The 120,779-nt window shown below is 38.6% G+C and overlaps 4 protein-coding genes across 9 annotated transcripts; all 4 read left to right on the plus strand.

Annotated features, from left to right (window-relative positions):
* The first annotated feature begins 9,578 nt into the window (after positions 1 to 9,578).
* LOC109063282 (cadherin-like protein 26) lies at positions 9,579 to 59,359 on the plus strand. The gene is made up of 12 exons (XM_042751355.1): positions 9,579 to 9,659; positions 10,497 to 10,834; positions 18,053 to 18,147; positions 41,030 to 41,202; positions 41,330 to 41,461; positions 41,561 to 41,743; positions 41,981 to 42,300; positions 42,420 to 42,562; positions 44,823 to 45,047; positions 46,180 to 46,401; positions 55,993 to 56,105; positions 59,030 to 59,359. The coding sequence occupies exons 1-12, from the start codon at positions 9,579 to 9,581 to the stop codon at positions 59,153 to 59,155; spliced, it is 2,151 nt and encodes a 716-aa protein (XP_042607289.1). The 3' UTR covers positions 59,156 to 59,359.
* Positions 59,360 to 73,851: 14,492 nt separating this feature from the next.
* LOC109064078 (cadherin-like protein 26) lies at positions 73,852 to 79,190 on the plus strand. The gene is made up of 10 exons (XM_042751261.1): positions 73,852 to 74,001; positions 74,960 to 75,082; positions 75,222 to 75,368; positions 75,450 to 75,573; positions 75,674 to 75,852; positions 76,691 to 76,822; positions 77,309 to 77,528; positions 77,636 to 77,848; positions 78,518 to 78,646; positions 78,778 to 79,190. Exons 1-9 carry the CDS (start codon positions 73,969 to 73,971, stop codon positions 78,631 to 78,633), a joined length of 1,287 nt encoding a protein of 428 aa, XP_042607195.1. The 5' UTR covers positions 73,852 to 73,968; the 3' UTR covers positions 78,634 to 78,646; positions 78,778 to 79,190.
* Positions 79,191 to 80,971: 1,781 nt separating this feature from the next.
* Positions 80,972 to 85,591, plus strand: rhoac (ras homolog gene family, member Ac). Of its 2 annotated transcripts, none has more exons than XM_042751263.1 (5): positions 80,972 to 81,108; positions 82,325 to 82,480; positions 82,912 to 83,032; positions 83,901 to 84,031; positions 84,707 to 85,591. In XM_042751263.1, the coding sequence occupies exons 2-5, from the start codon at positions 82,325 to 82,327 to the stop codon at positions 84,878 to 84,880; spliced, it is 582 nt and encodes a 193-aa protein (XP_042607197.1). In that variant the 5' UTR covers positions 80,972 to 81,108; the 3' UTR covers positions 84,881 to 85,591. The 2 variants fall into 2 exon arrangements, with proteins under 2 accessions (XP_042607197.1, XP_042607196.1); XM_042751262.1 differs by lacking the exon at positions 80,972 to 81,108 and adding an exon at positions 81,210 to 81,232.
* Positions 85,592 to 88,734: 3,143 nt separating this feature from the next.
* Positions 88,735 to 117,057, plus strand: rbm10 (RNA binding motif protein 10). Of its 5 annotated transcripts, none has more exons than XM_019066295.2 (23): positions 88,735 to 88,861; positions 89,412 to 89,485; positions 94,690 to 95,218; positions 96,273 to 96,461; positions 97,105 to 97,174; positions 97,932 to 98,005; positions 100,737 to 100,823; positions 101,517 to 101,577; positions 101,676 to 101,834; positions 102,937 to 103,097; positions 103,191 to 103,288; positions 103,468 to 103,555; positions 104,321 to 104,510; positions 104,589 to 104,674; positions 104,879 to 104,966; positions 108,605 to 108,696; positions 110,200 to 110,391; positions 110,532 to 110,690; positions 111,037 to 111,099; positions 113,740 to 113,916; positions 114,827 to 114,892; positions 115,062 to 115,150; positions 115,270 to 117,057. In XM_019066295.2, the coding sequence occupies exons 2-23, from the start codon at positions 89,469 to 89,471 to the stop codon at positions 115,343 to 115,345; spliced, it is 2,811 nt and encodes a 936-aa protein (XP_018921840.1). In that variant the 5' UTR covers positions 88,735 to 88,861; positions 89,412 to 89,468; the 3' UTR covers positions 115,346 to 117,057. The 5 variants fall into 5 exon arrangements, with proteins under 5 accessions (XP_018921840.1, XP_042607192.1, XP_042607191.1 ...); XM_042751258.1 differs by having other exon boundaries at positions 115,273 to 117,057; XM_042751257.1 differs by having other exon boundaries at positions 104,324 to 104,510.
* The last annotated feature ends 3,722 nt before the right edge of the window (positions 117,058 to 120,779 follow it).

Genomic DNA, 120,779 nt, shown 5'->3' on the forward strand with positions numbered 1-120,779 from the left:
ATAACTTCCAGATTTACAGTATGCCATAAATCTGTCAGTGCAGCTGGATGACATCATGATATATTATCTTTATATAAAGATCTCAAAACTCGAGACAGTAACACTGTTGTGTTTCTGTGTGCCACCCACAGACTGCACATACTGTAATATCTTAAAACAACATGACTACTTGATAAATGTTTTGTTTATTTTTGTTTTGCACAGGTTGAAATTAATGTAATATCTTAAAACAACATAACAAGATAACTTTTCCTTAGTTTATATATATATATATATATCTATATATATATATATATATATATATATATATATAGCATACTAATATATATCAATGCTTTACTTTACATAAAATATTTTTTTATCATTGCCTAGTCATATCTTTTAATGTTTATATTTAGGTATTATTTATATAATATATTTTTTATTCACTAATGTATTCATGTCAGTGTCACAACCACTGCAAAGAACAAAAGGTTTATATACATTTACAGGTTACAGTTTTCTCAATTGCTAATACACTAGAACTGATTCATTTGGCCCAGTTTTCCAAAACATTCATTGTGTTCTGAAAACAAAGACACGTTTCTCAAAACTTTAAACACATTTCACCTGTTTACACACACGCTCCAATTTGCTCAGTGTTTTCTGCAAAACTCTACATAAAAAAACGCCATAATTTTGCACAGGTTTAACCATGTTCTCATTCAGAAAACACAAACACACAATATAACTAACTCAAGCATCAAAAAATGAACTCAAACTGCACACATTTATCCACGTGTGAACATTCATTAGCAAAACCTATGACACAGCATTCAAAATCTCAGGAGCACAAGTGATTATGTGTTTTGGAAAATGAATCCTGGTAGTGAGCGACAAAGAGGACTAGGAGGGGGAAATAAGGTGATGAGGTCAAAGGTCATTTGTTTCTGATGAAATACAAAGCAGTTGAGCATGTTCTTCTGCATGCACTAACCATGAGGAAAGTTGGCCTACAGGCTCATCTACACTGTTTTAACTTACACAATGCACATACAATATAATTACAGTACATAGCAGCAGTACTTCAGATGAGAAAATTATTATTCTGTGTACAGTAAATACTGTAGCACATGTTGTACACCCTCAAACTCATTACTGTTGAATTGATTTGTAGCTAAGTATGTACTGTATTTGTGCAGAACTGAGAGACAACTGTGTAGGGGAGGTAGAGAAGTCTTTTGTCAGACTAAGAAACTGCTTTATCAAATAAGGATAACTACCAATACTGTACTGCAGTTTGGAAGAAGATGCTGAATTATGGTGTTTCTTCTAGTGCAGTGTATCCAATAGATTACGTGCACGGAGAGATATAACTCAGAACCACATGTTTATTACAGAACACAAGCTGCCCCTGCTGCTAACCTGCTCATACATGCACGAGTCTAACTCGTCACAGAAAACAATACAAGCTATAAACAGGTTATATGTACACTGAACACGGATCTTAAAGTCCTTGCAACAGACATTTTCTTTCTTATTTATCGCAAACATCTTGTCCAATAAGCAGTTCAAAGTTTAAGCGTGCTTACTGTTTTTCTGAATTGCTAAAACACATTTCTTGAAACCATCACTTGTTTTCACAAAACCTTAAAAACAAATCTAAATATGCAAACTAAATTCACGAAACCTCTGACTCTTCCGTCAAAATCAAACAATCATTGCAAAACCATTTCACTTGCACTCAAAATCCAAGATCTAGCCTTGATAACCTTACTCTTTCTCTCCTCATCCTCCACTTCTTGCATGTACTCTTCCTCCTCTCCTTCTCAGATTGTTTCCATCTATTGTTCGTATCATCATTCAGTCACCTGTGTCACTTATGCACTTTGAACTGGCTCATATTTTGTACAGTTGGTTTGATCACATCATTAAAAACAAGTGTGAACAATTTTGAATCATTGTGTGCAAACGATAGCAACTGTGCTTTAGTTGTGTTTAACTTTTGCCGCTTATGTTTCTCATTTTGCAGCACAAATGCATCACAGTGTGCTAAGTGTTTAAGTGAATGAGAATGTGTTTAGAGTTTTGCAAAAAGAGTGCATGAGATTTGCAAATAGAGCCTAACTTCCTGAAAGTGTTTAAGGAATAGCAGAAAGAGTGCTTTATTCGACAAATTGGTTTAAGCTAGTGTAGTACTTTTAATTTACTGTAAGATCTCTTTACAGTAGTGTAATGACAGTTAACTTTATTGCTGAATTTTACTGTATCTGCATCCCTCTATTTATGCCGTATACTGTAAGAGTCATTGCCTAGCAAAAGGATTCCTGTTTAAAGGAGGTTTATGTAACAGTGTTTGAAACTCATCTCACTAGTGTTCTCTAGGCAGTGAAATAGTGTGTGTATTTGACAAGTTTGTGTATCATCTGTGGCCAAAGTTTGAGTCTGACGAAAGAGAACTTTGTTTTTGACTAAACTATTTGATTTTGACCTGGAAGTTTTGCACAAGTTGGTGCATAGTTTTGAGATTGTGTTTATAGTTGTGAGAAAATTGTGAATTGTTTCATGAATTGTGTTTTAGCAATCGAGAAAAACTGTAATAAAGCTCAGTTAGATTTTACATGAGTTTAGATTTAAATGAGGACTTACATGAAGACTAATAGTTCATGACATGTTTCAGTCTCATTTCCACTGTTATACTGATAATTGTTATCTTGCTTATCCATCAATGGGAGTTTCAGATCCCTCATATCTTCACAGAAGGTTACACAAGGTCTGTCTTCTACATCATGAGTCATTGTAAGATAATATTAAAACCATTTTGAAGAACTGATGTTGAGATATGTTCCATTGCTACATTCTAATGCCATTGAGGTATGTTGTAATATTTTGGGAAAATAATGACAGCATGAAAGAGGCAAAAACTGAGCCTGTGTAGTACTGTTTGTTTTACATCAGCTTATGAGCAAACAGAACAATGTGTGAATGTGTTACAGGGGCAATGTGTGTCACTTGCACTTAAGTTGCACTTTAAGCAAGTAGAAGAAGAGATTGAGACAAACTAATATTCTCAATTATATTAGTTTGTCTCAATCTCTTCTTCTACTTGCTTAAAGTGCAACTTTAGAATAAATTAGAATTAAAATAAATCACCTGCAGTACTTTATAAAATGGAATATAATTTAAAACTAAAATGAAAAAAAAAGAGAGAGTTGAGCCATTGGGGAATATCTGTACTGTATTATATTATTGTTATTAGTATTATAAGTATTGTTGTTGTAATAACGCCAGGACTGGATTGGTAAACGGCATACCGGCATTTTTTTTTTTTGCCGAGGACCATCAAGTAGGGACAGTGAGCAGCCAGTGGCCAATTGTTTTGTCTCCTGTATTGACAGTTTAAACAATCAAATAACAATGCGCTATAGACAGAGTGACAAAGTATTTTGCTCCACCTATATAAAGATTGCTTCACCCCAACTTCTTCCTCGTCTGCTTTTCTCACATTTTCACAGCAACTTCATCAAGAACTGGCTTGCTCTGCGGTGACAGATGTGGGTCAAAGATCCAGGCAGGAGAAGAAGAAGAAGAGAGTAGCTGAATTGGTAAAGTGCTTGATAGGGACTCGCAACGGAGGCAGGCAACCTATCCTAATGTGTGCGCGCAACTTTTGAGCAGTAAATCATGTGACTGGAGTAATGATGCTAAAAATTCAGCTTTGAAATCGCAGGAATAAATTACATTTTAAAATATATTCAAATAGAAAACTGTTATTTTAAATAATACAAATATTTCACAATATTACTGCTTTTCCTGTATTTTGGATCAAATAAATGCAGGATGCAGGCTTGGTGAACAGAAGAGAATTCTTAAAAAAAAAAACATTAAAAATCTTACTGTTCAAAAACTTTTGACTGGTAAGAAGACATATATATATATATATATATATATATATATATATATATATATGTGTGTGTGTGTGTGTGTGTGTGTGTGTGTGTGTGTGTGTGTGTGTGTGTCCCAGTCCAGCCCTGAATACCACATAAAATTTTCTGTTATGGATAAGGTTAGGCTGTGGGTTAGGGTTAAGTTTGTGTTTTTAGTGTGTGTGTGTGTGTGTGTGTGTGTGTGTGTGTGTGTGTGTGTGTGTGTGTGTGTGTGTGTGTGTGTGTGTGTGTGCGTGCGTGCGTGCGTGCGTGTGCGTGCGTGTGTGTGTGTTGCAGCTCAGTTCTCTCCACTACATTGTTGTAATTTATTGTTGGCTGTTGAATGACAATTAATTTTTCATGATTGTTATCAACATGTATTTGTATATAACATGCATGCTATTTAAAATCAACACTTGGTTAAAACAACAGTATTTTACACTGCAAATAGGTGTACATGATATGAGGAAGTCATTGACTGTTAAAAATCAGGTAACTTAACCCTAACCCACAGCCTAACCTTATCCATAACAGAAAACTTTATGTGTTATTCAGGGCTGGACTGGGACACACACACACACAAACACACAAACACAAACACACACACACACACACACACACACACACACACACACACACACACATATATATATATATATATATATATATGCCACTATACCAGTCAAAACTTTTTGAACAGTAAGATTTTTAATGTTTTTTTAAGAATTCTCTTCTGCTCACCAAGCCTGCATCCTGCATTTATTTGATCCAAAATACAGCAAAAGCAGTAATATTGTGAAATATTTTTACTATTTAAAATAACTGTTTTCTATTTGAATATATTTAAAAATGTAATTTATTCCTGTGATTTCAAAGCTGAATTTTAGCATCATTACTCCAGTCACATGATTTACTGCTTAAAAATTGCTTAAAATTGTTTACGTATTCTACACTCAGAGCGCACGCACACATTAGGATAGGTTGCCTGCCTCTGTTGCGAGTCCCTATCAAGCACTTTACCAATTCAGCTACTCTCTTCTTCTCCTCCTGCCTGGCTCTTTGACCCACAAATCTCAGTTCTCTCCACTACATTGTTGTAATTTATTGTTGGCTGTTAATTGTTATCAACATGTACTTGTATATAACATGCATGCTATTTAAAATCAACACTTGGTTAAACAACTGTATTATACACTGCAAATAGGTGAACATGATATAAGGAAGTCATTGACCGTTAAAAATCAGGTGACACTGCCCTCTTGTGTTGAACAGGTGATGCTTGTCAATGTATTCAAAATTTCTGAGATAAGAAATTGGAGTGGCCATAGGCGGACATATGAGGGTTGTCCCCTATATATACACTCACCGGCCACTTTATTAGGTACACCTATTCAATTGCTTGGTATAGCTAATCAACCAATCACGTGGCAGCAACTCAATGCATTTAGGCATCTAAATGTGGTGAAGACGACTTGCTGAAGTTCAAACCGAGCATCAGAATTGGGAAGAAAGGGGATTTAAGTGACTTTGAACGTAGAATGATTGTTGGTGCCAGACGGGCTGGTATGAGTATTTCAAAAACTGCTGATCTACTGGGATTTTCACACACAACCGTCTCTAGGGTTTACAGAGAATGGTCCGAAAAAGAGAAAATATCCAGTGAGCGGCAGTTGTGTGATAAAAATGACTTGTTGATGTCAGAGGTCAGAGGAGAATGGGCAGACTGGTTAGAGATGATAGAAAGGCAACAGTAACTCAAATAACCACTCATTATAACCAAGGTATGCAGAATACCATCTCTGAACACACAGCATGTTGAACCCTGAAGCAGATGGGCTACAGCAGCAGAAGACCACAATGGGTGCCGCTCCTGTCAGCTAAGAACAGGAAACGGAGGCTACAATTCGTACAGGCTCACCAAAATCGGAAAATAGAAGATTGGAAAAATGTTGCCTGGTCTGATGAGTCTTGGTTTCTGCTGCGACATTCAGATGGTAGGGCCAGAATTTGGCGTAAAGAACATGAAAGCATGGATCCATCCTGCCTTGTCTCAAAGGTTTAGGCTGGTGGTGGTGGTGTAATGGTGTGGGGGATATTTTCTTGGCACACTTTGGGCCCCTTAGTACCAATTGAGCATTGTTTTAAATGCCACAGTCTGCCTGAGTATTGTTACTGACCATAATCCATCCTTTTATGACTAGTGTACCCATCTTCTGATGGCTACTTCCAGCAGGATAATGCACCATGTCACAATGCTCAAATCATCTCAGACTGGTTTCTTAAACATGACAATGAATTCAAATTTACTCAAATGGCCTCCACAGTCACCAGATCTCAATCCAATAGAGCAGCTTTTGGATGTTTTTAGGATGTGGTGGAACAGGAGATTCGCATCATGGATGTGCAGCCGACAAATCCGCAGCAACTATCATGTCAATATGGACCAAAATCTCTGAGGAATGTTTCCAACACCTTGTTGAATCTATGCCTCAAAGAATTAAGGCAGTTCTGAGGCAAAAGGGGGTCCAACCCGGTACTAGCAAGGTGTACCTAATAAAGTGGCCAGTGAGTGTGTGTGTGTGTGTGTGTGTGTGTGTGTGTGTGTGTGTGTGTGTGTGTGTGTGTGTGTGTGTGTGTGTGTGTGTGTGTGTGTGTGTGTGTGTGTGTATACAGTGTATATATATATTGTATATAACCATGTTCTTCAGTAGATGTGAAACTCCAGTAGGCTGTCATGGCTATTTTATTTACTTTAAACATCGGATGCAGTTATTCTTTTCTCTTTAATACAGATAATGTTCAGTCATGACAAAAAAATTATGATAACCAATGTAATTTTCCATGAGTGCACTATTTTAGTAATTACAATGTTAGCTTGCTCGGCAGCTTGTTTGTCTTTGTGTGGTGGGTAAACGCTACTGAACACGGTGATAAGCCATTGTGTGAACTGATATCAGGCCAATATTGTAGATATACTACTGTGCCGAGTTTTGCTCAATATGATGTTAAGTGTTTGATAAAATGACAGAGAAAAGAAGATTGACATTAGATAATTTTTCAGTGCACCAAAATACCAAGTACAAAGAGTCCCCATTGTACAATTTTTGGCAGTATTATTTGTGTCCCCTTCAAAAATTGCTCTTGAGAAATTTTATGTTTATTGTCCCCACCTCAACTGTTCGATGAAATATACGCCCATGGGAGTGGCTAATGTTAAAGCAGGATGCCTCTCTAACAGGAAATGAAAATAAGAAATTAGTTGTTTACTGCTAAGACTCAACAAAACACCTGATTGCTGGTTTCAAGATTCAAGAATGTGCAAACAGGTTGTGACACTATCAGTATGTCAATATGAGGTAGAGAATGATAAATATCTTACTGATTAAGTGATTATTAAGTGGAGACATGTAGATGTTAAGAGGCTGGTTTTGAGTTTAGGAGCCTGATGGCCTGGAGGAAGAAACTCCTCCTAAGTCTCTCAGTTTTTGTCATCAGGCTACGGAAGCGCTTACCAGATGGCAGCAAAGTGAAAAGACTATTACTAGGGTGGTTGGAGTCCTTGATGATTTTAACAGCTCTGCTTTTGCAGCATTTGAGGTAGATGTCCTGCAGAGAGGGGAGAGCAGTGTAATTCGAATGTGTTTACAGTGTAATTTGAATGTGATCAACTGACATTTATCTTTTAGTTGAAACATGCCAGGTATGGAATAAAAATAGTGTTGTGTAGTTTATTGCTTGATTGTATTTATTATTCTGATTTAAACAATCTAACTTAAGCTCGTTGAACTTAACTATCTCACACGTGGACTGATGACAGCACAGAACACATTTTTTGCCATTCACACAGAAGCATTTTTGCACTGAAAAAGGTGAACCACGAGCAGTGGAATGGAAGCTGAGCACCACGTTTTTCATGCTGTGCATGTAAATAGAAGATGGTTATGGGAAGTGCAAATGGAGCCAAATCAGCAGAGCGTGGGCAAGCTTTACAAAACTACAAAACAAAAAATGCTTTCATGCTTTTTTGATCTTCGCCCAGGGGTAAAAAGAAGTTTGAAATACCTGAGTACCCAAATAGTGGTATGATGTATGCAAATATCCTAATGCTGCACATGCTCAACCCACATCAAACATGACAGCGATGAGAAAACAGGCATAGCAATGTGGATGTCTGCACAAGCTCTGCAACTGGCACTCCAGTAAAATCACAAAAAGACTGCTTTAAAGCAAGCAGCTTTACAGTATTAAACATGAAAAACATTATCAGTGTCAAAATCGATAAATCAATAAATCCACTGCTCTCGTATCTCCTCTGATGCTGGGACTCTAAATAGTGATCTGTGCTCATCAGTGCATTCAAAGACAGAACAGTTAGCATGCTTTGCTTTTGCAATGGTATTAGAACTGGTACACTGTTATCGCTTGCACAAACAAAATAACGCCGTGGGTGGAAATGTGCAGATTAGGGTAAATATTGTAATAAGATCCCATTACCACGTCACAGGGGGAGTGAAAACTGATGTGCTCGTTTTTTCACATGCTTACAAAAAAAAAGGTTTAACAAAACAGAGTTACAAGGTTGTCCTTTTTTCATGTTTTCTGGGTTGGAAGATGCACCAGGGACCTGATTTTAGCATTTAGACAGAAAAAAGTCAGATATTCATAATATGTTACCTTTAAGACCTTTAAGTCCTTATGGCTTTAGCATCGGTTAAGCAAGTGGGCGATCAGTAAGGACTGTCAGTCAGTGTAGAGTTGAGAGTAGAGTAGAGTTGTCCTGATACCAAGACACAGCTGTGTACCTAAGCTGCTCTCCACTCCGTTCAGAGCGTAAGTCATTACCCTTTCTAGCTCTTCCTAACCCAGAGGATGAGCAGGGTCCTAATTTACTCTGCCCAGTCCAGAGCACTCTAGCCATTTCTGGCAATCAGAGCAGATCATTGTATGCTTCAGAAGCCACTCTAAAGGGCTGCCAGTTGTGAAGCAGAGACTCCCACTGGATAGTAGATGCTATAGCTCTGGCTTACTACTCAGTGTGCTTACAGTGTCCTTCTAGCGTGAGGTTACTAACGTATCCTCTGTTCCCTGAGAACACAGGAATGAGTGTTGCTTAGTCTGCCAAGTTATAAAGCTGCACGCTAGTTGATGACTGTCGCTATCGGTCAAAAGACTTTGACAAAATGGCATTTGGAGCCTGTTGCCTTGGCTGCTTTCACCACTACATACTTTTAGTTGTTTTTTTATCACTTTCCTGTCTGTATCTGTATTTTGTTCATCACCATGACTATGTATGTTGCTCTTTGTTCAGTGCTCAGTGTCTGGTACTGTTTGTATACTGTGCACTGTTTCATAGCTTGGCTTGCTATTTGTATTTCCTTCTTTTGTTTTCTTTAGTAAACCATGTTGTATTTGCTCAGTTTTCAGATTATTTCAACATCTTTGGACCTGAATGCTACAGAATAATGAACTCTCAAAATGTGTAATTTGGACAGTTTGGAAGAGGAGCTACCCCTAGCATTACATCAAGGTCGGCCAGCCGCTGGAGGATTTTGTAGATGATTTCTTGGAACTGTGCCACCAGTTTAGTTGGGATGAGTACACAGTGATAGTGCATTTTTAAATGGAATGGAGCTTAAGTCTGCCACAGACTACATGCCTGAGCAATTGCCCGCAATGGAGCCAAAGCCAGCAACGGAGCCAAAGCCAGCAACTGAGTCCGTCCTGGAGGAGAAGCCTAAAATTCCGGCTGACCAGGTATGTGAACTGGCCATAACATCTTTGTCTGGGGAATATCTGTGGAGCTGCATACAGAGGAATGGTTAATGCATTGTCTTTATCATCACTGATCCTATCCAGCTCAGTATCTTTTTCACAAATGATCTCACTCAGCTCAGAGTCTTTGTCATCACCAGTCACTTCCAGCACTGAATGTTCTTCATCTTGTCCATCACAGTGTGTTTTTGTCATCACAAGCCCTGATCATCAGTAAGCCAACTTCCTCATAAGCCTTCATCACCTGCATGCTCTTCTGAAGCCAGTCATTCCCTCTGCTCTGCATTCAGCCCCTCACCTTCACCATCAGCACTTCCATGCAGCCCTGATTCACTTTGGGGCTTCCAGTCAGCAGCTTCGCCCTGGAAAGTTTACATTTAGTCATTTAGCAGACACTTTCATCCAAAGCGACTTAAAAATGAGGACAATGGAAGCAATCAAAATCAACAAAAGAGCAATGATATGCAAGTGCTATAACAAGTCTCAGCCTAACGCAGTACACATAGCAAGGTTTTTTTTTTATTATTATATATAATAAATAAAAAGAAAACAGAATAGAAAAAGAATAGAGCAAGCTAGTGTTAGAGGCCTTTTTTGCTTTTGTTAATTGTATAATAAATAAAAAGAAAATTAGAATACAAAAAAATATAGAAATGCTAGTGAGAGTCTTTTTTTGGAAGAAAACAAGCAGTTAGTAAGTGATTAAAGAGCAAATCTAAAAAGGACAATGATTTTTATATATGTAAAGAATATAATTAGACTACAGAGTGCTAGAGTTAGAGGGTCAAATAAAAAAGTGATATAAATTTGACCCGTTAGCTATGCCATGATCCTCCAAACCCATCACTCCACCTCTGCCTATCAACCATTCAGCTCTGCCTTGGCTCCTCGTTCCCTCGGCTCCATCATGAGCTGTCCATGGGCATCCTCATCCCTCCATCTCCGCCTTGGTCAGTTGTCACTCTGCCTGCACCGCGGGCTTGCGGGTACTGGTCTGTTACTTTTCCTTCCACCCCTCTGGCTCCAGTGGGCTCCTCCTTACCTCTTGCTTCACCCCTGTCCTTGTTCTCTCTGGCTCTGCCTCAGTCCTCTGACCCCCTGGCTCCACCTTGGCTGCTTGTCATCACTGCTTCACCTCAGCCTCCAGGACCTTCTTTGTCACTTGGACTTTTCAGATCTACCTGGGTCTCAATTTTTAAATGCTCCACCTCAGTCAGTCATCTCCTTGGTTTCGCCTAGCATCCCCATCAGTGCTGCACCATGGCTTCTCCCTCCCTCAGTTCTGCTGTAGGTTACTTTCCTCGTGGCTTTCTCCTGGGTCACTCTGAGGTCTCATCAGCCATTTCCTCCACAATGGCTCCTACCTTCATCGACTCCACCTTGGGCAATCGTCCTGGCTGCACTTTTGTGTGTATGTTACTCCTGTCTCTACCACCTGGCTACTGTTCCTATAGACCTTTATCATACTTCCTGTATCCGGTAAGTGAAACTTACGGTCATAAGAGCAGTATTTAAATAATTGAAAGTGCAGAAGCTGCCTTAAAGAAATGTAATGATGTTAAACATTTAGGCTATTAATCTTAAACAGTATTACGCATTGACAGCGTGACTTCGAATATTAATTAAGAATTTTGGTATAATTCCTGAATTACAAACTATCATGTTAATAGTGTCCTATGACACATGTTCTGCATTTATTTTCCCCAGGTTTTTTTTTTTTCTTTTTTTTTTCTCTTGAAAATCATATTTGAATGTGCGGCAACTATAGTTGTTGGTGGGCAAATATGTTGTATTCACCCCTTTAATGTGATATTTGAATAGGAGGAGAGCATTTGGCATCTAACTCAAAATAACTGCTTTCAACAGATCAATAAACAAATTTATTATGCACTAAAATTGAAGAACATTCGATGCAAACCCCAAAAAGGCTGCATCTAGCTTATAATCTCTTGAATATGAAACACAACAAATCCATTTGTCTTAAAGTGGTGGAACATAGTGTAGAACAAAGTGCAGCCATTAAGTTGCCCCAACAGGTCATTGTGTATCAAAAAATTTAATGAAAATAAATAAATAAAAATAAAACGAATGAAGAAAATATAACATTTATAAAATACAAAAGGTATACCTGAATGAAAATTATGCATTTAACTGTTTAAATCAACATTCTGCAAAATATCTTCTTTTGTGCTCAACAGAAGAAAGAATCTCATAGGTTTGCAACTTGAAGATGACACAATGATGACACAATTTCAATTTTTGGGTGAACTTTCCCTTACGTAAGCAGTTTTAGTATAAGTAGCCTAAAAGGAGTACTGCAGTGAAAGTACACGTAATTTTATAAATTTAAATAAACATATTTGCATGCTAAACTGCATGTGCATGTGATGTAAATATGTAAAATATCACATATTTTATGAATAGGCACATATTGATTAGGTCAAATGGATTAACCTTGACAAAAGTCCTTCATATTCATGAAATTAATGATATTCTTTTTAAAATATATGATTATTTAAATAATTATCATGTGTAGGCTACACCCATGATTTTTGTTTTTTATATACTTATTATTGAGCATGCAGGTATTTTCATTCTTAGGGTATACCTGAAAGAAAATTACATTTTTTAGGACCATAGTGTTCAATGGCTGTAGTAGGTGATTTCATATAATAATGTAAATGTAAACTCTTTACATGTCTGAATTTCAACATTATGATGGAATCATAAGCTACTAGTCATAAAATGAATTAGGGTCCTTGACCAATAAGAATGAAACGCATCCAAACTGGATATAGGGGCCTCAGTATTTTGCCTCTTACAAGACGTAATGTAATAAAAGGGACAAAAAGATAATCTACATCAATTAATCCCATGCATTAGCTCTTTATCTTTCCATTCTTCCTTTTGTGTGACTGACTGAAGTTTGTAAACTGCTGCTGTCACTTGAAAACTGGAAATCCCCCTGTGGAAAGATTGCTCTCTCTTCTCCTCCTTTTGACAGATTTATTCCCTATCAAATTAAGGTCTACTGTACAGAAGGGGAGGTCAGTTAAAGGTTTAAGTTATGTTTTAGGTGGGATATTATGAAAGCAAAAAGCACTAAACAAGACCAACAACCTTGATTTATGAACCTATTAACACAGTATACCCCATAAAGGGAAAGTTCAACCCCAAAATGACAATTGTTTTACTCACCGAGGTCTCACTTCCCCTTATCGTCACCCCACTTTAGAACTGCATTTCCCATAGTCTTGTCTGTTTCTTCACTGCTCATTGCACTCAGCTGTCCGTGGTTATCAATCATTGCACTCAGCCAATTCCCCGTTAGCATTGTCATTTCCCTGTGTATACATACCCCGGTTGTTCTGTCATTGTCACGGAGTCCTTGTTGAATGTCACCCTGGTTTGTCGTGTTCTCGGATGTTTGGTTATGTTTCTTGTTTCTGGACTGCTTACCTGGATTTGTGACCTTTGCCTGGCTGACCATGAGATTTGGATTATCCTAATAAAACATACTGCAATTGGATCTACCTGTTTGTGTGCGTGTCGTGACAGAAGGACTCCGTCCTGCCTAGATCCAGCGGTGTGGGATTTCGAATCGGTTCCCCAGCCACCATGGAGGAACGGAGGGGGAGATTCCGGAACTTAAACCACCCTTCGTCAAAGGGGGAGTGAGGTGGGTGGCCTGGCGCAATGTGTTTTGGACCATGGCGGTCGGGATGGGTTATAATGATGCAGCACTGAAGGACTTTTTTAACAACTGTCTGGATGACCCTTTACTTCAATGGGAGATGAAGGGGCTGGAGATCCTAGACTTTTGGGGATTTACCCATTACCTGTGCCATCGTGCTCAATGGGATACTTCGACCACACCTGTGTCTCCAGAGAAGAGGGCCGCCAGCCCAGCGCCACAGCACAAGATGGCCGCCAACCCAGCGCCACAGCACAAGATGGCCGCCAGCCCGGCGCCACAGCTCAAGATGGCCGCCAGTTCAGCACCACAGCACAAGATGGCCGCCAGCCCAGCGCCACAGCACAAGATGGCCGCCAGCCCAGCACCACAGCACGAGATGACCACCAGCCAAGCACCACTGCACAGGAGGGTCGAATCTACACCTGTGTTGGCAGACAAGATGGTTGACTCAACGCCTGAGTCTTCCGTCAAGGAGCCACCGGCACGTCATCATAGAGGCCGCAGGAGGAGGAGACAGGCGTCAGCCGTTCCTCAAAGCCCGAGGACGTTCCCCGAGCAGGCCGCTGCCGTCCAGGAGGACGTTCCCGAGCAGGCCGCGGCCGTCCAGGAGGACGTTCCCGAGCAGGCCGCTGCCGTCCAGGAGGACGTTCCCGAGCAGGCCGCGGTCGTCCTGGTGGAGGTGTTCAAGGTTCCCGAGGCGGTGCCCGATGCCGAGGCCGTTCCCGAGGCGGTGCCCGATGCCGAGCCCGAGGCGTTCCTGAGGCAATGCCCGAGGCAGAGAAGGTGGCCGAGACAGAAGCGGTTCCCGATGCGGTGGCCGAGGCGGTTCTCGATGCAATGTCCGATGCCGAGGCGGTGCCCGAGGCGGTGCCCGATGCCGAGGCGGTTCCCCGATGCAATGCCCGATGCCGAGGCGGTCCCCGATGCCGAGGCGGTTCCCGAGGCAATGTCCGATGCCGAGGCGGTGCCCGATGCCGAGGCGGTGCCCCGCATCGGCCGAGTGGTTCCCGATGCAGTGTCCGATGCCGAGGCGGTGCCCGTTGCCGAGGCGGTGCCCGTTGCCGAGGCGGTTGCCCGATGCCGAGGCGGTTCCCGATGCAATGTCCGATGCCGAGGCGGGTGCCCGAGGCCGAGGCGGTGCCCGAGGCCGAGGCGGTGCCCGAGGCGGTTCCCGATGCCGAGGCGGTTCCCGATGCGGTGCCCGATGCCGAGGCGGTGCCCAATGCCGATGCTATGTCCGATGCCGAGGCGGTGCCCGATGCGCTGGCCGAGGCGGTTCCCGATGCAATGTCCGATGCCGTTCCTGAGGCCATTCCCGAGGCGGTGCCCGATGCCGAGGTCGTTCCCGAGGCGGGGTCCTTGTGTCCAATGCCATTCCTGAGGCCGTTCCTGGGACCGTTCCCGAGGCGGTGCCCGATGCCGAGGTCGTTCCCGAGGCGGTGTCCTTGTCCGATGCCGTTCCTGAGGCCATTCCCGAGGCGGTGCCCGATGCCGTTCCGGAGGCCGATGCGGGACCCGAGATGGTTCCGGAGGCGATACCCTGTCCAAGGCCGTTCCCCGAGGCGGTGCCCTTGTCTGATGCCGTTCCCGATGCCGTTCCCCGATGCCGTGACCTGGCCATCGCCACAGCCTGCTCCTTACTGGCTCCCCGATTGGCAGGTTCCGTTCAGGCCACTCAAAATGGCGAATTCCTCCCTGGCCGTCTGCACAACGAGAATGGACTGATCCACCGTGGCCACCTGAACTGCCTGGCCCCTCGTGGTCCCCTGAACTTTCGGGTCCACCGTGGCCACCTGAACTGCCTGGTCCCTCGTGGTCCCCTGAACTTTCGGGTCCACCATGGCCCCCTGATCTGACCGAGCCACCTGGGCTACCAGGGGAGCCATCACTGCCGGTCCCAGTTCCCCTACACGGGCCTGGCCCGCCATCCCTCCCCCTTTCTGCCCCCAGTCCACCTCCCTCCTGGTCTCTTTGTTTTGTGGTTATTTTGTTCTGAGGAGCATCTGGTAGCCTGCTCCTTAGAGGGGGGGTAGTGTCACGGTGTCTGTTCTGTGTCTCCCTGGGTGGCCACTAGAGGTCTCACTTCCCCTTATCGTCACCCCCCACTTTAGAACTGCATTTCCCATAGTCTTGTCTGTTTCTTCACTGCTCATTGCACTCAGCTGTCCGTGGTTATCAATCATTGCACTCAGCCAATTCCCCGTTAGCGTTGTCATTTCCCTGTGTATATATACCCCGCTTGTTCTGTCATTGTCACGGAGTCCTTGTTGAATGTCACCCTGGTTTGTCGTGGTTCTCGGATGTTGGTTATGTTTCTTGTTTCTGGACTGCTTACCTGGATTGTGACCTTTGCCTGGCTGACCATGAGATTTGGATTATCCTAATAAAACATACTGCAATTGGATCTACCGGTTTGTGTGCGTGTCGTGACAATTCTGAATTTGTGTTTTGTATTAACTTAATAGTGCATATTGGACTTTTGACTAAGTATACAAAAAAACTATAGATCTCCTGTAAGATTTGTTTTGTTTGGATGATTCTAGAGACCTTCATGACTATGTAGATATATATATGACAACAAAAAATACTTATTAGTAACATAGAGGGTTTGCCTTCCCCATGCTTCCTGGAAGTAGGGGTAGAAACTTGACAGTCCTCATGTGACAGGAAGGAAGTGAATACCTTTTTTTTTTTTTTTTTTTTTTTTTTTTTTTTTTTTTTTTGAAATCCTTCATTTGTTTGTTTTCTTGCATGTCATTGGGAAATAAATCATGGATAACATCTAGAAAAATGCTTACAAAAAGAAAATTACAACTATAAACTGCAGCAACTATAGTTAACACAAGTACTAACATTTTAAAATAAATTAAAATGAAAAAAGTGAATATGAAAATATAATATTATTATATATTTCTAAATGTTTCTATTGTACTATTGTAACAGTTTTAGCAGTTTATGATTTGAATCATTTGACCCTCTCTCTCAAGTGTCATATGAGCAGCCTGGATTACTGTAAGACACAGAGGAAAGCTCAGTCTCAGTGACGATCTGCTTCAGCATGAGGACCCTTCCTGTCAGCTTTCTCCTGCTGCTGGTGAGTTAAAGCTCTGTGTGATGTGATACACTAGAGCCTCATGTTTCTCTTCTCATATTTCTAGACAACAGGCGTTTATGTTGCAGGAATTAAGTCTGTCAAACAGTAGCCAGCTTTATGAACAATGGGCTACAGAATGTTTGCTTTTCACTGAATGATTAAATGATATAACTGATTGCCATATATCAGAACTGTAAAGGGACAGAATGCTTGAATTAGTTCTGCTGAATTGGATTTATGTAACAAAGGTAAATACTGTAACAAATGAATTGATCATTGTTAGTTAATACATTATCTAATGGGACATTATTCTGAATTGTTACCAATTATATATAGTTTTCAATGGGACATTATTCTGAATTGTTACCAATTATATATAGTTTTCAATACACTAAAGGAATTTGTGATGTGGTTTGCAAACGTAAATGTCTTCAAGCATTCACAGCAACATAAACCTCACAGTAAAGCTTGATTTACAACTGTGAATTCTGGCCAGAAATACACATCATACACACATACTATTGACATAAAAAACACCTATATATTCATTTGGCACTAGTCCTAAACTTGAGGTTTGCCAATGTAGACTATAACATCTGTACTATTATTCCAAAATCAGAATTAAATTAGATATAATTAATAGTTAATTGTTTCACATTACCTCATGAAAAAACAAAGTCAATTACAGTTAAATCATAAATAATATTCCTGCCAGAGTAAATGAAGGGACTTTCACCCTGACATTACGAAAAAGAACCCTTTATGTAACGTCATGGTGATAAAAACAAATGTAAACTTTTATTTGATGTAACTTCTATGCAGTTAATTATCTTACTGTGATAATACATGGAATTAAGATGGCTCTGAAAATGTAGTTCAATAAACAGCATAGAAAAGTCATATTTTGACCCAAAACAAAAGGGGAAAAAAATAGGATTTTTTTTTTTTTTGGATGAATAAAATGAAGCCTGCTTTTGGACATTCATTTTATGATTAATTGAAATAGATTTCTTACATACAGCTCCTTTAAGAGTTTAAAGTCAACATAACTTATAGTGTTTTCTTTTTGGAGTATGTGTGTGTGGAGTGTGTGTGTATTGGATTCGTTTAGTATTGAGGAAGAACACCCTGGTCCATTTCCATACTCAATAGGCAAGGTGAGCAGTATAATAGTTACCACTCTCAGCTAAAGCTAATTCAATTCAGTTTTATTTATATGGAGTTTTCCCTCTGTTAAAGTGCTGGATTTCAGAATTTATGTTGTTTGTGTTTCAGGTTGTAATCGAAAGTTCTTATTTAGTAAATTATTTACTACATGGTCAGGGTGTGGATGAAGATCCAAAGAATATTCTCAGCATTGATCAATCAGGTGTTATTTATGTACACGGAAAGGTGGACTATGAATGGTCAGGGTGTGGATGAAGATCCAAAGAATATTCTCAGCATTGTTTATTCAGCTGTAATATTTTAGTTTTATTTTGGTATTATGAATGAGTGTCCTTTTCTTTATATTGTTATTTTTTGTTCTAATTTGCTGTTGGAATTTGATGTGTTCTTTTTTGATATTCACTGGACTCATACAAGACTTGGGGTTGTGATCAAAATATTGGACGTAAATGATGCACCAAAATTTCAAAAGTCAGTCTATGAAGTGACTGTGGACGAGTCACATGATCAAGGTAATCCATTATAGTTTGCACTTCACTACTTCTCTATTTCATTTATGAAACTGTTAAATTAAAATTAGTAGTTCACCCAAAATTTTATTTCACCTCTTGAGAAAGAAATATACAGTATATTATGATGTGTGGCACTTCACATTGGTAATATTTTAATGTTGAATATTGGTTGCAACTTGCAAGATACAGATAAATAACTTTAAAGGAGGTTGCACACTGCATGAGAAGTGTATAATTGTATGGTTTGTTGGATCGTGGATCGCACATTAAAAGTTTTTCTTGCTAAAGCATACAGTTATACTTACTGTTTTAAAGGAGGTTGCACACTGCCAGTCGATGAGTGCTGGTACGTACTCTTCATTTGAACTCCAGATGACTAAAGTTGGTAGTTTAAACTCATTTTATTGCATTTTAGCTTACTGGCCACCTGGGCCAGCCACTTCTTTTTGCATTTTAGCTTACTGGCCGCATGGCCAGCCGCCTCTTATTTGAGTGAATTTATTTGGCATTTTTAATGTGGATGATGATGCTTGCAACACTGCTTCTGAATTTTTAATGATTATGGAATCTTTTAACTTTATTGCTATGCATAATAAGGGACATGCACTTGATCTAGTTTTCTCTCACGGTCTAAACTTTGGCACTATTTTTAATGAAGATATATTTGTTAGTGATCAGAAATGCATTGCAAATTGCAGAATGCAAATTGCTTGTAACAAGGATCCTCTATTTTTTTGATGTGGATTGCAAATTGCAGAATTTAACCAGCTGCTTGTAACAAGGATCCTCTACCATTTTGATTGAATTTTGGTTCTCATTTAAAATGACATTGACGCTACTGTACAGTCATTTAATGAACATTGCACCTTGCTGCTAGATAGAGTGGCTTCTCTTAAGACTTGAAAAATCCCAGCTGTTAAATTGACGCTACTGTACAGTCATTTAATGAACATTGCACCTTGCTGCTAGATAGAGTGGCAAAGACTAAAGTCTCAAACCCAAAGAGATATTCTTTATAAAAGTTAAGACTTGTCCACGCCCCCCTGAAATGGCTCATTCTAACACGCATATCTATGTCACGATGTGGAAAGATTTGCATAATGCCACCCAAATAAAAAATCGGTGGTTAAGTTGTATTTACAACACTGTTCCAGAACAGTTCAACCAAAATATTCAGATGTGTGCAGCGCATTTTATGGAGGACTTTTTCCTGATCCTGGGAGAGTAGACTAAAATGCCAGCTGTTCTGATATATGACATATATCAGACATATGTAAAGGATTTCCCACTGATGATTCAAATGTGAGTTTTGAGCAGTGTAGAGTAGCGGTTCTCAATTCCAGTCCTTGCGCGCCCCCTGCTCTGCACGTTTTGTATGTTTCTCATGGCTTTCAGACATTTGTTCTATTCGAACGTAAGTGTCCTGCGATGTGGACATCACAGGATATTCCGCCATGATTCCAGTTCGAAGCGAACGCTTATTTTCCATTAAAAGTGCATTGAAGTGTGCGAGACATGAATTTAAATTGTATTTATTTACAGAGGTATATGATGTCACACTTGTCCGTGTGTGAAGACGTTGCGCAGCGCAAATCCATTAATGAATGTTCCGAAGTGAGGTAAACTTCAACAGATTACCCCTGCTCAGGGAGTAAGGAGCAATGAACACTGTGTAATGACCATGTCAATGGGAACACAGTTCATGCACAGAGCTATATATTCTGTGCTATATAAATAAATTTTACTCATATCGTTGTTAATGTGCATAATGATTTCATATGTGGAACATTGTGTATAGACATTTTTCATTAATACATTTGTCTTTTTGTGGACTAAAGACTACCCAGATCGCACACATACTACCAAGATGTCTGTTAAAGAGCGCTTCATCTGGAAAGTATCTGCTGTGTACAAACTGATAAACTTCTTTAAATAGTCAGTTTTATATACGTTGTAAATCACAAATATCTTAAAAACACATTTTGTAAATGTCTATTTAACTTCTGACAGGAAACGTACTAGAGGTGTATTACAGGTGAGCAAAAATGTCTTCCAAATGAAAACATACACATTAAATAGACATATCAGAGATGATAATAATATAAAATATATTTCCCTTTCTGTTTGCACTGTTTACAGTAAAACTCCCCCTTTTCTGTGATAAGATTCTGTGATTAGATTTTGAACTGTTGCCTTGAATGTGAGAACACGATAGCATGGCATTTCTTATGCACTGTGCATCGTAGCCTTTTTGAGATAAGTTGTTTACCATCGGGTTTAAGCTTCCTGAACAAATTATACCAAAGTTAACATTACAACATTTGCTCCATTACAGTTAATCAGATAAGAGAGACAAGACTGATCCAAATTAGCTTAACATACACATCTGTGCAAGTAATAAATGCAGTGCAATCTGTCAGGCTGCCAACTCTCACGCATTCAGTTCTTATCTCATGCCACACATCTATTTTCTCACACAGTGAAAAACACCATCAAACAAAAGCTAGAGCACCCTCAGATGAAACTGTAATAATAATATTTTGGTGAAACAGGTTTAGCAGCTTCTGCTCTGTATATTTACTATATATTTGCGCTCTGAAAAGTGTCAAAGGTCTGTAATTACAATGTGTTTTTGTAGCATTGTGCAGTGTAGCCAACCACAGACATCTACTGATTTCTTGAATACCTGTTATTGGCAATTGCATTCAAGTTAGTCAGAATTCACTTAGTGATTTGTTTCAAGTTAGTCAGAATTCACTTACCTCTCTTCATTACGAATTTGAATAAAAGCTTTTTTTTGTTTTTTTTTCATACTGCCTGCCCAAAGCTTTTTTTTGTTTTTTTTTCATACTGCCTGCTATGACATCCACACATAAATTTAAGATTTTCAAAATTACAATGACTGACGTGATAACCATAGCAATGGACCGGAGAAAAATATAGTTTGTCAAAATATACATGCATAAAGCAATGTAAATGCAGACTAATAGATTAACAGAAAAATACCCTAGTTTTAATCGTATTTTTTTGTGGCTGCAACTATGACTTGTAAATCTTGCAATTTTGTCACTGTACATTAGAATGCTGCATCTTCTAGAGAGGTAACATACCTATAAGCTCACCAAAATCTACATAAAGACCTTTTTAGTGCACAAGATATAATCTGCCAGTCTTGAGTTGATAGATTCCATAGAAAATTGCATAGTGCATGATGGTCACAGACTTTGATTTTTAGGTTATGACTATGATTACTTATTTTATTTTTTGTTATGAGTTGTTTTATTGATTTTTTTTTTTGTTTTTGGATATGATTATATTGTTTTCATTTGTCACGCATCTCCTAGCAACAGTAAAAGAAGTTATTAATCATTTTATAAAGATTATCTTAAAGTGACAACCATCAGTTAATATGTAAAGTCTCTTTATTTTTTTTTTATATACAGTAGATGTGCAATGTTGAAGAGCTTAAAGAGAGCACCCTGAGCTTAATTGGAGGAGCAACAATTTTTTAATAATAAATATTATATGAAATTTAAAGGACAAAAATTTTGACTAGGTCATGTATTACGTTAATGCGTAATTTTATATGAAAAACTAGTATTGACAATATCTATGAAAATATGCTTTTTTCTTATTTCTTATACTGAAGCTGTGTGATTTTCATAGTAGTTAAGCTCTTTTTACAATAATATGAAAACTTTCAAATTTACAGCAGTGTAAATCCACAGACCAGCAATAAACTGTCAATTTATAATATTATGGATTTAAAAATAAAAGCCAGTAATGCCTGTGAAGTAATATATTAGCGTAGTGCACAATCTTATACAGCTAGTCAGCAGGGGCGGCGTTTCCGTATGACAGAGTATGGCAGTCGCCATACCCTTGCACAGTCAGGTGTGCCGTGGAAAATCCAAACTCTCTATTGTATTTTGTTATTATTGTTTTAAATCAATGTTATTGGTCTTCCTTATGTCTGTTTGAGGGTTTTACAAATATTCAACTATGAAAAGCGTTCAAAAGAGCTTGTCAAACTGTCAGGGGAACCTCGTAACTTCATCACAGCCTCCATTCAGAACGAAGCGCCGTGAAGCGCACAGCTTGAAGACAGATCTCGGCTTGTTCGCAATGCAAGGATAAATAATAATAACTGATGTTTGAATAAATACAGCATTTTGTTTACTAAAAAACTGTCTGTAAAGTCTCAGATCATGTACATTTGCAGTGTTTGTGTGTGTGTGTGTGTGTGTGTGTGTGTGTGTGTGTGTTTGTTTAAAGATCGGAATATTTTGCAGTCTAGCTGTAACCAATATAGGCTATTTTGTAGGCTACGTTTTTAAATATCCTCTGCGTATAGTGCTTCATCATCTATATCATGAGATTTTGGCCAAGTGTGTAAAAGAAGAAAAAACTAAGCGCCCTATAGCAACAATAAAATGTTATAACCTGTAAGTTGATGAAAGCGTACCTATAATGTGATGCACTTGCTGCCTCAGATGCAGCCGTTGTAATGACAGACAAAACAGATCATTACAAAATAAATAATTATTTATTTTTTTCTCAGTGCTTCATAATTTATGCCACTGCCATACTCTATGGTTTTGTGAAATGCCGCCATTGCTAGTCAACTAACTGTGTTCTGTAGCATCAGCGCTATGTTGCTAAAACTATCTTTTGGATCTAACTGTAATTATATCCCACATACAAGTTCCAGGTTATAACATGCAAAAGTCTAAACATTAATCTCTTAATTTTGCAGTAAGTAGTGAAATTTACCCAAAATAAAGGCTTGAACATCAAAAAAAAAAAGCACATTTAAGGGGCTCGTCTTCTGGTGAAATTTTTCAGACAGCTTTAAAAATAAAAGTATTTTATAAAGATTATCTTAAAGTGACAACCATCAGTTAATATGTAAAGTCTCTTTATGAAACAGACTCTAACATTAAAGTTAGAAGTGCATGAGTAGGTATAATTTTAATGTGTTGGATTTTTAACATTTGTATATATCTTTAAGCTTTTTGTAAGAAAGAAAGAAAGATGGAGCTACACTGTTTTTTGACCAGTGTTTATTTTGTTTCTGTTTATTGAGCAAGAACATCCAGTAAACGATTGAAATTTGAATGAAAAACCCAAGTCAATTCTTTGCCCAAGAGAACAAGAAGAAAAAAATATTGCTACTACATCCAGTAAAGTCAAAAAACTGCTCATGAAGAAAGCTGAGGGCTCTCACGACAAACGCTGCTTGGATTCATTGAAGGACATTTCATGAACCTCAGCGAACATTAGAAGGACGGTATAAAAGGACTAAAGGTACTTTGATTTAAGTCTTTTCACAAGTGGAGTTTTTGAATATTTAGAAGACTACAAATGATTGCAGCAGCTTAATTTAACTAAGATGATTATGTTACACGCCCCGTACAGAAGGCCGTGTTGGCAGATTAGAAAGTCCCTGTAAACACAGGAAAAATTGAGGAGACAGGAGCAAACGTGTCTGTGTCGCACATAATCCCCAGCAATTGTTTATTAAATGTATTTTTTTACATTGTTATTCAATAAAGTATAATTCTTTCTATTCTCATTAATGCACAAATGTCATTCTTTTTCTCATCAAAACAATGCTCAGTTTATCTTTCCATTTTTCCTATTTTTCCCACAACAAAAACAAAAAAAACATACATTTGAGCTTATTTCCTTTTTGATTTTTTTATTTTAATTATAATAGTAAAAGTGTATGTGTTTTGTGTGAATTAAGTAAACATGAATGAATGTGTATGTAATGAGTAAGTGAGTGATATATATATACCACACACCATTAACGTTCTAGTCACTGATCTTATGAATAGATGTGCTATGATGTTATGTTAAATTAAATTTTTTTTTCTTTTTTGTTGGGAGGTAGTATTGTTTTATTTTATTTTTTTTTGGTGTGTTTTTTTTTTGAAGTGTTTTGTGGAGTGGTTTGTTGATATTTATGTCACACATGAACTCCTGATTAACACAAACACAAATATAACATGAATAAAAAATAATGAATATCATAACCTGGTAACTGGAGCCTGTATGATCAAATTAAATGCTTTTCACGAACATCACATGAATCCATTTCACAGCATTCACAAAATGGCGGATGATCTACGCATATTCAATATCTTCAAAAACCGTAACACTTATAAACAATATATTCGCAACATGGACATACACATAGGAATTAAATAACTCGTGTGGATGTTATTTTGTTATTGTGAAAGTCATACCTGTAAACACAGGAAAAATTGAGGAGACAGGAGCAAACGTGTCTGTGTCGCACATAATCCCCAGCAATTGTGAAGGCGCTGGCGCAACGCTCCTCTATACGAGTCCTCATTTTTCAAAATAAGAGTCCCGATCTCATTCAGCAAGACAGTACTTTACACATGACAGTTTCAGCTTCCCTTCTACATTTAACATATAGAATATATGTAAGCTGAAAATCAGTGTGTGAAAAAAAAACTTTTTCTTCCCAAAAATCACGATAACTAAAATGTGTACATACTTCAGGGTGTCACAATTGCATAAAAATCGGCTTTCTAATTAAGTAGAATGGCGGATGATTCCATGCATGCGAATACATCGGGTAATGGCCACAAGAGGGTTACTCTAATGGCAATGGCTACTGCAAAGGCAGCTGAAGAGAAAATGACTTAGTGACAGTGAAAGGGGGAAGTAGTGAAAGTGACATACATCCAAGTATGGTGACCCATACTCAGAATTTCGTGCTCTGCATTTAACCCATCCAAAGTGCACACACAAAGCAGTGAACACACACACTGTGAACCACACACCCGGAGAAGTGGCCAGCCATTTATGCTGCGCTCGGGGAGCAGTTGGGGGTTCGGTGCCTTGCTTCAAGGGCACATCAGTCGTGGTATTGCCGGCCCGACACTCGAACCAACAACCTTAGGGTTAGGAGTCAAACTCTCTAACCATTGGGCCACGACTTCCCCCTTTCACTAAGAAATGAAAGACGGGAAACTGGCACAGTTAAAGAGCAAACCGAAGGAAATTGACAGATTAATGCAAGACAGAGAAAACTGTTGAAAAGGAACTGAATGTCTTTTGCCAGATCTTATGTCAGTTTGAAGAGTTGAACGCTGAAATGTTACTCATGTTGTCTGATGAAGATGGTGGAAAAAGATCAGATTAACTGGTTTCAACCCAAGATTGAACATTTTCAGCAGTTTACATTTGATGTGAAAAAAAACCTGATTTCAACCACAAATAAAGGAAATGAGTCTGAACCTCAAGATGAAGATGATGATGGTGTTAAACCAAGTGATAGTGTGTCAGAAGTGATGGGCTCCTCATGATAGAAGGAAAAAGTGGATCTGTGACAAGTAGTTCTGTGGCATCTTCAACCAGTTCTGCTCGTGTCAAGGCAGAGGCTAAGCGTGCAGCACTTTTAGCCCGGGTATCTGCTATCGACTTCAGAGGGGAATTAGAGGCTGAAGAGTTGAGATTGAAGGCCAAAAGAGAACAGCTTGAACTGGATACAGAAACTGCTGCATCAAATGCTGAGCTCAAAGTGTTAAAAATAGTATGAAGAAGGTCAAGATGGCATGAATGATTATTACAGGTCACAGACTGAGTCACAATCTGGTGATTCATTCAAAAGCTGAAAGGAATGTCAAGTTCAGCTAGTATTTAAACCGTGTAGAAAGTCTGAGCCTATGGCAAGCACCCAGGATTGCAGCTCTATTCAGAGGCCATCTCAACAAAAGAAATATTAAATAGTTAAATGGTGATGTGATGTTTGTGGTTATATTTGTTCAAAGTGATGATGAGATAAATTGATTTTTCTGAATTGTTGGTAAAGCAGCAGAGCTTATCCCAGTTACCTCAAAGAGATGTACCAATATTCTCTGGAGTTCCTCTTGCCTAAATGTCTTTCATAAGGGCATTCGAGCATGCGACTGAGAACAAGACTAATAATCCACAAGACAGGTTATACTATCTTGAACGGTTCACAAATGGTGAACCACAAGCTCTTGTTCGCAGCTGTGAACATATGAGTCCTGCCAAGGGATATAAAGAAGCTAAACATCTCCTTTAGCAGCATTATGAAGATAGCTACAGCTTACCTCGAGAAAGCTCTAAAATGGCTACAAATCAGAGCAGAGGACAGTAAGGGAATGAAGACTTATGCCTTATTCCTTATTGGATGTAGAAATACCATGGGTGATGTTGAATTCATGGATGAGATGAACAATCCAACATACATAAGAACAGTCATTTCAAAACTCCCTTTCAGATTTAGAAAATGTTGGAGAAACACAGACTTTGATATCCAGCAACGAAATGGAACAAGAGCCACATATGAAGATTTGGTCAACTTTATTGACTTAAATGCTCAAGTTTTGAATGACCCGCTCTTTGGAGATATCCAGGATGTTACAATAGAGAGAAAGGGAAAGTCCAGTTTGTCAGAGGGGAAGAATTTGAAGAAGAGTGGTTTCAAAGGTAGTATCTTTGCCACAAATGTTTCACCGGCTGGCAAGGACAAAGCAGAATACTTACTTCCAAAGGAAACAGAACACAGAGAAATCCGATTCTGCAGTCCAAAAAGCTTGTTTGTTCTGTAACAAGGAACACATACTGGATTTCTTTATTAACCCTTTGGGGTCTAAGGGTGATTTGGGGGCCTGGAGAAGTGTTGACATCCCCTGAGCTTTGTGCTTTTTTCGGTTGCTTATCAACATAAACATGGCTAAAGTCTGAAAACACTGTATTCAGTACAAACTGGGCTACAATAATATTTAAATAGCATGTATGTACATGATTGTGTTTTTGAAAAAACAACGTTTCCATTTCGAAAGTTCACTCACATTATGTATGGGTTAACTTCTTTTTTCCTTTCTGCTGAAGCCTGATTTGTTCACGTTTGTGTAGCTGCACAAACCAATGGCACGTTAGCCCGCCAAATGGGTCAGGGCAGACCGCTATAAAAGTCGGCTTGCAGCGCCATTCATCAGATCAATTCTCCTTCAGCGACGAGGATCATCTCTTCGCTGACTCTTCTGCAAGAAGAAGCCTTGGAAGAAGCTCCAGTTCTGCTCACCGCCATGGAAGAAGCCAAAAAGCAGCGATGAAGCATCACTGCAGGCATCCGGCATCTGGGCAAAGAGCAAATTTCCTAAAGAGCAAGTTTTCAGCGCGCGTTTCTCCAAATGTCGCAACTCGAGTGTGGTTATTGCAAGGGATTCTGGCACGATGCAGACGGTGGTTATTGCAAGGGATTCTGGCACGATGCAGACGGCAGAGGCTGTGCTCGCTGATGGCTCGTGCTCTTTTTGTGAGAGCATGAGCCTTTCCCGTCTATGCTCGCGGATCGCCTTGTTCCATCAAGGCGATCCCCTCCGCCAGGCCTTCCCGTATTTTTCCTCTCCTAAGAGGAAAAAACAGCGGAGCAGCGGATCCTTTCTAGCAGACTCGGGCAGTGTCAAGTCGGCTCAGCGCCTGCATGCCCCGCCCTACCCGCATTCTCTCATGCCGGTGTGCTTCTCACATGAGGACCAGCACCCCTCTACAGCTGTGAGTGCGCTGGTCTCATTCCGTGCGTTCGATGAGGACGTCGTCATTGATGACATCACCGCCGACGACTCTGTATCCTTGGCTGCGTCAGGAACGGAGGATTGGGCTGATTCCGGCGAGGAGCCCCACATACCCACATACTTCAAAGAGCAAAATTTCTCATCTTCTCTCAATCACTTATACGAACGTAGACTCCCCGCTTTTTCAAGGCGAGCTCTCGTTCGATAAAATATAACCTCTCGCCTCCCATTACACGGCCTGGGCAGCCATTCCGGGAATCTCGAGATGGGTTTTGGAAACAATTCGATGAGGCTACTCGCTGCAGTTCAGAGGCGCTGTTCAAACTTTTGTCCCGGACAACGAAGCTATTGTTCTCCGGCAGGAGGTGCATGCACTGCTTACAAAAGGCACTGTGGAAATAGTGCCCCCAGCGAACAGCGAGTCAGGCTTTTTCAGTCGCTATTTCCTCATCCCAAAAAGAGACGGCGGGCTCAGACCCATTCTAGATCTCAGACATCTGAACAGCTCGCTTATGCACCAGTCGTTCAAGATGATGACAGTCAAGATAATTCTCGTGCATATTTGCCCCGAGGATTCGTTTTTGACCATGGATTTGAAAGATGTTTACTTTCACATCCACATAACCCCCCATCACAGACCGTTCTTGAGATTTGCATTTGAGGGAGTGGCCTATCAGTATGCAGTCCTTCGGTTTGGACTGTACCTGGCCCTTCTACCTTTTACGAAGTGCATAGACTCTGTCCCCTCTCAGGCAGATGAGAATCCACGTATTGAACTACCTCAACGATTGGCTGGTTTTAGCCAGATCATCACGGGAACTGAATGCTCACAAAGAGCTGCTGCTCAGTCACTTAGAGCACCTCGGGTTGGTCATCAACCCACTCAAGAGCCAGTTGTTGCCCAGACTATGAACAGTTTTTCTGGGAACGGTTCTAGACCCCGCCCTATTGCGAGAGTGGATTTCGCCGGATCAGTCCCTGACTATTCAGCGATTGAAGGCTTCCCTCAAACCGGGGACGACACGCCCCCCCTCCCCCCGAGGGTTTTTCAGATGCTTGGCCTCATAGCCGCTGCCGCCTCTGTAACTCCACTGGGCCTGGTCCACATGTGGCCCCTCCAATTTTGGTCCCATCCCATGCTTGGTGGTTGAGGAAATTTCCGGTCAGGGTGGACCAACGCTGTATCGAAGCTGTGGCCCCCTGGAGGACCACTCGCCTGTTTCAGACAGGAGTGAGGGCGTGGCCTCCAGAAGGAAAGTGATCACGACCGCCTCCACTCCAGGTGGGGCGTGCTGTTGGAGGGCAGTCTGGCATTCGGCTCCTGGACAGCTCAACAGCGTGCCTACATATCAACTGCCTGGAAATGTTGGCAGTCTTCTTAGCCCTGCAATCTTTCCTTCCGGCCATCAAAGGCCACCACGTCCTGGTCCGTTCAGACAGCATGATAGTGATGTCTTATATCAGTCACCAAGGCGGCCTCAGGTCGCGTGCCTTATACAGATTGGTTCATCACATCCTTCTCTGGGCAGACCAACGCTGTATCGAAGCTGTGGCCACCTGGAGGACCACTCGCCTGTTTCAGACAGGAGTGAGGATGGGTGTTTTTTTATGTTTTTTACAGGAGTTTCTTATGCTCATCAAGGCTGCATTTATTTGATAAAAAATACAGGGAAAATATGTAATATTGTCAAATATTATTATGATGTAAAATAACTTTTTTCTATTTTAATATACATTAAAATCTAATTTATTCCTGTGATGCAAAGCTGAATTTTCAGCATCATTACTCCAGTCTTCAGTATCACATGAATCATTCTAATATGCTGATTTATTATCAGTGCTGGAAACTGTTGTGCTGCTTCATATATATATACATTTTTTTTTTGGAACCTGTGATACTTTTTTTTTCAGGATTCTTTGATGAATAAAAAGTTAAAAAGAAGAGCATTTATTTTAAATAGGTATTCTAACAATATACACTGCCATTCAAAAGTTTGGGGTCTGTACATTTTTATTCTTTCTTTTCTTTTTTTTTTGAAAGAAATTAAAAAACTTTTATTCAGCAATGACGTGTTAAATTGATAAGTGATAGCAAAGATTTATATTGTTAGAAAAGATTTATATTTATATATATATATTTAACTTTTTATTCATCAAAGAATCCTGAAAAAATTAATCACAGTTTCCCAAAAAATATTTGCCAGCACAACTAATAATAAATCAGCATATTAAACTCATTTATTAAGGATAATGTGACACTTTATACTGGAGTAATGGCTGATAGAAATTCAGCTTTGCATCACAGTAATAAATTATATTTTAAAGGATATTAAAATAGAAAGCATTATTTTATATTGTAATAACATTTTGCAAGATCACAGTTTTTTTCTGTATTTTTGATCAAATAAATGCAGCCTTGATGAGCAGAAGAGACTTCTTTAAAAAACATTACAAGCCTTACTGATCCCAAACTTTTTACCGGTAGTGTACCTGGGGGCGGACATGCTGTCCAGAGGCAAGGTAGCCCCGGGCGATTGGGTGCTGCACCCTCAGATGGTACAGCAAATTTGGGCAGTTTTGGGAAGGCAGATGTCGACCTCTTCACCTCGGAAGACAACTCTCATTGCCCAACATTTTTCTCAATACGGAGAGATGCTGTATGCATCTCCACCGGTTGCCCTGATTTCCCATATCATCAGGCGAGTCAAGGAAACCAAATGCTCCCTCCTCCTAGTAGCTCCGCTCTGGAAGAACCAGGCTTAGTTTCCGGACCTGATTCAGCTTGTAACGAGGGCCCCGTGGCCCATCCTGTTGAGGAGGGACCTTCTTTTGCAGGCGAAAGGCATGATTTGGCATCCCCACCCAGAGTTGTGGAGCCTTCATGTCTGGTGCCTCGACGGGAGGTCTGCTACCAGTGAGAGTAAGCAACAGCATTCTTGAGGCAAGGGGCCATCCTCTGACGGCTCTATGGCCAGAAATGGTCAGTGTTCCTCAATTTGTGTTCTGTGGCAGAGACCCAGTTTCATGTAAGCGTGTCCCAGTGCTGACTTTTTCTGCTGGATAAGGGGCGCGCCCCATCCACACTCAAAGTATATGTGGCGGCCATCTCAGCGAATCACTCTCTCAAGGCCAGCCATTCAATGGGCAGGCTGAAACGACTTGTCGTTAAATTTCTGAAGTGCCTGAGGAGACTGAATCCTCCTCGCCTCCATTTGTGCCGCCCTAAAAAGCCCCCATTTGAGCCTGCTCAGTTTGGCTGACTTTTTTTTAGGGCCCCCTTATCGCTTAAAATGGCCCTTCTCCTTGTTTTGGCGTCGGTTAAGCGTGTGGGTGACTTGGTCAGCACTAGTGTTGCTTTCGTCAACAAAAATTATGACTTATACAAGTCGTCATATTGACGATGACGTCATATTTTCCACGCTCACCCAAGCGAAATTGTGGACACGTCGAGTATAAATCAGCCTTGACACAGAGAAAGGGACCGATGGCCGGCCAGGGTTCGGAGGGAGAAAAATGTGCAGATTTTATTTTATTTTTATATTTTATTTATTGTTTTTATATATCTTATTTAAATGTATGTGTGTGTACTTCTTACATGTTTGGTTGGTAAAATAAATGTTGTAAATTCAAATCAGAGCATCTTCCGTGTCTGGAATGGATAAATTCTTAAATCTATAAGGTAACAATAATATAATAAGATAACCTTGTTTGAAATGGGTTTGGCTAAAATAAAATTTTGGTTTCGTCTATACTTCTAGGTACTAGATTGACTGGGTTAAATAGAATGGCATTACTAAAAAGAGACTAAAATAAAATTTTCAGTGACTAAAACTAGACTAAATGTCTAAAACTAGACTAAAATGTCATCAGTTTTCGTCGACTAAAACTAGACTAGACTACAAAGAGTATGAACGTGACTAAAACTAATAAAAACTAAAATGACAGCTTCACATAAAGACTAGACTAAAACTAAAATTAAAACAGGCCACCAAAAACAACACTAGTCAGTGCTTCATGTCTGGAGTTTGGGCTCAATGACTGCAAGGTCATTTTGAAACTGAGACATGGCTATGTTCCTAAAGTGCTCTCTACTCCCTTTAGAGCACAGGTAAAGGGAGTAGAGAGCGCTCCCCACTGCTGACGGCGGGCAGGGACCGAATGCTGTCTGCCCTGTAAGGGCTCTGAGAGTCTATGTGGAACGTTCTAAACTGTTAAGGCAGTCTGAACAGCTGTTTGTTTGCTTTGGAGGCCACCTGAAGGGTCTGCCAGTTACTAAGCAAAGACTGTCTCGCTGGATTGTTGATGAAATAGCTCTGGCTTACGCATCGGAAGGACTGAAATGCCCTATTGGTGTGAGAGCCCACTCCACAAGGGGAATGGCCTCCTCATGGGTGTGGTCCAGCGACATATCTATCAGTGAGATCTGCACGGCCGCCGGCTGGTCGTAGCCATCCACTTTTGCCAGATTCTATAACTTAGACATCCCCGCCCTGCAGGCGCAGATTCTATCTGTTTAAACCCCCCATGTGGGTAGTAATTTCTCATGCCCTCAGCTAAGCTCGGGGCGGAATAATGCCTAGGTCCCTTAGGGCCCTCATAAGTGCTCTAACACTGGGCTCGCAGAGCAGCATGTAATTGTTGCTCGTAGTTCAGCGCAATTGGATTCATTCCCATACATAACGTGAGTGAACATTTGAAAGGGAACGCTTCGGTTACTTAACGTAACCTCGGTTCCCTGAGATAAGGGAACAAGCGTTATGTCACTTGCGCACTACAAGCTGCATGAATCGATGATTGTTGCTTCAGTCAAATGAGCTGATGAATGGCGCTGCGGGCCAACTTATATAGCGGTCGGCACCGCCCCTTTGGCAGGCTAAAGCGCCATTGGTTTGTGCAGCTACACAAACGTGCGCACACGTGTCCCGAGTTCTCATCAGCGTCGCCCTGGAAACCGAGCAGTCACACCTGCTCCTGCTCGTCACGGGCTGAGCGGCCATACCTGCGGATCATCAAGAGCTGCCTATTTAAGCACAGCAAACGAACACAGAGGGGAGAGATGTCTCCAGGAGAGCCAGCTTATCCTAACTGTCTGTCCTTGCTTTCAGAGAGCAGTGTGTGACCGCCAGCCCCACCGCACATGGGAGACCACAACGGGACCCACACCGCCACAGAGCACAGAGGAAGCTGAGCACCCTGCACCGGACCACCTCATCTCACCACCTTCTGCCACACTATTTATTAATAAAATCCGCCCTTCGGGGAACTCACCTTTACTTACTCGTCGTGTCCTTCTTCACCCCGCCACACTAGTGGAGAATGCGGGCAGGACAGTGAAGAAGACACCGACGACCCCTTCCCACGCGGTGTTTCCCCAGCTGGACTGGTTTGATTGTTTTTTTTGGTTTTTCTTTTGCCACACGCCCTGATGGCTCACGTGTCTTCTCTGGTTTCCCCAAGTGGCGCTCTTCCCCCAGCGATTGGAAGAACTCTTGAAGCACCTCACCGAGGTGAGCATCCGCCAGCAACAAATTATGGAGCACATGGCCTCTCGGCAAGGGGAAACCGAACGGGAGCTTGCTGCGCTCCGTATGGCTGCCGGCGCACGTAATCCGCTGCCTGACCCCCGTGTCCAGGCCACGCAGCTGCTGCCGAGGATGACATCCCACGATGACGTTACCACGTACCTCCAGATGTTTGAGACCGTGGCCACCCGGAAGGCATGGCCCAAGGCGGAATGGGCCCCAGATCATTGCCCCGCTGCTGACGGGAGAGGCCCAACGGGCTTATTATTTCACGCTTCCCCCAGAGCTCAACGAGTCTTACGAGGAGACGGGGTTACCATCGCTGTGCCGCCCGGCGCCTGGCCCATAGACGTCGGACTGGTCAAGGATCTGCAATAGGGTACCGGTCCTCCTCGGGCGAGACTGGCTAGGATTTGACCAGTTGCTCGCCTCCGTCACTCAGCCTGCCGGCCCGGCCGGGAGCCACCCATCCCGGAAGCCCCGCAAGAAGACCCGACGGCGTCCCATGCTGCTGGCCTCGGACAGCCCCAGAGATGGTGAGTCACCCCCCTCCAACTCCTAACCTCTATTATGATCTGTACCAACAGGTGACGGGGGCTGGAGGGTTTCTCCAAAGAGCAGCACGCGGAATTACCGGTTAAAACACTGCTGGGGGTCAAGTGAGAGTGGTGGACGGAAAAAGAAATCCAACCGGCACCCCACCCCACCCCTCACTTTTATAGTGAAAAATGGCCTGCTGTACTGTGTCGCACAGCGGCGGGGGGGAGGAGGGAAAAGACCTGCTGGTTGTCCCGCGCAGCAAGACCGGAACGGTGATGGAGATAGCCCACGCACACCCCATGGCAGGACACCTAGGAGTACAGAACACCATCCAGCGCCTCCGTGACCGGTTCCACTGGCAAGCCTGCCCAACCTGCCAGCGGACTTCACCACAGACCCCTCCCCCCAGCCCGCTGATACCGCTGCGCATCATTGAGGTGCCCTTCGAGTGGATCGGGATGGACTTAGTGGGGGCCGCTGCCGAAGTCCGCCGGGGGGGCACGAACACATCCTGGTCATCGTGGATTATGCCACCCGTACCCTGAGGCCATCCCCCTTCGCAAGGCCACTACCAAAGCCATCGCCCAGGAACTCTTCCTGCTGTGCAGTCGGGGTCGGCATTCCCATCCCAGATACTGACTAACCAGGGCACCCCGTTCATGTCCCGGATGATGGCGGACCTCTGCAAACTCCTGAAGGTCCAGCAGCTCCATACTACAGTGTACCACCCCCAGACGACGGGCTTCACACCCGTTGAGTTGCTCTTCGGCGCCAGCCCCGTGGTCTGCTCGACGTTGCCCGAGAGGCCTGGGAACAACAACCGGCTGTACACCGTACCACGTGGAAACACATGCGGGAGATGCGGGAGTGGATCGACCGAGTGATGCCCATCGTCCGGAGAGCAGCACGTCGTCAAGGCGCAACAGGCCCAGCAGCGACACTATAATCGGGCGGCCCAACCACGGGAGTTCCAGCGAGGAGACCATGTCCTGGTTCTGGTCCCTATGGCCACCTGCAAGTTCTTGGCCACCTGGCAGGGGCCGTACACCGTCACCGAAAAGGTCGGCCTCATTACATACCGAGTGCGGCAGCCCCGGAAGACGGAGGGAGGGGACCAGTTTTATCACATTAACCTCCTGAAGCGCTGGGTCGGAACTGGGCCTCAGCTCTCGGCCTACACCAAAGCGACTCCCGTGGTTGTGGACATGGATCCTCAACTCTCCGCCGCCCAGAAGACCGAGCTGCAGCACCTGGTCAGTCAGTTTCCGGATTTTGTTCTCCCCCCAGCCTGGGCGGACCCACGTCTTGGAACACGACGTCCGCACGCCACCTGGAACCATCGTCCGGCAGCGGCCCTACCGTGTCCCGGAGGCTCGGTGACACGCCATCGAAGAGGAAGTACAGGAGATGTTGAGGTTAGGGGTAATTGAACCATCTCACAGTCCATGGTCCAGCCCCATCGTCATGGTTCCGAAGCCCGACGGCACCCTCCGTTTCTGTAATGACTTCTGCCACCTCAACGAAGTCTCCGAGTTCGACTGCTACCCCATGCCCTGCGTCGATGAGCTGTTGGATCGTCTGGGAAGGGCCTGGTTTATATCAACCCTCGACCTCACGAAGGGATACTGGCAAGTCCCCCTCTCGGAACAGGCCAAGCCGAAGACGGCCTTCTCGACCCCAAATGGACACTGGCAATACCCGGGTCCTTCCCTTCGGCCTCCACGGAGCACCGGCCACCTTCCCAGAGGCTGATGGACGTCCTCCTCCGGCCGCATCAGGCCTACACGGCGGCCTACATCGACGACGTGGTAATACACTCGGAGACTTGGGAGGACCACCTGGAGCGGCTGCGGAGGGTGCTACTGGAACTACGCCGGGCTGGCCTGACTGCCAACCCCCGGAAAAGTCACCTGGCCCTCTCGGAAGCAAAGTATCTGGGGTACCAGGTGGGTCGCGGCCTGATCAGACCTCAGGAGAAGAAGGTGGCAGCAATCCCTCTCCGCGCCACGGCCCACCTCCAAGATGCAGGTACGGGCCTTTTTGGGGTTGGCAGGATATTACCGCTGCTTTATCCCTAACTTCTCCTCCTTAGCCTCTCCCCTGACAGATCTGACCAGGAAGGGGCAACCGGAGAAGGTCCCGTGGACCCCTAGACGGAGGCGGCGTTCCACCGGATAAAGGCAGCCCTAACAACGGAGCCGGTACTCCGAGCGCCCGACTTTAACTGTCCCTTCCTGGTGCAGACGGACGCATCCGACACCGGGTTGGGAGCCGTCCTCTCCCAGGTCCACGACGGTGATCTACATAAGCCAAAAGCTGACCCCCACGGAACAACGGTACGCTACGGTGGAGAGGGGAGGCGCTGGCCGTCAAGTGGGCAGTCCTGGAGCTCAGGTATTACCTCCTCTGCTGCCCCTTCACTCTCATTACAGATCACGCCCCCTTGCAGTGGATGGCCCGGGCCAAAGAGGAACGAAGCGGGAGAGTGACGCGATGGTTCCTGGCGCTCCAGGACTTTAACTTCTCCGTGCAACATCGAGCGGGGACGGCCAACGCCGACGGACTCTCATCAGCGTCGCCCTGGAAAACCGAGCAGTCACATCTGCTCCTGCTCGTCACGGGGCTGAGCGGCCACACCTGCGGATCATCAAGAGCTGCCTATTTAAGCACAGCAAACGAAAAACAGAGGGGGAGAGATGTCTCCAGGGAGAGCCAGCTTATCCTAACTGTCTGTCTTGCTTTCAGAGAGCAGTGTGTGACTGCCAGCCCCACCGCATACGGGAGAGCAAAATGGACCCACACCGCCACAGAGCACAGAGGAAGCTGAGCACCCCGCACCGGACCACCTCATCTCACCGCCTTCTGCCACGCTATTTATTAATAAAATCCGCCCATTCGGGGAACTCACCTGTACTTACTCGTCGTGTCCTTCTTCACCCCGCCATTTATTAATAAAATCCGCCCTTCGGGGAACTCACCTGTATTTAGTAGTAGTGTAATTATTGAGTTTTCCCATACATAACGCTCAATCCCTTATCTCAGGGAACCGAGGTTACGTTAAGTTACCAAAGCGTTATGTGTGGTTAGTGAAAAACTACAATTTTGAAGTCACTGAAATAAGGTCATAAAACACATACAGAACATTTGTTTACAAGACTGTCAAACATGGACCTTATAGCCTAGAATTTTTGCTTCAAAATAAAGCAGTTATTTTAAATAGTAAAAATAATTTACAGTATTACTGCTTTAGCAAATGCAACTTTAAGTATTTTGGATCAAATAAATGCAGGCTTGGTGAGCAGAAGTTCAGTTCTTTACAAAAACATGAAAAATCTTACTGTTCAAAAGCTTTTGACTGGTATTGTGTCATTTTGAAATATATAAATGAACATCACATACCTAGCATTTCTATTCAATTCAAGCTAGCAAGTGTACCTATTGTTTATGTGCTCTGAGGACATACAATTTTGTTGAAGAGACTCATGGGAGTGTGTGCCTCGCTTGGTCTTAGCTGTGTTCCAGGTTCCTGAGTGGGCTGCTTATTTGCATTAGCTCACTTTGCAACAGGTTCTTTTGCAATGTTATCCTCACATCTGAAATAAGAAAGTAAGCATGCTATTTACACAAATAAACTGTATTATTAACATTAAAGTTATGGTCACTGATACTAGTACTGATTTAGAACACATTATTCAGATATTTACACCTTGCTTGTTACATTTACACCTCAGAGGATCCCGGGTGTAACACACTCAAAATATTTACACCAAAGCAGATATTCATGAACAGAAGCTTAGTTACATTCATAAACATAAGAATGCTTTGTATGTAGGCCTATACAATATATATAGCTAAAAACATATATGGTTATATTCGTGAACCGTGAACAGAGAATAGCTTATCACAGTAATGTGTCTAATTCTTACTTACATTAGGCTAGTAACATTATAACTCATTTTTTTTTTTATATCGTATTGCTGTTTATGTTATAGAACATTAAAAAAAAAACATCCTGCCTTCATGAGACATTTAGATGCTGTGAATGAAACTTTATAATGTTTCACTTGATTATACATTTAGTCAGGAGGTATAGTTTGGAAAAATTCTAACTAGTAACGTGTACAAGTTATATGAAAACTAATACAAGTAGGTTAATAAAAAAAATAAAAAATACTCATGTTTATGATCTCTGCTGGTTCAAGCCGCTGCATCAATAATCGAAAGCTTCTTGTGGTGAATTCTGTCTTATTTGTCACAACGAGTCTTTTCTGAGGGGAATTCTGTCTTATTCCTCTCAACGTGAAGCGAAAAGTAAAATTTAAAACACTCGCTGCTTTGTTTGCTCTGATGTGGGCGGTTACCCACTGTGAACTTCATGTGGATGATTATAATATCAATAGTGCACTTAGCGCGTGGGCGTGGTCTCATTAGGTATAATGAAGACGTGAAAGACTGGACATCGCGTTGGTTTTATATGGATTACTTTATCACAGTATAATTGTTTTCGATAAGACTTGCTTAGTTTACAAGTAGACATGTCAAGCTTTCTATAGATATATCTCTCATGTCTCTGTGTTGAGAATTTGCTGAGTTACAGTTCATTTTAATGACGCGTTTCTAAATGAAGATCACCGCAGACCAAGGCACCAGACAGTGAACCCTGTTTGTTTTCTTTATTTTATAAATGCAGAAAGTGTTGTTGTTATTATGTGTGTATAAAAATAATAGTAGACCCTTTACAGATTTGATTGATGTATTGCTCTTATCTGTACGATCAAAACTGAAAGTATAATTTAAGTTATTTTCAGTGTTATCAGGAAAAGATGCCACAACACATGTATCCGCGTTAGTCGACCCCAGAGGGTTAAGCTCAAGGAGCAGGAATACAAGGATAGAATTCAGTTTCTTAAAATAAAGGTCTGTGCTTTGGCTGTCTAACACAAGGACACCCAAGTAAATTGTAAGAAGAAAATATAATGTCCAGATTGCTCACTAAAACATCCAGGTGTCAGACATATAGTCAAATATGAAGATAACCGAGATCAAAAGTCTGATGACCATGACTTAGCAGTTTCAAATGGTGATGGTGAGTGCATCGTCTCCATTATACCTGTAAAGGGAAATCAAAGAAGAGTGAAAAGTCATTAGAGACTTACGCTCTTCTAGACCCAGGAAGCACAACCGCCTTTTGCACAGAAGATCTTATCCATCAACTGAACATACAGGGCAAGAGGACTGATTTTCTACTTTGTACTATGGGTCAACAAAGAAAGGTGCGAGGATACTTGCTGTCTGACTTAGAAGTGTGTGGTGTAGAGGAGGATACTTATATCGAACTACCTAATGTCTTGACTCAGCAACACTTGCCTGTGAAAGAAGGGAACATTCCTAAACAGGAGGATATTGAGAAATGGCCTTACCTGCATGAAGTTTGTCTTCCTCATATCGAGGCACCAGTAGGGCTACTTATTGGAGTGAACGCTCATAAGGCCATGGAACCATGGAAGGTGATAAACAGCAGAAGTAATGGGCCTTATGCAGTGAAGACAGTTCTTGGCTGGATAGTCAATGGAATGCATATTGTCTATAATACCACGTTTCATTGTACTGTTTAATTACCTCCAACTCTTACCGTCCATATCTTCCAAGCCATTGTTTCTGCCATATTCTCTTTTGTTGTAGTTTGTTCTTTCTTTTGGAGAAAATAACTGCTCAGACCAACTGAAGGGCCAGTTGATCATCCATACTTGAAGAAATGGCTTATCGCTGTAATTTCTCATGAGAATTTATGTGAGAAAACATTTTTGCTGACGGTCGGGAACACCTCTTCACTGAATGTTTTGTAGTGTGTGCACCTCCTTAGTGTTGTGTAGTATGCGTGCAGCTATGACAAGACGACGTCAGATGAGAAGAAATCTTGTTGCATAGCATGAGCAACACAGTGATTCGACTAGTCTTTCAATCCTGTAGTGTGAACCCAACATGAACCACCGCAAAGAACTGCTGAAGAACAAAATTCTTGGGAGGTGTGCACTCATAAACACAACAAGAACAGGGGACCAAATCACAACACTAAAAAGACATATCCAGCAATACACTCAGCAATAAAAATAAATAGTGTGCTTTTGACTTCCTTACCCACTATCCCTCCCAATTTATTTGCACCAAAATATCCAGCTCACGTAAAAACACAATAGAAAACATCATGATGACATTAACTACCAGGCATGACAGGTTTTGTGTGTACCTGGTATTTCCTATGTTATGGAAACTAATTGTCACCACAGGGACATTTTTGGTCCCTATGAATAAACAAGTTTATAAATCATAAAGTTTTTAAAATGCAAAAAAATAATTAAAAATAAAAATAATAAATAAATAATAAATAATAATAATAATTTGAGAGGGGTAAAAAATATATAAAACCCATAACGTCTATGGAATGTCCCTATAATGATAGGAATACCAGTGTGTGTGTGTATGTACATTAATACAAAACAATCCCAACCAAACCCTTCACCACTGCCAAAAGGAATTCTCACTCTAAGTTGAACTAAGTTGGCAGCCCTGCAGTGCAGACACAGTATCGTAAGTTACAATATAGGAATGTTTAGCTAATGTTGAGTAAAGTAAAGTGCATGAACAATTCTAGTAACACATGGTTACATGAATTATCACTAAGCACTGGTTCTAGAAGCAAACCTTTTTGCTTCTTGCTTCTGAAATTAGTGAGGCTGCGCTAGCCTTAATGCATATCTGTTTTGACATGTATTTTTGTCCCGTCTATTTCTGTGGTTATCACATGTCAATCATTGTAATTTTTTAGGGTGAATCCCACATTTACAGATGTCTATAAAGCATGCAAAGAGAGCTTACTTTATCATCACTAAAAATCTGTCACTCATCTTAGTTCACAGTGATCTCACACAGTGTCTCATTCATGTGTGTTCAGCTCTATATTTTGTTTGTTTCTTCATATATTTGCACACATTGTTTTTGATTATGCTGTATAATTGTGTTTGGTCATATAACGAGCCCCTGAAATGTTACAAACTGATACGTCTCCATATGGGATATTGTCACATTTCACTTCCATTCTTTTGGGGTAAAAAAAAAATACATAAATAAATAAATAAAACTCCAACATAATAAACAATGACTGAGTGAAGTAAATACTTTAGGGTCAATACATACTTTGGGTGAAATATTCAGTTACTTTTCTTAATATTTTTCTAGACAAAAGTGTACTGACTGTACTGGCTTCTGATGAGGATGATTCAAGTACAAACAATGGAACATTCGTTTTCACAATCAAGTCTGTCACACCAAAGACAGATAATGTGGAATTTTATATTCAGCAGCTAAAAGAATCTGGGACCATTCATTTTAAGGGGTGTTTGGACTATGAGGTATGAACTTAATTTCTTTCATTGGTAACAATGCACTATTTCATTTAATACATCTGTTTTTTAATTCAGACAACATGTATTGCTTTTCATGCTTAATAAAATGTTTTGGTAAATGAATCTTTTCCAGAAAGCTCAGAAATACACAATCCTTGTTGAAGCAAAGGACAAAGGAGAAAAGATACAGCTCTCAAGTACAAGTACACTGATAATCAATATTTCAGACAATAACAACAATCTTCCAGAGTTCTCTGGCAAAACAGTAAGTTTCATAGTGAACTGTGTTTTTGTTTTTGTTTAGTTTTTTTATGCCAAGTTAGACTAAATGTCAAAATGTTAAAATGTGTGACTTGTGTTTCAGGGGCCAGGGAAGGTCAAGGAGAGAGAAGCTGGGGTTGAAGTTCTGCGACTGCAAGTTACAGACAAAGACGTCCGTGGTTCAAAAGCTTGGAAAGCCAAATACACAATCCACGAAGATAAAAACGAGGTATTCAAAATAGAAACGGACCCTGTTACGAATGAAGGGATTTTAACAGTTGTTAAGGTAGGCAGATTGTTGATGTTTTATTGTGTAAGCCAGCCTTCCCAAAGGTTGAGTCTGTGTTTGCTGGTTATGATGTAACATCAGTGTTTACACAAAAATGCTTTGTATAGCTGCCTCTGCAAGTTTAGCTGGGATAGGAGCTATTTTAACAAAAAAAAAAAAAAAAAAAGATACAAAAATATTTAGTGTATATACATTCATGTTTTTCAAAACTCTTTATTTTTTGGCTCATTTCAGCAAATGGACTACAACGAGCAAACACATCAAAATTTGTCTATCAGCATACATAATGAAATTCCTTACTTTTCCTGTAAGATTACAAAGAAAGTACCAAGTGCCATGTGGGAGCTCGACAAAATACTCCAAAACTTTGACACTGACACAAGTGCCCTCTATAACACCTTTCCAGTGACCATTTATGTAGAAGATGTCAATGACCCTCCGGTGTTCATACCCCCTGTTAAACACGTTGTGGTAATGGAGAACATAGATGTAGGAACAAGTCTTACAACCTTCACCGCTAAAGATATGGATTTAAGCCATGCAAACACATTTACGTAAGAGAAGCTAATATTACTGTATAAAGTATGTTTCACTAATGGTACTGTAGTTTATTGAAAGAAAAGTATCACATATAAACAAAGGTGAATTCATCTGGTGTTTATTCAAATCTCAGATTTGTTAAAGGTGAAGATACTGATGGATGGATAACTATTGATGAAAAGACTGGACAAGTATCCACAATTAAAATTCTGGATAGAGAGTCACCATTTGTGATAAACGGCACCTATACAGCAACCCTGTATGCTGTGGAAGAAGGTAAGACTTTAAATGTACTCATAACTATTACTGATATTCTCATTTTATGCAAAGTACAGGTCCCACTTTATATTAGGTGGCCTTAACTACCATGTACTTACATTAAATTAATAATTTGATCATTTGAATCATTTGCACTTATTGTGTACATACATGTTTTTACATTGTACTTATATTTTTAAAAATACCTGAATGTAATTACATCTGTAATTAATTTCTGTAATTAAATTTATAAATACACTGTTGACCCATCCCTTACACCTTAACCCACCCTTAAACCTAGAACACAAACTTAAAATGCTAGGGGGATATGGTGGTATGGTCCCATTTTTTTCAAATTTCAGCACAGACAGGTACCAAAGTCAGTACTTCTGAGAACCCTATTTGGATAAGTGGTATTTATGTTCTCTGTGGTCGAGTGAGCAGTCCAGTGATGGTGACTTCTTCCACTGGTTGTGCTAGTAGCAATGCAGTTGGGAAAAGAGCAGGAATCCATTTTAACAGCCTTGATAACGAAGTGCTGTAGGATGTTGATCTCCTGGAGCACCAAAGTATCCTAAAATCATGAACACTGACATCACCCTAGAGCAGGTGCAGAAGGTTTGCTCACCTGAGCTTAACTTTGTTGCAAATTTCTATGTCTTCTGCGTCTCTGGGCTAGAGACTCAGAATTTGGTCAATCTGCTTTGTTTCTCTAGGATGGGACTCAGGACATGCTGCACCTGTTGTTGTCTCGCTGGACGAAGACTCTGAATATCAAGTGTCACTAAAGTTTTACAGATGCATTATTCACTTACCAAACCAGAACCAGAATACCTTTGGCAATGTTATGAACACATTAAGTCCAAACATGATGGAAAGAGATTGAACTGTCATGCATGGATTCATTGGTCCATTAACAGCCAAATTTGTGTAGGATGTTGCACTGCACATCACTGTCACTGAGAATACTTAAAGGGATACTCCACCCCAAAATGAAAATTTTGTCATTAATCACTTAACCCCATGTTGTTTGTAATCGGTAAAAGCTCAGTTCGTCTTCGGAACACAATTTAAGATATTTTGCATGAAAACCGGGAGGCTTGAGACTGTCCCATAGACTGCCAAGTAAATAACAGTGTCAAGGTCCATAGAAGATATGAAATTCTTCTTTAGAATACTCCATCTGCCATCAGATGTACAATCTGGGTAATATGAAGCGACGGGAACACTTTTTGTAAGCGAAGAAAACAAAAATAACGACTTTATTCAATAATTCCTTTGTCAACGGTCTCCTCTGTCTGTCTCCATACCACTGTATGCAGTGTATGCTCTTCTGTGTCCTCCACGCCACAAGGATGCGCTGTTTCTACATGTATTTAGCTTTGATTTGAAATAAAACAGCACATCCTTGTGGCACAGAGGACAGTCTCAAGCCTCCAGGTTTTCATCCAAAATATCTTAAATTGTGTTCCAAAGACAAACGGAGCTTTTGCGGGTTTGGAACGACATGGGGGTAAGTGATTAATGGCAAAATTTTTATTTTGGGGTGGAATAACCCTTTAAGATGTGTGTGTTGTAGTTTGCATCAGTTTTAAGGTTTGAAAACATATTTATGAATTGATTTGGATGGATCTCTCTTTGTTTCACCCACTGCTGCTGCATCCAGATGTCCTAATAAATTTTTATGGTGGTCACAGACCAAACCTTAGGAATAAGTCTCTAGGTTGGTGAAGGGCAGAAACTGCATTTTGACCAATGGGAAGTCCTGTCCTTCCTTGGTTTGGTACCAAAGGTCTGTCTTCTTGCCCACTAAGAGGTGTTGTCCTAGCATCTTTATCTGATAGCACTGGACAGTTTGCTTATGTTAGTCCACCAAGATCCAATCAAAATGTAGCAAACCTTTATCCACTACTGAGGTCAGAGAGAGGCCCCACCATAAACTGGACCCTGGATTGTGCTGTTCACTACATAAAAATTTCCGTTTATATTTATGCATTTGGCAGACACTTTTTTTTTATTCAAAGCAACTTACATTGCACTGAAAATATTTTACTTACATTGCATATGTTGTGTTCTCCCTTATGACTCCTTATAGCTTATTATTGTTTAACTGATATATATGTATGTATATTTTACTTGCATAAAACAACAAAAAAAAAAGTCTCAATACAGTATCTTTCAAATATTTGATTAAACACTAAACTTGCAACCTCATGATTCCTGATCATATTTTATACTCTAACTGAATTTCTTTTTCCTCAATGTCTCTGATCGGCAGGTGTCCCTCCACTGACAGGCACTGGAACTCTGGTGATTCACCTGAATGATCAAAATGATAATGTACCAATTCTGGAGAGGAATGTAGCCAGCATTTGCATAGATAAACAGCCCACAATGGTCAACATCACAGCAGTAGACCTGGACTTTCCTCCATTTGGATCACCTTTCTACTATGAGCTTTTAGGAGATATTAAGGACAAATGGAGGGTTGAACCAGCTTATGGTAATGCCACCATCTACTTCACTCAGTCCAGACCACCCTAAAAATCTCTCTTACTAAACATATTTCACCTGAAAAACATCACAAAAATAAAAGGTTAATACAGTTTTATTCTGACTTTAGGCAAATCATGTCCTGAGTGTTCTTCCATGACCTCCTAAAAGTTGTTTCTGTACCTTTACTAGGAGCAAAATGTTTAGAGTAATTAAGATTTTTTACAAATATTTTTGAAATGTTTGCTAATAGTAAGAAATGTTCATTGAGCAACAAATCAGCACAATAGAATGATTACTAAAGCATCATGTGATACTGAAGACTGGAGTAATGATGCTGAAAAATTAATCGTTGCATTACAAGAATAAACTAGATGAGTAAACCTTGTGAACAAACTTTGAAGTTGGCTTGAGAAAGCCCCGCCTGAAAGTTTGAAGCAGTTGTAAAAGCTTGAAAGTTTAGATTAGTATGTTGCTAGAATGATTAGCATGTTTTTAAAATGATTAACATGTTGTTAGCATGTTTTCCTAGGATAGTCAACACTCTCTATATCTTACCGTATTATCAGTTTAATGAAAATTGTAACTCCAATTACATGATTAAACCTTGTGAACAAACTTTGAAGTTGGCTTGAGAAAGCCCCGCCTGATGATTAGCATGTTTTTAAAATGATTAACATGTTGTTAGCATGTTTTCCTAGGATAGTCAACACTCTCTATATCTTACCGTATTATCAGTTTAATGAAAATTGTAACTCCAATCAGTTAGAAAAGATATAACAACCCAAGTCAGAATAGTCTTGAGGTCTGACCCAAGTTTTGTGGTTGTAGCTTAAAAATTTTAGGAGGAGATACATTTTTTTAATTTGTTTCAGAAGAAGAACTTAAATAGTAGATCAGGTAGTTGGCTTTCTCTTAAAATATATTCAAACAGAAAACAGTTATTTTAAATTGTAATACTATTACATAAAATTATGATTATTTTTGATGAATTTTGATCAAATAAATGCAGCCTAATGCATAGGCTAATAAAGAAAAAAAAAAAACATTTAAAACTCTTAATTATTCCAAACCTTTGACCCATAGTATATATTTACAGTAATACTAACTCTCATTTTATCATCTTTCTTTTTCTCCTAAAGGCACAACAGTGAGTCTTGTAAAAGAAAACGATGTGTTTTCAGGTCATCATCTCCTCCAGATTAAAATATCAGACCAGCAGGGATTTTACTCTATCCAGAACCTGTCTGTCGCGGTGTGCAAGTGCTCTATCACTCCCAACTGCCATCTCAAAATGGACTCGGAGGTTCGGAAGGGGTCTGTTTGTGCCTGGATGCTTGGTCTTGCAATTCTGATTCTCACAGGTGATTTACAATGTTTTGATGACACAGTCTTAATGTACAATGAATGATTCTGTAAAAAAAAATGGAAACATTGTGTCAAAGTTCCGACACTATGGGTTGCTCTTGACAGCTGAACACCTCTGACATATTCAGAAAAAAGTAGAGAGACTGCCGTACACAAAGAACTGATGACAAACCCAAACACACAGCACAAACCCAAATATGAGGGCTCGCTTAAAAGGGCCAAAGCAAAGGTAATGGGTCTGATGAGTTCCTCCACTGAATGTATCCACCACAACAATAATGCTTCTAATGATAGAAATGGTGGTCCAGGGTCCATGACGTGAAGGGGAACTAAAACTGGACCTAAACAGCACAAAGTATGACCTCATAGATGGGAAAGGTGTTGAATGCAAGCTCTACACCATACCAGTCATCTGGGTTTATCTGTTGGAACTCAGAACTCTAGACTTGTTGCATGTGCAGATTATAAAATCTGAAAAAAGTGTTAGGTATAGCTCCAGCCCACAGCTATACATATGTCTCCTTAACAAAGTACAATGTACTAAGGCCGAAGAGGCAGCGACACCCCTGGTTGAGTGTGTCTTTACACACATAGGGGCATGGTAAACTTCAGGTTTGATATGCCAGGAGAATTGCATCCAAAATCCAATGTGACATTCTCTGTTTGGAGACAGCCTTCCCTTTCTGCTGATATCCAAAGCAGACAAAGAGCTGAGATTGCCTGAAACTCTGTGTGCAATCCAGATATATGCGTAGAGGCTGATTTATACTTAGATTGTCTGAAACTCTGTGTGCAATCCAGATATATGCGTAGAGGCTGACCTGATGTGCACCTCTCCAAAAATACGAAACAGCGCGTCAATTCTACGTGGACCGCAAGCACTGTGATTGGTCTGCTAGATGCCTAGGTCCTCCATATGTACTTAAATTTAGTGTGCATGTTGGGCATAAAAGGCAAAGCTTAATCATATTCATCAAGGAAGTTATGGACGTTTTGATCTCTGAAAAGTAAAACCAAAGGCACATACAAGGGTCTTATCATTTAGTTAGCCCTACTCTAGCATGTTTCGTTAACATCAGTAGTTGTCCGCCCCAACAATGTTGATCTGAGTGTGGTACAAGGTCCTTGTGTAGCACTGATCTGAACTGACTGCCATATCTCGTATCCTCTCCCTGTTGGGCCTGTAATTTTTTGTAGTTTCCCAATAATGATGAGGTAATTTGATTCTTATACACCTCTTAGGATTCTAACAATAAGACTGTGCTTTCCCACCAATCTCCTATCCTCAGTGTCATGATTTGTTGCTGTTGCAGCCACATACACTTTTACTGCAGACTAGCGGTGTGCATGAAGGAAAGCACTGATCCATCAACATCCTGCACATCAATACGTACAACGACACAGAAGTATAAATGAAAATAAAGGCATAAAGGCTATGCCGTAGGTCCGACGCAGAAGTATAAATCAGCCTTAAAGCATGCACTGGGCACAACAAAGGCAAAGCTGGGTCACCTTCATCAGAGGAAGCCCATGGAGGGTTACCACTTGATCTCTGAATGGGGCTAGTGGGAACCTTAGGCACATAGCCAGGGTCTCATGACCATTTGAGAGTCTGCCAGCCCGAACTCTAGGTATGTTTCGTTAACAGACAAGGCTTGTAGATCCCCACGCTACTGACAGAGGTGAGTGCAGTCAGAAGGGCTGTCTTCATGAAGAGAGCACTAATCTGAACTGACTGTAAATGCTCGTATGGATCTCCCTGTAGGGCCTGTAAGACCAACGAGAGATCCCAAGGGGGGATGAGGTGTATTTATTCTCTGTACACCTCTTAGGATTCTAACAATAAGACTGTGCTTTCCCTCAGTTTTATTATTTTTTGTTTGTTTGATTTGTTGTACGATTTATCTCAAGTGGGAATTTTCAAATGGTTGACATACAGGAATGAATGCTCTGGTAAGGTAAGAAATGTTCATTGGTATTATCTTCATGGGTCTTACCCTCAGGAAGAGCACAAAGCAATGAAAAGGAGCCACTTCAGGGCATATAACTGCCTAGTAGAGAGGACTCTGTTCTGAGTGATTATGTCTATCATAGGGGTAGGCAAGTTCGGTCCTAGAGAGCCACAGTCCTGCAGAGTTCAGCTTCAACCCTAATCAAACACACCTGAACAAGCTCATAAAAATGTTACAGAATTACTAAGGCTACAGGCAGGTGAAGCAATTTTTTTTAGGGATAATTGGAGCTTTCAGTCTGCAGAACTGCGGCCCTCCAGGACCGAACTTGCCTACCCCTGGTCTATCACAACTGGTGATAGCTTTCTGAAATCTTCCTATTCTTATCCAGGGACCAGAAATTGAGGTTCCAGAGGTTTGCACCTGTTATGCGTTGACCTGATATAGTGTTACTTTGGGTGTGTGAATGGGTGAGAAATTGTGGGATGTAGAAGCGAAATCTTACCTAGGATAGGAAGCATCTGAGAGGACTCTCTTTCTTTGAAAGAAGAATGGGAGTCACAAGCACAATGTGGCCATGGTCATGTTCTCACAGGCAGAACAAGAACCATCCTGTTTCAGCACAGGTCCGACTCAAACACACAGTGTTTATGGTGTTCTATTAACCTGTTAACCCGCATCTGGATGCAGACGCGATGAACTCTCTTTGTTTGCACGTGTCAATGTTTACGAATAGATTAAATGAAAGGGGACCAAAATTAATCTTGACAAACTATGTATCATTATAAAGGTCTAAGCCTCAAGCACTGATGACAGATCGCTGTTTTTCCAATGGAAAGCTTATAAAGAATGTATTTGCTAAATTTGTGTAAGCAGTACACATCAAAACATGAAGAATCAAAATGCAGTACATACCAGATTTGTCATAATAACCAATCATTAACACATCCACAGCTGTAAATCCCGGTTTAGTTAAAAAGGTAAGGGTCCACAGAACGACATCTTATACAGTATAGCACGTTTAGTCCAATGAAGCAATAACTTTGTAATATGATGATAATTCCTTATATTTCAGTTCTTCAGGGACAGTATTGTTTGTGCCAATTATGGAATAACTCACGCTCAGAAAACTGCGTCTTGGTAGTAAAAAACAGCATGGTTTTGTAGCAGACAGTGTCACAAACAGAATGAGATGATCCACAAAAAAAAGATGTCAAAGATAGGCAGAAGATTGTTTTTTGTTTGATTTATTTGAATTCTGGCACTCTGTTGTGTGGTGTTTTGTTGTGTTTTTGTGTGTTTGCATTATTTTTGTGTGTTTGTGAGCATGCTATTACTGTGTAATCACAGCTATCAATGTGAACACCGTCTATATGAAGAGAGTGTGATTATTGACTTCATGGCGCATTTGTATGTTTACCATGTCTACAAAAAAGTGGTCCGACGAGTGCTTGCAGTGATCGGCTAATCACAATGCACTGGGTCAGTTGGCCAATCAGAGCAGACTGCGCTTGTCAGAAGAAGGGACTTTGTAGAAAACAGCTCGTTTGAGAGAGCCGGGGCATAGAGGACCTACAATAATGTACAGTATTTGAAAAATAATGTGTTTTTTGAACATTAAAGCATGTCAATATATTCTGTTACACCAAATACACAAAATAATGATCTTTAAAAAAGCGTCATACAACCCCTTTAAAACATATCACAACCGTAAGGAGAAATAGAACCACTGGGGTGAAATCGCCTCAGTTTTGAATGCACTGGGTTGAGTGGAGCAGAAAGCTGCCAGCATGCTAGCTAATATATGTAAACATCACTGAAATATCAATGACGATCTGCTGTGTGAGATCATGTGAGGTGCTCCCTCCGGCATGATAATCTTAATAATACCTTGTAGTGAGTGATGCGCCACGATTTTCAAATCTTGTAGTGTGTGCATGTTTAATATTTGAGGGAAGATCTGGTATATTAATCTGCTAAAATTCTCCTTTAATCTCCGGAATGATAATCTTAATGATATCTTGTAGTGTGTGATGTGCCAGAATTTTCAAATCTTGTAGTGTGTGCATGTTTAAGATTTGAGGGAAGATTAATCTGCTATATTAATCTGCTAAAATTCTCCTTTAATCTCCAGAATGATAATCTTAATAATATCTTGTAGTGTGTGATGCGCCACGATTTTCAAGTCTTGTAGTGTTTGTATTCTCCTTTAATCTCCAGAATGATAATCTTAATAATATCTTGTAGTGTGTGATGCGCATCTGTGTGCATCAACCAGATTTCATAATCGCGATTTTCAAGTCTTGTAGCTCCTGTAGTGTGAGCCCGGCTTTAGAGAAATTTGCTTTTACAGGGGAATTGTGGCAATTGTGACATAATGGTTAGAGATTTAGATTTGTAACCCAAAGGTTGTGGGTTTGAGTCTCAGTACTGGCAGGAATTGTTGGTGGGGGGAGTAATGAACAGCCCTCTCTTCCACCTTCAGTAACCACAACTAAGGTCACTTGCTCAAATTGAGATTCAAATCAGAGATTGCTGTCGAAAGGCCCTCTCTACACTTCTCTATGTTTTCAAGGTGAGGAGAGTCCACTGATAGTGTCTCATCTTCCATCAGCAAGAGGTGAGAGAGAATCTTTGACCTTTTCTGAGTATGTCATGGGTGTTTGAGCTCCCAAGAGCAACCCTTGGTGTCAAACTTCGACACAGCATGCATCAAAGTGACCAAAAGAAATGAAACCCATCCAAACATTAAAGGGGTGGTTGACTGTTTTTTTTTTCTAGGCTTGATTGTGTTGATGGGGTGCAGTCTTACGTGTTAATGCTTCGTTTGAAAAAAAAAAAAAATGTTTACATAATTCACCTTTTCTACACCGCTCTGTCCCTTCTCTGATAAACACATCTGATGATTTTCTGGTTCTATGAAGCCCATCCCTCAGAAACATGCAATGGGCTCAGATTGGTTAGCTCGTCCAGTGTGTTGTGATTTGCTAAACTACCTAGTGCAGTCCAGAAACGTTATGCCCCTTAAATGCACTCCAGTTGTTTTTGTATTGATGGTATTGTGTAGTTTGTTTTTCTTTTTGGTTTGGGTTGGGTTGAGGAGAATATTATTTTAGGGGATAGGATAGAGCATGTGCTGTGAAAGGTCTTGTATTATGTTTTGTTTTGTTATGTTTCTTTGTTTGTTGTTGTCTCCTACATTTAGATAAACTGTTAAAGTCAAGTCAAGTCACTTTTATTGTCACATCACCACAGCACATGTGCCTTGGTGAGTGAAATTCTTGGGAGCGTGCTCCAAAAATTGCAGAAACAGTAAACATATAACCATACAGACTTCAGCAGGTGAAAATGTGCAATATGCACATACATATAGTCAGTACACACAGTGTACTATTAGACATACTTACAGTTAGCACTACACATTTTATGCAATATGTACATACATACAGTTAGCACTACACACTATACACAGAATATACACATTCTACATTATGTAGACATATATACACATGAAAATATGCTAAGGTGCAACAGAGTGTACATGAACTGGATACAGAAATGTCATGGATGTGCATCGGATGGTATCCAGTGGTAGCAGGTAGATTATTGTATTAAATGCAGTGTGTATGTATAGTTCGGTGTTGAACTGTTAAAGTTAAAGTGCAGTGTGTGGCATACCATATTGTGGGAGGATGCTGTAGGGTGTATTAGTTCTGACTGTTCATAAGTCTGATAGCCTGAGGGAAAAAGCTATCCCTCAGTCGGCTAGTGTGGGATCGGATGCTGCGGAGACGTCTTCCTGAGGGCAGCAGAGAGAGCAGTCTGTGGGACGATTGGCTGGAGTCACTGATGATCCTCCGGGATTTCCTTATACACCGCCTGGTGTAGATGTCCTGGAGGGAGGGAAGCTCACCTCCAACAATGTGGCTGGCAGTTCGCACGACCCTTTTCAGAGATTTGTGGTTGCCAGCGGTGCTGTTTCCAAACCAGGCAGTGATGCAGCCCGTCAGGATGCTCTCTATAGTGCAAGTGTAGAATGATCTGAGGATGCTGGGGCTAACCAGGCAGTGATGCAGCCGTTTAGGGTGGTATATGTGTTGATGTTGTTTATTCAGCACTGCATCAGTGTGTGTAGACCAGGTGAGATCTTCACTGATGTTAACGCCGAGGAACTTGAAGCTGCTTACCCACTCCACAGGTGAAATCCACCACCAGCTCTTTGGTCTTGTCGATGTTGAGTGAGAGGTGGTTCTCCTGACACCATTTAGTCAGGTTGCACACCTCCTCTCTGTAGGCCGTCTCATCGTTGTCGGTGATCAGGCCTATCTCTGTTGTGTCATCAGCGAATTTGACGATGACGTTGGAGCTGTGTATGGCTGTACAGTCATGTGTGTACAGGGAGTACAGGAGCGGGCTGAGGGACACAGCCCTGAGGAGCACCAGTGTTGAGGGTCAGCGGGGATGATGTGTTGATGTGTTGTCCATTCTGACCATCTGACTTCTGCCTGTCAGGAAGTCCAGGATCCAGCTGCACAGAGATCTGTTTAGTCCCAGAGTCTGGAGCTTCGCAACAAGTGTGGCAGGCACTATGGTGTTAAATGCTGAGCTGTAGTCCACAAACAGCATTCTCACATAGGTGTTCTTATTTTCCAGGTGGGAGAGAGCAGTGTGTAGCGTGAAAGCAATAGCATCATCTGTAGAACGGTTGCTGTGATATGCAAATTGTAGCGGATCCAATGAGGCAGGCAGCACAGAGCAGATGTAATCTCCGACGAGTCTCTCAAAACACTTACTGAAGATGGTTGTGAGAGCAATGGGCCTCCAGTCATTTAAGCATGTGATTTTGTTTTTCTTTGGTATGGGCACAATGGTGGATTTTTTGAAGCATGAGGGAACCACAGACAGACAGAGGGAGAGGTTGAAAATGTCTGTGAAAACAACAGCTGGTTGGAATGCGCATGCTTGGAGCACACGGCCTGGGATGCCATCAGGACCCGCAGCCTTGCGGATATTCACACGTCGGAAGGATCGGGCTACATCCGCGACAGAGACGAAGAGTGCACTCACATCTTCTGCAGCAGCTGTGGGAGCGCTCTCTGTGTGGGCAGTGTTGTGAGCCTCGAAACGAGCATAAAAGTTATTGAGCTCATCCGGTAGAGAGGCGGCAATGTTCACAGTAGCTGGTTTATTCCCTTTAAAATCTGTGATGTTATTGATTCCCTGCCACATGCTTCTTGCATCGTTGGTGTTGAATTGTTCTTCAACTTTGTTTTTGTATTGTCTTTTTGTGGCTTTGACGGATTTCCTGAGATCGTAGCTGGCTTGTTTGCACTCATCAACGTTCCCGGATTTAAAAGTGGAAGGCTGCTTGAGCATCGCTATTAATCCACGGTTTTTGGTTGGGGTAGATGTGGATTGTTTTTGTCGGCACTACATCTTCTATACACTTCCTGATGAAATACGTTACAGTTATTTATAAATGCGACTGCTTATGTTAGCTACTAATATACGGTTTTAACCTGATTAAAGCTTTAATACAGCAGAATACATGACTGTGTTATAGCATTTTTGTAAAGTAATTGTTTATTTTGTTTGTTTACCAGCAAGTATTGTTTGCTACCACGGCAACTGCTTGCACGTCAATGTTTAATGCTTCTCAATAGCGATTTGAAAGATATCTGTCTGTCTATACCAGTGTTCCTTAAATATTGCCCTGGAGGGCCAATGCGCTACAGAGTTTAGCTCCAACCCTGATCAAACTCACCTACCTGTGAATTTTCTAATGATCCTGAAGTCAGTGATTACCATGCTCAAGTGTGTTTGATTAGGGTTAGAGCTAAACATGGCAGGACAGTGGATCTTGTGGGCCAGATTTGAGGATCCCTGGTTTATACACTCAAAGTGGTTTTTAATTGGAACACAGTTCATTGATGGAGCTGATGACCTGAATCAGGTGAGAGAGAGAGATGAAAAGCAGAGTGTGTGCAGAGCAGGGGGACACAAGGAACAGGATTAAGAACCACTGCTTTAGAACATTGATTTGGCAACTACTCTACCGCTTCTCTAAAGCAGCACAACATGGCCTCGCCCCCTTTGTTCCATGTTCCCGGGGGTGGGGTCTATGTACATTTTAGGGTTTGTGATGTCACTAACCTGGGTGGCAGCTCGTTGTAGTCCTTACGAGCCATTTTTTGTAGGCATTAAACTGCCATAATTTTAACAGACAATATCTCTGTTTGCATTGAAATTTCAGCGTCATGACTTTGCAGATATTGTTTTTGCTCAAACAGCAACATTACACACTAACTAAAGTTAAAAAAGTGAAATCACAATCAACCACCCCTTTAAAGGTGTGGTAAAACAACAAAATGTATGCCGTGGAGACCTGTAGAAACCTGTTTTTGAATGACACATGATTTTAAGAATTACAGTTTTGATGTTATTTAATCTGCTCTGTTAATACTGTAGTTGCATCATCCTATGAGTTTTGTTTTGCTACAAGGCACTTGGAATGTTTTCTTTTTCTGCATTTGGGAAAAATCTGGGTAATTTATTCACTTGATTTAATGGAAAAGTTATACAAAAATGAGAATTTGCTCACCCTCAGGCCATCCAAGGTGTAGATTTTGATGTAGTTTGTTTGTTAATGGGAACAGATTTTGAGAAATTTAGCATTACACCACTTGCTCAACAATGTATCCTCCATAGTAAGTGGGGATTTCTTATAAACATGCAGCTTTTCACTTTACAAGACCTTAAAGGGTTTGTTCACCCAAAAATGAAAATTTTGTCATTAATCACTTACCCCGATGTCGTTCCAAACCCGTAAAATCTCTGTTCGCCTTCGGAACACAATTCAAGATATTTTCAAGATATTTTGGATGAAAACCTGGAGGCCTGTGACTGTCCCATAGACTGTAAATAACAGTGTCAAGGTCCATAAAAGGTATGAAAGTCATCATCAGAATACTCCATCTGTCATCAGACGTGCAATCTTGGTGTTATATGAAGCGACGGGAACACTTTTTGTAAGCGACAAAAACAAAAAATTCCTTTGTCAATGGTCTCCTCTGTGTCACTCCATATCACAGTGCTGCGAATGCTCTTCTGTGTCCTCCGCGCCACAAGGATGCGCTGTTTCTACATGTATTTAGCTTTGATTTGAAAAAAATAAAACAGTGCATCCTTGTAATGCGGAGGACTATGGGACAGTCTCAAGCCTCCAGGTTTTCATCCAAAATATCTTAAATTGTGTTCCGAAGACGAACGGAGCTTTTACGGGTTTGGAACGACATGGGGGTAAGTGATTAATGGCAAAATTTTCATTTTTGGGTGAAATAACACTTTAATGGATGGACTGGTGTGATGTCTGGATTATTGTGAAATTTTTATCAGATATTTGGACTCTCATTCTGAGGGCACTTATTCACTGCAGAGGATTAGTGATACAATGTTAAATTTCTCAAAATTTGTTCTCATAAACGAATAAAATCATCTACATATTGGATGGTCTGAGTAAATTTTAGCAAATTTTCTTCATTTCTGTGTAAACTATTATTTTGAATGGAGCTGATAACTTTGTCAAAGTGTGAAAGTATCCAGTGTTCAAAGAAATACTCTCTTTCTGTGTTTCAGCTACGTGCTTTAGTCTTCAAATCTCTTGCAAAGCAGAGAAAAAAAAATATTGTATGGGAACCTCGGACATCTCATCACAAAAAAATACGGAAAATCCAAGAACAGATTGCATGGTAATTTCATCACACAACCTACAGTAACTGTTTTTCAGTCATTTTTGAATTTGTGGAATATTTAGTTTTTGGTTACATTACAACAAGATTATAGTCTATGTCAGCGGTTCTTAATTCCAGTCCTTGCGCCCCCCAGCTCTGCATATTTTGCATGTCTCTCTTTGTTAACACACCTGATTTAGATAATCAGCTCGTTAGAAGTGAGCTCTGTGCATGAACAGTTGACCCATTGACATGGTCCCTACACAATCTGTTGGTTTACCTCACTTCAGAACATTCATTCACGGATTTGCGCTGCGCAACGTCTTCACATGCGGACAAGTGTGACATCATATACCTTGGTAAATATATACAATTTACATTCACGTCTCGGACACTTCAATGCACTTTTGAATAGAACATATCGTTTGGGTCCAACTGGAATCCATGGCAACACTTCCATTTTTGGGTGACAGTACAGACTGGACTGGAGGGACTGCTGTGATGTCTGGATTATTGTTGAAATTATGTATCAAGAAGGTATTTGGATCTCATTCCGGAGTGCCGCTCATTCTGAGGGCGAGGATTAGTGATACAATGTTAAATTTCTCAAAATTTGTTCTCATAAACGAATAAAATCATCTACATATTGGATGGTCTGAGTAAATTTTAGCAAATTTTCATTTCTGTGTAAACTATTATTTTGAATGGAGCTGATAACTTTGTCAAAGTGTGAAAGTATCCAGTGTTCAAAGAAATACTCTCTTTCTGTGTTTCAGCTACGTGCTTTAGTCTTCAAATCTCTTGCAAAGCAAAAGCAGAGAAAAAAAAATATTGTATGGGAACCTCGGACATCTCATCACAAAAAAATACGGAAAATCCAAGATGAGTTTTAATTTTATTTTAATAACTACAGTAACTGTTTTTCAGTCATTTTTGAATTTGTGCAGTTTTTTTTAGTTTTTGGGTTACATTACAACAAGATATAGTCTATGTCAGCGGTTCTTAATTCCAGTCCTTGCGCCCCCCAGCTCTGCATATTTATTGCATCCCCTTCGGGTGATCCCACAGTTTTTCACATAATCAGTTCGTTAGGAAGTGAGCTCTGTGCATGAACAGGTTAATGTGCATTGCTCCCTGCTCCCTGAGCAGAGGAAATCTGTTGGTTTACCTCACTTCAGAACATTCATTCACGGATTTGCGCTGCGCAACGTCTTCACATGCGGACAAGTGTGACATCATATACCTTGGTAAATATATACAATTTACATTCACGTCTCGGACACTTCAATGCACTTTGAATAGAACATATACGTTTGCTTTCAACTGGAATCATGGCGGAATATCCTGTGATGTCCACTTTGCGGGGCACTTACGTTCGAATAGAACAACCACTGAAGCCATAAGAGAAACATACAAAATGTGCAGAGCAGGGGGGAGCGAGGACTGGAATTGAGAACCACTGGTCTATGTCAACATTAGTTGATGTAATAACCTGAAAAAACAATGGAGAGTAATTTTACAGCATTTGTTAATTGTACTCTATGTAATTTATGGCAAGCTTGAAATTATGCATAGTTATTAGTGCAGTAATTAATTACCATAATACTGCAAAATAAAATGTTACCACATTAGTTTTAAATATTATAAAATACTGTAAAAATGATTTTGCATTGTTAGTACATGATACCTAATTCATAATCTAATAAAAATGAACCAAGCTTTAATGTAAAATGTAAAGCACTGATAAGTTCAACTCATATTTATATTAAACACCCTTTGTTGCCTTGAATAACTTTTAAACTAAATTTGTTTGTTGTTTTTATAAAGGTTTTTTTGTGTTTAGTTATTTTTTAAACTGATTCTTTTTGTTTTTATATATGTGTGTTTCTTTTTAATGTAAACTAAAGCTGGTTGTTTTCATCACAAACCGTGAGCAGAGGCGGACAGTAGTATTTTTACTCTGCTGTAAAAGTACTTTCGAAGTGTCAGTAATTTATCAGAGTGTTCTTCTCTAGAAAACTTTAATTCAAAGCATAATATTGTACTTTTTACTGCACTACGTTTCATATTAAATATCATTTAATACTTAATTACATTAGAAATGTATTACTTCTTACTTTTAAAAGTAATTGAAAGATTTACTTGAGTATAAGAAAGTACTACATTTTTCAATGTTCTTAAGTATTTAAAAAAAACAATAACAACTTTAATTAATGAAATGTAGTGCAGTAAAAATTATGACATTATGCTTTGGAATGTAGTGAAGTAAAGTTTTCCAAAGGAAAACACTGATAAACTACAGATACTTTTTAAATTTACTTGAGTAAAGTAAAAAATACTTCACTCCTGTTCACCTCTGACCATGAGTAACAATAAAACTCTTCATGTTCTTTTGGGGTAAATTAGAGTATTAGTAGACTGTTAGGTTAGGTTTAGTAGACTAAGTTGACGTGTACTTACATAGTTACTTACAGTCAGAATGTCTGTTGGTGGATCATCAAAATGTAGTTTTAGTAGATAATCCTCTACTAAATAAAAATATAATACTCTAATGACTGCTAGTTGGCATGTAGTTTAAAATTACTTATAGTTAGTAGAAAAGTGGACTATCAAAATAAAACACTATTTCAGATATAAAACCTTCCATGAATGATCCATAAGTAATAACTTTGTACTAATGTTTTGAGAACAAAGAGCAGATAACTCTAAATTAATATTTTATTGACATTACTGGAAAAAACATTTGTTCATAACTTTGAGAGAACCGTTCCGAGAACATTACTTGTTAGTTAAGCATAAGAATTGTGAACATTACATCAATAGGTTTTTGTTTGTTTGTTTTTTAGATCATGCAAAATAAATTTGATTAATTGTGTCCAAATGTTGGATTGAGCATGTTAAATAATATTCATGGTGCTTTTGTTTTTCCTTCTTCTCTTCAGAAACAGCTTGCTCTCCAAACCCATGACATGGAGCTTGGTATTAATGAACCGCACTGTTACACAGATGAAGGACAGCCTACAGTCAGTGATGAACTGGATGCAATATCCATTCCTGAGGATGCTTAGAAATCTGGACAGCAGGTTCCAATTTGGGACAAAATGGAATGAAGTTCATCAAAGTGTTTTACAGTATGAGTAATGATAAATATGCATTTTTTCCTGACGAAAATTACTATAGTACTTACAAAGCAACAAAGGAATAGTGGTAATGTTTTTATGTGAGCTCAGGTTTACGGCTTTTGTTCTGTGTAAATGAAATTTTTGTCATTACATTGATTGGTTGTGATGGTGGTGATTTTTTTTTTATTTTAAGATGTTAAGTTTTTTTTTTTTATGATTTGCTTACAGTATGTAATTATTTTTAATTACACAATAAATATTTAAATTTTTGTAAGTGGCTAAAAAGGAGTGTTTTCAACTCTATAAACAGTCTCTATTTATCAAATGTATTTTGGGGGCAAATAATAATTATGTTATAAATATACAATAAGTAATTATTATTATTATTATTATTATTATTATTTATTTTTTTGCACTTCAAACACTTTTCATCACGAAACCAAAAATGTTATTCGCTTTTCTTCCATCTTTTTTTGCGGGTCTAAAACTTGTTTGCGAGTTGAAAAGTTTTGCTTGCAGCTGAGCACCTCCATGAAGTTAGCGCCCCACCCAAAGCAAAATGTCGACAAAATAGTCTCAATCGTTTGTGCTCCATTTGTGCTGTAAAATTTTTGATTTGTGTTGCTTCAGTTATTAAAATATTAGACATTGAATTCCATGCAATGACATTATCAGCCACCCCACACACACACACACACATGCTTTCAATGGGAAACTTTTAGTGTCAGTACCATAGAGTGTATAAAAACTTGGACGTTGTGTACGTGACATCACCCGTAGTTTTCTGAAGAGCGTTTTTGAAGCTCAAAGTGGGCGGAGCATTTCATCACCATCTTGGCAGCGCTCCATTACACGTCACTCCCGGATAATTGAAAATGGGCAAAAAGGGGGGAACTGGTTGCTGAAGCCAAGCCCACCTAGCGCGACGGCAGTGTCAGTAGCAGCAATCCTCCTGTCACTCAAGTGGCCACACCCTTAATTATGCAGAATTTTAAGGCGTAATATAATTTAAACGGATGAGTTATAAAAAAAATTCAACCCCTAACAGTTGTCATGAAGGGCAAAATTAGCTATACAGTCCAAAATAATTTTTTGAACCAGGCTGTAAACATGTTTTTTTTTCTGCTGTAAAGTTGGACATTTTAACATGGGGAGTCTATGGGATTGACTCCCTTTTGCAGCCAGCCTCTAGCGGCCAGCTGACGAATTACAGTTTAAGTCACTTCCGTATTAGTCTCAGCCTCAGATGGCACGCCCACGGACGTTGGCTAAACATCTGATGCATATGGGACACAAAAGTGGAAAGTGTCAGGAGTGTCGAAGTCGTCATCGGATTTGTTGAATTCTGCAGGACTCCAGGAGACGTGCGTGTCACGTTCTTTAACGTTCTGCCTGGAAACAAAGATCCCTTGGTGCCAAACCCCCTCACGAAAGAAGAAAGCCGTTGTGTTTACAACTGTGACGACCAGTGCTTATCAGGATCAACTAATCACTGGAGTTTCAAAAGTATGTGAAATATTTAAAGTTTGCAGCATAGAATGTTTCAAATATGTGAAGAAAGCCGTTTACACACCGGTCTGTTATTGTCGGCGGACATTTCCACCCCGAGAAAAAAACGTGCCGCTGAAGGAAACGAACCATTGATTGGTTGTTTGACTGAAGTAAATTTGTCATCTCGGTTTTTAGTGTTTATTTAAAATGAGACATCTGTTTATTATTTTTACAATTATTTCATAATTATTTTAATTTCCAAACTGTTTTAGTTGTGTTATAGTTCTGTTATAGGTTAACTTAAAAAAGTGTTGGGTTGTGCTCCGCTTTCCTCTGCACACATGGAAGGATCATGAATGCATTTTCTGCACTGAACCCCGCAATGAGTTTAAAAACACTCGCAGCACGGATTACAGTTCACTAGAGTTAGTGAGCGTGCTGCGAGTTGTTATGGACATGTTTCATATTTTAACCTCTGTAAACAAAGAAATTAAACCTTAAATATTACTAGTGAAATTTTACAGTTGTACTATAAAATAGAATGGTTATTTTTCTTAAATACTTAATTTCTCTCATATTATACTTTTATACTATACACTGACCTCTTGTGTTGAACAGGTGACATGACACTTGTAAATGTGACGAAATCAGAATGTCTTGTGTTTCCAGTCGGGAGATAAGAAATTTGAGTGTCTCATGTTAAAGAAGGACACCGCCTCTTTAATAGTAAATGGAAATCAGTAAAAAGTTGTTTACAGCCAAGACTCAACAAAACAACTGTTTACTGGTTTACAATGTAATTCCAACGTAAAGGACTGACATTTACTATAAATTGAACCATGCATGTCAGGTATGCAATAAAAAGGTTGTTGTGTAGTTTATTGCTTAATCATATTTATTACTCTTATTTAAATAATCTGGCTTTAGCATGTTGAAGTCCTATCTTTCTCTTACATGGTCTGAAGACACAAATGCATTTTTGCATTAAAAAAAAAAGAGTAAGACAAGCAGTAGAATGAACTTGAGTGCCACGTTTTTATGTCATGCGTGAGAAGCTGTAAATAGTCAAACAAGTCTGTCTAGCACATATTTACATAATGGAATGCAAAAAATGTGCAGAGGCGAACCAAGATGAAGTGGGGGCCCTGGGCAAAATTAATAGATGAGGCCCTTCTAAAAGGTTATTTTGTTACTATATCTTTGTAGCTAAATATATATTTATATAACATACAAAAAATAGTTAAAACATATAATAGAACATAAAGTGTTTTTTTTTTTGTTGTTGTTGTTTTTTTTTTTTTTTTTTTTTTTTTTTGCTTATTCTTTAACAAAATATCAATCTTCATCTTTATGGCAGAAGATACAATACTGTACAAATACAATCTTGAAGATACAGTACAATCTACATATTTACAGTAACGGACTGTCATCTTAAAAATGGTGCTTACGAGCCTTAGCTACAGCAAATGCTGTCACTTATGTCCTCCAAATTAGTGCCAGTGCTGACAGCCTCTTTTGGTTCATTGTTGACCTAAGGTATGTTTTTATCAGCTTAACTAGATTTATAAGTTGACAACTAATTGTTAACTCATTTAATGTAGAAGAGCTAAATAAATAATGTCAACTAAGTAAATGTAATTATATTTATTTATATTGATTTGTGGGCTCCACACTGGCAGCAAGACACAGTACCCAGGGATGCAAACTAATTATGGGTGAATGGAGGCATTGGTTGGAGGGAGCCCAAGAACCATTTACGGTGTTAACTGATCACAGGAACCTAGAGTATCTTTGGGAAGCCAAAAGATTTCCCCCATCAGGTAAGTTGAGCTTAATTTTTCACTCGCATTAATTTCCTATCGTCCAGTCCCCAAGATTATCCAAGTGGATGCACTTTCCCATCTCTATATAAGAATCCACTGAAGAACCCAAGCCCATCTTGCCATTCAATCTGTTTTTGAACTGTATTCAGTGGTCTCAAGATCAACCCACCTCTTCCAATACCTTCAAAGCTGCTCTGCCAGGATGTCTCCAAGATCTCCAGTATGTACCACATTTCCACCACACTCCACTAATCCACTCCCAACATTCATCTCTGGGCACTGGCCACCCAGAGGACAATAGAACCCTCTTGATTCTGGGGGCCCAACATGGCCAGGAATGTGAGAAGATTTGTATGTGGTTGCTCTGAATGTGCCATCTCGAAGAGCCCACGCTGGAAAGCCCGGCATCTTATTAAGAGTCTTTGTTGTGTTTGGTGAATGGGAAACTCAAGTTGCGATATGAGTCTGCCACATGAAGAACTTCCTCTAGCTTCAGGTGATCTTTGAGAATTTGAAACTTAAATTGTTCTGTGGCTTCCTCATGCAGCATGTTCTCCAAAAGATCTTGCTTCATGTTGTGTTTTAGTATTGCAGCATGTTCTCACTTACAAAGCAGTCTTTTGTGGTATAACAAGGAGTTTAATTGCTTTAGCTATATGGAGTACACACAAAACTAGATAATGATCTGAAATATCACCGCTCTGCTGCAGAATTTAAATGCCATTAACATCAATTCCATGTGACAGTATTAAATCTAGAGTATGATTTAGACAATGAGTAGGTCCTGAGACATGTTGTCTAACCCCAATAGAGTTCAGAATGTCTATCTCAGTCTATCCCAGTGCATGTCTATCCCAGTGCATCTTTTTCATTTTCAACATGGATATTAAAGTCTTGAGCCAACAATGGAGGAAAAAAGACTTGGAATCTAGCATTGCCGGCACTACAGCTATAGACCGGCTCTAAAAACTGCCAGGGGCCGAAAAAATCCAAAACTCATAGAAAAATTCCAAAACAATAGTCTGTTTTGATGCACCCTGGCTAGCCTCAAATAAGTAGCCACCCATAACATTCCCTCACATTTAAACTCTTATGATTTGTTTGAATTTGTTCATTGATCAAAATAGATATTTTCAGAAATACTGGAACAAATGTACATTCTACAGTCTCTAATACTTTTAGTTTGATCCTCGTATCTAGGTGATAAACTGCAGTGCTTTGTGCTATAGGAAGGAAGTGATTAAATGGCCTATATCACTGCATCTAAACCAACAACATGTTTATTAGATCCTGTACCCACTAAAATTACTAAAGTGTTGTTACCTGTAAGCAGAAAAAATCATTTACTACGTTATCTTTAGGTCACGTCCCCAAAACCATTCAAACTTCTGTTATTAAGCCTATTTTGTAGGAACCACAACTAGATCCTATGAAACTGGCAATTACAGACCCATTTCAAATCTTCATTTATGTCTAAAATTTTAGAAAAAGTTTGTGTCTGCTCAAAGCTCCTACCTGCAAATCAAATGATCTCTATGAAGAATTTCAGTCAGGTTTCAGGCCCCATCATAGCAACAGCAACTGCAATTGTTAAAATTACAAATGACTTGCTTCTTGCTTCAGATCCAAGGCTGCATCTTATAGTTTTACTTGATCTTAGTGCTGCGTTTGACACCATAGATCACGACATACTCATTAGATAGATTACAAAACTAGACTTATCCAAGGGCAGGTTTTGTCTTTAAAATGGTTTAGATAGACCTGTCCGATTCGCTACCACTTTTTGTTTATTTAAATGGGGAAATCTCATTTATCACCCAGTAAAAATATTGGAGTGGCCACAAGGATCTGTCCTAGGTCCTCTGCCTATTTTCCAATATACATGTGTGTAGCCCTTTGTAAGATCATTTATACGGGATAGTTTCCATTTTGTTAATAAATAATACTAAACTATATATCTTTTTGACCAGGGTGAAACTTTCAAAATTATCTAAGCTAAACAGAGTGTTAAATTAAAAATAGTAAAAGATTTGACCAATAATTTTCTCCTATTAAATTTAGATAAGACAGAGATATTACTTATATGACCAGAAAACATTACACAGAATCTCGTAGATTACATTTTGCAATTAGACGGATGTACTGTTTTTACTGCAACTTAAATCTAATGTCAAAAATCTGGGTGTTTATAAGAAGTAACTTGTCTTTTGAAAATCATATTTCCCCATGTTTACAAAAAAAACAGCATTCTTCCATCTTAGAAAACATTGCCAAGCTTGCGAATTTATTACCTGTTCCTGATGCAGAAAAGCTAGTTCATGCATTCATGACTTCTAGACTGGACTATTTGTAATGCTACTAGGTGGTTGTCCTGCATCCTCACTAAACAAGCTACAGTATCCAAAATGCAGCGGCTAGAGTCATTACCAGGTCAAGAAAACTATGATCATATTTACCCCAATACTGCAGTCTTTGCACTGGCTACCTATTAAGTTTCCCGTATCAGTTTGTACAACAATTATTAATACTTATTAAGGTAAAGGGCTTAGCTCCTGCTACCTAAGAGCCTTATACCACGCTACAAAACCCATCACGCCTCCCTAAGGTCACAAAACTCTGGACTTTTGATCTAGGTATAAGCAAAGCCACACATCCACTAAAGGAGGTAGAGCTTTTTCGCATTTGGCTCCCAACTCCAGGAATAGCCCCTTCCCCTGGCTACACTCTCTCTGTGATTTAAATCTAGATTAAAAACACACCACCTCTTTGGCCAAGCATTCAAATAATGCCTCTCATAATACTTGGACTGCAGTTAATCCTTCAAATTTGCATTATTATTCTTTAGCTTGGGTTAAACTAATTAATTTTACTTGGCGGAACAGCATCTATTGCTAATTAATTATTTTGCTATGTGTTTTGTTTCCTCTGCTTTGCCAGGGATTTACATCCCTGGTGAAACCTAGGATTTACACAAGCTCCGTCTGGATCCAGAACCACCTGAGAAAGAGATGATGCCAACCCCTCAAGTGACCCTCAGATGATGCTAACCCAGAGAGACAACATGCAGAACTACCACATTTTTGCTATAAGTTTGATTGCTAATGGCTGCTAATAGTGTGAATCGTCTGTTTGTTTACGTTCTTTTATTGATGTTTTTTCTGAACAGTTTCTGCCATATGCACAGAACTGACAGTGTCACCACTGATAAGCTACTACTAAACCATTGTAGAAACTAAATTTCTGTAAAGTTACTTTGCAATGATTTGTATCGTAAAAAGCGCTATACAAATAAACTTGAATTGAATTGAATTGAAAAAATCACCAACAATTAAGACTTTATCTGCAGCCGGCACTAACTCAGATAAAAAAATAAAAAAATAAAAATCTGAAAATTCTGTAATAGTCTGTATGATGCCCTGGTGGCCTCTATACAGTAGCCACATAACATCAATTAAATTTTTACTCTTAAATTTGTTTGGATGTTATTGTATTTTCTAGTGCTGGGAACAGACACAGTCTCTATAGAGTGATACTGTATCTAGGTGAAAGAGTCTCTATTTTTTAGGTTTAAGTGTTTATTTGTGCTGTGGGTTGTGTTATTAAGTGGATTTTATGATGTTATAATTGTGTATTTGTTTAATTTAGTGTTATGTCATCATTTATATCTAGGTGAAAGAGTCTCTATGTGTTTGTAGGAGGTAACGAAAATAACTGGTTTATGCTTACTTCTATCAAAATAAAATATACTGGTTATGCTTGACTTCTATTGTATCTTTTATGTTACAAAGAAAAAAAGTCATACAGGAAAGAGCGAGTAAATTATGACATTTAGGTGTACAACAGTAACATCTGTAAAGACTTGACACCTAATTTAAGTAAGACTTATTTATCTTTTAAGTTCATAAAATATATTTGAAGAGCACAAAGTTTTGTCTTTAATGAATAGGATGCAGGTTGTAAAGCTGTTTATTATGCTAAAATTATGCTTTGTAATTGTCATTTTGAAAATTACCCTAATTCTTGCATAAAAGTCACAGTTCAACTGTAGTAGGCCTATTAGTAAGATCATGGTATGTATGGTTTCCAAAATAAATAATAATACTTTTTTGTAGCTGTAGTAAAAAAAAGTGTAAAAATAGTAGTAAACAATTCTCTAAAACTTATTTCTAACCTATATTTATTATAAGTCATTATATCAACATTTTTATAAATACATTTCTATCATATTTCTACATTGTTAGTAACTGCAAGCTAATCTATATACAGAATACTGATATAAGAATGCATTTAGAAAATGGGTATATAGAAGCAGCAAAAGAATCCACAAGACCACAACAACACGATTATTGGGATACCTAGCCATGAGAAGAGGTGTGTGCTCACTCTCCATCTGCTCCACCGTCCTTGGTCTCCTGCTCCTGCAAACAAGGAAAGTCTGATTCTCATTCTCATCACCATTACTCTGAAATATTTAACTGCTTTTTAACTGCCATTGTCATTTGCTCTTTACTGTCAATAAATAACTGTTTGCATCTTCTGTCTGTGTCCACATTCCGTAAAAAAGAAGACTGGAGCAGAACTGTAGGCAGAATGAGTTCCTCTGACCCATTCCAGGAGACCGTGGATGCCCTGAAACGAGTTCTCACCACATCTCCCTCCACTCTGACCGCAGTCAGCTCCACAGCTACTCCTTCAACTGCTGTGGCTTTGTGAAGCAGTATTCTGGTACATTCAAACCAATTTTGCATTGGCCAGTTTCACACTGAACAGACCCAACTCCTTGATCTATTCTAGAACATTTCACAGCTGAAGTGATTCAAGGTGATGAGTTGATTGATGGATCACAATTGGGTTGTTCTATTGAGTACTGTTCATAGTTTTGTGAAAATTTCAAAGATTCCCTATACTGTTCCTATACAGATATATCATGTGTATCAAGACATAAATTGTGAACCTGGTGGAACATTAATCTGTGGACATTCCATCCTGTTACGCCCCCTTCAGTGACGTATTCTGCCTAAAGAAAGCTTCACAGTTGCCTCCAGACTGGCCATGGGACTGTGCCATTGACTTAATTCTGGGTGAGTCAGTGCTCACCAATCTACCTGCTTTCTCTTCCTGAGCAGAAAGCCTTGGAGGAGTGCATTGAGGAAACCTTTGAGTAAGGTTACATCTTGGGCTGGCTTGATACTACTTTTTCAAAACCGATACCGATCCGATACCAAAAAATTTGAGTATCTGCCGATACTGATATCGATCCGATACCACCACACATTTTTTAAATCAGTGTAGAATTTCTATACCTTCGATGTGTAGATAACTCTTTTGTGCAATCTACTTCTATACCTTCGATGTGTAGGTCGATCAACAATCTTTTGTTACACTCAATCTACTAAATATAGACAGCTTCATTATAAAGAAAAATAGTAGGTAATTGGTTTATTATGTTGATTTATGACAAAAAAAATCATGAGTGCCGGTATAAAATCCTAAACTTTTCCAGAAGAAAAGGCCTAAAATCCTAAACTTTTAGTGAAGAAGAAAAAAATAAATACATTATTTAGTGGGTAATAAATAAAATTGCTTTTTGTATTGTTGTAAAGTAATATATATATAAATATACACTATAGTAGTCAGAATTTGAAATGAATGATCAAAACCTTTCATTAAAGTTGTCCTAAAACCAAAACAATGCCTGTTCTTGTCTTAGGACAACGTTGATTCACTTTTTTGATCCACTTCAAATGTTGACTACTGTATGAATTAAAAGACATTTCTTTTAAATGTATAGTAAACCCAGTTCCCCTCGTCCCAGTGGCACTACAACATCTCAGCTGAGCCACCATGCTTACCAAGTTGGGCCTCCACAGTGCCTACAACCTCCTCAGGTTATGTGAGGGGGGTGACTGGATGATGACATTAGTGACCCCTACAGGCTACTATGAATATTTGGTCATGCCGTATGGGCTGGTCAGCACACCCTCCATATTCCAGGATTGCATGCATGAGGTGCTTCAGGAATTCCTCCATTGGTTCGTTCTCATCTACATTGATGATATCCTCGTCTACTCCTGGAGCATGGCCAAACATTGCCAGCACGTAGCGGAGGTCCTAAAAAGCCTGAGAGAGTTCCATCCTTTCCTAAAGACCAGAAAGTGCTCTTTCCATCAATCCTCAGGGCAGTTTCTTGATTATCATATCAGCAAATACAGTACCCAGATGGACAATGGGAAAGTTGAAGCCATTAAGAACTGGCCCATACCCACCACTATTAAGGAATTGCAATGCTTCCTAGTGTTTGCAAACTTCTATTGATGTGTCAGGAATGTGAGAAGATTTGTATGTGGTAGCTCTGAATGTGCCATCTCAAAGAGCAAGTGCCATCTTCCAGCAGGCAAGCCCAACATCTTATTAAGAGTCCTCATGGTGTTGGTGAATGGGCACTTCGAGTTGTAATATGAGTTTGAATCATGAAAAACTTCCTCTAGCTTCAGGTGATCTGTGAGAATTTGAAACCTAAATTGTTCTGTGGCTTGCTTAGGCAGGATGTTCTCCAAAGCAGTTTTAAGGCTCTCTTGGATCAAGAGATGCCAATAATAGAATAGATGGTGACAGACCTCTGTAAGCTTCCTCCTGCATGGATGGATACCATGGTGTTCCAAAGCTGTACTCTGCCTGATTAGGTCTCCTCTGTCCCTAAGGCAGTGTTAAATATTGAAACTGGATAGGTGGCAGGGAGGATTGGGTTCAGGTTGGTCTTCAAACTGGGCTGAAAATTCATGCTTTCACCAATGGAGGTTATGTTCATTCGCCCCAAATGTTCAGTTAGGTCAGGGCACTCGTCCATCAAAGTTGGACTCTGTGCAATTTGAGGACTGACTGCTGAAGAGAAGGAGCATTGGGATGGTCGTGGTGGAGTGGTTAGCTTGGGTGGAACCTTCCATTCCAGTTTAAGTTCCTCCAACTCCTGATGAGGTGTTGCATTATCTTGCTTCATCTACAGCAACAAGAATGTGAGCTCTGGCAGCTGCTTTACTTAATGTCACAATGCACTCTTCACTCTGAGTTTGTCTGATGTGCCTTCTCACTGGTCTGTGAGGAGACGCTCTGGATTTCCTGATACTTGGCTGGTGGGTGAGGTGGAACTGTAAGGACCCATGGTGCTCTGTGACTCTTCCTCTGCTCTGGTTTGTTTGGTGGGCACCCATGAGACATCGGTCCACTGAGCTCATAATCTGCTAAGTGAAGTGGTGGGTTCACTATTCACCTATGTGGTATAATGGGAGCATCCTTCGCTGGATGAGATCTGTTTAGCTGTAGCCTAAAAAATTGGGATGTCAAAACCCTTTCTATTCTGGTTTGGATGGGTTAAATGACTTGCATACCTCTTGTTTTGTGATGCTTATAATAGCAGTCCCTGTTATGTTAATGATTCTGATGTATATGGAGAAGAGTACCCATAGCCCCCCCCCCCCCCTCCTTCCGCCCAAATGTTTCCATTTGTTTAATATAGTTTATATTGATAGTAATGTATTCTAAATTCATGATGGGTTTAATGTATAAAATGTGATTTAAAGCTCAAGTAGGCAACTGTAGAGGGCTCTAGCAGAAGAAAGGTGCAAGCAAGGATTAGAAACAGAACAATAACTGTGCCCTAGCGGTTAGAGAGTTTGACTCCTGACCCTAAGGTTGTGGGTTCGAGTCCCGGACCGGCAATACCACGACTGAGGTGCCCTTGAGCAAGACACCAAACCCCAACTGCTCCGCGGGCACCACAGCATAAATCGCTGGCCACTGCTCCGGGTGTGTGTTCACTGCTGTGTGTGTGCACTTTGGATGGGTTAAATGCAGAGCACAAATTCTGAGTATGGGTCACCATACTTGGCTGTATGTCACGTCACCTTCACCTGAACTTCCACACAGTTTAGTGTGTGCTGCGAATAAGCACTTCTGTGATGTAGGATGAGAAAAAGAAAAAAAACTATGCACGCCTGGAATTTCCTTCTTTTGGCATGCAACATTCTTATATGAGGAGTCAGCAAAAGAATAGACTAGAAAGCCGACTAAGACAGTACACTGGCAAATCTACCTGTTCCATGCATGGACCTTTGCAAATGTTTCCAATGTAATAGTCTAGAAAGTTAAAAAATATAATATAAGATAAACTAGAAAGATTACTTATACAACTATAAAAATTGACTACAGCATGCAAGTTACCTCTAAATAGCATTTGAATAAAAATAAACCACCAAGTAAATAAGCAAGAAGGAAACAGTTTTATTTCTCATTGTAAACAAAAGGAATGTGAAAAATGCTGAACAATTTTCTAGGTAACTAGTTAAACATTATCTAAAGAAACTCCACGTGTTAATGGCATTTCAATTAAATTCCTCAAGTGTTTTCACGTGAGCTGCAGGAAATGTATCAATGCAAGTGCACGCAATTACTGTATCACTGAAAAATAAACAGTGTGACTTGTGTCACAGTCATAAAAGAACTTCATAGTAAAACTCGAATCCCTCACTTGCTCACTTGGAATTATAGGCTGTTTCTGGCCTGTCATTTCCTACATAACTTTGACAACAGTCAATTCTTCTGTAGCTTCACCTGACTCTTAAAAAACTCTGATTAAAAATTGGGGCTGTGTGAATGTTTTTTTGTGGAACAGAAAGACTCTATCTTCTTAGAATAAGATAAGAACTGAATAAGATAAAAGACATATAAGGACTCTGACTCTTTGGTAGCACTTTATATTATGGTCCAATTCTCACTATTAAGTAACTATCAACTATGACTTTTGCCTTAATAAACTCCTAATTTGCTGCTTATTAATAGTTAGTAAGGTAGTTTGGGTATCGGGTGGGATTCAGGGATCTAAAATATGGCCATGCAGAATAAGGCATTAATAAGCTTTATAAGTAATAAACAGCCAATGTGCTAGTAATATGCATGCTAGTTAATTGTGAGAAATGGTCCTTAAAATCTTACCTTAAATGTGTTACCTTATTATTATTATTATTATTTTCAGTGACAAAATCAAGCTTCCATATATTTGTTGTGCAATGACTAGATTCACAAAACAATGTTTATGTTATCAGTGTATATGTTTACTAATTACTACTTTGTTATGTTTGTCTATTAATAGCCCAGCCAAGTTATAATAGTCTCTTCCATTTTACCTAGCACAATATTAATAGCAATCGTTATGACAAGTGTCAGCATTGTCAAAATTTTGTAATGTTATTTTAAGACAACTGTTTTCAACAAGTCAAAACAACAGCGGAATGTAAGCTACTTACCTGATCGTGAGACATATTTCTTCCTTCATTCATTATTTCTTTCTTTCTTTGTTGATTTATTATTATTGTTGATGTTGTTGTTGTTGTTGAGTGCCTTGAGCCATCAGATTTTTTTTACAGCCAAAATGTACAGAATTATACTGCTACACCTGTTATTAAATCCTAAAATTAATATGATTAATAACGGACAATTCTCAAAAAGGGATGAACATAAACATTACCTGTGTAACATCTGAATCTGTTTTAACTATAGATTTTGTAATCAGACCATCACAAAAAAAAAAAAAAAAAAAAAAAAAAAACGGAATTACCCTGAGTATTTTTAGAATTATGCATTTTTTGGCATGTGTTTTTACTGTATTTTATTCCATACGCCAGTAACACATTTCTAATTGGTTAAAATCAGACTTATGTGCCCTCTAGAAGCTTTCATTCTGCAAATGAGCGTTGCTTTATTGTTTATCTCGAAGAGGCACAAAATCACTTTCACAGACTTTTACATTAAATGTTCCCTCGTGGTGGAATGACCTGCCCAACTCAATCCAAGCAGTTGAGTCCTTAGCCATCTTCAAGAATCAGCTAAAACACATCTCTTCCATCTTTATTTGACCCTCTAACTCTAGCACTCTCTATTCTAATTCTGTATTTTAAAAAAAAAACTCTAGCACTCTCCTTGTAGTAAAAAAAAAAGACTTTTAGACTTGTTTCCTAAAAAAAAAAAAAAAAAAAACTAACACTAGCTTCTCTATTCTTTTGTATTCTATCTATTTGTTTTCTTTTATTTATTATACAATTAACAAAAAGCAAAAAAGGCCTCTAACACTAGCTTGCTCTGTTTTCTTTTTATTTATCATAATTAAAAAAAGACTTGCTACATGTACTGTATTGGGCTGAGTCTTGTCATTGCACTTACATATTTTGATATATTTTGCATATTTTGATTGCTTCTATTATCCTCATTTGTAAGTCGATTTGGATAAAAGAGTCTGCTAAATGACTAAATGTAAATGTAATGTAAAATCAGTCTTCCCTATTTAAATAATCTTTTTTGATTAATTGATGTGTTCTAACAAAATGTTTTGGTTGTAAAGACTCTTCAATGAAACAATGAAAGTGCACTATAGGTGAAAAGTCAAAGTCTTTTCAAAAAGTCAAAGTCAAAGACATCTGATCATTTGATCATCTCCTTTGACTACAGTAAACGCCTTTCTCTTTTCACAGAAGACATCTGATCTGACACTATATTTAGAAAACAATAGCTGATCACAAATGGCCAAATGCTGGCATTATCTTAGTTGCATGTTGTTGTTCGACTTAACAGACTAAAAAACAATGACATTTGTATTTGCTTTTCACTGGGCACAATTCAGATGAAATCCTCCATGCAGATCATTAAATATTACGCTGGAAATACTGATAACTGCTTACCTTAAAACATGAAAATCTGTGGTCAACAGAGCTATACACATTATGGAGACCTAAACTGTATATGTCCATATGGCTTATTTACAGTACATCTGTTTTACAAACTTCATTTACTGAGAATGCAACTTTCATGCAGTATGTTGTGTTTAGTCAGAAATGGGAAGTAGGGTTTGTTTGCTTGGAAGGATATAAATGTGTCCATAAAATATCTGACCTATGAACGTTATGCTATAGGGAAACACAAGCTGAACTCATTCCACAGAATACAGCAGTAAACACACTGCCAACAGGTAAACACTCTCTGAACAGGAGGCCTATCTATTTTGAATCTATGTCCAAGTTCATGCATATATCATTCATTTTGAACAACATTTGAATTTTTTTTTTTTTTTTTTTTTTCGGTTTAATTGAAACCAGAACCTGTTTTACAGTAGTAGCCTCTCATACTACTTGTTTTGTGTTCTGTTTAAGAATGTCTGGACTCTTGCCAGACTCCTTCATGCATTGTTCCTAAGAAAGCTCATCAGACAATAGTGTGCTACAGCTATTAAAAATTAATCTGATTCAGTGGGTTTCCAGAGAAATGTTGTCAAATCCTCCTCCTTTGGCTCTATTTAAAGGAGTGACACAGCCAGCTTGCTTCACATTCACTTTAAAGCACAGCAAGCAAGAGAAAATCAAGATCCTGAATCTGAGCGAACGATTCCTCTCACTGCTTAAAATGAAGACTGTTGTGATTGTTTTCCTTGTTGCAGTAAGTAACTGAAGTGATTTTATTTATTTTTATCAGTTTGATATTACAGTTTTCAATTTCATACAATTTTTGTTGCACATTATTTTAACATGTCCTTCTTACACTGTAATTATACAGTTGCAAGTAGTTCTTATTAATTGATTATTGATTATTATTAATCAATACCATGTACTTTCTTAGGATTTGGGTTTGGTTGAGGGATAGTTACTTGTAATTACTTTTTGTTGTAATTAATTAGTGCATAATTACATACGTGTAATAGGGGCACTGTAATAAAGTGTTACCAAAACATTTTACTCGTTTTGTTAAAACAAATACTATATAAAATCACTACTTCTGACTGCTTTTATTTTGTTATGGTAGAGTTTTCTTTTTCTTTGTATGTGTGTGTGTGCGTGTGCGTGTGTGTGTGCACGCTATATTCCACTTTACATATTTTGTCATTAAAATCAATGACATTAAGAGAAGATTAAGTGTGCAGATAATTTTTGTTAACTGGAAATAATAACTAGTGGCAGACAATAATTCACATTAAAATACTGTAAAAACAACCTTATTATTGGTTACAAGTTGCATTGGTTTCATTTTATTTTGGGGACCAATTCTCACTATCAACTATTAACTATGACTTTTGACTCTATAAACTCCTTGCTGCTTATTAATAGTTCGTAAGGTGGTTGTTAAGTTTAGGTATAGGATAAAGGGATCTAAAATACAGTCATGCAAAATAAGCCATTAATATACACTTTATAAGTACTAATAAACAGCCAATATGCTAGTAATATGCATGCTAGTTAACGGTGAGAATTGGTCTTTAAAATCTAAAATCTTGTGTTACCATTGCCTTATATCCTCCGGAACATGATAGCTAAAAGGTAAGAACTTGAAATGAATGGAATATATTATTGAGTTTCTAACTGATAAATTGCAATGTTTTATGTAATATTTTCTTTTTTAGAGTGTCTGTATTCAGAGTGCAACCCCATCAAAACTAAACATACGCAAAAAGCGAGCCTGGATTGTGGATTTCCTGACCATGGAAGAAGAGCACACCGGTCCTTTCCCATATAAACTGGGAGATGTAGGTTATACTGAAACCTTTTCTATAGCAGAATATCAACTGATTACATTAAAAGCAACCTAAGTTTTTGTATGAGCATCGAATTCTGAGTTTGCTCTCAACCAAATGAATCATTTAGAATGTTTCCATCCTTTCTTAGTTAAATATTGAGAAGAAAGTTATCGAAGAGTACTCCATTCATGGACAGGGCATCGACAAAGATCCCAAAGGAATTCTCTCTGTGAACAGAAACGGATCAGTTTACGTTCATGGAAAAGTTGACTATGAGGAGTACCGGAAACTGAGAGTAAGTCCTACAATAAGCAGTGACTATGTTAAATGAGTATTTTTAATAGTTAATGCTGACTGTTATTTTGTTGACTTGCAGATCACTCTTTCTAAAAAACACACAATAGTTGCTGTGGATATCGATATTCTGGATGTTAACGACCACACTCCTGTTTTTAATCGGGATGTGTATGAAATGGCAGTAGATGAATCAACACCACAAGGTATGACTCAAATATACAAAACTGGTTTAAACTGGCTGGTTTCCAGCCTGGTGAAAGAGCAACATTTCACCTGATCCTCTTTGTATTGTTTTACCCAAAGGTAAGCCTCTGGTCAGAGTGCTGGCAACCGACAACGACCAGCCTGGCACAGCAAACGCTCAGTTCACACTGCGAATCGCCTCAGTGTCGCCCTCTGCCTCCAGTGCTGACTTCTTCATTCAGCAAAGAAAAGGAGAGCAGACAGGAACCATATCTTTCAAGGGATACCTTGATTATGAGGTAACATACACAGTTTTTCCATCCTGAAGTCCTTTGTCAGTTTTATACTGCAGATATAATTTATTCATTCCTGAACTTTTTCAACATCCATCCATCCACTGACAAATAAATAGTGTTATAAGTATTGTATATCTGACAATGACATTATTAATAATTAATTTAAAACACACACATTCACACATAAATTAGAATACATCTTGTATGATGAGCATGCTATTATTTCAATATTAAAATACATTTTTATTATTGTAAGATTTTTAAGATTATTTAGATTTTTTGTCAGTCAAAAATGTCAAAGTGTTACAATTAATTAATTATAATAAGGTAGCTCATTTTTATTTATTTTTTTGTATTTTATTAATTAATGTTTATTCTATTGATTTTTTCTTAACAAAATTGTTTCACTGGTAATCATTATTTGAAAAACATCATAACATAAAAAAAGAAAATATTTACAATAAAATAAAAGGCTTCTAAAGACCATTGTGACTGTGTGTTAAGGTCAATAAATGTCATACATTTTCTGCATAAATATTTCACTATATGTAAAAATAAATAAATTAAATTTTTTCTTTTCAAAATTACATTTTGTCTTTTCCTGTTTCAGAAACTAGTTTTTAACAATGTATTAGCAATCAACACATTACCCAGTCAAACGTTTGTGCTATTAAACTATTTACCACATTTTAGCATAAACCCCAATCTCATTTAGTATTAGTTCATATTAGGAGTTTTTATGCATGCTTTCTAGCTTTTTCGATCAAAAGGTCAAAGATCATCTGACACAGATATCGTTCAGATATAGTTTTTCAACTATGCTGTTCCTTTTTCAATGCAGGAGGCCCAAAACTACACTATTCTGGTTGAAGCAAAGGATCATGGGGAGAAGATGCAGCTCTCCAGCACAAGCACAGTGATACTGAATCTCATCGACAAACACGACCATCCATCAGAATTCATTAGGAAAACAGTAAGTAAACAAAGTGTAAACTTGTTTACATCTTCAGAGCTTTCAGATGTTGCTATTTCAGCCGAGTTTTTTGGTAACACTTTATTTTGATGGTCCCTTTTGACCATTCTCTTGATGACTTTGCACCTGCATGTCAACTAACTCTCATTAGAGCATTAGTAGACTGTCTGATTAACATCTGTTAAATATTTATTGTGATAGTCTCCCAACAGACATTCTACTGACTCGAAGTAACTCTGCAAGTACGTCAACTTATTCTAACCCTATAACCCTACCAGTCTGCTAGTACTCTTATATCACTAACACTCTAATGACATGTAGGTGCAACATTACTTATAGTCAACAGTGTGTTAAAGGGACCATCAAAATAAAGTCAAACCGGTTATTCTGATTGAATTGTTTTGATGAGGGATATATGAGTTGAGACTGATGTTGGGAGGAAACTCCAGATGCACATTAATGTCCTTTCGATCACTGTTTATTCAGAAAGATGCTAGTGACTCCTCAGTATTGAAGATGATGAAACAAGTAGGGGTAATGGCGAGAATGGAGTCTGGACCGATGCTGGACGCCAACAAACTGGCCATGTGTCTGTCTGAGGAGACGGCTGACATTACAGCTCTCAAACCAGCCCTGTACAGCCCACCATTACACTTCCAGCTGTCCGGAGACGTCCAGGGGAAATGGAGGCTTCAGTCTAACTATGGTAATAGAAACAAAAAAATCATCTTTTTAAACATTGCAATAGCAAACAAATGTGCCTGTTTCTACTCTTATTCCATTTTCTGTTTTCTTTTTGTTTTTTTCTCCCAGGTACATCTGTGAAGCTGATCAAAGAGAGGGGCGTACATGCGGGCGATCATCAGCTCACCCTGAAGATCTCTGACAGCCGGGGCCAGCATTCAGTCCAGACCCTCTCGCTGCGTGTGTGCGACTGTGAAGTTTCTGCAAACTGCAAAGACCCAGAAAAAAAGAGGAACGTCACTGCCATGGCTGTCATAATCCTCAGCATCCCAGTGCTGCTGGGTAAGAGCAAGAGTTCATATCAAACACAATCCTGCGTTTCACATTCACTTTGAGCAGTCGGCAGAAATGCTTGTAAATATTTCATTCTGCAAGCTGCCTCTGCATGTTATTACTAGAGGATGCATTTTAATATCTAAAATATTCCATAAATTGAAAATTGTATATAAAATCAGGATAAACTACTATCCAAAAGTTTGGGTCGGTAAGATGTTTTTTTTTTTTTTTTATCAATACTTTCATTCAGCAAGGCTGCATTGAACTAATTAAAAGTAACCATAAAGACATTTATAATGTTACAAAAGATTAATCAGCACAACTGTTTTCAACAGAAATCAGAAATGTTTCATGAGCAGAAGCATATTATACTGATTTCTGAAGGATCATGTGTCACTGCAGACTGGAGTAATGATGCTGAAAATTCATGATCGCAGGAATAAATGACTTATCTAAATATATTCATATAGACAACTGCTATCATATATCATAATAATATTTCACAAGATTACTGTTTTTACTGTAATCATATATTTTACTGTAATATATCAAAAAAAATGCAGCCTTGGTGAGCTGAAGAGACATCTTATGGACCTCAAACTTTTGAATGACAGTGTAAGTGTCTGAAGTTGTGTATCTAATAATTGTATGTGTGTGTGTGTGATTTAAAACAAGGTATCCTGTGGATGGTGTATTGTCAGATCAGCGCAAAGAACTCTGGAAAGCGCCAGATGCTTTTAGTGGAGGAATCAAAGCAATTTTTTAGTCCCGACTGCACTGAAACATGTTGAACTTGATTGCAAGGTAAGCATTATTTTGCAGTTTTATTCATTAGAATCATCTAGCACCAATTTCAGCTATTTTACCAGTATTTGATATTTAAATATCGTTGAATTGATGATGTGATGTTTTATTTCCGATTCTGTTAATTACAGCTAGATCTAGATCCAGTCACAGTTTCTGCTGCAGATGATGCACCTTGTTAAACCCAGAGGCTCAGACTAATGTCCTCTATTATCCAGGCCGCAGCTTTACTTGATGAACTCCTCGAGCCAGAGCTGGAACACAAACGCTGCCAGACTTAAGTCATGTCACTGAATGTGTGGTGAAAATATGAAGGACATCAGAAACTGATGCACTATATGACAGACTGCTTGGTTGTATGCTGTGAATTAAAAGGAAGGGCTGCTTTTGGTTGTTTTAAATGTAATTCTGCTTTTTGTGCATGGTGTCATATGTGACACTGGACCACAAAAGCAGTCACTGGGGTATATTTGTAGCAATAGCCAAAAGAACACTGTATGGGTCAAAATTATAGATTTTTCTTTTACTGGCAAAAATCATTAAGATATTAAATAAAGATCATGTTCCATGAAGATATTTTGTAAATTTCCTACTGTAAATATATCAAAACTTAATTTTTGATTAGTAATATGCATTACTAAGAATTCATTTGGACAACTTTAAAGATGATTTTCTCGATATTTAGATTTTTTTGCATCCAGATTTACAAATAGTTGTATCTCGGCCAAATATTGTCCAATCCTAACAAACCACACATCTATGGAAAGCTTATTTAATCAGCTTTCGGATTATGTATAAATCTCAATTTCAAAAAATGTACCCTTATGACTTGTTTTGTGGTCCAGGGTCACATATAATTATATCAGCTTATGCAAATGTGAAATCATTCATAAACAACCCTTACCTCTTGCTAAGACTGGGTCGGTGATACTGTGTATACTTATTCTTACACTGTTACTGTATATTTATAGTTTTTATATGAAGGAATTTCTTTTTGTACAGTAAGTGAGAGATTGTTCATGTTTTGTGATGATTGTTTTTTAATATTGTTCATTGTAATTTATTTATTGTGGTCAAATAAAAGGAAATAAAAATAATCTGTTGCTTATCTGTTTTAATTACAATCTGTGTTGCCTTAATTGTCTTTACTGGCCTTTGAACCTCGTGGGAGTGGATGTTTCATTAGTTTCCATCTGATGCTCTTACACACTCAAAAGAAAGAAAAATGAATGGCTTGGTCTTTTAAAAAGTGCACACATTCATAATGAGAATCATATCACCAGAAGACCATTGCCTGATATAGGGCAAATTCATATTCCTTCTGAGAGACATGATTTGGTAAATTAGATGGAAACCTGTTTTTTCTTTACTGTTCAGATTCTGTCAGCAGGAGTAAAAGATGCTGTGTAACACAAGAAAACACTAATACTTTAACTAGCGTGATTGTGAGGAATGTGTAAGACACATGACTGTCATAAGCTGATTATGTCTGTCTAGCACTTAGGCTTGTTTAAGATGCCCTTTTAGCAGAGTTGTCAAACTAGCGAGATATAAATAATAATAAATGATCTAAAAACATCATTCACAATTAGTTGCTTCTTCCACTGCCCTGTGGAATTTTTAGCAAATTTTAGACCATTCAATTTAAGCTTTTATTGTCATTTAACCAGACAAGCAACATTTCTCAACAGGTCTGCTGCTTATTTTACACAAGACTATTTTAAATTTATATAAGTTATGTAATTTTTTTTTTTTTTTTCAGAACCGGCATGAACACATTCTACTACGAATCTGAAATAATTTATTCTGTGATGGAACGCACATTATAAACATATTCGTTGAATGAATAAACTGACACCTTTGTCTTGTCTGGACTATAATCTCAAAGCTAGAATTTTATCAAGGCCTGTGCTGACACATAAATATTATTTCAAAATAGCGTAATTCAACAAATGTGCACCACTGACAATACAAAATATTCAGGATCACAAGATTTACCTTGATACATTTTTATTCATTCATTCATTCATCCAATTCAGTTTTTTTTAGGGGCAAAATTGTTGCTTGTGATGGAAATGGTGAATAAATATATACAGTCAAAATATTTTTTACAGTAAAATGTTTATTTATCAGTTTGTTCAGACAATCATTTATTTATTTTTTTATGTTTTGGGATGGAATTTCATAATTTAACACTAAAAGTCTAGTTCAGATGTAATTAGACCTACACAAAATAAATAATGAAAGGAGGCCTCTAGTTCCTAGTTTTTAAAGTGACTTTGAACAAAAAGAATCTGTTACCGTGCTAGTTTTATTGACAGAGCCCAGGTTACAGCAGCTGTCGGGTGTGCTGTAGGGCGGGTGTTGTTTCGTGGCAGTGCTGAAGATGGGCGGACTTTAAAAGCAGCCAGGAAAAGAGACAGGAAAGCGACACTTCCCCGGAGCACAGCAAAAAGACAACGGTAAATGGTTTTTAAATGTTTTGTGTAAAAACATGAAGTTAACGAGTGGAAGACGCGTTTGGTGAAGAAATCGAGCGCATTTTCACTGATTTACGGATTTGTGTTCAACGGCCTGAAACTCAATGTAAACATATAACTTACATTTATATATTTTCACACGAGTTGCATCATTTATGCTGATGATTCATGACGGCTAGTTTAAACAAACGGGTTAAAATTGTTCAGATGATCAGGATTAAACTTGATATGAAGTCGAGATGCTTTCTATGCGCTTTCTTTCAGGCTTTAATTTTTCACATCAACGAGAAAATATTAAACGATTAATGAAATCCACAGTTTAAACTCTTCAGACATATGTGTTAAAATCAATGTTTCAGTAGATTAAAGCGAACATTATTCTCGTTTTACTTCGCTTTGATCTTTCTTTATAGCAAAGATTGTATCATTTCGCTGAACGTTACACTGTTTTCTGAAGGATTACAGTAAGATAAGTGTTCATAAAATAATGTTGCACACTTTGTTTCTCAAAGCCTTTGTAGCATTATGTTATGGGGTGTCGACCCTTTTTAAGTTTCAAGTTTATTAAATAATAGTTTCTTTATGGGAAATTTCGGCTATCGGCTAACTTAGCACTTCCACTTCATGTTTATATGTTAACTTGAAACGCGAGTCTGTTTTTAAAGAAATGTTCTTATTATTATTTTGCATGCTAGTATATGTATTAAAGTGTGTGTTGGTGTTTTATGTTGTATTATTGTGTTATTTGTGTGAATGAATGTTGTGATGGAGGGGTGCGGTAACAGGCCTCGCGACATGACGGCTTCTTATCATCAATATATCGACCTTTACACGCAATAACACACGTAGAGTATCCTTAATGTTGTGTTTTACGTTTATAGCATTTATCGTTTGGTCAATATTTGTGGAAAGTTTTGTTTTTTTCTTTCTTTCTTTTTTAACATAGCGATACAGATGCAGTGTAACTTCCGGTCAAATGATACTTCCGCAGCTGTGTTTCCGGTTCATGTTGACTGTAGAAATGATTTACAGAACACATCTGACTCCACATCTATCTATCCATCTATCTATCTATCATGTAAACTTTGCATTTCTGCGCTTGTAAAGCTGCTTTTTCACTCCTGGTCTCTTCCTGAAAATGCCTCAGATCTCTAAAGCTCTATTTGTTTATCGCTTGACTCCTCTCTCTCCTCTGCAGATGGCTGCCATTCGTAAGAAACTGGTCATAGTGGGTGATGGAGCCTGTGGAAAGACCTGTCTGCTTATTGTTTTCAGTAAAGATCAGTTTCCTGAAGTCTACGTGCCTACAGTTTTTGAGAACTATGTGGCAGACATCGAGGTCGATGGAAAGCAGGTATGAAAGCGCACCGTTTCTAAACCATTATTTTCACTGATATGCACCGAGAAAACAACGGACGCGTTGTAATAAAGTGCGATATCTACTTTTACAAAAATGTTTTGATATGTGAAAAGTGGCACTGTGCTTTGGGTGACCATAAACACATCTTTAACTCATCTGTTTCATTTAACACACATTTTTTTGACATTAATTGATTGCACTTACCAACTTTAATGCTATTCCTGCTGCTGAAGTTTACATTTTCCATTGGGAATGTGTACAATACATCACCAGAAGCCTATTCAGTATTCTGTCCTTCCCCATTGAATAGATGCGGTCACACTGGTGTAAGATATACATGTGCATTCCTCTTTTCTAAGTGAGGCCACAGTTGTTGTGTTATTTGAGATGGTTTAGCACATGGACCGATATCTCTCTTCTTACAGGTGGAGCTTGCCTTATGGGATACGGCTGGACAGGAGGACTATGACCGGTTAAGACCTCTCTCCTACCCCGACACAGATGTCATTCTCATGTGCTTTTCCATCGACAGTCCTGATAGCTTGGGTAAGACGTCCTCGTAAACCATTAGATATTACCAGCCCAATCATCACACCTTCATTTGAAATGTTGAAAAAAGATACCATATTTTCCAGATTTAAATCGGCATGAGATAAAAATGAAATTAATCTATTTTCTAAATGCATTTTATTGATCTTTTTGTGAAAGATTCACCCATGCACATTTCTTTTCTTTTTTTTTTTTTTAAATCTTTGACTTTGAATTTGTAATCAAAATACCTAAATTTTCTGGTGAAATAGGAATAATGTAGTCTGCTTAACTCCACCAATGCAAGTTTTTGTTCATGAGCCCACTTCCCAAAATCCAATCAACAGCTGATGGATTAATCTAATCCCCTCTTTATTTTTTAATCTTCTTCTATGATAATTCATTACAACTGGATGTACGTCACAGTACGGAAAAATACGGTTTGTCAATATTTAAGTTTCATCTCAATTTCTAAGTTTTCTTATACTTCACTATTTAATAATACTTCTGTTTTATCACCACCTTGAGTGTGTTTCTCATAGTGGAAAAACCAGTCAGCTAAGAATAAATACAATTTTCTAATGACCTGAATCATGAAACCTTCACTTGTGGTCTAAATACAATGCCTTCACATCAAAGTTAAAGATGCAGCAATTTAGCTACCAAGCAGAAATGGGTTTTCATCAGGTCTTTATATCAAAACATAAACAGACAAGCACAGGTGCTCAGTTTCAGTTTTTATTAACACTCTAAAACAAATGAATTAACTCAGTTTAAACAATATAAGATGATTTACTCTGTGAAGCCATTAAATACTTGTCATAATTTAAAAATGATTTGAAATATGGTTAATACAATTACCGCTCTCTCCTTTAATCCATCACAGAGAATATTCCAGAAAAGTGGACACCAGAGGTGAAGCATTTCTGTCCGAATGTTCCCATCATCCTCGTTGGTAACAAAAAGGATCTCCGAAATGATGAGCACACACGAAGGGAACTTGCCAAAATGAAACAGGCACGGCCTTTTTACTTAATCAAATTTATGATTCTTAAAGGAAAAGGTCCTCCAGCAATGAACATTAGCTGAAAATGTACTCACCCTCAGGCCATCAAAGATGTAGATGAGCTTGTTTCTTCATCAGAACAGCTTTGGAGAAATTTAACATTACATCACTTACTCTGCAGTGAATGGGTGCCGTCAGAACCCATGGGTGCCACTCTTTAGTTCTTCATTCTGACGGCACCCATTCACTGCAGAAGATACATTGGTGAGCAAGTGATGTGAATTTCTCTAAATCTGTTCTGATAAACAAACAAGCATCTTGGATGGCCTGAGGATGAGTAAATTGTAGCAAATTTTCATTTTTAGGTGAATTATTCCTTTAAACGCTGCAAAATTTCCAAGCTGCTCTTTTCCATTTAAGTGGATGGTAATTTATACTGTCAAACTCCAGTCAGTTGATCAGCCTTTAAACTATATGGTTTATAACAAACAAAGTTATTTTTTTATGTTTTTTGGTGTTTTTTTTTTTTTTTTTTTTTTTAGGTGTGTGGTGTATAAATAACATACATTTTCATTGTAAGCTTAGGTAAAATTTTTGTCTTTTTAATGGAAGATCGAAATAATGTGATGAATCAAGTATTCCTTTGATATTGGATCGTGATCTCTTTGAAATATTTCTTCACTCAGGAGCCTGTGAAGCCAGAGGAGGGGCGAGACATGGCCAACCGAATCAACGCATTTGGTTATTTAGAATGCTCAGCCAAGACAAAAGATGGCGTGAGAGAGGTGTTTGAGATGGCCACCAGGGCCGCGCTGCAGGCGAGGAAACGGGGCAAAAAGACTGGCTGCCTGCTGTTATAGAAACCTGTAGAAGAGAGGAGGTCAGGTAACAGCCCAGGAGACTTCAGAGCAGGGAGGGAGGGACGATGGGACGAGCCTAGCATTCATGTCCTAGTACAGTCGGCGCACCGGACTGATACTGGGACATCATGTCAAACTAACCAACGGAAAGACTTCAGGAACAAGTTGGAAACAAGATGACGTCATTTCCTGTCATAACAAAGTTTGGGTCACATCAAGCAAAAAAAAATGAGATAAAATTTCTAAACTGACTCTATACCTAGGATATTTGATGTTATTCTTCTCCTCCCACTCTTTACTCCCAAACAAAAAAGGTCTTTAATAAGCGTCCTGCCTTCGGCGACGGTTTCGTGCATTGGACAGATTGTATGTATGTTTGTATATGTAAGGATATGAATGTTTGTGTCGAATGAGCGCATGTCTGTCTCCAGGTCGCCATCTCTTCTTTGTATATGCGTGTATCTGCCCGGCTTTATTCTGTTTGAATATTCTGTGCTCAACTAAAGCACACACTGAACATTGAAGTGGGCTGTATTGTGTTTAACCTCCCACTTCAGGCTTTTTCCTTTTTTATAGCTGATGTCTCAAAGGATTCTGGGCTGTACATTAGGGATCTAAACCATTTAGTGATACTGATTTATTTAAAGCATACAGTTTTTTTTTTTTTTTTTTTTATCATTTACATTTAGAAATAAAATTTAAAGAAAATCAGATTTGAAAAGTCATTTTTTCATTTTTTCAAATTCCTTGTGTTTCCAAAAGGGGTACTACTTAATACTGCGCAGTGTACTGTACACTATATAGTGAGTGAAACAGTAGTATGCTTTATTGTTGTCATGTAATGTAACTATTGCTGCATATGAAGTCGCATGCTTGTGTTTGTGAAAAGAGTAGTAGGTCCGAATTTGAAAATGTAAGCAAAAAATACCCGGATGAGCTACTGTTTCCAGTAAGACTCTGAAGTGCACATCTGATGGACACCTTACTGTCCCATGAGGCCACGGGAGAGGAGCTGGATGGCAGTGGAACACCTTAACTGTTGGTAGGTCAAATGTCAATGACAACATGACGAATGTAGTATGCCTGGATTGTATTCATGCTATATAGAATATTCTTTTTTAATGATCACAAAGTTATAATAATAACAAACATATGTATGTCACTTTTTATACAACTGCAACTCAAGTGCTTCACAGGGGCTAAAAAAAAAAAAAAAAACATTGACAATACAATTTTGCACAATAAGTAATCACTTATTCAAAAGAAGTGCCTACTAAGTATGTGATTTTGGACTCAACCTTACACGGTTCATTCTGTGCCGTGTGCTTTGTTGTTTACTGCACATTTTGGGAAATGCATACTAAAATATTGCATAATACTCCACGTATATGAACAGCCAAATGTGACCCTGGACCACAAACCCAGTCTTAAATGTGCTGTATGTAGGATTGAAGCCAAGTAATGTAGGATTGACGCTGGGTCCAAATTCAAAATATTGGAGAGTATTTTTTCACCCGGCCACTTCTCCTCAGATTTGACCGTAAGCAGGTTGCCAGATTGACGACACAAACAGGAACGAGCACACTTCACGATGAATGAAATGAAATAAGATGTGTTTTCTGCCAACTGGTAACCCGGGGTGCCCAAAAACAATTGGGTAAATTAGCAGTGGGCGGGTTTCACAAACCAAAACAAAGACCGACATACCAGCCAGGAACGCACATTTTCAAATGAGAATAACTTGACTTGTTTTTCAGATTAACAAGTATGTTAACTTAGCATGTTTCTTAAATATCTGCAAACATATTATATTTTTTATGCTTTAGTAAAGTCAAAATCTTACATATAGCACCTTTAAGTGTAATTGTTTTTTTTTTCGAAATTGAGATTTATACATCATCTGAAAGCTGAATAAATAAGCTTTTCCATTGATGTATGGTTTGTTAGGGTAGGATAATATTTGGCTGAGATACAACTTTTTGAAAATCTGGGTGCAAAATATTGAGAAAATCGCCTTTAAAGTTATCCAAATAAAGTCCTTAGCAGTTCAAATTACTAATCTAAAAATAAAGTTTTCATATATTTACGGTAGGAAATTTACTAAATATCTTCATGGAGCATGATCGTTACTTAATATCCTAATGATTCCAAATAAAGTCCTTAGAAGTTAAATCTACAGTGTTCTTTTGGCTATTGCTTTAAATATACCTGTGCAACTTAAGACTGGTTTTGTGCTCCAGTGTCACAAATGATTTTGGTGTTATAAACGTATCCATTCATTTTCAGTAGTCCCTATATATAGCCTAACACAATTTATTTGTGGTTCTTCTAATTATGCAGTCTGGACCAATAAAATGTGCACTTTACGCTACCAGTTTGTAATAACTAATTCATATTTAACTTACACTAGAAAGGTTTTTGCGACATCTCACAAGATCTCGGAAAAAAAGTTTAACAAATTATTTCCAGATTATGTATGATAGGATTCGCTTACCACTCTGAAGTGCAACTGAAGAGAGTGTGGATTTAGTGTGCGTTAAGGGCACTAAAGACAGTCTTGCGCACTTATCTATAAACAGGGGTTGGGAAAAACAAGTGTTGTGATTATCTTTTATTTATCTTTTCATTGTGTAGTTTGTAACCGGTGTAGTATAAGGTGTGTTCAGTTGTTAGTGCTCATGAATTGAGTGACTTTTTCAGATTTCCATAAAGCAAATCATGCGATCCTGTTTAGCAGGAGATTATGTAACCTTAACAGACTAATTTTTTTTGTGTGTTTTAAGAGCTCATCTTTACGATTATGACCATGTACAAAAAGCATCAAAATATAGCACTTGATCTGTGAAGAAGAATAGTGGGCAAAGAACAAATCTGAATAAACACTAAGAAGAAGTGTGTGCAAACTACACAGAAAAAAGAGAGAAAGACAGGCAGCAAACCTCAGTATTCACCTCGAAGACTCTGTTTCCACAAAAACTGACCAGAGAGAACGCAATGAAAGAGCTGCAGTCGCTAAAAATTGAAAGTGACGTGAAATACAGCCAAGTGACCCATACTCCGAATCCGTGCTCTGCATTTAACCCATCCAAAGTGCACACACACAGCAGTGAACACACACACACATCCGGAGCAGCGGGCAGCCATTTATGCTGCGGCATCCGGGGAGCAGTTGGGGGTTCGGTGCCTTGCTCAAGGACACCTCAGTCGTGGTATTGCCTGGACCTGGACCTCAGTCGTGGTATTGCCGGCCCGAGACTCAAACCCACAACCTTAGGGTTTAGGAGTCAAACTCTCTAACCATTAGGCCACGACTTCCCCAAAATCACTGTTCCCGCCCAGTTTAATCAGATACACCAGTGCAAAAATGTGAAAAAGAGTCATGATCATAAAACCTGGACAGATGATCTTCAACATCTGTCTTTGCCAGACCAATCACTTGACTTGAATATTATCAAACCACTGTGGACAGTTTTGAAGAAATGAGTGAGAAGCAGATTCTGTCCTTAAACATACATGAAACAAGTGGCAGATGTTTTGATAGACGACATTAAAAATGGAGACTAAAATGCTGTATGAATATATTCTAAGAAAGTATTCTTGGAAGCAGATGGTGGTAAAAATAAATAAATAAATCCCAATAAAGAAATACTGCCTCTTTCCCAGGAGTTTCCCACATTATTTTGTCCAACCCCAATGATAATCTTTTTTTTTTTTTTTTTTTTTGTGCATTTTATTGTATGCAATTTAACAAAATTAAATTTGGCATCAGATGTCTGCCGTGTAGAACGTTTACTACTATTTGTGATGATTACCTTAGACATTTCTATGCGTTTGCATGCCAGTGTGTTTTAAGCCAATCAGCTGGAGAGTTGTGTCCCCACCTCCCGGACTGAGGCCATCTTACACTGAGCTCTGCTGTGGGGCGTCATACATATACACTGTATCAGTTTCAACGCTTGTGACGCTGCTGGTGTAACAGAGGTAAGTGACTTCATGCTGTCATTATTATGCGAGTAAAACGTTATCGTTTTTTCCGGGTATCCGGATGTTTGTCGCGGTGTTCTGTGGGCGGTTGCGCGCATTCGGTTGGGGACTGTGTCCTCTGAAGTCATTCTAAGCTGTCATGCGCGCGGCTTTATTAAACGTGCCTTTTGCCAATGGTATTTATTTTGGGCACACAGGGATAGATCTTTCATTGACGGTTGGAGTGTATGTAGGCTATTTAGATATATTTTTCTATAGTAGTGTTAGGCTCAGTTTAGCATCTGCAGGACTAAGCAGCGCTGCAGAAACTATACTGGAGAGCATATCTGACAGCGCATTTTACACCTTGTTTAGTTTTTCCAAACGTCGTTTAAGTAATGATATGCAAATTAGTTTTTGGCTTGGACCAATCCATTGCAATGAATACAGCTCACACTACTTTCCGTCCTGTCCTTGCTTAAAATGCTCAGTTAAAGTCAAGTAAAAAAAAAAAATTTTATGCATTTCTACTAATGTGAAGGTTGATCAATACATATTTCGTCAACAGTTGTAAATGAAGCAGGCAGAGAAAAAAGTGGGAGTTTCTGTCGACTTGCACTGAAGCATGGATTATGGGAGGAGGTAGGTAAAGAGTCCATCAGCCTGCAGTGTTACCTTCTCTTTTTGAAATGAATTTGCATTTAACCACTGGATGGATTTGTGCATAAATGTTTTGACCTTATTACATAACTTCATGCTGTTAAACCTGAATGGGTAAATGACAAATAACCAGCATTAACTCTTTAAATGTACTGAAGATTTTAGGTGTGTAGCTACATGCAGAAAAGTATTTAAAGGGGTCATGACAGGGATTTTTATATATATATATATATATATATATTTTTATATTTTATATATATATATATATATATATATATATATATATATATTTTTTTTATGTTTGATTTTTATTTTAATATTTTTTTTTTCTTTGCACAAAAAAAAGTTTATTTTAAACCCTCATTCTGACCATCTGTCTAAAACAGCGGTTCTCAATGCAAGTCCTCGTGCCTCCCTGCTCTGCACATTTTGTATGTTTCTCTTATGGCTTCAGACATTTGTTTTATTCATACGTAAGTGTCCTGCGAAGTGGACATCACAAGATATTCTGCCATGAATCCAATTGGAAGCGAACTTATATGTTCTATTCGAAGTGCATTGAAGTGTGCGAGACGTGAATGTAAATTGTATTTATTTACAGAGGTATATGATGTCACACTTGTCCATGTGTGAAGACGTTGCGCAGTGCAAATCCGTGAATGAATGTTCTGAAGTGTGGTAAACTTCAACAGATTTCCCCTGCTCAGGGAGTAGGGAGCAATGAACACTGTGTAGGGACCATGTCAAAGGGAACACAGTTCATGCACAGAGCTCACTTCTAACGAGGTGATTATCTGAATCAGGTGTGTTAACAAAGAGAGACGTGTGAAAAATACAGAGCTCGGGGGTGCGCGGACTGGAATTGAGAACCGCTGGTGTAGAGTAGAGCTTGTTGTTTGTCGTTTCTCCGATCACAAATGCAGACATGTTTTTATGTTTATGTGGCGCAATGCAACTTAATATGTAAAAACAAAATATAAGTCATTATAAACCGTAATTATGTCCCCACTGGATGCAACAAATGGCTCGTTTGTAATGGGTTTTGTTGGTTTCGTCTTGTTGCTTCGGTGTTCTGACCGGGACTCGCATCACAGTAAGTTAAGGGGTGTAACATTACTGTCACACACTTGAGGCATTTGGCCAATCACAAAGCACTGGATAGCTGGCCAATCAGAGCACACCTCGCTTTTCAGATAGATGAGATTTGTAAAAGTCACATCATGTGTCCTATAAAATCATTTAGCAGTAAACAATGATGTACAGTATGCAGAAAAAAAAATATTTTTTTGAACCTTAAACCGCATAAACACATTTAATTACACCAAATACACAAAATAATGTTCTTTTTAGCAACATCATATGACCCCTTTAAAGCGTCTTTGGTGTTTCCATTTTTTTTTTACAAAACAAAACGGAAATTGGGGGGTTATGACGTCACGTCCGTGTCACTAGGTAAAACTGCTTATTTCTCTGGATTTAAACATTTTTAAAACATTTGGGATAATGTAAGTACACAGCAAAGTATGTAACACTGTTCTAGTGGTCTTTGGATATTTTAATAAAAAAATCTTACATATTGTGCCTTTAAAGGTTGGATATTTTAATAACCGTAATCGAAGATCAAACTGATATGACGTCATTGTGAAAAAAAATCAGGCCGAAACAAAGTTCGTTTCAGCAGTTTGAAACACTGACCAAAGCAAACTTTCTAGGGAAGTTCCTTTTGGCTCCTAAACATCTTTGAGCTTCCATTGGTCTATGGCAATTATGCAATCGGTGGGGTGTGTTCTGAAACTTCGCCTTCTTTGACGTGCAATTTTTATTTTATTTTATTTTTGGTTCGTTTCTCATTTAATGAAGGTTAGGCAAGAAAAACACATCTCCTAGTCACTAGCAACATGAATAGACTGGAGTGTCGAATAGCTGAGCTGGCACAAATATATCCGCACCTGTATGATCGCTCGCGGAGAGACTTTTTTTTATTATTATTATTTTTATTATGGTTTTGCAGACTTGAAGAACAAACAACAACAGACTAACAGACCCTTAATATAACAACAATTTGTGCAATGAGTAAAATAAAGCACCAAAATATGACAAAAAAGGACAATGACGGTATACAAGACCATATATCCTACAAAGAGTAATTACAATAAAAAAAAATCCTAAGGAAAACAATAGGGCTCTCGCCCTCCAGGCTTGAGCCCCCTTAGTCCTTGTAACTCATCAAAAAAGTAAAAACTAGTTCCCACATTTTGTCAATTGTCAAATTTTAGTTGTATCTGATTCTTTCCAGATGTAAAGTAGAAGTTAGTCCAGTTAACCAGTCAGAAAAGAGAGGCCTAACATTTTTCTTCCACAAAAGCAGAATAACTTTCTTGGCTACAATCATACCATATTGGACAGGTAACCCTACCTTTGGGCTGAGAGACTCAAGCAAATCTGACCAACCAAAAATTGCTATCATTTGGTCGGGGAGTAAAACACAGTTATAAACTTTGGCAAAGAACTGGAATATTTCTATCCAAAAACTAGACAAACTTTACATTTTACACAAAAACAGAAAAGATGTGCCAAGGTACCCTCAGCAACTTTACACTTGTCACATATGGGGGAGACAGAAGGATGGAATTTGCTGAGCTTTGTTTAAGAATAGTAAAGTCTGTGTAAGACCTTGTAATGAATAAGTTGATGTCTCGAATTTATAGAACGTGAGTAAACAGATGAAAGGCATTTATCCCAGTCTGTCTCGGTAATCTGAATTCCTAGGTCTTCTTCCCAAGCAGCTTTCAAATTAAGGAAGGAAAAGTTTATTTCACCTTTAAAAACATTAACGAATAAAGAGGTTAAACCCCTAGCGTCAGGAGAATTAGAAAATAAATCAAATATTTTGCTTTCTAAAGACAAAATCTGAGATATTTAAACGAACATAGTTCCGGACCTGAAGGTATCAGAAAAAATGAGAAGGAAGGTTGAATCTCTCACTGAGCTGAGAAAAAGAGGCAAAAGATGTTTTAATGTATAAATCTTTAACAATGACAATTCCTTTGTCTTCCCATTCTTTAAAAACTTTATCTGTAAGAGAGGGTTTAAATGCTTGATTATAACAGATAGGAGTAAGTATTTGGTAACTTAATCACCTTTCTAATTTGGTACCACTTGCAGAGAGACTATAAAGATAATATATGTTTGTCAACAATTGGTCAACAATTATGCAAAAAGCAACGCCGACAAACATCCGAGACAAGTTTTCCAAAGCCATGAAAGGAAAGATTAAAGATTTAAGGTAGCAGGTACCAAATAAATGTTTAGATAAATGTTACACCATACTGCTGCTGCTGTTGATGTTGTTGTTCTTTCAATAAGCTAATTTAAAGGGTATACAATAAAAAAAAATGCCAAACGAACATACCATATAATAACCTTTGTTTTTATAAAAAAGTAATTCATACTGTGTTTACACCACATAAAATATAAAAAGGTGTAACAATTTATGCAGTTTAATAAAATAAATGTAAACACTAATATAAATAAAGTAACAAACTGACTCCAATTTTTTTTTCTCCACATCATGCTAAAGTTTTCAGACTATGAGACATTCACACCTCCCATAAAGACTGATCATGGAAATGAAATGATTATGGAAATGGAATGGTTCTTTTGTATTGCAAACATGATACTTGACTCTAAACTGCTGCTAATCATTATTCTTTTTTTCTATAATATTCTGACCATTGGTGCCCGTCCCACACCTAGATTGCATACACTTCATCATTTCATCATTGTTTTGTTTAGGGGATAGATGCGGGCGTCGTGACACATGTTTACATTAATCTACACCCTGCCTTCAGCAGTTGGAATGTTTGAAAACAGTATACCATCACTCAGCCTTTTCTAACTTCATTTTGCCCCCAAACGAAAAACGAAAAAGAACTTTGTTTGAAGTATATCACGGCCTTAAGTGACTGAACGCCAGTGGAAGGGGTGTATGGTGAGAAGAATACTATTTGTCAATGTCTTGCTCTGAAGACAGTGTTTAAGCAAATGTTTGTGCTCAGGTGATGTTATCTTGCACCTCAGATCCAAATGAGCCATTTTTGGAGCTGGATTAAATACATGTTTTGTTTAAATGAGGGGGACATTTTAAGCTATGAAAATTGCAATTGTAATAGATGGATTTACAAATATAGGGAAGCACAAGTATTCCATGTTGTGTTATAGTTAATAAGATGCCATAAAGTTGCATCTGTAATAGCTAAGTAGACAGATGTTGATTTAATTAGTTTTAGATAAAATGCCACTTCGCACTGCAGAATGCTGCTGTCACTGCATAGTTTAAATATATTTTATCTACCACACTGACAGTACATATTGCATATGTGTGGTTCTTGACTGGAGCAAGATTGTTGATTGTACTCACCCTCAGATCATTCAAGATGTAGAGAGTTTGTTTCTTCATGGGAACAGATTTAGAGTAATTTATCATTACATCATTTGTTCACCAATGAATCCTCTGCAGTGAATGGATGCAGTCAGAATGAGAGTTTAAACAGCTGATAAAAACATCACAAGTAATCCACACCACTCCATTCCATCAGTTAACATATTGTGAAGTAAAAACCTGCGTGTTTGTACTAAATAGACTAAATCCAGACATTTTAATTTTATACCTTTGCTTTTGGCCAAAAAATCCATAATAACATTTCATCCAGTGAGAAAGTCCATCCCATCTTGTCCTCTCATATCAGTGTCCACCAATATATTCATTTTGGACTGTTTTCACTTGTAAACGGTGCTTGATCTGTGCTTTTTTCTCTCCTGATTCAGGTGAGATGTTTTTTTCACTGGAGAACACAATATTATGGATGGAGGACTTGTGTTTTAGTCAGAAGCAATGGTTTGAACCTAAAAATATCTTAATAATGGATTTGTTTCTTACAAACACACAGTTTTTCACTTCACAAGCTGTTAATTGATGGACTGGAGTGCTGTGGATTGTTATGGTGTTTTCATCAGCTGCTTGGATTCAAGTGATGTGCTGATGTGATTCTCCAAATCTGTTCCAATGAAGAAACATAGTTATCTACATCTTGGATAGCCTGAGGATGATTACATTTTTAGTTAATTGAGTGAACTATTTTTTAAGCTACAGATTGCCTAAATCTTTCTCTTTTATGGTCTCATAGGGGTGGTCGTGGTGACCGCATGGGTCGATATGGGAAAGATTCTGATGATCATGACTATAGGGACATGGATTATCGTGGCTATGGGCAAGAAAATAGACTGAATAGCAACTTAACAAATGTAAGACAGCACGAGCCTGATAGTAGTTTTGAAGGCGTGAGAGATTTTGCCTCAGGTAATTTCTTGAATAATCAACCCATATTCAGACAAAAGGAAAACCATGGATCCAAAAACAGCCAACTTGGAAAAAGTCTCCTCCAAAGTCCCCCAAATGAGAATATCCACTCAAGATTCCAGCAAGATGAGAAGGATTATGAGTTTGACCCAGAGATTGATGCACACAGGAGAGATATCCAGACATTTATATCAGGACAGAAGCTCTATCTGGATAAACAAACCCCAGATGAAGGTGAAGAAAATGAGGACAACACCTGGGGCAGAGTTAGAGGGCAGCACAACTCTCAGGGCAAATACAGTGCAGGATGGAGAGCTGAGGAAGACCAACATATCAGACATTCTGCAAACAAACAAGTCAGTACATTTTTTCTCTCCAGAACTGTTTTTGATTTTTATGAATCAGGAGCTTACAATCATGAAATCTTAAAGGGATAGTTCACCCAAAAATGAAAATGATCCCATTATTTACTCACCCACAAGCCATCCTAAGTGTATATGACTTCCTTCTCTCACATGAATTTAATCAGAGTTATATTAAAAATTTACTTTGATCTTCCAAGCTGTTTAATGGCAGTCAGCAGGTGTTACAGTGCATCAGTCCAAAAGATATTAAATAAAGTGTATCCGTCCATAATAAAAAATGTCTCACAAAGGCCTCCTGTAGTGAACTGATGCGTTTTTGTAAGAAGACTATCTATATTCAAAACATAATAATCACTTTAATCTAGCTTGCACCAACAGTTGTACACGGAAGCAGCTCCATGCTGATGACGTATGAGGTCGGAATTGCGCATGCACCAGTGAGTCTCATGAAAACCAACGTTTGTCTACAGGATCAAAGGAAGCAAAGTTTCTTATTTTAGGAAAACCGGTCTCCTTTTGGCTTATATTGAAATCCTTCCGACATTCTTCTTTACAAATCCTCGATTTGCACTTCTAATTAGTGACCATTGTTTTGTTTTGGAAAACCGGTCCTCCCCCAGTGCATGCGCTTCCGATGTCCTCATCCGCCCGGAACTGACAACAGTGCATGCGTTAAAATTGATTATTACGTTGTCCTATGGATATTTTTCTTACAAAAACGCATTGATTTGAACTGCTTCACACTGTAGATGGAACAGTCACTCCTTTTGGACTGATGAACTGTACACCTGTTACCATTAAAAGCTTGGAAGATCAATGACAATTTTTTATTACAACTCTGATTGGATTTGGAAAGAAGAAAGTCTATACTAGGATGCCTTGAGGGTGAGTAATTTGTGGGTTAATTTTAAATATGGATATTTTTTCTTACAAAAACACATTGACTTATATTGTTTACTGTGTAAACATTTCATCATATCTAAACATTTCTCAGAACTTGAGAAGAGTAATATATATATCTAGGATGACTGTCTTCCTGCTTTAGGGGTTTTCTGGCCAATCCCAACCAGCTAGGGACAAAATAAGAGATGGAAGCTTTCATCATGCTCTGGAAATGAGCCAGGAGGAGTCAGAACCCTGTGACCAGGACTATAGGTCTGATACAGAGCAGGTCCAAAAACCCAGCAACATTGTCATGCTGAGAATGCTCCCACCAGATGCAACTGTTAACGAGGTTTGTCTTACTTTTAATTCTTGATATGAATACAGTAACCATTTCAGTAAACATCTGTGGCATACTGTTACAACAGAAAACAAAACAAAAATAGAACTGCATTTACTTTGCAATAGAAATCTGTGTGGTAGTTGGTGTTTGTTTGCACTATAGACTTACATTGTACATAGTCAATAGTTTTTAAAAACTGTGGGATAGGTTGAAATTTTTGGTGAAATACATATCATGCTACAAATGACAGAATTTAAAGGAATAGTTCAGCCAAAAAAAAAAAAAATGCTTATAATGTAGTCAGCCTCAGGTAATCCAAGATGTTGATGAGTTTCTTTCTTCATTGGAACAGTTTTGTAGAAATTTAACATTACATCACTTGCTCAGCTATGGATCCTCTGAAGTGAATGGGTGCCGTCAGAAAGAGAGTCCAAACAGCTGATAAAAAACATCACATTAATCCACAAATAACCCACACTACTCCAGTTCATCAATTAACATCTTGTGAAACGAAAAGCTGCATTTGTTAGAAACAAATACATCAAGACATTTTAACATTGTAGCATTTTAGCATACTCATTTTGCCCAAATATTTTATTTGCGTTCCTGCTATGAGGTTTGGTGTAGTAAAGCTCTGGTGTTTGATGTTCAGATTCGCGCTCGACTGCAGGAGCAAGGGATCCAGCCCAGAGAGGTTCGCCTCATGAGGAACAAGTCTTCAGGTAAGAAAGCTCTACTAAGGGGGCTTCTTTGAACCCCAGACTGACCTCCAAGTCTCTCTTCCACTGCCTTTCATAACAAGCCTTAACTCACTTTTGCATCTGCCTAGTTCAGTGTGTTATTTCAATACAGCCTCTCTCTTCTTTCTCACTTTCCTCCTGGTGTAGTTGAGTTGAGTAAAGATGCTGTTCAGTACTGGTGCTTTGAAACCTTCTGGTGTTTGTTTCTTTAACTCCCTGCACATATTTTTGTTTAAGTCATCACTGATTATTTCCTGTTCTCTATTGTGTATTACTATTTTCTTACCATAACCATTGTCAGACTATGCTTAACCGGTCAACATTCACATAAACACTCCCGATACATCCACAAGCATGGGAATAACAGAAACATGTACACTGGCACACAAGCACAAACACAACTACTCCAAGTGCCAAGCTTGTTTCACATGTCCTGCCTTCCTTATCCCTCATCAAACTTTGATTGCTCTTGTCCTGAAGTCTGGGGAAGATCTTTTCTTTGTGTAAGTATTTTGCAGTAGCTGTGTTGAGAAGACAAAAACGTCCATCAGTTATAGAAGTTTAAAGGCAGCAGTGTGATGATTGGTTAGAATACAGCTATAGCTCTTTCTACCATCTCTCTCTCTCTCTCTCTCTCTCTCTCTCTCTCTCTCTCTCTCTCTCTCTATATGAAAACACTAACCCCTCACTGCGTTGTTGTTGTTCTGTCATTGTGGCCCGGCGACGGCTGTGTCTCCAGGTCAGAGCAGAGGATTCGCCTTCGTCGAGTTTAATCACTTGCAGGAGGCCAGCCGCTGGATGGAGACCAACCAGGTCACTTCACACTGCACACACGCATACTCACTACAAGTCCACACGTGTATGGATATAATATACCCTTTACGCCTGGATTCCTTATGATTTCACAGATTTCGCCATCTCTTAAGAATGAGGTCTGTCTGTTGTCTGTCTAGCACAAGTATTGGACACTGCTACTAGTTGGGTATTTTCTGGAAATGCCCAAGTTCTCTATAAATTCAGTAGCGTTCCCCTGAAAGCTCAGTTTGTGTATGCTATTATCTCCCTTTTTCAGTCATCTGCCGCAGTGTCTCTTGGCAGCCGTAAGGTCCTAGTGTGAGACCTGCCCTATATTTGGTGTCTCTCTTGTTGAATGCACATGGCTTTGAAACGTGTTCCAAAATGAGTTCCAAAACAGCATGAGAATTTGGTGTTCTGCTAATGTATCTTCTAATTAAATTATTAAATTATTACCAGTGAGTCCATAGATTAGCTGACCTGTATACTGAATATTAGTTTACATGATAGCTAGGAATAAGTTATTAATAATGTGATACAATGGCAGACATATGTTTGTAAAGGTTTTTTATTATTATTATTAACAATATCAAAAAGAAACCGATAGCACAAAAACATATTAGGGGGATACAATAACAATTAAAAGGTAATTAAATAAATATACAATCATTTTACCATCATAAAATGTACAATTCTTTTTTTTTATAATGTTGGATGTTTTTAAGGCTTTTTTATTAGAGGAGATTCTTTGGAGTGATGAGTAAAGCAAATGTAAATCAGAAGTGAATATTTTACAATTAGGTGTGATATTAAGGCATCGCGCTTTGTGAATGTGGAATTTTTCCATCATACAAATAAAGTCCAGGACATCCTCTAGCTCCCTATTGTCAGAAACCACAGAATGAAAGAGAGCCTTAACTGCTGAAATGTTACATAGACGAAACAATACAAGAAGTAAAGATGCTGAAATTATGTTTGTAAAGGTATTTAGTATTTTTAAGTTTACTTATGGGGTCATTCCCCTCAAAATATCTAAAAAATATCCTTGCTGAAGTTTGCAGCTTATTCTGACTAAGAACTGCCCACTTAGACAAGAAAGAGTTTGTTTGACAGTCATGTAAACCGCAAATTTGTTTTTGTGCTGATGATTCCACAATAACAGACCAACTGGAATATAACCTGATCTAAATAATGACGCCTTTGTTTCCCCATACAATTGTACAGAAAACTCTGGAGAAGGCTGAAGAAAACTGTAGACTTTGACCAGAAGTCTTCACAGAAGTAACAAGTACTAGTTACTTCACATATAAAACCATTAGAAATGAACATGGATATGTAGTGTTCCTGCTGCTAATGGAGAGCGTAAATGATAACTGGATTAACTATTCTTTCAAGTAAATTAGCAGACCAATACTTTTCTAAACCTCAATTTGTTTGATGCTGTGCACCCTCATTTCTGGTATTTCTGGTATAGCAGCCAGATTTGGAATTGGCTATTTCAGCCGGTGCTTGCCTTTTTTGCATGTAGCATGACGAAGATGGTTCGTGAATGGACTGTGGTTGGTTTGTAGTCTGAATGGTATTTGAAATGACAAACTTTGAGTTTCTAGCCCAGATACTGATTTTAACAATGCTGAGAAAATGTTATTTTTGTATTGGTTGAGAATGATCGGGTGTTATATAGCAAATAATTGAACATGAAACAATATCTAGGCATAATGTGTTATGTACACAAGTACAGGGTAATGTTGTTTGTCTTAATATCAGACCTCTGAAGTGCTCAAAATCAGGTAATTGGACAGTTGTTGTTGGTCTTCAGTTATTTTAAGGACGTTTTATTAAAGGGATACTTCCTCCAAAATGACAATTTGCTTTTAATGTATTCACCCTCAGGCCATCCAAGATTCAAGCGACTTTTTCCTTCATTAGAAAAGAAAATAAGATTTTTAGCTGAAACCGTGGTCCTTTGTGATGAAGTCAATGGATAATGTCACTTTAAGAGTCAAGAAAACATATACAGGCAGCACAAAATGAATACCCATGTGTCTCCTGCCGTTATATTGAGGTCTTATGAAGTGAAACAATCGGTCTGTGCAAGAAACTGAATTATTTACAACATTATTATCTGTAATCCAGAGCCTCAGACAGATGGTCCGGAGTGATTTGTTCACAAACAAATCATTCTTCTGAACTGTATATTTTTGGATTTACATCTTAGATGATCTGAGGGTAAGTAAAGTAACAGCTATTTTTAATTTTCGGGGTGATTTATCTCTTTAATGCTAGTATGAAGTACAGCTTGAAGGAGGGAAGGTTTTAGATTTATTTAGGGAAGACTTATTTTTGGCTCAGGTTTAATAATACATTCAGGTCTTTATTTTACATGTCCTGTTATCGCTGTATGAGTTTGCTTTTGTGAAACTTCTGTCTTGATGTTTTATTTGTGGCTTAATGTGGGTTTTCAGGGTGGGCAGGAGTGAGTGTGACCTGTTTTTGTTCCCCTGAATGGGGGAGGTTGAGGCTTCTGGCCTGAGAGGGTGTCTGCACACACTCTCTCACACATCGGCCACCGTGTCTTTCTGAGTCCTCTCAAGCTGATGGTGATATCTGTCTCCCTTTCTCTCTTTTATTCAACTTCTCCTCCCGTCTTGTGTGAGATGAAGTCTCAAGTGTGCCACTTCCACCCTGAAAATGATATTTACCCTCTTTTATGCTTTTGTCCCCTCTCTTCCTGTGTCTCACTTTTTAGAGAGTGCTCTCTATATTGGGACAGCGAGTATCTATGCACTACAGTGACCCAAAGCCCCGTGCTAATGAAGACTGGCTCTGCAATAAGGTAACTTTCATAATGGTCGTTATTTCAGTTTAATTAGTTGTTGAATAAGCATGCCATTAAATATGAAAATTCTGTCATCATTTAACATCATGTTATTCCAAACCCATATCGAGATATTTTTATTGAAAAATGAGAGATATTTGTCCCTTAACTTTCAAAAAGTTCATAAAGACTAATTATAAAATTAATCCATATGAATTGAGCGGTTTAATCCAAAACTTCTGAAGAGACACTTTCAGATAACATTGTATGATTGAACACATTTGATTTAGGCTTTCATTTACATATAAATGATCAATACATACACATAGAGCACAGATGTTTACTATATTGATATATTTAAATAAAACAATTATATCAATTATGTCACAATAATATATCAAGTGGAAAAACATACAAGTAATAGTGCATTTTTTTGTATATTGATCCACATTTATGTCAGAAACAAAGGGATTCAAAAGATTTGGATTAAACTGCTCGATTCACATGGATTACTTTTACAATGTCTTTATAAACTTTTTGAAGCATCAAAGTTTTGGTGGAACGGAGTTTCAGTGGAGGGACAGCAAAAACTCTTTAATATTTATATATTAATATTTAAAACAACTGTTTAAAATATTAATAAAAAAGTAAAAAAAAAAAAGTAAACATTAATGTTCTTGTGTTTTCCTAAACATCTGTTTTGATTCACAGTGTGGAGTACAGAACTTCAAACGAAGAGAAAAGTGTTTCAAATGTGGAGTTCCAAAATCAGGTGTGAATTCAAATTAATTTGTTGCAGTTATTTGTGACAGCATGGCAAAAACACGAATATAAATGTAAATCCTTGTGCATATGGCCCTTTGTTTTCAGAGGCTGAGTTGAAACTGCCTCTGGTGCCAAAGAGTTTACCTCTGGGGCAATTAAAGGACTCAGCTCAGGGTTTACTGCCCCTTCCTGCCATATACCAGACAGCAGCTCCACTAATCAGCTTAAGTTCCTCGTCCCCAGCTGCCGAGGTGGCCAATGACAGTAAGTTATACACACATTTATAGGGATAGTTCACCCAAAAATTAAAATTTGCTGCTAATTTACTCATCCTCAGACCATTCAAGATGTAGATGATTTTTCCCTCAGGAAAATTGTAAAGACATTTTTTTTTTCATGATAGTCGATGGCTACTGTCACTTAGAGAGCCAAAAAAGCATATCACGCAACACAAAATTAATACCCATGGCTCCTAATCATATATTGAGGTCTTATGAAATGAAACAGTCAGTCTGTGCAAAGAAATTGAATGTTATTTACAACATTATTACTGTAATCCAGAGCCTCAGGCACATGGTCCCGAGTGCTGTTCGGTTTTGCGAGAATGGATCATTCTTTTGAACCGGTTCTTTTTGGTGCACTAGTTGAACAAGTTCACTAAATCAGACTGAACCAGCTGAAGCAGTTCACAGCTTGAGCAGCACAGATATACAAGTTACTCAATCAGACCTCTTTTTCTGATGTGCCTGATAATCACTAAGACTCGAAAAGAGCTAAAGTACTGGCATATCTGTTCCTGTGATGCTGAGTTTTGCAGACTCATTCAGCGCTCCAGTTACTCCAACAGTCACTGAACCGAGGAAACAGTTTGACTCCGAACGTAGACCAATGAGCCGGATGTGTGAACTGTACAAATGAAAGTTTTGATGGTTTTTCATGGTTTATGTAAAAAGATGAGCTAATGAAGTTTATTCACTTTATATGCTTTAGACAAGTAAAACACCTGCTTTTTACATCATTATTGGGTGCTTTGGGTATTCGTGACGTCATTGCGTGATTACGTAAATGAATCAATGATTTGAACTAGTTGATTAAAATAAACAGTCCAAAAGAGTCAGATTTCCCCATTGCCCGAGACTGCACAGATCATTTTGCTTCATAAAACCTCAATATATCATCAAGAGCCATAGGTATTAATTTTGCGTTTGACTCTCAAAGTGATGGTAGCCATTGACTATTCTGCCAAAGAAAAAAGGATGGTCTGGGAGTGAGGAAATGAAAACAGCACATTTTTGTTTTTGGGTGAGCTATGCCTTTAACACTTTCATCTGGGGTAAGACACTGTATTCACATCTATCCTCTTCAGCTCTGATTTTGAGGAATCTGGGACCCCATACAACGCTGGAGACCATTTTGTCTGCTCTGGCCCCGTTTGCTACTCTCTCACCTTCAAATGTACGGCTCATCAAAGACAAACAGACGCAGCTCAACCGAGGGTTTGCTTTCCTGCAGCTCACTACTATTGTGGTAAGGTGATGTCACTTCTTCTGTTAGCGCTGTATCGTTGCTACAAAACATATGTTTAAGACTAACACGAACCGGTATTATATTGTGTGTTTAGAGGCTTCACAGCTGCTTCAGATCCTTCAGTCCCTGCAGCCTCCTCTCTCTATCGATGGAAAGCTCATCTCTGTGGAGTTTGCCAAGGGCTCCAAACGGTATGAGTTCATGTTGTTCTGATACTGATCCTGCAGCATGATGCTGACGTCATAGTTGTGTAATAGGAAAATGCAGTGAAGCCACACATTTGAGAGCATGTTTACAGAAGACCTTATTACTGTAATAATGCTTTACATGTATGGGGTGGAGTTTTATGAGTTCTCTCTCTGTCTCTCAGTGATGTTTTTCTGACAGATGGGAATCGGGTGAGTGTGGCGACAGTAGCGAGTACAGCTATAGCTGCAGCTCAGTGGGCCGTCACTCAGGTACCCACAACACAGAAAAATTTGGCCTTATTAACAGCATAAATACTAAAATGGATGAAAAAATGAATTTAGATGTTGAATGGTTTAAAATGAAAGTGCACACAGTGGCAACAGACTAAATTAATGTCAGTTTATTTCCGCTTATGCCATAGTTACCACATGTACATTTGTCTACCTTAAGTTGTTTTTGGGCTGTGACTGTTCCTAGTTAAAAACACACAAAACAACTGGGAAAAAATCTGTGATATGTAACTGTTATATTCAAACTTGGTTCTATTTCATCTTAACCAATTAGAATCAAGAAAGTTTAGAAGAAATTATTGTGTTTGTTGAATCATACCACAATAGTGTACTAGCCATTTCAAGTACTGTAGTTATGCACTGATTTATTTTAGAGGAAACACTAAAACCAAAATGTAGTTTCTATTTGCCAAATTCTGAAAATGAAAACACGTTGTGTGCATAAAATTGGAAAAGCACAAATTAAAGAGATGAATGACATGAGGGTGAGTAATTAATGACATACATTTCATTTTTGGGTGAACTATGTCTTTAAATATCACCGTTTTGGTCAGTGATTTTGACCCTCCCAAACAGTTCATGCAAAACCAAAAAAAAAATAATTTTGGTGCATCACTATTTTCAGTGGTTTTCATAATGAAAAATTACATATTCGTCAAAGTCTTTAGTTCATTAGTTATTAAAAGAAATCAGTGTTGAGATGTAAATTCCTGTTGAGATGGTGACCACTGGTTATTGTTCCAGAAGACCCAGCTCTCGGCAGCAGCTCAGAGCGGTGATATCGGTGTGCACCAGCAGGGGGCAGCAGCTGTGTTTGGGCAGGAGGCCGTGCGGGTTGTCAGTGCAGATGCGCAAGCCTTTAAAGGGCCAGTGTCTGCGTTACTGACCAGCCACACAACATTAGGTGCTACTGATGGAGGAACAGCCTCTACAGGTATAACGGCAGCGCACTTACATCTGTTAGCAAACGAGTCTTGTATTGCAGTAAGTGTGAATCTGTATTTGATCACAGGAGAAACAGGTACTACCTCCATATTGGCGCTGGCAGCATCCCAGACCCAACTTATCACCACTACAACCTCCACACAAGCCCATCAGGTAGTCTCCTGTTATTCCTGTTCATTCAGAAGTCGATTTACTTCGTTACAATTAAGGTTCAACCATTTGCTTTTCTGATGCACTAATTATCTTACTTCATACTGTGTGTGTGTGTGTGTGTGTGTGTGTGTCTGTGTGTGTCTGTGTGTGTGTGTGTGTGTGTGTGTGTGTGTGTGTGTGTGTGTGTGTGTGTGTGTTTTAAAGGCCCTGGTGGAAATCATTGGGAAACCTCAGCCTGCTACCCCAAACCAGCCTGCCACACCTGGAACTGCTCTGGAGTGCCAGCAGTACCGTAAGCACACCACCCACCCGTTCAAACCTGTAAGACCTTCGTTCATCTTCAAAACACAAATCAAGATATTCTTGATGAAATCCGAGAGCTTTCTGACCCTCCATAGACAGCAACACAACTACCACATTCAAGGCCCAGAAAGGTAGTAAGGACATCTTTAAAACAGTCCATGTGACATCAGTGGATCAACCGTAACTTTATGAAGCTACGAGAATACTTTTTGTGTGCAAAGAAACAAAAATAACTTTATTCGATTTGTGTTCCGAATAGGGTTGGGAATCAAAAATCGATTCCGATTCTAGAATCGGATACTAAAGGTCAGAAATCAATTTCAATTCTGCCTATCGATTTCTATGTGCGTCGTTTTTTTTTTTTCTATCTTTTTCATCTGTGAGGACCCTACCTAGTGATCTGCCAGGACCTTGCTGGTAATCTAAGTGCTTCAAAGTTTAGCTACACTTGCAATCAGAAGCCGAAAAAGCTAAGTAATATTTGTGCTAAACCAAATGTTGCAAGAGAGGGGTCACCACCAACCTGACAAAGCACTTTAATTTAACAGGTCATTAAAGATCATGAACACGATTCAAACACCAACGTTCTATTCCTAAATTACATTGATTCGTCTTTTTCATTCCTCAACCCTTGATGTGTGATCACAACGTTGTGGTTCGTCCTTGCAGCGTACGATTGCAGCAGTCAGGGGTGCAACTATCCAGTGTTAGGGGGGTATGCAGCAAAAAAAGTATATCAGACAGCCACTGTAAGCCTATAATATAATACACACACACACACACACACACACACACACACACACACACACATATATATACACACATATATACACATAAACACATATATATATATATATATATATATATATAGCACAGATCTTTAAAGATAGAGAGAGAGATGTGACCCTAATTACAGCTTACATGTCCCCCAGCAGATGTAACTGTAGCCTGTATGTCTGACAGCACAGCTGAGCTAACATGAACAGCTAATGGTAAAAAAAAAAAAAATCTATTTGTTTCCATGATAAACCAGCCTTATTGCTTAAGTAATGTTTTACAGCTTCTAGTCATGTATTGTGCATTCTACCTTATATTTACTAGTTGTTATTTTACTGTAATAAAATTGAGATATGTCATGCAATGGATTGGTACCAAAGGGTTTAACCAAAATCTAAATGTAGATATAAGCAACATTATTTTGCAGTAAGTTAGTAAACACTTGCCAGTCAACATTAATATTTGCAAGCCTCCAAGTTTGGTAGCAAATATATGCATGATTCCACGGTAAACCAGAGATATTAAAGTTGTTTTCCAGATTCTTGTCATTTATTGTAAATGCTACCTTATATTTTTTCATTTTTTCAGCTCAGCAACCTCGGTTTTGCATATTCTGAGGTAGGTGTGTATTTTTTCTGTTTTATTGGGGTTTTTAGCAAAAGATAGCTAGTCTGTTAACATGAATAACGTATTTGCAAGCCTCCAAGCATAGACGTCTCATTTTAAATCCTACCTGTTGCCTTCACCATCCACTTATGAAGCTGATGTTGCATCCCCTGACATGCCAACTCCTTTTCCCTCTTTCTTTTTCTATTTTTAGCCCCCGATAGCTTTTTTGCTTTATCCGTCTTTTTCGAGTTTCAACGACAACTCACTACCGTTACTGCTGTTCACTCAGCGCTCATGGCCCCCCGCCCACTCCTGATATTACGCTTCTATGTCTACATTCTATGATGGAGTCTTATGAGGGCACCGGCGCCTACTCTAGCCTGTTAGTCCTCTAAAATTTATATAACTTTTTTTATATATAACTTTTATTATTTAAAAAAAAATTTAACCATCGCTTTGGCGCCCCCCATGGTGCAGCGCCCCTATGCGCCGCATATAGCGCATACCCACTTTTTGCGCCACTGGCAGCAGTGTAATTCGAACATTTAAATCTGTGTTTGCGCTGCCGCTGACCTAAAGAGAGCAGCTGTCATGTATATGAATGAAACAGCTTCACAGTCTTCACACAGTATCATCATTTCTGTGTTTCAAACATTCAGATAATCACAGAAGTACTGGGATAAAAGTTTATAGTTCGGATATAAACTCTGATGTGTATGGTAGCCTTCAAAACAGAGTAAATCACATTTTGAAAGTAATTTGATACTTCAAATGAAGATTTATCGATTAGATTGTTAGGCCAATAGGGGGCGAAAAGGGGCTGTTAAATTGTGTTTGTCTTTGAATCATTCAAGAGATTTGTTCAAAAACCCTGATTTATCCAGTAATAAAACAAGTGAATCTTGAGTGAGTCACTGAATGATTCATTCATAAATTACATGTGCTTTTGTTTAATTGTCTAATGGTTTTTTCTTCAGAATCGTGAGAGAACACAGTCTCCATTAAAAAAGCAAATTTATCCAGAATCGAATCATGCAGCTCTGTTTTGCACATGAACAGCTCTTAAACGAGTCCAGTTTTTATGTAGCCTGCTGATTTTTTTTTTTTTTCATGGTGTTCAGCGCAACTAAGTGTTTTGCAGAAAGAGACATTTTTAATCACATTGGAATCAAACTGGCAATCATAAAGTATCCGAAGCGATAAGCAGAATCGGAATCAGAATTGATCAAATTTAAACGATACCCAATCCTAGTTCTGAAGATGAGCGGAGGTCTTACGGGTTTGTAGTGACATGAGGGTGAGTAATTAGTGACAGAATTTTCATTTTTGGAAGAACTATCCCTTTATCATTTATTTGACCAAAAATGTGCCGTAACTAGAACAAGTATGTGAACTAGTGTTATGTCAGCTGTCTTTTATTTTATGTTAGTCCTCTGTCAAATGTCTTTTTTAGTCTTTATTATTTTAAGTCAATCTAGCCTCTTTTTGTTTAGTCAAGTTTTAGTTGACTAAAAACCTGGGAATTTTAGTCTTTTTTTTTTTTTTTTTTTAAATTTTTATGCTGCCTAATGGTTAAACTGATAATCCATAATTATTTTGCTCCAGATTATTATCAAGACTGATCATGATTGTTGTCATTTGAGAAATTATATCAGAATTATTGCAGTTTCATAAGGTTTATTTTACCTCATCTAATTTCCACATTTATTGTATTATCATAAATATAAACACTCTTTAGATTATAAAAACTGGTAAAAATAAAAAACTTCTTTCAGAAGCTAAACAGTGACATTCCTAATATTAATTGCAATTGTACTGATGTCTTTCTGTTAAAATGACAAAAAAAAAGGGGCATAAGTGCATTTATTCAGAAACCTCAGTTGCAAACAATATAGATTCATGTTTGGATTTATTAATTTGTCACTGAGAAGGGTTGATGGCAGATTTAGTGACAGCAAACAGCGTAAAAATACTGCCATGTGAAGGAACACACACTGACTGCATTACACTTTCATTTGAGCCAGATATCTCAGTGGAGATGGATAAACTCCAACTTTGATGAAGATCAGATGACATTTTTTTACCAGTTAATGCAGAAAAGCAACCAATCCCAATGGGTTCACATACTTTCTCTTGCCATTGGATTTAGAGTTGTTGTTTTTAAGCTCACCTCATGAATTCCTGTGCATATTCAGTTTCATATGAATGAGGTGCATCAGCTGTATTTCCTCTTTCCTGCAGCGGATCCTGACGTATCCACGTACCAGTACGATGAGAGCTCTGGCTATTACTACGACGCTCTTACAGGCCTCTACTATGACCCAAATTCACAGGTAATAAAGTCATCTGTGCAGCCTTGCACATTAGCTTGCTCAGGAGTCTTTAGCCACGTTTCCATTATTGGGCCGAATGGTTCTCTTTACTTAACCATTCCATTCCGGGCTGAAAACGGTTTGTAATCGAGGCGCGCTGTACCAGGCTCACGTGGAAATACAGCTGGAACTGTGCCAGACAGTTCTTAGAACCGTTCAGCCCGATAGTGGTTTTGACTGGTTTTGAGCAGAAGTATCTAATCCTGTTACTGGAGGGCCAGTGTCCTGAAGTGTTCCCAGAATCCTATCATAAAAACTGAATTTATTGTATAACGTGGAATGCCACGGAGTTTGCCAAGTTTTGGATGAATAAATCAAAAGTAGGTCAGCACACTTAAATCAAAAAACATGATTTTTCTCAAACGCTGCAGCACTGATATTATTGCACTGGTTGGCTATTAACTGCGAGCAGACAGAGTGTCAATCAATGCATCGGAGAATACGGCGAACATAAATAAAGAAAAAAAGTTACTTGTCAGATAACCATATTTTTTTACCATATTAAGCCCAAAAAACTCCAACCCGCAACCCAGGATTTTTTTGACGCAAATTAAAAAAAAAAAAAAAAGAAGAAGCCCAAAGTCACATATAATACACAGACTTGGCAACTCTGATGATGAGTTCACGGCCGAGCGGGAATTTCACTCGTTGGCGTCAGCGTCACATTTGCAGGCTGTACTACTGGAATTCATGATTGGTTGACAGCACATTTAAAATATTACATGGAATGATAAAATAACGTTATTAACCGGTTGATGGCCATTTCAAATTTTCGATTCTGTTCAGAACTATTAATTTTGATTTCATTTCTGTTTCTTGTCCTGTTCCTGTCAAAAGTTTGTTTAGTTCCTTGAGTACTACTACAACTAATACAATTATTATTAAAACATTATTTTTAAAGGAATATTTACAAGAAGTTTTTGCAAAAAATTGTAAATACACAACATAGTATTTCTGGGGGAAAAGAAATAAAGAAAATAATAATTGCTTTTGATTGTTTGTGTTAAATGAAACTTAAAATGGAATCCAGATAATTTATGGAAAACAGTATTTGGTAAAAAATAAAACTGAATTTGAAAGAAAAAAATTTTTTTTATAGGGCCTTCATTTATTTATTTTTTGTTAAAATTTCTCTATTTCATAATTTTTGTTAAACTTTTAATAAATTGTTTAATATTGTAAGTGTCATGATTTTAATTTTTCATTTAACCATTAAAACAGAGCCTAAAAAAAAACAGATTCTTGAAAAATTAAAATGTAAAAAAAAAAAATGCATTTGGTGGAGAAAAATCTAATGTTTTTCATAGGGAACAGGACACCCCTAGTTTTGAGGAATCTTAGCAGGAATCTTTTTTAAGTGACCAGTAAGTCATGCTTGTAGGCTTACTGAGTGACTAAACAGCTTCTTACACAAGCACATTGAGGCTGATAATGTTGCTGTTTGTTTTTGTGATGTTCTTCTAGTACTACTATAATCCCCATATGCAGCAGTACATGTACTGGGACGGGGAAAGACACACTTATGTTCCTGCCCCGTCACAGACGTCCGATGACACCACAGACGCTGCGGCCGCAGGAGCGATCTCTGACCCTACAGGGGCTCCCAACGGCAGCAAGGACAAGAAGGACAAGCCCAAGAATAAGACGGCACAGCAGGTACAGCCTCAGACAGAACCCTCACTGCTTGTGAATCACCTGCTCCTTCAGGTTTATTAATGTGTCTTATAGAGTGAGGGGATGAAGGGATGTGATTTAAATTGAGTATCTCTTCCTGTTGTGTTTCTGCTTTTCTTCAGATCGCCAAAGACATGGAGCGGTGGGCCAAAAGTCTGAACAGGCAGAAGGAGAATGGGCGAGTCTTGAGCACTAACCCTCGACTGATGGCACAGGGGAGACCCGATGACAGACGCGAATCTGCCAGCGCTGATGCAGGCTACGCCGTCCTGGAGATGAAGGTTGGGTCTGATTAATGCCAGGCTCTTAAAATGCCATCTTTTTCATTTGTATACCTGATCGTAGTCCCTTATTTTATTTGTAACATGGTTCTGTTGTATTCATCTGTGCTTCACTTGTCTCTTTGATAATGTTTGAACTTTCTTAGGCTAAGAATTGTTGCTGTGGAATCAAAGAAGTATTTATGGAAAGCAAAGTTACATTGAATTTTTTTTGTTGCTGTTGTAATTTTCTTGCTAATCCTAAAAGCAATCCGATCCGTGGCTCAAAAGCGAATATGATCCAAACCGTGAGATGTGAGATCCGCTGAGCCACTAATGACTGATGGTGTTTTTTCCCTCTTCACAGGGTGCCTTGCTGGAGAGGCCTCAGATTCTGATGGAACAGATCAAACATCCCGAAGAAAGAGAAGTGTGTTGTTCGCTTTTGTTTGATTTTGGCTTTATTAAGTTTGCTTGAAAAAGCCAATTTACTGAAATCCTATTTTGAGACTAAATTTTAAGTTGTATCTCCTCCTAGAATTTTAAAGCTGGAACCACCAAACTCGGGTCAGAGCTTCAGACTGGTCTGACTCGGGTTGCTCTATCTTTTCTAACTGATCCGGCGTACGGGTTTCGTAAACCAGACTATCAAAACCACCTAAAATCCCATAGACTTTCATTGAGGGGTTGAAAACTTTAATACAATAAGACTTATGGTGTATTTAAACTGTCTACTGCCAGAGCACAGCTTAAAAACTCCCTACTGAGAATACAGCTAAAACCAGCCTAAGCTGATTGGTTCCTTAGGCTGGTCTCCCAAGCTGGTTTTTAGCTGGGTTTTAGCTGTTAATTTACTGAATCAACTGGTTTTAGCTGGACTAGCATAGAAACATGCCAACAACATAGTAGTAATTTGCTAATTAGGCTAGAAACATGCCTTTAACATGGTTTTAAAGTGGTTTTGGCCACTGTCACGCTGGTTTTAGCTGGTTTTACCTGTTTGTTTGTTTTTTAATGAATCAATTAACAACATCCTAGTAACTTGCTAACCAGGCTAGAAACATGCTAGTGACGTGCTAGTAACTTGTTAATCATGCTAGCAACATGCTAGTCTTTTGCTATTCATGCTAACAACATGCTTGTCACTTGTTAATCATACTAAAAACATGCAAGTAACTTGCTAATCATGCTAACAACATGCTAGTCACTTGCTAATAATGTTAGCAACATGATAGAAACTTGTTAATGACATGTTAGTCACTTGCTAATCAAGCTGAAAACATGCCAGTTTACTATATCTTATATATTTATCTATCTCTTTTTCTAATAGATTGTATTGCCTTCAAAACTATAAAACTACTTCAAATTAGTTAAAACTGAAAACCCTCAAACTTTAAGCTTTTAAAACTATGTCAAACTTTCTGGCTAGGCTTTTTCAAGCCAACTTAAAGTTTGCCTACAAACTTTACTATCTAGTTTTTTATTGTTATGGTATGGTGTTTGATTTTTGTTTTATTTTAGATTTTGTTTCATATTTTTGTTGTTGTGATATGCTTCATTATTGTTTTTGGTTTTAGTTCTTCATTATTTTAAGTTTTTAACATGCAAAGGAAGAACAGAGCAAACATCCAGAAGAGAGAGAAGTGTGGTTTTGTTTTTTATTGTTACCTTATGTAATGATGTTTGATTTTCATTAGGGTTGGGCCGATAGACGATCCCGTCGTCTGTCGTTGATGGCCGTGATTTCCCCCACAATCCACCGTGTTCGGAGTGAAAATGATGTGTATACAGAACCCCTAAAGGGAATAAATACAAGATGGGAGGAAAATATATATTTCAATAGCTTACTTTCTCTCCCAGTTTTAAAATTTGGGCAATATACTGTATATAAGTTGCAGCCATTATTATGCCTGGCATTGAAACTGCTTTTGAATGCGCGATCACTTTTTAGTTTCACTTTCGAGATTCGCGATCACACGTACTCTATTTATACTATGGAGCGGCAGTACTTACCACACATTTTACAAGATTATATGTTTATCAGTGGTGCTCAGGATCTGTGAATCATTCGCCTTCGTCCTCAGTCATCTCTCCTTACTCTCTTTATGTGGTAAGTGAAATTTAATTTACTGTAATGTAACAGGCAACCGTTAGCAATCGTTATTTGTTTTCCATGCCTTTCTGAATACAGATTCACACTTCGGGCACACCCCCTAAATCCCCCTCGCCCCGCCCCCACCCGGAAGTTTTCATCGTCAATCACAAAGTTTCACTGTAGACATCATCTGATGCCCATTTTGTAAACATCGCCCAACCCTAATTTTCATTTTATTTTGGATTGTTTCTCATCTTATGTTACGTTATATTTTTATTTGTTTAATTATTTTTTTGTTACAGTATTGATTTGTTTTGTCATTGTTGTTGCTGCTTAATGCATAGATAAAAATCTATGATAAATCTAAATCTAAAATCTAAAAAAATGCACAGATATGTAAATGATTTTCAGATTCTAATTTTGCTTAAATGTCATCGGCATATTTTTTTTTATATTTGACATTTTTATATTTTACTTTTTGAACATACAAAGCAAGGAAGAGAGCAACCTCAAGTTCTGATGGAACACATCAAACATCCAGAATAAAGACAAGGTTTTCTAATGTTATGATTTTTGGTTTTAATTGAATTTAATTATGGATTTTGTTTCATCTTACTTTACATTCTGGATTTATTTGTTTAATTTATTTTGTTAGTTTTGTTACATTATGGCCTTTTGTTTTTATATTTCACGTTTTTAACATTATTTACAAAGCAGTATGAACAGAAACAATAATAGCAAAATACATAAAGAATCAATAAAACAAAGACCAAAAAAGTGTTTAACACAAACAAAGCTGAGACATGGCTTTGTTTTACTTCTATTGAATTTTGACTTGTTTCATGTGTTTGTGTTTGTCTTGTTTCCATTTTGTGCATTTCCATGTTGTACTCCATTTGAAAAACCTTTTCTATTATTGGTACTGCAGTGTTATAAAAATAAATGTTTCTGTCTGCTGGTCTTGTCTCTTGGCAGAGTCCTCCTCAGGGTCTGGTGGCAGGATACAGTGGAGAGACAGACAGTGAGGAGGAGGCCGGAGAGCGAGAGGAGAGGCTGACAGACTGGTCTAAATTGGCCTGTCTGCTGTGCAGGAGACAGTTCCCCAGTAAAGAGGCTCTGATCAGACATCAGCAGCTCTCTGAGCTACACCGGGTGAGTCATGCACGTCACACCATGCCTTTATATCTGCCAACATGAGCCATGTCACTTCTGATTGCTCTTATAGGCCTTATGTAAACATTTGCATAAAGCTCATTGATCACTTATAATTTTCCACAGCTCATGTCTGGAGTTTTTGTCTACTGAATTGCTTGGAAAGACATATTTTTGCAGCATTTCATCAACAGAACGATCCAAAATCACATTAGATAACAGCACAACCCACTGAATAGATGTACAGTATATCTATCCTAACAGCCTTGCTTTCATTCTAGTCTATTTTTCTTCATGAAATTTTATGGATTTAGTTTATGGAAAAATAAAAGATAAATAAATAAAAATGAGTTGATTACTATTAACTAAAAACCAAATCTATTAAAAACCTTGTAAATGAATTAAAGATTAAATAAAATTCAATATAAATATTAAATGAAAAACATTATTGCATAAAAAAATGGAATTTTATTTTTAAAAAGTTGTAAAATTAAGCCTGAAATAAAATGAATAGAAATATAAATATTTTCTAAAACAAAAAGTAATACAAATTTCAAAATTATGTAACAGTGTTACAAAAACATAACTAAAATGAAAATTGCAATATATAAAAATAAAGGTAATTCATATTAATGACAATAATAAATAAAAATACTGAAATAACATTGACGGTAACTATACCAACTGCATTAACTTTGCACACAGCACAGGGATTCCCAAGTCCAAATGCAAAATAACAACATTTGCACTAAATTATTGTTCAAATGTCTGATTTTTAATTTTTGTCTCATTTTGGTTATATTTTTGGAGGTACAAATCATAATTCGGGCTGCAATAACTAACCATAGTACTCTGAATGTCAAGTAAATAGAATACACCAGTATGTTCATTTTTATTTATCAATCTTCAGCAAAACCTGGAGCAGAGGAGAGCCAGACAGGCTCAGTCAGAGACACAAGAGCGATCAGAAACCGAGGTAAATACTGCGGTCAAATTGTTCTGCAAGCCCTGATTTGAGTTCCTCTGATATCTAACTACCATTAAAAAAAAAAACTATTTCCACTATAACTGCTATTTTTTTCTCTGTAATTCAGTACTGTGACACTTTTGAAGTATTGACCTCTGGGTGGCGCTCTTCATTTTAGCTGAAATACAGGGACCGGGCAGCAGAAAGAAGAGAGAAAGGGGCCGTCCCACAAGCACCAGATGCAAAAAAGAGGAAATTCAGCCCCGTGTAAGTTAAACAAGTCAAGTCATACTTCATATATACTGTCTGTTAAACGCATAGCCGTCACAGACATAGATCTTTGGGGGTGTAGATAATGTCTTATTTTTGCTCTTGCTCGTTGTCAGCAGTGGCGTGGGATCTCAGATGCTCCCTGGAAGGATGGAAAAAGGCTTTTTCGCTCGAAACCTGCCAGTGGAATAACGTCGGTCTTTGGATTTCCTTCAGTGCTGAACGAAATGCCTTGTGAGCAGTTTTTAATCCTACGGTGCAGAACACGTGCACAGTGCAGCTAAGAGACCATCGTCAGGTTGTGTCACAAAGATGAGAATGATGAATATAAAATATATATTACTTTATGGGATTCAGGTTAATTAAAAAAAAAAAAAAAAATCAGGACCCTGAGAAATACAAAAAAAGCTCCTAATGATAGCACACTGTTACTGTAAATATGGTCCAACGTGGAAAGCAGTTTGTGAATATTTATAGATGACATGATTTTGTGAAACATTTTGCCTTTCTGGGAAGCTGTGAAATGATGTCAGGGTGGAAAACCAATTTCATGTAGTTTCTTCATCTTAATACATCTTTTTGTCCCTTTAAGTGTGATTTGAATAACAGCCATTATGGGCCCTGAGGAGAAGCTTTGCTAGAAAGTGTGCTATGCATTTGCATGTCTTGTATGACATGACAGTCTATGCAGAAATGACAGACAGCAGCTACTTGCACAGTAGATTAGACTTTAGTGATTATCTTGAAGAAAAAGCACAGCAGATGATTTTTGTTTACCTATATGAATTTGTATTAACCTGATTTGTAGTGTATATGTGTCATATTATTTGACTTAGATTATATAAACTGTATAAGATTATATAAACTGGTATACATTTTTTTAATGTGAATTTAAGGTGGACAGTGAATTTGCAAGTGTGTCATGAGCACTAAGTGCCATTGTTTTTTTTTTTTTTTTTTTTTTTTTTTTTTTTGTCGTTGTTGTTTAATGCTTAGATAAAAATCATGTAAATTGTTTTCAGATTCTAATTTTGCTAAAATGTCAACAGAAAAGGCTGAAAGCTGAAAAATGATTAGCAAATTTTTTTCCCTTCATTATTTTATGTGACTACAGAACATACTGTATGAATATTGAGAATGTGATTTTTTTTTTTTTCTATTTTATTGTTACATTATTTCCATTCTAGTTAAGCATTTTATGTGGAAAAAAAATTTGAAAAATACTGTTATGTGAAATAGACAGGTTTTTTGTTTTGTTTTATTTTACTTTATATATCTATATAGTTGAAGACAAAATTATTAGCCCACATATGAACTTTAAGTTCTTTTTCAGATATTTCCCAAGTGTTGCTTAACACAGCAAGGTCATTTTAACAGTATTTCTTATTATATTTTTTTTATCTGGAGAAAGCCTTATTTATTTCAATTTGCCTGGAATAAAATAATTATTTAAAAAGAATGTTAAGGTCAATATTATTAGCCCCCTTAAGAAATGATCTGTTTGTTTGGTTACAGAACAAACCACTGTTGTCCAGTGATTTGCTTAACTAACCTAACTTGCCTAATTAAACTAATTAATCCTCTAAGCATTTACATTGCACTGTAAGCTGAGGATTAGTATATTGCAAAACAGCTTGTAAAATATGTACTGTCATCATGGCAAAGACAAAAAAAGAATTGTTAATGCTCACTAAGGAAAAGAAGCATTTACACGTTAATCAAAGGGTTTTCAAGTGTCAAGAACTGCCATGAAAAGTATTACCAAGATGTTTGAAGAGACCCACATAGCGGAGAACAGTGGTAGGAAGCGAAAGATTTCAAAACTTTGGAAAGAAAACTAGTGAGAGAGGTTTTTAAAGACCCAAGGACAACTGCCAAGACACTAGTGAATGATTTAGCCAAGTCTGGGACTGATGTCTCAACCACAAAGGTAAGTTGAATAGTGGATTTGATTTGAATGGGAGACTGGTGTGCATGAAAAACTCTTTTTTTGAAGAAGAGACACCTCCAAGCTAGACTGACATTTGAAGGACAACCCGGGGAAAAATTATGCATACTGGAAAGGTCCTTTGGTCAGATGAGACAAAACTAAAGCTCTTTGACCATGGAGATGTTGCCTATGTTTGTAGAAAGAAGAGAGAGGCGCTCAACCCAAAGAACAGCGTCCCCACAGTGAAACTTGGGGGTGGGAGTGTAATGCTGTGGGGATGTTTCAGTGCGTTTAGAACTGGGAATCTCTTCAGGGTCAAAGGAATCATGAAACAAGGAAGACTACGAGAAGATTTTGAAAGACAGCTTCAGGCAATCTGCAACAAAACTTGGTTTGAGTTGACATTTTGTCTTCCAGCATGATAGGGACTCAAAGCATACCTCACTTCCGGTGTATTACTACCTCCAGATGAGCAAAGTGAATGTCCTTGACTGGCCTGCACAAAGCCCAGACTTGAATCCAATAGAAAATCTGTGGGCCTCACTGAAGACCAGAGTCCATGCCAGGAGACCAACAAATCTGGAGGAGCTTGAGAGATTCGCCATTGAAGAATGGGCTGCGACTCCTCAGAAGACATGCATAAAACCTGAGAACTACAACAAATGACTAGTCTTTTTTTTATTTATTTTTTGCTGAGAAATATGACATTGTGAGATATTTCTTTGTGAGATTGACCTATACAGGTCATTGTGATACAGTGACCCCTTAACCTTCTGGGACTTTTGCAATCAGTGAATCTGTCCCTCAGCCACCAATGTGTGTATTGTAAGAATTTGCACTATACAGCTTCCTGTTTTGACATCAGTTCAGCTTGTTCTGTTATATTATTTAAAGGCCACAATATACACTAATTTAGGGTCTCCATTTCCAAATGCATATACACTGAACAAAATTATAAATGCAACACTTTTGTTTTTGCCCCTATTTTTCATGAGCTGAACTCAAAGATCTAAGACTTTTTCTATGTACACAAAAGGCCTGTTTTTCTCAAATATTGTTCACAAATCTGTCTAAATCTGTTAGTGAGCACTTCTCCTTTGCCGAGATAATCCATCCACCTCACAGGTGTGGCATATAAAGATGCTGATTAGACAGCATGATTATTGCACAGGTGTGCCTTAGGCTGGCCACAATATAAGGCCACTCTAAACTGTGCAGTTTTATCACACAGCACAATGCCACATATGTCGCAAGTTTTGAGGGAGCATGCAATTGGCATGCTGACTGCAGGAATGTGCAGCAGAGCTGTTGCCTGTGAATTGAATGTTAATTTCTCTACCATAAGCCAAACTTTCCAAAGGAGTTTCAGAGAATTCGGCAGTATATCCAACCGGCCTCACAACCGCAAACCACGTGTAACCACACCAGCCCAGGACCTCCACATCCAGCATCTTCACCTCCAAGATCATCTGAGACCAGCCATCCGGACAGCTGCTGCAACAATTGGTTTGCATAACCAAAGAATTTCTGCACAAACTGTCAGAAACCGTCTCAGGGAAGCTCATCTGCATGCTCGTCGTCCTCATCGGGGTCTCGACCTGACTGCAGTATGTCGTCGTCACCGACTTGAGTGTGCAAATGCTCACATTCTATGGCGTCTGGTACTTTGGAGAGGTGTTCTCTTCACGGATGAATCCCGGTTTTCACTGTACAGGGCAGAGGGCAGACAGCATGCATTGTGTCGTGTGGGTGAGCGGTTTGCTGATGTCAGCGTTGTTGATTGAGTGGACCATGGTGGCGGTGGGGGTTATGGTATGGGCAGCCGTATGTTATGGACAACGAACACAGGTGCATTTTATTGATGGCATTTTGAATGCACAGAGATACCGTGACGAGATCCTGAGGCCCATTGTTGTGCTATTCATCTACGACCATCACCTCATGTTGCAGGATGATAATGCACGGCCCCACGTTGCAAGGATCTCTACACAATTCCTGGAAACTGAAAACATCCAAGTTCTTGAATGGCCAGCATACTCACCGGACATATCACCCATTGAGCATGTTTGAGATGCTCTGGATCGGCGTATACAACAGCTTGTTCCAGTTCCTGCCAATATCCAGCAACTTCACACAGCCATTGAAGAGGAGTGGACCAACATTCAACAGCCCACAATCAACAACCTGATCCACTCTATGTGAAGGAGATGTTGCACTGCGTGAGGCAAATGGTGGTCAGATACTGACTGGTTTTCAGATGGGTTATCTCGGCAAAGGAGAAGTGCTCACTAACACAGATTTAGACAAATTTGTGAGCAATATTTGAGAGAAATAGGCCTTTTGTGTACATAGAAAAAGTCTTAGATCTTTGAGTTAAGCTCATGAAAAATGGGGGCAAAAACAAAAGTGTTGCGTTTATAATTTTGTTCAGTGTGTGTGTGTGTGTGTGTGTGTGTGTGTGTGTGTGTGTGTATAGAGAGAGAGAGAGCGAGCAAAGAGACTGTTGTGATAATTATATTAACAGTTGTGTAGCAAATGAATCTGCTACAAACAAACAGCTGACATGGGCAGCATAAACTATTAGCAAGTGAAGTCTTGTTTGCTGTCAAACTCGAATGAATCATAAAAAGGTCATAGGATTAAGGTTTCTTGGAAAAGCATTTTAGATAATGCCCAATATAAGCAAATGCAGGTAGGAAATGCCTGTCAAGACGTGTCCGAACACTTCCTGTCAGCATTTTTCTTTATGAATTAACCGAGTCTGAGTCAGTTTTGCATCTGTAACTACAGAAGAGCAGTTTGAGAATGATATCGTAATGTCAAAACACAACAACTCAATACACACCTCATTTTTTATTCATATCCGGCTGGAAAATGAGAGACTTGTGTTTTCAAGGAATTACTAGTTAATGGTTTCAAATGAAAGGTGTGCTTAGAGTTCACATTAACTGTACACTTTAAAAAAAAAAACACCAAACAACTTTCTAAAACGTGTGCTTTCACATCACATGCTCCTAAGCCACAAATACAGGAAATACAATCTGTACATCAGATTGACACATTCAAAGCAGGAGGTCTGTGTGTTCCTACATGGCACATGGGCATTTCGTTCATGAGGCTTAAAGGAATGTTTCAGACTCAAAACAGCTTGAGTTTGATCTGTGACAGCTAAAAGACAAAACAAAACAAAAAACAGTAATGCATTTACAATGGATGTGTATGGAACAGGACACTGCACTGGGATTAACAGAAAAATACACAAAAGTACTTCATAATTTAAAGGTATAGCCACAAAACTTACAAAAATAATACATCAACACAAGACTAGGTTAAAAATCGCAATAACACTTTACAATAAATAGTTAATTATTACTAACATTAACAATGAGCAATACATTTGTTGCTGTATTTATTAATATTTGTCAATGTTAGGTTATTGTTCAATGCTAGTTCCATTAAATAATATTAACAGATGCAATTTTATATCCATTAAAAATAGTTAAGTTCCTAACCAGTGTTAATTTAATATTACTATACTAGTATGGTTTTAATTTTTTGAATTAGCTTCTTCTTTTTTATATATAAATTTTGTCATCTGCTTGGTCATTTTTCACGTTTCAAGTTTTTGTTTTCATTTATATTTCATTTTGTTGTGTGTGTGTGTGTGTGTGTGTGTATTAGTGCTGTCAAAGGATT

The sequence above is a fragment of the Cyprinus carpio genome, chromosome B23 (genome assembly GCF_018340385.1).
Source record: "Cyprinus carpio isolate SPL01 chromosome B23, ASM1834038v1, whole genome shotgun sequence".
Taxonomy (NCBI): Eukaryota; Metazoa; Chordata; class Actinopteri; order Cypriniformes; family Cyprinidae; genus Cyprinus; species Cyprinus carpio.

Excerpts from the sequence above, each read along its gene's own strand:
- LOC109064078 (XM_042751261.1), top strand. The coding sequence starts at position 73,969 with ATGAAGACTGTTGTGATTGTTTTCCTTGTTGCA. Across the intron at positions 75,083-75,221 it reads TCCCATATAAACTGGGAGAT|TTAAATATTGAGAAGAAAGT; the intron begins GTAGGTTATACT and ends ATCCTTTCTTAG. Across the intron at positions 75,369-75,449 it reads AGGAGTACCGGAAACTGAGA|ATCACTCTTTCTAAAAAACA; the intron begins GTAAGTCCTACA and ends GTTGACTTGCAG.
- LOC109063282 (XM_042751355.1), top strand. The coding sequence starts at position 9,579 with ATGGAGCCAAAGCCAGCAACGGAGCCAAAGCCAGCAACTGAGTCCGTC. Across the intron at positions 41,203-41,329 it reads AGGGGTGTTTGGACTATGAG|AAAGCTCAGAAATACACAAT; the intron begins GTATGAACTTAA and ends AATCTTTTCCAG. Across the intron at positions 41,744-41,980 it reads GGATTTTAACAGTTGTTAAG|CAAATGGACTACAACGAGCA; the intron begins GTAGGCAGATTG and ends GGCTCATTTCAG.
- rhoac (XM_042751263.1), top strand. The coding sequence starts at position 82,325 with ATGGCTGCCATTCGTAAGAAACTGGTCATAGTGGGTGATGGAGCCTGT. Across the intron at positions 82,481-82,911 it reads TCGAGGTCGATGGAAAGCAG|GTGGAGCTTGCCTTATGGGA; the intron begins GTATGAAAGCGC and ends CTCTTCTTACAG. Across the intron at positions 84,032-84,706 it reads AACTTGCCAAAATGAAACAG|GAGCCTGTGAAGCCAGAGGA; the intron begins GCACGGCCTTTT and ends TTCTTCACTCAG.
- rbm10 (XM_019066295.2), top strand. Across the intron at positions 101,578-101,675 it reads ATGTGGAGTTCCAAAATCAG|AGGCTGAGTTGAAACTGCCT; the intron begins GTGTGAATTCAA and ends CTTTGTTTTCAG. Across the intron at positions 115,151-115,269 it reads AAGAGGAAATTCAGCCCCGT|CAGTGGCGTGGGATCTCAGA; the intron begins GTAAGTTAAACA and ends GCTCGTTGTCAG.